The following is a 115,716-nucleotide window of genomic DNA, read 5'->3' as shown; positions in this document are numbered from 1 at the left end:
CATTTCCAAACATACGATAAAACCAAACACACAATACAACAATTAAAAAACCTATACAATAAAGTAGGGTATTAATTGACTTGATGGAAAAGCAGTTGTGTCGAACAAAAGAAAAAAACTAGACGTAGTTAAAATATAAACACCAGTATTACAAAACAGTCATACAGTGCTTAAATTTTTCAATATTTCATTTAAAAACTCACATTGTAGTAATTTTTAAGTATCAGATCCTTAATTTAATCCCTGAATGAACATGAATACATCGATTTCTTAAACCTTAAAAGTAATTATTGAACAATTTTATTCTCCATGTAGGATGGTGTCTCTTCCACCACTTTCAGATAGTGGGATTGAAAATTAGTAGTGTATGTAGTTTTCATTACAAACGCTGTCATAATTAGACTGCACTGTTAATAGAGTTTTGAAAATTATTAGGCTTGGTACAGTCAAAACATTATATGTATTCACTAAAAATAGGCTTACAAGAAGCCTTCCAAGATAGAAATGAATTATTCTTAAACGTTTTTCTGAATTTCAAAAACTGTGCTTTATTTGTTGAAAATCCCCAGAACTGATAGCCTTACTAAATAATTGAATAAAAATAAGCAAAGCATAAGATAAAAAAATGTCTTAAAATCTATACTATGACTCAAAATAAGCATTGTAAAATATGATGAGTTTAATTTTCGTAAAATAGTTTTAATGCACTTAGGACAATTTAAATGCAAATCTAGTTCTAGGCCTAAAAATTTAGTACTTTTACTAATGGAAAATCTCTGATCTCTAAGTTCTAAATCACTAAAAAAATGATTCCTTGATTGAAGAGTACAAAATTTTACCAGTTTAGTTTTTCTAGGTTTATTTTCAATCCATTTCTTTCAAACCATTTCTTTAGTTCAATTCATTGTCATTCTTAGATGGAACAACTCCAGTTGATTCACCTGCATAAAGTATTAGACTGTTTGATATGTTTGCAGGGAGGTAATTTATATACTAAAGTGGTCCCATAATTAAACCTTGTGGAACACCAACTTTTTGTTGATCCCATTCTGATTTAAATTTCACATTTCATTTCTTCTATACATGACTGTTCTTTGATAGATAAGATTTGATCCAAGATATTGAGTTCTTAGAAAATTTGTAAGCTATCAACTTATTAATGAGTATGTCATGGATTAACACAGTCAAACACCTTGGACAGATTACAAAACCTACCCATTGTGTTCTGGGAACCATCTAAGGCCCACGACACCTCATCAATAAATGTAGATGCAATCATTGTAATCATCCCTCTTCTGAAGCCATATTTTTCAGAAACTACAATATTTTATGTTGATATTAGATTTAAAGCTCATTTTTCAAGAATTTTGGATAATGATGGCGGAACGGGTCTATTATTATCAGGAATTACTATCTCTCCCTTTTTATGAAGAGCTTTGACTTCTGCAAACTTTACATGATGAGGAAAAAGGATATTTTGAAAAGATTGGTTTATATTAATACGTAAAGTCTTAGCTATAAATATTAAATATGAAACTTTTTTTCATCAAATTAACTGGAACTCCATCTAAGTATGTTATACACTGGAACTTTGTTACCAGTATATAAATCATCGCTTGATAATTATTAATAAGTACGATTATAAAGCTTCAAAGGATTAATGTAATTGGTTCACTGCAATAAGCCTTAGTAATGACCACAGCAATTTTATGTGTACACATGGGGTAGAAGGAATAAAATACACTAATAGACTTGCAAAACTATAACAGAAACACAACCCCTTGTAAATGTTATTCCTCCTGTATTTGCACTAAGAGAAACATGAGTGTGTGCCCTGCATAGTCCTCTTATATACAAATAATGTAGGCCTACATACAAAGAAAAAGTTTTAACTTTATTAAATAAATTATGAGCCACACATTTGGCAGAATGTTTATTATGCTTAAAAATGTTTTTTATTTTTTTGTGTGTAAATTACGCAATTAGTGATATTGAAACTAATCAATCACAAATAAGTGGATGGACTTACAATCAGCATGTTCTAAAATAAACTAATATCTTCTCAAACTTCCTTGAGGTTAGTGATGCTAGGAAGAAAACTCTGCAATTTACTCCATGTCTTCTTGCTACAAAGACATCCAAATGGACTTACTTCTCGTGGAAGGCCAAAGGTAGCTTTTGTTTTGAAAGCTAGCGATTCTTACTTTTAAATTGTTGCATATTTATGTAAACTAAATATATCTGAGGTTGACTTACCATGTTTCTAATGCTACCAGATTCATAGTGTTTTAGGATTTGAGCCATAAAAACAGCAACACTATGATGTATGAGTCAGTATCTTTCTCAGAGTTTGGGTGAAGTTGATAGGATGAGATACATCTAGATAGAAAAAGAAGCTGTTGCATTAACAATGAGCTTGTGAAAATATAAGCTTACCCATGCACTGTTTGTATTGGTAGTTTTCCAAAATATAATCAAATATCTGAGATAAGTCTCAATGAAACTAAAGTATTAAAACTTTGACACTTCTTTACTTTAAATTTGTGCAGTTTCTTAATTTGAATTATTTATTTTATTAATGGATTCAGGTTAGATAAAAAAAAACTAGAATATCTTGTTATATATTTTGTTATTTTTCCTGCAGTTTTGATCGTCGTCACTTATGAACACGTTTAGGTGAAATGTGTTTTCAATGTTGACTCTTGGGTTACCTATTTAAATTTTCATCAAGTTTGTTTTTTTAGAATTAATTTAAGTTTCAGAGAAAATTTATCAAATATTGCATGTTTTAATTTTGCAATGTATAGAAGAAATGAATAAAGCAAGTCAAATTGTTCATTATTTGTGACTGATTTGAAATGTGTTTGATTTTTTAGTTCTTGGATCATTCTGGAAATTTCCAAGATATAAATTTAATAGATATGACAGAGGTGCAGCCAATTTTCTAAACATAAGTTTAGGACCTTAATGAACATTAGCCATTAAGACTTTAGAGTTTGATAAGAAATTGAAGATTATTCGTCACTAACACCATTTTGCTGAACCCTGAGATAATTGTGGAATAATTTTGGGATCTATGATATGAAATTGAATACCTATGATATGTAACTGATTATTTACTATGTAGAGTTAGATTTCTTGCTAGTCATCCTCCTCCCCAGAGGATACAGTTAATAAAAGTGAAAATTAAGATCCTATAGCCATTACTTTAAAGATATAAACAGAAGACTTAAAAGATGGTAAAGTATAATTAGTTTCCACATAGAATTCTACTCATTTAACTAATGAAACATAATTACTGTTTTATAAAAAGTAGAGAAGTAGCTTTGTATTATAACATTTAATATGCTCCTAAATATATGGAGTGCTGTAAGCCCATTTCAGAGCTTCATTGACGATGAGGCCGGCAGGATCATTTATAGATTGATGGATGAACCTGAGAGGACAAAGGTGAATGAGGTACAGAAACTAACCCAGAGTTGAATATTCAGTACAAGAGGTATTTGTTTAATTCAACCAAGCAGAGTCATATCAGGAGTATTTCATGAGGCTCATGACTCAGTTGAAGCTGTGTAACTTCAAGCAAATGGTGTGCAACAACGAATCATTGTCGAAAAACCAGGGTACACCAAGTGGACAAGCAACATCACAATAGTGGGCAAGAATGACAAGATCAGAATATATATAGACTCATTAAACCTTAACAATGCCCTAAAGGACACAAAACAACAGTTGTCAACATTAGATGAAATCTTACTAGAATTGTACATGGCAAAAATGTTTTCCACTATGGATGCCAAGAAGGGTTTTTGGATGTTGCAGTTGTCTGAAGAGAGAAGCAAGCTGACTACTTTTTGTAGTACATTTGGTAAGTTTAGGTATTTAATGCTTCCTTTTGGCATAACAACAACTATGCAGATTTTTCAGAAAAAGATGCTTGAAATCACCAATGATCTCCAAGGAGTTCATGATCGAGCAGATGACATCCTCCTTGTGGCTTATCACCAATCTGTTGAAGAAGCGCAAGTAGACCATGATAGAAACCTGGAAAATGTAAAGAAAAGGCTTGATCACGGAAATGTGAGACTCAACAAAGAAAAACCAACCTGTGCAAATCTGAAATCAAGTTCTACGGACACACACTAACTGTGGAGGGAGTGAAACCCGATCATTCAAAGGTATCTGCAATTCAAAACATGCCTCGACTAGAAACCAAAGAGGATTTACTGCGTTTCTTTGGATATGGTTACCTGTCTTTACAGATACAGAAATTGTGCCCGGATCGAGAAAGAGGTGCTAGCAATCGTGTTTGCGTTCAATGGTTTTATTCAATACTTTGTGGTAGATCCGGCATAATTGTGGAAACCAACCACAGTCCATTGCTCAGTATTTTTAATAAACCCCTGATAAAATGTCCAAAAAGACTTCAGAACATGATCTTGACTCCAGCGATACAGCATGGTAAAGTACAAGCAAGAAAAGAACATGTATCTTGCTAAAACTTTATCTTGAGCACCAGAGAGTTTATAAAATCAAGAAAAACAGTTCGACGTCTACAAAATTAACTGTCACTCAGTTTGATCAGGCCAAGACAATAGTCAAATATTTATTGTACAATATGTTCTCTGTTATCACAATGTAATAAAAACTGGTACATAGTCAATGATTAAAAACGACATAACTAAACTTATTCTAAAACATTACGTTCATACTTATAAAAAAATCACTTTTGATACATTGATCTATAAAACATTACCAGTACAATTCAAGAACTTGTAAAAGGAGTTTTATATGATCATGTCAAAACAGTAAAACTGAGTGACGCATCCATCAAGAAGATAATGGAAGAAACAGCCAAAGATGAACGGATCCAGAATTTGATGGAACAGATCTCAGATGGCTGGTCCTGAGATAAGAAGAGGTTTCCAAGAAGTTTAGCATGTTTCTGAAATTACGGAATGGACTTAGTGCTTGAAGAAGAGGGAATGGTTCTGAAAGGTAGCCAAATCTTAATTCCCAAAATGATAAGAAAAAGAGCTGTTGAGGAAAATTCACAGTAATCATTTAGGCACAGTCAATCAAAATGCTTGGCAAAGAAGCAGTGTTTTGGCATACGTGTTATCTGAAATTGACAGTGTAGTGAGAAGTTGTGACGTCTGTTATGTATCGCCACTATTAAGTATGGTGAGGGATACACATTGGAGAATAGACATGAGTAGACATTCGATTGTCAACACGTGGTGGTGTCTGATATGGGAGTCGCAGGCTGACTCATGTGGTTTGGGCGGAAATCTTCAAGTGCATGATGGAAAGCCACCAACCGTAGAGATTTCATACATAGTGTAATATACATTACAACACTGATTATACTAATATAAGATATTAATACAAGTACATTACAATGTCTGTATACTAAGTTTGCTGCCAATCAACGATCAATGGAAATTAGATCTCATGAACTGCCTACTCACCCTTTTGAAAGAATCAGCATGGATTTGTTTGAGATCAAGATCTATGAAAGACTTTGCGCTTTCTGATAACAGTTTAACACTACTCGGATTTATTTAAAATTGACGAATTGAATAACTCACACCAAAAACAACCATTCTGGCATGCAAAGGAACTTCAGCCGCTATGTGATCGCTGTGACAGTGCTCACAAACAGCGCAGCCAACTTCTTGAACAATTTGCTTAAGATTGGGAGTTTAAACACATCACAAGCAGTCCACACTATCCGCAGAGGAACGAAAAGGCTGAGGTGTCTGTGAGACTAGCAAAGGACAAGACTTCTACAATATGTTACTGCTGCAAAGAAATACACCCAACAAGACCAACTTCAGCCCAGCCCAAAGAATGGTATGCCACTGGTTAAGATACCAAATTGCCAAACATCAGAGCAAATCAAGAAATTGTGGAAACAGCAGATGTTCAAGAAAGTTGGGCTAAAACAGACCCGATCAGCAGAAACATACAATAAGAATGTGGATCAAAGAAGAGATCTAGCTGTTGTTAAGAGATTTGGTACAAGAAGAAGAAGCTTGAAAATAACTCAGGGAACAGGAGTAAAGTAGTCAATAGTCGAGGGAATCGTTCATATGAATGGAGCTTGTATGTCAGGAATGAGAGATTTATGAAATCCTGTGTTCCAGAACTAGCTATGATAATTGAAGCCAGATTAGATGGCTGTGCGTTAGTACCACAGACTGCTGTATCAAGTGGACAGTCCTCTTCTAACCAAGTTTCTTCACTAGTACATGAAAATGGAGTCATTGAATCAGAAAGATCCCGAAGGGCCGTTGCTCTTACCACACGAATTGATTATGTAATGTACATGGTGAACCAAGCGTCTCAACATAAGAATAAAACGGGATGATGTAAACCCAGTGCATTGACGACCTGGTCAGCTGATCTGAGTTTGGCCAGCATAATATGTATTCATTTTTGTTGTTACTGTTTACATTTGACTTTTTTTATAAACCACTCTGTTGGAAACTTTTGAATAAAAATGTTGAGTTATTTTCCTTTATGTTTTCCTTAACTTTGTTGTACTTTTTGAAATTAAATTAGCAGTGGACTGGCTGTCTCCAAATAAGTTTTGTCCTAACAGAGAGAAAATTCAACGGATGCTGTCTGAAGTTAATGCTTAGATCTTTGGCTTTACTATAGATCGGATAGACTATAAATGGGAAGGCCACATAAAAAATGTTTGTATCAGTCATGCCAGGGTTGCCGTTCTTTTCAGAAGATTAATGTTATATGAGAAGCATAAGGTAAACCATGCATTTCATTATCATATTAGCTATGAGGTGTTACTCTGGTGTCATGCAGCAAGTTGGGCAGTACTTCTTTCTTTAGCAGGAGAAGGTACTAGTACTATTATTATATCTGCTGGTTATCGGGATCACTTTGCTCCAATCCTTCAAAGACTAGAAATTTTGTTTTCGGCCAGCACTTTCTACAGACCTTGGTATATATAAGGTACTAGGCTCTTTTTAGTTTAGAGCTGACATCCATCCCTACAATTTTCGCGGGAAGAATAATATGAATTTGTCTTATTGCTAACTCAGCAGGAGGAGATAATGCTTTCCTTTGCTGGCCCTCAGTCAGTATGTTCAAACGGTTATTCAAATCTGTTAAATGTTTAGAAGAGAGTGCTTTCGAAGCAAAGATGAAATATTGTGACTACTCTCTAAATACTTTTAGTCTATTGAAGAATTTTGTTGTTGCATACGGGACTCGGCTCTTGTACCGTAATCTTCCTATAGGATTGTTCAAATTAACGATGACTTAGTTTATCCAGTTTGTCTAATCTAAGTTAACCGATATAAGCTTAGGATTTTAAAGGTTTGTTTTCAAAGCTATCATAAACCACCATTGGATAAAATGCAAGATATGCATATTATTATTTATATATGTACATATTTTGTTATGTATGTACAATATGACAATGACAGTTTTATTTTATTTCGTTGGTCAACGCGATTTAAATAAAACTTAACCGTAAATCGAAAAAGACTAACAAGAGTGCTCATATCAAACAGCTGTTTATTGACAGCCGCAGGACCAACACGCAACTGCAACAACCAACCAAAATAGTGTTGCGCAAATCAGGCTATTGCATAGGTCGTGGACTAGAACAAAGGAATCAAAAGTATTATATTTGTTAAGATAGGTTAAAGTGAGTGTGTCGATGTGACGTGAGATAGTGTTCTCGATTAAATAACCACCTTAAAATTTTAGTTATTTTGGAACTGCTCGAGTGTTAGTGTTATAATGGCTGTGAACAATCTTTTCAATCGACTTAAATTTTGGAAGAGGACCATAAACCAAGATCCTTTGGATTCACAGTTAACTCCTGAACACCGGTTGACAATCACACTGAAACGTTACGAAATATATCTATCACATTTGCAGAGTATTGTAATGTGGGATAACCCTGCTGTCAGTGTCCTGTGTATTTTATTTGTTAACATTCTTTTCTGGTAAGTAAGAAAACGACCTTATTATATTTATTGTTATTAAAAAAAATAAGAAGATCTAGGCTACTATAGATATGTTAAACCTTATGAGTGAACGTTATTATGTATGCAGATTAACAGCACAACAGATGAGATTATCTATAGCATACTGGTAAAAAATTTGGTACATAATTTACTTAACCCTTTTACTGCCCTTATGCACTGATTTAATCGGGTTTATAGTTGACTGCAGTTTTATATCAGGCCGCTAAAACAATTAAATATAATATCAAAGTAAAATTAGGCTACATTGAATATCTACCAAAAAAAACAAATAGGCCTAACAAAATCAAGTTCCGGGTAGGGTCCAATAAGCGGACCCGGTTTTTTATATCGAAATTGGCAAACGATATTACTTAATCATAACCATCGATATAATCAATCGATACTGATGAATTATTTTTAACAACTTAAATAATCTATATGAACAGCTGTAAACACTTTCAAATAATACAATTAAGGTAATATTTTAAATTTCACGTAACATTGTGTATTAAAATGGCCGTCAATCTTAGGAAGCTTCACGAAATTGCTTTAAAAGACGACAAAATATGTTTTTTATGGCTTCAGGATGTTGGGTTAGTACCTAAGAATCCATTATGTGATATTTGTGGAAAGGTAACAAATGTAACTGTCAGAGGAGCTAACATGGTCGTCTTCAGATGCAAAAAAAGAAGGTAATGGTGGACACAACTTTAGTAAAAACGTTTTCGTTCTATTTCATTTAGTTAAAGTTATTAGTTTCCCTGATTTTGGTTATGTTCATTTATTATTTGTTATCATTAAATTCACATTTTAATTTAAACATATGATTGTTATTACTTTTATATCGATTGATAGTCTATGATTCGATATGCGAATATTAGGTATCGATGATTATATTCTTCGATATAAAAAACCGGGTCCGCTTATTGGACCGTACCCCAAGTTCCTACTAAAATAATGTGAATTTTATTTATTATTTTGTAGAGTAAAGTATGATAAGGAGGGCTGCAGTATAATAAGCGGCCACACAATCGGATTATGATTATCTATTTTAAATATTGAATATACAACAGCAGTGTGAAACTGGCCATAGATTCCATCCATAAAAAGAACTAATCCACTGACTTGAATCCTAACCTGGTTCATGAACTGCTCCTGACCTAGTTCCTGAACTACCACTAACCTAGTTCCTGAACCAGTTCAATCGCTTCAGGATTAAATTATATTATTAAAATTAAATTTTATAATTTAAAAAAAGAACAAATACAAAAATATCTATAGATTATACTTAATACATTACTTTGAATACATGGTCTACTGTATTATATTACTACCCTCATTTTAGACCTCTCCTATTTTTGGACAAATACCAATCTATAGATGGCCATATCTCAAAAACGTACGAGCCAATTTTGATAAAACTTTCTGTACACATTCACTACATGGTCTACTACACTAAAGTACAAGCCTCATTCTTAGGCCACGCCTATTTCCGGAGCCACATCGATTTTACAGGCCAAGTGCTGACAAAAACAAATCTATGGACAGCCATATCTCAAAAACGTATGAGCCAACTTTGATAAAACTTTCTGTACACATTCACTACATGGTCTACTACACTAAAATACAAGCTTCATTCTTAGGCCACGCCTATTTCCGGAGCCACATCGATTTTACAGGCCAAGTGCTGACAAAAACAAATCTATGGACAGCCATATCTCAAAAACGTACGAGCCAACTTTGATAAAACTTTCTATACACATTCACTACATGGTCTAGTATACTAAAATACAAGCCTAATTCTTAGGCCACGCCTATTTCCGGAGCCACATCGATTTTACAGGCCTAGTGCTGACAAAAACCAATCTATGGAGAGCCATATCTCAAAAACTTACGAGCCAATTTTGATAAAACTTTCTGTACACATTCACTACATGGTCTAGTATACTAAAATACAAGCCTCATTCTTAGGCCACGCCTATTTCCGGAGCCACAATAACTTTATAGGTCAACTGCTGACAAAAACCAATCTATGGACAGCCATATCTCAAAAACGTACGAGCCAATTTTAATAAAACTTTCTGTACACATTCACTACATGGTCTAGTATACTAAAATACAAGCCTCATTCTTAGGCCACGCCTATTTCCGGAGCCACAATAACTTTATAGGCCAAGTGCTGACAAAAACCAATCTATTTACAGCCATATCTCAAAAACGTACGAGCCAATTTTGATAAAACTTTCTGTACACATTCACTACATGGTCTAGTATACTAAAATACAAGCCTCATTCTTAGGCCACGCCTATTTCCGGAGCCACATCGATTTTACAGGTCAAGTGCTGACAAAAACCAATCTATGGACAGCCATATCTCAAAAACGTACGAGCCAACTTTGATAAAACTTTCTGTACACATTCACTACATGGTCTACTACACTAAAATACAAGCTTCATTCTTAAGCCACGCCTATTTCCGGAGCCACATCGATTTTACAGGCCAAGTGCTGACAAAAACAAATCTATGGACAGCCATATCTCAAAAACGTACGAGCCAACTTTGATAAAACTTTCTATACACATTCACTACATGGTCTAGTATACTAAAATACAAGCCTCATTCTTAGGCCACGCCTATTTCCGGAGCCACATCGATTTTACAGGCCTAGTGCTGACAAAAACCAATCTATGGAGAGCCATATCTCAAAAACGTACGAGCCAATTTTGATAAAACTTTCTGTACACATTCACTACATGGTCTAGTATACTAAAATACAAGCCTCATTCTTAGGCCACGCCTATTTCCGGAGCCACAATAACTTTATAGGTCAACTGCTGACAAAAACCAATCTATGGACAGCCATATCTCAAAAACGTACGAGCCAATTTTGATAAAACTTTCTGTACACATTCACTCCATGGTCTAGTATACTAAAATACAAGCCTCATTCTTAGGCCACGCCTATTTCCGGAGCCACAATAACTTTATAGGCCAAGTGCTCACAAAAACCAATCTATTTACAGCCATATCTCAAAAACGTACGAGCCAATTTTGATAAAACTTTCTGTACACATTCACTACATGGTCTAGTATACTAAAATACAAGCCTCATTCTTAGGCCACGCCTATTTCCGGAGCCACATCGATTTTACAGGTCAAGTGCTGACAAAAACCAATCAATGGACAGCCATATCTCAAAAACGTACGAGCCAACTTTGATAAAACTTTCTGTACACATTCACTACATTGTCTAGTATACTAAAATACAAGCCTCATTCTTAGGCCACGCCTATTTCCGGAGCCACATCGATTTTACAGGCCTAGTGCTGACAAAAACCAATCCATGGACAGCCATATCTCAAAAAACGTACGAGCCAATTTTGATAAAACTTTCTGTACACATTCACTACATGGTCTAGTATACTAAAATACAAGCCTCATTCTTAGGCCACGCCTATTTCCGGAGCCACAATAACTTTATAGGCCAAGTGCTGACAAAAACCAATCTATGGACAGCCATATCTCAAAAACGTACGAGCCAATTTTGATAAAACTTTCTGTACACATTCACTACATGGTCTAGTATACTAAAATACAAGCCTCATTCTTAGGCCACGCCTATTTCCGGAGCCACAATAACTTTATAGGCCAAGTGCTGACAAAAACCAATCTATGGACAGCCATATCTCAAAAACGTACGAGCCAATTTTGATAAAACTTTCTGTACACATTCACTACATGGTCTAGTATACTAAAAATACAAGCCTCATTCTTAGGCCACGCCTATTTCCGGAGCCACATCGATTTTACAGGTCAAGTGCTGACAAAAACCAATCTATGGACAGCTATATCTCAAAAACGTACGAGCCAACTTTGATAAAACTTTCTGTACACATTCACTACATGGTCTAGTATACTAAAATACAAGCCTCATTCTTAGGCCACGCCTATTTCCGGAGCCACATCGATTTTACAGGCCTAGTGCTGACAAAAACCAATCTATGGACAGCCATATCTCAAAAACGTACGAGCCAATTTTGATAAAACTTTCTGTACACATTCACTACATGGTCTAGTATACTAAAATACAAGCCTCATTCTTAGGCCACGCCTATTTCCGGAGCCACATCGATTTTACAGGTCAAGTGCTGACAAAAACAAATCTATGGACAGCCATATCTCAAAAACGTACGAGCCAATTTTGATAAAACTTTCCGTACACATTCACTACATGGTCTAGTATACTAAAATACAAGCCTCATTCTTAGGCCACGCCTATTTCCGGAGCCACAATAACTTTATAGGCCAAGTGCTGACAAAAACCAATCTATGGACAGCCATATCTCAAAAACGTACGAGCCAATTTTGATAAAACTTTCTGTACACATTCACTACTACATGGTCTAGTATACTAAAATACAAGCCTCATTCTTAGGCCACGCCTATTTCCGGAGCCACAATAACTTTATAGGCCAAGTGCTGACAAAAACCAATCTATGGACAGCCATATCTCAAAAACGTACGAGCCAATTTTGATAAAACGTTCTGTACACATTCACTACATGGTCTAGTATACTAAAATACAAGCCTCATTCTTAGGCCACGCCTATTTCCGGAGCCACAATAACTTTATAGGCCAAGTGCGGACAAAAAACCAATCTATGGACAGCCATATCTCAAAAACGTACGAGCCAATTTTGATAAAACATTCCGTACACATTCACTACATGGTCTAGTATACTAAAATACAAGCCTCATTCTTAGGCCACGCCTATTTCCGGAGCCACAATAACTTTATAGGCCAAGTGCTGACAAAAACCAATCTATGGACAGCCATATCTCAAAAACGTACGAGCCAATTTTGATAAAACTTTCTGTACACATTCACTACATGGTCTAGTATACTAAAATACAAGCCTCATTCTTAGGCCACGCCTATTTCCGGAGCCACAATAACTTTATAGGCCAAGTGCTGACAAAAACCAATCTATGGACAGCCATATCTCAAAAACGTACGAGCCAATTTTGATAAAACGTTTCTGTACACATTCACTACATGGTCTAGTATACTAAAATACAAGCCTCATTCTTAGGCCACGCCTATTTCCGGAGCCACAATAACTTTATAGGCCAAGTGCTGACAAAAACCAATCTATGGACAGCCATATCTCAAAAACGTACGAGCCAATTTTGATAAAACATTCCGTACACATTCACTACATGGTCTAGTATACTAAAATACAAGCCTCATTCTTAGGCCACGCCTATTTCCGGAGCCACAATAACTTTATAGGCCAAGTGCTGACAAAAACCAATCTATGGACAGCCATATCTCAAAAACGTACGAGCCAATTTTGATAAAAACTTTCTGTACACATTCACTACATGGTCTAGTATACTAAAATACAAGCCTCATTCTTAGGCCACGCCTATTTCCGGAGCCACAATAACTTTATAGGCCAAGTGCTGACAAAAAACCAATCTATGGACAGCCATATCTCAAAAACGTACGAGCCAATTTTGATAAAACTTTCTGTACACATTCACTACATGGTCTACTACACTAAAATACAAGCCTCATTCTTAGGCCACGCCTATTTCCGGAGCCACATCGATTTTACAGGTCAAATGCTGACAAAAACCAATCTATGGACAGCCATATCTCAAAAACGTACGAGCCAATTTTGATAAAACTTTCTGTACACATTCACTACATGGTCTAGTATACTAAAATACAAGCCTCATTCTTAGGCCGTGCCTATTTCCGGAGACACATCGATTTTACAGGCCAAGTGCTGACAAAAACCAATCTATCTAGGTTATGTGCTAAAAAAATCTAATCTATTAAATAAACACACCTGGAAAATCGTATAGAGCATATTTAGGTTAGTCCTGAAGTATAGAATAGAATAGAATAGAATTTATTTTTGAAAATATTACAATAACACATATTATGCATTGGTATACACAATGTACAAACCTAATGAGCAAACTTAAATAAAAATGTAACATTCTTGAAAATAAAATTAAAACAAAAACACTCGTAAATTAAAAGAAATATTTTCAAAAATAACTAGGGCCTCTAGAGGCAAGTGCCTGTGGAGAGGTTCCTTTTATTACAAAAATATTTTTTAGCTCAAAGAAAATTTTCAATAAAACTTTGATTTTTTATAAGCTCCTAAAAAAAAATTGATTAAAAGTGTGCTGCTGCAGTTACAAAGCAAATGAAAATCCACTTAAATAAATTCAAACTAAAATTTACTGTTACTTTCTTTAATTAACTAGGAATCTATGCAGAGAAGAAAATCTAATTTATCAAAACCCAATAACCACTTCTTTAATGTTTTTGAAAATAACTTTATATTCTCACAACTAATAATTGAAGAAATTATACTAAACATTTTAGGTCCCAAAAAACAATAACTATTTGAAAAAAATGCTAAGTTAGGCTTTGGAACTGGTATTGGTTCTTGCTTTCTTAATTTGTTTTTGTAACTATTTTTTAATTCTGGTAAATTGCCACTTATGACATAAAATATTTTTAAAACTTTATAAACAAACATAATTATATTTAAGGGGAAGAATATTTAAATCAACAAAAAGAGGAAAAGATTTCTCCATTCTTCGTTTTCGTTTAATCAACCTTATGAATTTCTTTTGTTGAGTTAGAAGTGGCTTTAGATTTGTTTCATAGGCTCCACCCCAACAAAATATTCCATAGTCAAGCCTACTATTGACCAAAGAGAAGTACAGCATTCTTAACACATCTTCAGTGCAAATGTATTGTAAAAAATAAAAAAATCTTAAAATATTGTTTAGTTTGCGTTTTAAATTTCAATATGTGTCTTCCAGTTGATTTCTCTATCTAGCATGACTCCTAAATATTTTAAATTTTCGCACTGGGATACTACAGCACAGTTCTGTTGGCACTGAATGTTACTACACAAACAATTGACACATCGATACAAAATTGAATTACTAAAAATTTGCTGATCTGTTTTTTAAACTAAAATTGATGTACTTAGTTTTCTCTGGGCTTAATAACATGTTATTTTTTGAAAACCACCACTGCAGTGCTTTAAGGTCTTAATTCATCTCTTGCTCTATATCATCCCAATTATTTTTCACATACGATAAAGCTGTATCGTCTGCAAAAGATGTAATATTTCCATTTAAATTTGAATCACAAAGATCATTTATGTAGATTATAAAAAGTACTGGGCCTAAAACTGACCCTTGAGGTACGCCACATTGTATAAACCCGAAGTCACTAAAAGAATTATTAATTTTGACACATTGTTTTCTCTTTGTTAAATAGCTAACAAACCAATAATAAATATTCCCCCGAATACCACATCCGTATAACTTTTGTAAAAGAATTGTGTGATCTACAGTATCAAACGCTTTTTTAATATCTAAAAATAAACCACTAACTTTCTGCCCTGAATTTATTCCTGTATACACATTATCTATGAAGCTTTTTAATGCTGCTTCAGTATTTAAACCTTTCCTAAAACCAAATTGATTGTTGCTGAAAAAATTAGTTTTTTCTAGAAATGTAATTAGCTTTTTCTTCATTAACTGTTCAAACACTTTAGCAACTAGGTAGAAAGTAAAGAGATTGGTCTGTAGTTATTACAGTCGGTAATTAGGCCACTCTTATGTAAAGGAATCACTACAGCTGTTTACAGAAGTACTCATAAACTGTGTTTAATTAAATAAACAGTGTTTATTAGGGAATATACTCAGTATTATCAGCGTTAAAAATACTGATTTAAAGTCTTCTAGTATTTAAAACGTTACAAATATGAAATACTGATTTAGAGTTCTAGTATTTAAAACGTGAACAGTAAGGAAATAATGCTGGTTTCAAGTATCCAGTGTTTTACTCAGTATCGCCGAGTAACTTGATTTGTTATGTAATACATCAAATGATAAATTCAAGAATATTATCATAGCCGTAGATTTTAACATCAATGTTTTGAACAAAGACAGTACATATAAAAATTATTTTAGTATTTTAAATTCTTATAACTTAGTTTATAAAGTAAATTTTCCTACTAGAGTTACCTCCGAGTCAGAAACCAGCATAGATAACTTCCTCACTAATATTACAACTGAGAAATTAAAAAACATCTGGCCTTATAACATGTATATCAGACCATGATGGGCAATTATTTGAAATTTTTGGTGTACAAAATACTCTTTATTATGTGAATTTAAAGTATTGTAGAAAGTTTTCAAAAACTAACACAGATTTATTTTTAAGGCTATTGGCTAGTGAAAATTGGTTAGAAGTTTACCAGGCTAGCGTAGAAACTAAGTATGATTTTTTTACTCAATATTTGTTCATGTTTTTTCAATTAGCGTTCCTAAATTATCTGTTGAAAAAGAGAAAAACCTAAATAGTTTGATTTCAGATTATGTAAAAATTAAAAAGGAAAAAATTGCGCAATTGGAGAAAACATGTAGGGTTTGGAAAACTAATGATTTAAAACAATTAATTAAGCAACTGAAAATTGAAAATAAAATTCAAATAAACAACGACAAAAAAAAAAGTTTTTTGACAGTAAAATTAAGAAATCTACAAATAAGTCAAAATTAACTTGGAAAGTTATAAAATCTGAAATCAACAATGGCACCAAGATCACTCATAACATACTCCGGAATGGCACATCCATATCAGACCAAATTCTTGTTGGAAATATATTTAATGATTTTTTATGATATTTTTAAGTGTTGTTGATAGAGTTGTGCTTCCAAATATTCAGAAAGATTTTGTTAATCAATCGGGTCATAAAAAACCGCCTCAAGCCTCATTTTTTTTCAAATTTAAAGAGGTTGATGAAAGAATTTTAAAACGATTGTAATGGCTTTTGAAAACAAATTCTCAACAGGAATTGATGATATACCAATTACCCTCATTAAACAGTCTTTTCCGCTAATCTCCAAACCATTATTACCGCTTACCAACAGCATTTTTCTAAATTAAGAATCCTTACCGTATATGGTCTATATATTTTTCAAACTATCATGCTTGTGAAATCAAATGAAGATAGTATACATAACTTAGAACTTTTTAATAAAAAAACCCACAGCTATAGGATCCAAATTCTTGTTATTTCTTAATTTTCACAAATTTGCATATTTAACGAAGTTAAAATCATTTTTAATTGAAAAATCAGTATACCCATTTAAAGAATATTGTGAGGTAACTTAGCTCATCCAACAATATATTAATTAATATGACATATTATAAATAGTAGCAAAATTGTAAAATCAGTGTTGTCATTTACATAACATTTTGAGGCAAACTTCTTTATTTAATGATGTATGTAGTCACTAAATGGATATTGTAATGTAATAGTTAACGCTATTCTGTATTTATACTATATATAAAATTCCTAAATGTACTGTCTTTGTTCAAAACATTGATGTTAAAATCTCCGGCTATGATATATTCTTGAATTTATCATTTAATGTATTACATAACAAATCAAGTTACTCGGCGATACTGAGTAAAACACTGGATACTTGAAACCAGCATTATTTCCTTACTGTTCACGTTTTAAATACTAGAACTCTAAATCAGTATTTCATATTTGTAACGTTTTAAATACTAGAAGACTTTAAATCAGTATTTTTAACGCTGAAAATACTGAGTATATTCCCTAATAAACACTGTTTATTTAATTAAACACAGTTTATGAGTACTTCAGGACTAGTAAAGTAATCCGTACGAGAAAATATTTGTACCTTGTAACAGAGTACTAGATACAAAGTATCTGTTGTCTGTATTTTTAGTTCTCAGTAACCGTTACAGATACTGTAGAAAAGTAACCGTTACAAAGTACTGATTACTGAAATACCGTCTCTCCCCTAATGGACAGTGGTTCGGTAGCTCCGGCATTTAGCAGTGAACCGTCTCTGGCGTAGGTTAAATGCAATTTATTCTGCACATTCAATATATTATTATGAAAACTGGCAGAAGAAACCGTATGGAATAGTTGTTATTAGTTGTTTAGTGTAGTGTTTAAAAAGTGTGTAAAAGTAGTGTGTTAAAGTAAAAGTAAAAGTTAGTGTGTTAAAGTAGTGTTAAAAAGTGTTTACCTACAAGTAAGTTTATCTTACAGTTACTTCAAATGAATGTAAAGTATGAATGTAAGAATGTATAAAGTGGCTACAATATGTATGCGAGGATTAACCTAAATATGCTCTACGATTTCCAGGTGTGTGATTTAATAGATTAGATTTTTTTAGCACATAACCTAGATAGATTGGTTTTTGTCAGCACTTGGCCTGTAAAATCGATGTGTCTCCGGAAATAGGCGCGGCCTAAGAATGAGGCTTGTATTTTAGTATACTAGACCATGTAGTGAATGTGTACAGAAAGTTTTATCAAAATTGGCTCGTACGTTTTTGAGATATGGCTGTCCATAGATTGGTTTTTGTCAGCACTTGACCTGTAAAATCGATGTGGATCCGGAAATAGACGTGGCCTAAGAATGAGGCTTGTATTTTAGTGTAGTAGACCATGTAGTGAATGTGTACAGAAAGTTTTATCAAAATTGGCTCGTACGTTTTTTGAGATATGGCTGTCCATAGATTGGTTTTTGTCAGCACTTGGCCTATAAAGTTATTGTGGCTCCGGAAATAGGCGTGGCCTAAGAATGAGGCTTGTATTTTAGTATACTAGACCATTTAGTGAATGTGTACAGAAAGTTTTATCAAAATTGGCTCGTACGTTTTTGAGATATGGCTGTCCATAGATTGGTTTTTGTCAGCACTTGGCCTATAAAGTTATTGTGGCTCCGGAAATAGGCGTGGCCTAAGAATGAGGCTTGTATTTTAGTATACTAGACCATGTAGTGAATGTGTAAAGAAAGTTTTATCAAAATTGGCTCGTACGTTTTTGAGATATGGCTGTCCATAGATTGGTTTTTGTCAGCACTTGGCCTATAAAGTTATTGTGGCTCCGGAAATAGGCGTGGCCTAAGAATGAGGCTTGTATTTTAGTATACTAGACCATGTAGGGAATGTGTAAAGAAAGTTTTTATCAAAATTGGCTCGTACGTTTTTGAGATATGGCTGTCCATAGATTGGTTTTTGTCAGCACTTGGCCTATAAAGTTATTGTGGCTTCGGAAATAGGCGTGGCCTAAGAATGAGGCTTGTATTTTAGTATACTAGACCATGTAGTGAATGTGTACAGAAAGTTTTATCAAAATTGGCTCGTACGTTTTTGAGATATGGCTGTCCATAGATTGGTTTTTGTCTGCACTTGACCTGTAAAATCGATGTGGCTCCGGAAATAGGCGTGGCCTAAGAATGAGGCTTGTATTTTAGTATACTAGACCATGTAGTGAATGTGTACAGAAAGTTTTTATCAAAATTGGCTCGTACGTTTTTGAGATATGGCTGTCCATAGATTGGTTTTTGTCAGCACTTGACCTGTAAAATCGATGTGGCTCCGGAAATAGGCGTGGCCTAAGAATGAGGCTTGTATTTTAGTATAGTAGACCATGTAGTGAATGTGTACAAAAAGTTTTATCAAAATTGGCTCGTACGTTTTTTGAGATATGGCTGTCCATAGATTGGTTTTTGTCAGCAGTTGACCTATTAAGTTATTGTGGCTCCGGAAATAGGCGTGGCCTAAGAATGAGGCTTGTATTTTAGTACACTAGACCATGTAGTGAATGTGTAAAGAAAGTTTTATCAAAATTGGCTCGTACGTTTTTGAGATATGGCTGTCCATAGATTTGTTTTTGTCAGCACTTGGCCTGTAAAATCGATGTGGCTCCGGAAATAGGCGTGGCCTAAGAATGAGGCTTGTATTTTAGTATACTAGACCATGTATTGAATGTGTACAGAAAGTTTTATCAAAATTGGCTCGTACGTTTTTGAGATATGGCTGTCCATAGATTGGTTTTTGTCAGCAGTTGACCTATAAAGTTATTGTGGCTCCGGAAATAGGCGTGGCCTAAGAATGAGGCTTGTATTTTAGTACACTAGACCATGTAGTGAATGTGTAAAGAAAGTTTTTATCAAAATTGGCTCGTACGTTTTTGAGATATGGCTGTCCATAAGATTGGTTTTTGTCAGCACTTGACCTGTAAAATCGATGTGGCTCCGGAAATAGGCGTGGCCTAAGAATGAGGCTTGTATTTTTAGTATACTAGACCATGTAGTGAATGTGTACAGAAAGTTTTATCAAAATTGGCTCGTACGTTTTTGAGATATGGCTGTCCATAGATTGGTTTTTGTCAGCACTTGACCTGTAAAATCGATGTGGCTCCGGAAATAGGCGTGGCCTAAGAATGAGGCTTGTATTTTAGTATACTAGACCATGTAGTGAATGTGTACAAAAAGTTTTATCAAAATTGGCTCGTACGTTTTTGAGATATGGCTTGTCCATAGATTGGTTTTTGTCAGCAGTTGACCTATTAAGTTATTGTGGCTCCGGAAATAGGCGTGGCCTAAGAATGAGGCTTGTATTTTAGTACACTAGACCATGTAGTGAATGTGTAAAAAAAGTTTTATCAAAATTGGCTCGTACGTTTTTGAGATATGGCTGTCCATAGATTTGTTTTTGTCAGCACTTGGCCTGTAAAATCGATGTGGCTCCGGAAATAGGCGTGGCCTAAGAATGAGGCTTGTATTTTAGTATACTAGACCATGTATTGAATGTGTACAGAAAGTTTTATCAAAATTGGCTCGTACGTTTTTGAGATATGGCTGTCCATAGATTGGTTTTTGTCAGCAGTTGACCTATAAAGTTATTGTGGCTCCGGAAAATAGGCGTGGCCTAAGAATGAGGCTTGTATTTTAGTATACTAGACCATGTAGTGAATGTGTACAGAAAGTTTTATCAAAATTGGCTCGTACGTTTTTGAGATATGGCTGTCCATAGATTGGTTTTTGTCAGCACTAGGCCTGTAAAATCGATGTGGCTCCGGAAATAGGCGTGGCCTAAGAATGAGGCTTGAATTTTAGTATACTAGACCATGTAGTGAATGTGTACAGAAAGTTTTATCAAAATTGGCTCGTACGTTTTTGAGATATGGCTTGTCCCATAGATTGGTTTTTGTCAGCACTTGACCTGTAAAATCGATGTGGCTCCGGAAATAGGCGTGGCCTAAGAATGAGGCTTGTATTTTAGTATACTAGACCATGTAGTGAATGTGTACAGAAAGTTTTATCAAAATTGGCTCGTACGTTTTTGAGATATAGCTGTCCATAGATTGGTTTTTGTCAGCACTAGGCCTGTAAAATCGATGTGGCACCGGAAATAGGCGTGGCCTAAGAATGAGGCTTGTATTTTAGTATACTAGACCATGTAGTGAATGTGTACAGAAAGTTTTATCAAAATTGGCTTGTACGTTTTTGAGATATGGCTGTCCATTGATTGGTTTTTGTCAGCACTTGACCTGTAAAATCGATGTGGCTCCGGAAATAGGCGTGGCCTAAGAATGAGGCTTGTATTTTAGTATACTAGACCATGTAGTGAATGTGTACAGAAAGTTTTATCAAAATTGGCTCGTACGTTTTTGAGATATAGCTGTCCATAGATTGGTTTTTGTCAGCACTAGGCCTGTAAAATCGATGTGGCTCCGGAAATAGGCGTGGCCTAAGAATGAGGCTTGTATTTTAGTATACTAGACCATGTAGTGAATGTGTACAGAAAGTTTTATCAAAATTGGCTCGTACGTTTTTGAGATATGGCTGTCCATAGATTTGTTTTTGTCAGCACTTGGCCTGTAAAATCGATGTGGCTCCGGAAATAGGCGTGGCCTAAGAATGAGGCTTGTATTTTAGTATACTAGACCATGTAGTGAATGTGTACAGAAAGTTTTATCAAAATTGGCTCGTACGTTTTTGAGATATGGCTGTCCATAGATTGGTTTTTGTCAGCAGTTGACCTATAAAGTTATTGTGGCTCCGGAAATAGGCGTGGCCTACGAATGAGGCTTGTATTTTAGTATACTAGACCATGTAGTGAATGTGTAAAGAAAGTTTTATCAAAATTGGCTCGTACGTTTTTTGAGATATGGCTGTCCATAGATTGGTTTTTGTCAGCACTAGGCCTGTAAAATCGATGTGGCTCCGGAAATAGGCGTGGCCTAAGAATGAGGCTTGTATTTTAGTATAGTAGACCATGTAGTGAATGTGTACAGAAGGTTTTATCAAAATTGGTTTGTACGTTTTTAAGGTATGGGCCCTTTTATAGGGTTTCTCAAAACTTGCCTTTTAATTGAGTATAGTCTTGAAAATTGCTGCTATAAAAGGGGATTATTATCATAAAAGTACTGTTTGTTCATTTAAAATCTTTATTTGTAGTATTTATCTTCACGTTATTAATTAAATATATATTTTGTATGGTTTGAGTTGATGAACTAGGTTAGGATTCATTTAGGAACTAGTTCCCGGTACTCGTTCTTTTTATGGATGGAATCTATGGCCAGTTTCACGTCGGTATATACAACATTTGAACTATAGATATTCATGACTAATCATTGCCAGTTTTCTTTATTTTATACTAGTGACATCATTACCATCTGTTGTTATTTCATTTATGTAGAGGGCTAGTAGTGACAACGACAAGAACAATCAGGATAAATATGCAAATATTGGCTCAAAATGTTTTTATAAACAAATAAATCATTAAAAACTGGACTCAGGAATGAGTGCATGGCCGATCATCTTGCAGAATTGACGGCTGTAGTGTAATAAGCGGCTACCAACACAATCGGATGATGATTATCGAATGATATGGAATCATTGATACTCATGACCATCCAAAGGATTGAAAGCAAAGGTAAATCTTAAGCTCAGCGACTACCGCTCCAATCGCCGTGATTTTTTGCATACTAACACAGGTAACGTAATTTCACCGAAAAAAATAATCCCGATTATCGCCGTAGCCGTTTACTCCCCCCCCCCAAAAAAAAATGACGGAAAAAATAAAATTAAAAAATACCTGACTGACATTGCATTTATTCGTTTTTTTGGTCTTATTAGTTCGTAGGGCAGTAGTCCAGGTACTACTTCTAGTATAAACTCGTCTTATCTTATCAGTGATAAACACGCGCCGGTTACCTTTTGCTTGTAATGAAACCTACGTTAGTTCTGTCTGAGTTTTGTGTGTGTAAGCAGTCATGGCGTGATCTGGGCTTGGACTTTGCAAGCTCGAGTTAATTTTTTTCTAAAAGAGCAAGCAGCGCAAAGCGCTGCGCAGCGGGCAAGCATCGCGTGATCTGAGTTTTGAATACCCAAGCTAGGGTCTTTTTAGCGTGTGACAAGAACCATCGCACGCCATGTCAATAACTTCACTAATTATTCCTTGTCCATGTGGGTTTGTTTGTTTACGTCTGGCGGTCAATCGAAGCCGTCCTATAGGTCACGTGACCCGCCCGGCCAATCGGAAACTTTCCTGTTTGTCACGTGACTACTGTCAACTCATCAAAACGACCATGGTCGGCCATTGTTTTTAGTTTGATAGTCGAAAATCTCGTTATTTATGTGTTTTGTATTGCCAACATTTTACTGCCGAAAAACTGGTTTTTATACGTTAGCGATAATCGGGACTATTGTTTTCGGTGAAATTACGTTAACCTGCGTTAGTATGCAAAAAATTACGACGATTGGAGCGGTAGTCGCTGAGCTTAATATTTACCAAAGCAAAATGTCAGACCAAATAATGTTATAGATATTTCAAAGAACAATATATGGTATGACTAGATGTCAATCGTAAAAATTAATGTATAAATATTAATATAATTTACAAATTAAATATAATATATAATTAATTTAATTTCAACAAAATAATAGCACTTATTTATTTTTGAAAGAATAAACGTGACTGCTTGTGAAACAAAGAAGACACATATGTCACTGTTCTTGCCGCAATTAGTAAATAACAAAACACATAATTTTAATTTTGAATTTATTTCTAAACATGTTTTTACTTGAAATAAATTTTAAATGATGATGTCAAATTGAATTAAGTTTTATGCTTTAAAAATGTTAATATAGAAAAGCTATATTTTTATATGTAGAACAAGAAAAGAATTTGTTTTTTAAATAGTATAAAATAACTAAGTTGTATTTAAATTACTCTTTATCTTTATATCAACAGTACTATTACTTCATAGGGTAGACATGTTTGATAGCATTAAAAGTGGATCAATTCTGGAATGGATCACCACCAATAATCATAATTTCTCGTCGTCCACTGTGGGAAGAATGGTATCACCATGGCTGCAGTATAGTAAGCAGCCACCACCAAAATCGAATCAGGGTACCTAACATGTTATTTTTTGTCTCAATAGGTTAAATCCCAGCCTTCAAGAAAGGGCTGCAGTTTAACAAGCGGCCACCAACACAATCGAATCATCGATATTCATGACCATCTAAAAGTACTGAAAACAAAATGTTAGACCAAATTAAATATTAGGTAATTCAAACAACAATATAGTTCTTCTGGTTTTAAATCTTAAAAATAAATATAATAACGATAAATTAAAAAAAAAGGCTGCAGTAAAAAGAAGAGGCCACCACCACAATACAATCATAGTATATTCTTAAAAACAATAAAAAGTAACTAAGTGTTAAACTGTTTTGTTTGTTACATTTTACAGATACACAGCATAGATAGTTTTTATATAATGTAATTCGTGTCAACATTTTTGTTTCTATAGTTCAGATCAGAGGTTCTCAAAATGTGGGGTGCAATGAAGGTTTCAGGGGGACGCAATGCAGGTTCAGGGTTGGCCAATGCGTGCTTGACAAATTTATTTACAAAAATAATAAAGCAAACTTTTAAAAAGATTTTCAACAAATGTACGTATAATTTATCGTCATCGTCGTAATAGTGCTGAATATTTTATTTTTTCTTATTTTATCGGCAGTAAGATACTGTGAGTGTACACAGACATATTTTCAGTACAGCGCTGGAGATGATTCGCGGTAGCACCTGGTTGTTGTGGTTTCCTAATGACTCGTGAAGTCTTACCGCTCAGTAGTGTTACGGTACTTTTTGTATCCCAAGTGTCCGGAAAAGTCCTCTTCCCTTTACAATCCATCCTTCGTCAAAAGCAATCTTCAAAAAAGATGTGTATATATTTACATCGAAATGAAAAGATTTCTTGTAGCTGTAACAAGTGGTGGAAGTGTAGACACATCCGTGAAGGCAGGTAAGAGTAACACTAACAGTAAAAGTAACAGTCAAGTTCACTATGAGAACACGGCCGATACGGCAAGTGTAATCACTCGTTTTTACAAGTCCAAGTTGACCAAATGTAGCCAAAGTATTACGACAGTTATTTATAACTAGGTTTTACAAAAACAATCATAATTGGCCAAGAACGATCCCAGAGTGTAATCTATATAGCCATCCTGACCTCTGGCAGCATGAAACCTAACATAATAAAAAGACATCTTTACACTAAACATGGAAATATTGCAAACAATCATAGAGTTTTTTTAACCCATTCAAGACATTGGACGGGCAGTTTCCGTCCTTCACTTCGCGCGGTTCAACGACTATAGACGGGCCGTGCCCGTTCCGCTAGACATGACATCGACGTAGTTGAATATATTGCCGATAGATCACAGAGGCATTCACATTTACTGTATATTTTGTTCTCAATATTCTAGTCTATGTTTTTCTTCTTCTTCGTTGCTGAAAATCATCTGATATTGCCTCAAATCATCTTGGCAAAACAGCTTTCTTTCGTTTGTAAACAGTCAAGATGGCGTCTCGCGACCGGGAATGATGTTTTCGTAAATTCGGATGATTTTGCGGCTTACGTTGTTAATGTTTTAGATGAAGTGGTGATGAGGAATGTGACAGTGAACAAGATGACATGATACGTGAAAATAATTAAATGTCTGATGGAACAAACGTTGACAGCAGTGATAATGAAAGTGATGATAACCCACCGGCTAGGCCTTGTGATTTTGCGTGAAGTGTTGGACCAAATACTGTTAGTACAATGCGTTTTACTGGCAATTATGGAATAAATCCTATCATTTCGAGGTAGTTAAGAGAAAACTGCACTGAATCAGATGTGTTCAATCACTTCTGTGACGAAACCTGTTGGGCTCAGGTAACCCGTTGGTAGGCTTCCCGCTTGTGGAGAATCACCACTGCGGCTTCAAGGAAAGTTTTGGGGGCATTTTATTGAAAAGATACCTCCAACCACCAAAGCCAGGCCCTCAAGAAAATGTAAAGTTTGTGCCTCACAGGGGAAAAGAAGTAAAACAGTGTACCAATGTAAAAAGTGTCATGTTCCACTTCATCTGGGAACATGTTTTGAGGTGTTTCACATCCGAACCAACTTCTAAAGATGTATATTAAAAATTTGTAAATGGTGTAAATATATTTATATAAAAAAAAACTAATATTTTGTGTTCATACAATAACAAGGAATAAACTAGAGTAAATGTATACTATTCATAGCATGTTATACATGAAGTGTTATGCAATGTGCACCTGTTTTTACACGAAAGCATGGAAAATATCCAGTTCTGTAGTCCAAAAATTATAGTAATTTATTCAGTCACGAATGGGTTAATGAAAACTTAACAGTGTTAAATTTACAAAAAATGCTTTTTCCAACATAACAAGTGTACTTTCAAAGACTTTGTTGAAAGACATCAGAGTTTTCATAGAATCACTCAGAAGAACAAACGTACACAATTGGAGAAGACATGATATTACCAGGAGCAATTGATATGGTTTCAACTATGTTTAGAGAATCCATAGGTCAACAGTTGAAGGCCATACCAATGTCAAATGATACGTTATAAATACGTGTAGCTGGCATTTCGGAAGATATTCACACGCTATTGATGGAAAAGGTGAAAAATTCTCATTTTGCCATACAAGTTGATGAAGCTACCGATCTTCATAGAGGTGCTTATTTAATATGTTATGTAAGATTCGTCCGTGGCGATGCGATGCAGAAAGGGTTGCTATTTTGTGAGACATTTTCAGCCAATACCACTGATAAAACCATTTTCTGAATGATTGTTACATTTTGACAGGATATTGACATACCTGGGATGAAATGTACCGGAATTTGCACATATGGCTATGTCAGGAAAAGTACACTGGACTTCGAGGGTTGATCAAAAAGGTAACTCCAGAAGCGCGATAAACACACTGCATAATTCACAGAGAGGCTTTAGCAGCAAAAGGTATGACCTCGGAACTTGATGAAATTTTACACGTGGTCGTTAAAACAATCCATGTCATTAAAGGGCAGCCTTTATAGTTTTGATTTTTTAAGATTCTCTGTGAAGATATGGTCTCAGAACACACAGCTTTACTGTTTCATACTGAAGCTTGCTGATTATCGAGAGGGAAATCTTTGACCAGAATATTGGAGGTTAGACATGAAGTTCCTGCATCTTTGCTTGACAAAAACCACCAAAACCAAAGTTTTTCACCGACTCAGATTTTTACTGTAATTAGTATACACAGTAGATAAATTCGAGAAAATATATGTACTAAACTAGTCTTTACAGAAAAAGATGCAAACATTTTACAATGGACTGAAAAGGTGAACAGCTTTATAAAGAAGCTAAGTATGAACAAGGGCGATCGTAAAAGTGATATTGAGCTATTTCCATGTCTTAAATTTATGATTGAAGAAATGGGTCTCAAAACTATTCTAACGAACCCAAGCTAATGCTTTCTTAAACACTGAGAAATCCTCAAATCTCGTTTAAAAAAAGTTTTTGATGATGCTTGGATAGCTTGTCTTAGATTCAAAACCAGTTTCAAACCATCCGTCGATGAGTGCTCCATCAACATGATAGAAAAAGAAAATCTCATTGAACTCCAGAGTGACACTGAGCTTGAAAGTAAGTTTAAAAAATCTCTCACATCCTTCTGGATTAACGTACAAAATAAAGCAACCAATTTTGTATGAAAAGGCATTAACAATACTTATTCCAATCACCACCACTAATTCTTGTGAAACTGTGTTTTCTCCTTTAGCTGCCATGAATACAAAATATCGCTGAAGATTGGATTTGACCAAGGAACTCAAAGTAGCGTTATCAGAACTGACACAGCGTTTCGACAAACTATGCACAAAGAGAAAACAAGTACATCCTTCATATTGAAGCTCTTTATTATTATTACTTTGAGTTATTAATAACAATTATATATTTTAGTAGCTGAAATAAATTGTAATTTTTTGTATATAATTTGTTGTTCGATTACAATTAAACCTCTTGCCACATTAAGCTCTAATGTAGTATGCATAAATTGTGAAACTAAAAGTTGACTGGAAAATTTCAAACGCAACTCACTTATATAGTACGTTAACATGTAGGGGGGCCCATCTACCAGCTGGATTATGCAGGGGGGCTCGAAGTAAAAAGTTTGAGAACCACTGGTTTAGATAATCATAAATATGATTCTACTGTGTTGGTAGTGTCTTATACTGTAGCCAAAAGAACTTTCTATATTTAGAAAATGTTACAAAACAATAACGTTTTACTCAATACGGGATCTGCTACAACAGTATTTGAACGGGAAACTCTTTTACCGGAGGAAGAGAGCACCTCTGGTTCTAATGAATTTGATTTCGGACACCAGTATTTAGTTTGCCTTCTTCCAATGATCAAGAAAATGTGTTGAAAAGTTTATATTTCCGATCTTAGTATTTTGGTTCCATAGCTGATTTTGCCTCTTACCCGATCAAGAATATGTATTATATATAATATTCGAGTGTGTGTGTATATATATATACACACACACACACACAGCTCTGAGAAGCCTACTTTTGTGAAAAGACAACTAATTTAGGTTTCATAATAGTTTTTAAATGTAAAGTTAGACTACATTGTCTCTTATATCTGCAATGCTAGCAGTTACCTGTCACTTTGCACACAATTTAGAAGGCGTTGCATGTTTATGACCACTGCTGGTTCGAGTGAATTACGTATTCAACGCCAATGTTGAGTTTGCCATGTTGCCACAATCCAGAAAATGCATCAAAAAGTTTATAGTTATGGCCATTGTAATTTACTTGTTGTCAGTATGATTTGTTCCATATTTGGTTTTGCCTTGTTTCCCGATTGAAATAATATAAATCACAGATCAGAGAAGCCTACTTCTGTCAAATGTGAACTAAGATAAGTTTTCAGTCTTTAAATATATAGTAACAGTTAGATAGTAACATTGTCTTTTACTGTATATCCTAATAGTATTTGATAAATATGTGCAGTTAAAACTACATTAACAATGACACTATGTGTTTGTTTCTTTATAAAGTGAAAAATATATTTGTACATTAGTTCAAAAGCACAATCCAGCCAATTTTCATCTAGCATAGTTCTTGCCGACTGTTTAAAAGGGAGTCTTTAGAATCAAATTCTGACTATCTTATGTTTTAGGACATCTTCTAAGGCAGATGAGTATAACATTACGTAAATGTTATACCTAATCGCTGAAATCTAAAATGTCTTTAAAAATAATGGTTTACCATTATTAGAAATTATGCATATTATACTCTACTCACTATAAATATAAATAAATTGGTAATAATCCAACAATATTTACATAGAGCAGTTGATTACATTAGACATGCTTATTTAATTAATATTACACAATTTTAGATACAAAGATGAGATTTTTCACTATTTTAAAGGTCAGTGGGGCACAGCCCAGAGGGATTTTTGAAATAAGAACAGGTAGGGATGTTGCGATATTATCAATATATTCAAAATATATATCGATATTATCGTTTCGATATTTCCTATATTGATATCAGTCGATATTAAGGGTATCGATATTTGGATTCGATAATATCGGTATATTGATATCCAAGCTTGATATTGATATCGATAACAAATATCGGAACTAGCCTCATATTGCAACAACCCTAAGAACAGGCCTATATTCATACCAGGTACCCTAGGAATGTGCATGTAAAATTTCAGTACAATCGTATGAATAGTTGTTTATGCGTGAAAGCAAAAAAAAGAAAACCAACAAACAAACAAGGGCACTACACATTTATAATATTATTAAGATTTGAAACCTCTATATCAAGTATCAATTCTCTAGGGCCGTTCTATTAAGTGATATCTCACAGATTGATGAATAGACTGCCCCTTCATCTTTTCGATACAAAATGAGTTGTGTTACTCCTTAGACTGAGAGGCACCTGTGTGTTTCAAGTTTCCGGTATCATTTTATCAAGGCTTATCACACATACAGAGAGATAGACACATTACTCTTTTACCTTTTACCCTAAAATCAATAGCATTCTTTTTTGGACCAAGAAAAACCTTTGTACCAAGTTTCAAGTCAAGGATCTTTATATCAAGAGTTAACACAAGACAAGACAATGACACAAATTGTAAAAAGGCCATACTAATCAAGAAAATAGTCTTACTGCTCTATATTAATGTAAGGATATATGTGTAGGGTAACGTAAAGTTCATTTCAATAATACAGATCCTCTTCTTTTTAACCTTATAAGGTTTGCCATGTTTTATTTCCCCAACGTTCACTGAACTCAACCATGTGGAATTTCATATACTCCAGAAACAAACAATGGAATAGTGTCCTCTGGTTGAATATAGTTTTGAAATTAAAGATTTGTTTTTAATACCCTATTACTGTATATTAGTGATTAGTTGGATGGAAAAAGATAAGCAAGCTTTTTTTGTTCTGCAAATTCATTTGGATTTAAATGTGGTATATTATAACACTTAACTTAATATATTTTCAGAGGAATTTCAAACAAATTTAAATTATTGACAGTTGTATGTGTAAAATATTTTATGTTTTACTTACATGAGCAATGTTTCAATGTGGCGTGAATATGAAAACAAAGATAATAATCATTACACTGACTGTGTAACTCTAAGAACTAAGATTATCCATGATGTTTCTATCAACGATAACCTTTATAAATTGTGACACGAAAAACTGTATAAATCTAGTCATAATCTCATAATCTTTAGTCCTGTATTTAAGAGAGAGCCAGTTTAACCTAAATGTTTTTGATCTAGTCAAAAAAGGTAATGCAATAATTAATGTAATTTCCATACAATTAATTTAAATTGTCAAAATTTAAAGTTTATATTAGCTATGCATGAACTCCTTCAGACTATAGTATGGTAAGTTCAGCAACAATTGGTAGGTGGTCTTTCTCAGTTGCTGGTGGAAGCAATGAGCTTTGGTTTCATCAGGAAGGATGTTCCAGTATTTGGCACAAATGTATGATGGTTGTTTCTCTCGTAGTTAAGTGGTGGATAGGAAAGGCATAATTGTTGTATCTCCTTTTCTGAGAATTGTGGATGTCTGTTCATCTTGTCAAATTTTACATTTTTGCAAAAGTGACTACCTCCAGAGTGAAAAGTTCAATAACATTTAAGATGTTGAAGTGTCTAAATGAGGCCATCCAAGAGTCCAGTGGGCTCAGGTCTGAGAGATTGTGAGTTCCCTTTTTGTGGAGTATCAAGACTGAAGGTTTTCTTCACAGGCGCTTCCTCTAGAAGTGAGACCTTATGGGTCTAATGAGACAAACGGTTTTGACTAACTTTGTTCTCATAAGAAACGTTGTTTATCAACACCACAACACACTATCCTATTTGTCGAACTGCAGAATTTTTGCAATTTTGTCTAAAGGGTATTTCAAAGGTTTAACAATATCAGAGGAGTGGTGAGTACGGGTTCCAGGAATACTCAGTCAACAATTTTTCGTGTAAAGTTTCGCTGAGTAACTCACATAAAGGCTACCAGGGGTGCTGTAAAACTTGTACTCAATGCTCCCCTGATTTTTGTACTATAACTTGCTGAAGTGCATGTACTGCGTTTTGTTCATGATTTTATTAGATATCTATTGAACATTCTATAAATGTTGCCTTTATTAAAAAAATGACAGTTTTTAAATATGTGTATTTACAAACTTCTATAGTGTTAGTAATATCATAAATTTTATATTGGGAGTGTAGTAATTTGTCTACTATTTTAGTATGTTGTTATGGATTGCTTGAAGTGAAAATATAATATATAACTACCATGATGTGAAAATAAAACATAAATATTAATTTTTATTATATTGTGTTACAATACTTAAATATCTGGCATTCGACAAGACATGCATGCTCTATACAGCATGCTCTATACACAAGTATGTTTTATCAAAATGTATTAATAATAAAGAGACAACAATGTTAAAATCAGCTAGAAATTAAATAGTGAGAAAATATGCTGTTATTTAAGTAATTTTCATTTAGTTCACATTAACGTTTTACTGAGCCTAGACTACATCATATGTAGTATGTTAGTGTTTACTTAAATAAATAAAGTCTGCAAACATGTTTAGTAACTGCTTTGACTGCTTTGTTGTAAACAAGTGGGATTTATTGTTAGATTATTGTTCCATCCTGCGGAGTAAACAGAAAAGATTTTCTACAGTTCAGAAATAGAGAGAAAAGAGAAATTGCCAATTGTACAGTAAACAACAACTAACTACGCATGTTTGTCAGAGTCAGATGACTGTTGATATAGAAGTGGGCCATGAGAGGTGCGCACAATGTGGGTAAACTGCGCCGGAAATAGCCCGGGGCAGGGACGGACACAGCTGGCGGCCTTCCAGACTCATGAGTCTCGTGTGATGAAGCTGAGGTTCCGCATTGCGTGACCTGTCGTGACCCGACCAGTCGTAACTCGAGTCCTCGTTACAGTTTTTAAACACCAGACCTACATTCTCTGGGTGCAGCGATATTGGTCTAATCAGGACGCAGTGTCTTAATGCAAGTTTTTGTTATTAAACATTTAAGAATTTCAAGTAGGACATTCATTTTTACCTGTTCTACCATGCATATAATAACATGGGTAATTCTAAGCAATATATGGGTCAACCTCGATTTTTCTTATATTACAATATAATGTTCCAATAGTCAATTAGAAAAGGAAATGACTAGAATTTCTTGCCGGAAAGCAGTTATAGGGAGCAGGCAACTCATATTACAATATAATGTTCCAATAGTCAATTAGAAAAGGAAATGACTAGAATTTCTTGCTGGAAAGCAGTTATAGGGAGCAGGCAACCGCGAGAATTACCTATTAGTGATCAGGGGCACTGACGTGATCTAGGCTTCAAATTTGGAACTACTCGAGTTAATTTTTTTTCTAAAAGAGCAAGCAGCGCGAAGCGCTGCGCAGCGGGCAAGCATCGTGCGTGATCTTCGTCTATACTGAATTGATTCAGGCCAAAGGAATGACACAGATTCCTTTACCAGATTTTTACGGAGATTTTGTATTGGGCGGATTATATTGGTTTACTTTGCTTTCCAGCATGTAATTATGTGTTTAAAATTGTTTTACATACATTACCTACATTATATTGTAATATGTAATAACAATTTATTAGAAATTTTTAATAAAAAAAAGGATCACGCACGATGCCTGCCCGCTGCGCAGCGCTTCGCGCTGCTTGCTCTTTTAGAAAAAAAATTAACTCGAGTAGTTCCAAATTTGAAGCCCAGATCACGTCAGTGCCCCTGATCACTAATAGGTAACTCTAAGCAATATATGACCGTCTGGCGGTTGCCTGCTCCCTATAACTGCTTTCCGGCAAGAAATTCTAGTCATTTCCTTTTCTAATTGACTATTGGAACATTATATTGTAATATGAGAAAAATCGAGGTTGACCCATATATTGCTTAGAATTACCATAACATGTATTATACATACTGAGCGCAAGAAAGGTATTCTTTTATTGAATACATTTCTCCTTTAGTCAATTTCCATCCCAAAGACTCTTGGAGAATGAAGTTCCAATTTTGAAAGGATAGCAGGATTATAGACATAGCATCGTCAATACAAGCTTTAATCAAAAATTTGAGTTTAAATATAATGACTTAACTGGTCAAATAATTAAATACAAGAAAAAGATTTAAACCTTAGCAAAATTATTAGAAAATTAATATCGAATTAATAAAATTAGTGTTATTCTTTGCTTGATTTTGATAGTGTAGTTAATAGAAATAAATAATGTTCAATCAGTTTTTGAACTGCCAGTACAAACTATTAATAATGTCAGTTATAACTAGTCAAACTAATTTTATTGTATATTATAACCACTATATTAGTTTATTTACTGTATATATGTGTCCGTGTAATATAAAATATTGTTAATATGAATCTACTCATTGCAAGTATGTTTCATTGTTGCATAAAGACATTTCTGGTTTTATCAACTAATTCTGGTGTACTGATTAAAGTTTATAATTGGCCATGGATGATTTGAAGGGGTAGCTGAACTACGGAAATGTTCCATTGTTAGTGTTACAACAAAAACACAACCTTTCAAGTTGTGGTATCTGCCCTCTTCTTCAGGTGTCAAATTCTAAAACTTCGGTGAATCATGGAACAAGTTAACGAATTCAAGGTCATGGTGGTGAACACACCAAGTCAAAGTTTTATGTCAAAAACCTAAGCTAACCCAAACACTGTATAAAGTCAGGAAAATGCAAACAAAATTATGACAGCATTGATAAGCAGCTGAAAAAGATGATGCACATTTTTCAAATGTTCATTATTATTTGTTAGGATCGATTACTTTTTTATGTTTTTAGGATATGAACAGAGATCAGAAAACTGATAAATAAAAGTTATATTTTATCAAGAATTTATAGAATATAATAAATGAAGATAAAAAGTATTCAGTTTCAAATTAAATAAAATAAATATTACATTGGTGTTATAATTTACATGCACAATAAAATTTATAATATTATATATTGCCAATGCTAATTTTATTTTATGATTTATGAATAGCAATTAACTCAATAAAATATGCTTTTAAGAGGCTCGATTGTGATCTTTTATTAACACTTTATTTTTAATAAGATTTCATAATCAATTAAAATTTTAAATATTTTGAAAATTCAAGACTTAATAATTATAGTTTTCCTTGTGTGAAGTATGAGGCAAATGATATACAAAGAACTTCAAGCTCAGTTAAATAATTTTTGAATAAGATGTCTTTCAACTATTGGTTTTTTTTTGCTGCAAAAACATTATATAGGCATCTTTAAAAACTTATTCAAGATCTTTTTATAGTGGTTGATTGTATTTTAGCTGTTATTGAATCCACGTTTTGTGTTTTGTAGTTGAAATGAGTATGCCAGGAAAACACTGGACTCTCCATAACCACAGTTTGTAAGGTGTTATTTTAGTAATTTCCCAGGTCACTCAACATCTGCTGTGATCAGTTAAACATCAGCAGACACAACTCTGCTAGCAATTCAAGGTCACAGATAACTTAATCTCAGTGCTCTGTGAGTCACTGCCCATAAACAAAAACAATACGCTACTACTACTTCATAATCTCCGTCAGAGACAACTATTATTGTCTTGAATATTCTTAGAACATTCAGTTAGGAAATTGTATTGCACTTGTCAGTTGGAACTTTGTCATCAGATTTGTCAAAGATTGAAAACAATATTCTAACTACACTTCATAATCTCATAATCTCTGCCAGAGACAACTATTATTGTCTTGAATATTCTTAGAACATTCAGTTAGGAAATGTATTTTCACTTTGTCAGTTGGAACTTTGTCATCAGAATTGTCAAATGATTTGAAATCAATACGCTACAAATACTTCATAATCTCTGCCAGAGGCAACTATTATTGTCTTGAATATTCTTAGAACATTCAGTTAGGAAATGTATTTCACTTGTCAGTTGGAACTTTGTCATCAGATTTGTCAAAGATTGAAATCAATATTCTATTACTACTACTTCATAATCTCTGCCAGAGGCAACTATTATTGTCTTGAATATTCTTAGAACATTCAGTTAGGAAATGTATTTCACTTGTCAGTTGGAACTTTGGCATCAGATTTGTCAAAGATTGAAAACAATACGCTACAAATACTTCATAATCTCTGCCAGAGGCAACTATTATTGTCTTGAATATTCTTAGAACATTCAGTTAGGAAATGTATTTCACTTGTCAGTTGGAACTTTGGCATCAGATTTGTCAAAGATTGAAAACAATACGCTACAAATACTTCATAATCTCTGCCAGAGGCAACTATTATTGTCTTGAATATTCTTAGAACATTTCAGTTAGGAAATGTATTTCACTTGTCAGTTGGAACTTTGTCATCAGGTTTATGATCCAAGTGTACCAACACCCATATAATATATTATTGTATAATTTTGATAACATATGCTGAAAAGAATTTTAAAATGTTTAAATTAATAACTTTGATTAAATTTCCTTCACATTAAATTAATTTAAGTTTATTAATATCAGATTTGTTCTCAGTTATTCATTCATCTGCTATAGGGAACTATGCGAACAGTTTAGAATTTTACCTTTAGTATTTTTAGCTGAAAATACTGACAATACATGACAGCCAAAAGCTACATTGAGCAACTCCGAGGACCCCCAAAAGTAAATACTAGTTATTGCCTATTCCCAGATGTCATTTGTTTTGTTCTCTGTGATGGATTACAGTATTCAAAACAAGTGACCAACTGTGATATTTTTCATCCTCTTTTTCAATGCAATCACCCTACTAAGCAATTTACGATGAAAATTGAATGGTGTGAAATTTTTTTGTGCAATTAGAAACAAGAATTTTCAGTGTGACTATTGAGTTAGCTCCATTTCACCTTCCGTTTAGTGCAGCATCTGGAATTTGACGCTATCACAGACTTTATTTCTGGAATCTGGAGTCCACGTCCTTCTGAAGGAATCCTGTTTTTACTTGACTGTAGCTTCTTTAAAAGATAAAGATTCCAAATATTTGAAAAAAACACATTCCTTATTACCTAACTTTTTACCAAAGATAAAATATATTCTATTTTGTATTACACAAATATAAAAGATCTGAGAAAAATGAGAAACATTGTTCATATACCATTAATAATTTGTATGGATTTTATGGAATCCTCTAAAACATGAGCAGGCTTTTTACGTATTTCAATAATAACCTGTCTCAAATATCTTCCAATATCCCCCACCTTGTACAGTTATTCAGTCATTGAAATGAATAAGTAAAATGATTGGAGTTATTTTGTAAGAAACAATGATGTAATGTCATCCTTCAGTGCGCAGTTAATAGATATAGTTATCAGTGCAGATGTATGTATATCTTATCTCGTGGAAGTGTGTCAATTTTTTGCTTTGATTACAATTTTCAAAGTTGCAATTTATTAAGGATTACAGTGCCTTGTAAATACGTACTGTCAATCCACTTAAAACTGATTGTAACCACTTGAACTACAATTTTATTGATTTATTTTATACAAGACATGAGTTGGTTATTATTTGATATTAGCTCGTTACCTCTATACCACAATTTTTATGACTCATTCAATTTAGTAAACTCAATGTCAATCTAAACCCTATGTTTTTAGTAAACATATTATTAATTGTAAAATTTGTATGGCACCATTTCTAAGCTCTATGCTTACAGAATAAAGACGATCTCTATCCCTAAGATCCTTTATATTAATCGAAATTAAAATAAACGGATATAACAGAGTATTGAAGGGCTCGACAGTATGTAACGAAAGAGAAAACGCAAAGACAGATGGATTGTTCTTTTACTTTTTGACCTTGAATTGATTCAAGAGGAACCCTTGCACCATATCTCTCGGACCTTTCTATCAAGTGTTATTGCTCAGACGGATTGACAGAGAGACAGCCCTGTAATCTTTTGAAACCAAAATCAGTAGTTATCTTCTTTGAACCAAGAGTTATCCATGCACCAAGTATCTAGGACCTTTCTTTACTGCACAGACAGACCAACAGAGAGACAGCACTTTGATCGTTTGATACCAAAATCAGTAGTTATCTTCTTTGAACCAAGAGGTATCCATGCACCAAGTATCTAGAACCTCTCTTTACTGCACAGACAGAGAGACAGCCCTTTGATCTTTTGAAACCAAATTCAGTAGTTATCTTCTTTGAACCAAGAGGTATCCATGCACCAAGTATCTAGGACCTCTCTTTACTGCACAGACAGAGAGACAGCCCTTTGATCTTTTGAAACCAAATTCAGTAGTTATCTTCTTTGAACCAAGAGGTATCCATGCACCAAGTATCTAGGACCTCTCTTTACTGCACAGACAGAGAGACAGCCCTTTGATCTTTTGAAACCAAATTCAGTAGTTATCTTCTTTGAACCAAGAGGTATCCATGCACCAAGTATCTAGGACCTCTCTTTACTGCACAGACAGAGAGACAGCCCTTTGATCTTTTGAAACCAAATTCAGTAGTTATCTTCTTTGAACCAAGAGGTATCCATGCACCAAGTATCTAGGACCTCTCTTTACTGCACAGACAGAGAGACAGCCCTTTGATCTTTTGAAACCAAATTCAGTAGTTATCTTCTTTGAACCAAGAGGTATCCATGCACCAAGTATCTAGGAACCTCTCTTTACTGCACAGACAGAGAGACAGCCCTTTGATCTTTTGAAACCAAATTCAGTAGTTATCTTCTTTGAACCAAGAGGTATCCATGCACCAAGTATCTAGGACCTCTCTTTACTGCACAGACAGAGAGACAGCCCTTTGATCTTTTGAAACCAAATTCAGTAGTTATCTTCTTTGAACCAAGAGGTATCCATGCACCAAGTATCTAGGACCTCTCTTTACTGCACAGACAGAGAGACAGCCCTTTGATCTTTTGAAACCAAATTCAGTAGTTATCTTCTTTGAACCAAGAGGTATCCATGCACCAAGTATCTAGGACCTCTCTTTACTGCACAGACAGAGAGACAGCCCTTTGATCTTTTGAAACCAAATTCAGTAGTTATCTTCTTTGAACCAAGAGGTATCCATGCACCAAGTATCTAGGACCTCTCTTTACTGCACAGACAGAGAGACAGCCCTTTGATCTTTTGAAACCAAATTCAGTAGTTATCTTCTTTGAACCAAGAGGTATCCATGCACCAAGTATCTAGGACCTCTCTTTACTGCACAGACAGAGAGACAGCCCTTTGATCTTTTGAAACCAAATTCAGTAGTTATCTTCTTTGAACCAAGAGGTATCCATGCACCAAGTATCTAGGACCTCTCTTTACTGCACAGACAGAGAGACAGCCCTTTGATCTTTTGAAACCAAATTCAGTAGTTATCTTCTTTGAACCAAGAGGTATCCATGCACCAAGTATCTAGGACCTCTCTTTACTGCACAGACAGAGAGACAGCCCTTTGATCTTTTGAAACCAAATTCAGTAGTTATCTTCTTTGAACCAAGAGGTATCCATGCACCAAGTATCTAGGACCTCTCTTTACTGCACAGACAGAGAGACAGCCCTTTGATCTTTTGAAACCAAATTCAGTAGTTATCTTCTTTGAACCAAGAGGTATCCATGCACCAAGTATCTAGGACCTCTCTTTACTGCACAGACAGAGAGACAGCCCTTTGATCTTTTGAAACCAAATTCAGTAGTTATCTTCTTTGAACCAAGAGGTATCCATGCACCAAGTATCTAGGACCTCTCTTTACTGCACAGACAGAGAGACAGCCCTTTGATCTTTTGAAACCAAATTCAGTAGTTATCTTCTTTGAACCAAGAGGTATCCATGCACCAAGTATCTAGGACCTCTCTTTACTGCACAGACAGAGAGACAGCCCTTTGATCTTTTGAAACCAAATTCAGTAGTTATCTTCTTTGAACCAAGAGGTATCCATGCACCAAGTATCTAGGACCTCTCTTTACTGCACAGACAGAGAGACAGCCCTTTGATCTTTTGAAACCAAATTCAGTAGTTATCTTCTTTGAACCAAGAGGTATCCATGCACCAAGTATCTAGGACCTCTCTTTACTGCACAGACAGAGAGACAGCCCTTTGATCTTTTGAAACCAAATTCAGTAGTTATCTTCTTTGAACCAAGAGGTATCCATGCACCAAGTATCTAGGACCTCTCTTTACTGCACAGACAGAGAGACAGCCCTTTGATCTTTTGAAACCAAATTCAGTAGTTATCTTCTTTGAACCAAGAGGTATCCATGCACCAAATATCTAGGACCTCTCTTTACTGCACAGACAGAGAGACAGCCCTTTGATCTTTTGAAACCAAATTCAGTAGTTATCTTCTTTGAACTAAGAGGTATCCATGCACCAAGTATCTAGGACCTCTCTTTACTGCACAGACAGAGAGACAGCCCTTTGATCTTTTGAAACCAAATTCAGTAGTTATCTTCTTTGAACCAAGAGGTATCCATGCACCAAATATCTAGGACCTCTCTTTACTGCACAGACAGACCGACAGAGAGACAGCACTTTGATTTTTTGATACCAAATTCAGTAGTTATCTTCTTTGAACCAAGAGGTATCCATGCACCAAGTTTCAGGTCTCTAGTAGGTGCCCATCCAAAGTTTGCACACACACGATTTCAAGATTTCAATAAGGCCCTCTTGCGTCCTCATGGATGTGATGTACAGAGAGCTGATGCTTCTGTCTCAATAAATTATCTGTAGTGTGAAGAGCTTTTGCTCCCCACCCCAGTGTGTTTGAAGACCAGACTGACTTGAGGGGTGAGACTCTTGAGGTCTTTTCCCAAGGTGAAAGTATTATTCTTCTCAGAAGTTGAGGCTGGGGTTCATCCCTTCACATTCCAAGGTGATCCTGTCATAAACATTGGGGTGACATCCTACATTCATGGCACTTGTCGACTATCTTTTCTTGTCTGTGGTTGAAACCTCATTCTCAAGGTGTGAGATTAAGCACTTTACACCTCTATGTTACCCTATTATAAATATAGTGTGGACGCCATTTAAATTTTTATGATCCCACCCACTCTTCTTTCCAACAATCAAATTATATCTAGATATGAGGGCTGTGTTTAGATGTATTAAAATAATAATATATTTGAATGCAACTTAATTTAGCTGTAATTAATAAATGAATGCAATTGAGGGTAACAAGGCAGGGCCTTTACAATATTCTAATAACATTATAAATGTGAAAGTGCCTTTATTTAGCTTTATCATGTAAACTATTCAACTGATTGTACTGAAATTTTTACATGGACATTCTTATGGTCCGTGGCATGAATATGGCTGGTCTATTCTTACTTCGATGATCCCTCCGAGTATGCCCCACTGGTCTCTAAAGTAGTGAAAAAATCTCATCTTGGTCTCTAAAAGTTGTGAAATACTTACTGAAAGAGTCTGTTCTGTGTAAATGTACTGAACTTTTGCGTGTCAACATTGTTTTATTACAGCACAACCATATGTTTAATTAATTTAACCACTATTTTCAATTTGTTTACATTGATAGTGTGAAAGCATAGAGTAGCAACACTTTTTATTTCATCCTTTTCTGCAACTGCTGTTGAGCACAGAGTAAGAAAATATTCAGAGAAGAAAAATAAAAGTTTAGATAAAAATATGTGTTTTACTATATATTCACTATTAATCTAAAAATTGTTATATCTATTGACAGAAGTAGGCATCTCAGATCTGTGCTATATTTTCTAGATTAAGGAAACAAGGCGAAATCATCTATGGCTATGAATACCATGGTCATGGTAGGTGTACTTTTTTTTTACATATTTTCATGATTGTGACAACAAGGCAAAATCAACATTGGCATCAAAAATATAATTCACACTCGAACTAGAGTGCTCATACGCATGAAAAATCCTATAAGGTTGTGTGCGAAGCCATCCATGAATATAAAAATTCGTAATAGCTGAAAAATTAATAAATGGGTGTATTGAAATAAAATGTTTAACACAGTAAAAAATGTGTTTTTGTGAAAAAATAATCAGAATCTTAATTATAACTCAACTGACTAAATAGAGTTGAACTGCAGCTCAAGTAGTATTGTTGTTACATTGGCCAAGTTATATTATTGAGGTAATGTGAAGGAAGTGATCTTGTATTGTTAGTGGTTTAAAAATAATGCTGTATAAATAGTATTGTATTTGTCATAGATAAGATGGTGTAAACAACGATAAATAAATATGTATTGTTCGTTTAACTGCTCTCACCATTATCTGTAATGTAACTATAATCACTGGCTACTGGGATCATATTTTGACTAAGGTCCATCAATGATCATCAGTCATTTAGGCCTACTAAATTTTTTTTATATAAACTGAAAGTACAAGAAACTAGGTTAAACATACTTCATTTTTAAAGAAGACTGTAGAAGGAACCTGAATTAATAAAAATACTTATTAATTTTTTTAACTGATGTTTTACGTCCGTGGAAATTTGTACTAGCCATTAAAATGCCCGGTGTCATAGCCATTTGACATGTCAATTAGATTAAGTAGATTTGTTCCTTGGATTGAGAAAATTTTTTTAAATACACATTTTAAAATATGAAGATGATCTATGACAACTATATTTTTTCATCAGTATGGTTGTTTATATTTTTCCTAAACAAATTCATGTCCTAAATTAGTTTATGTTAGGGTATAACATGAGTATAACGTAACTTACTTCCAAAAATTATATATTACTGATGTGCGGTTATATTTAAGAGAATTGATAGTGATGTAAGTTTATTTGAACCGTATTAATACATTACTCGGTTATTTTTCATCATCGGATTCTAACAAATGACGTCTTAAATGTTTTGCCGTTTAGTGAGCTAGTTTTTAATTCTTAGGTTGTATGTGTAGAAACGATGTTACGTGTCTCTGCTGAACATCTGCTTTGGTTGGCCATCAGAGAGTTAATGTCTTTGGGCAGTTTTAACTGTTATCCGTTGTTTTTAAATTTTGTATGAAAATTAAAAATATTTGCTAGATTTGTAAACTAGTAATTTTTCACTTTTCAAAATCTTTTAGTAAAGGTTGCAACCTACATTCTTTGATAAGGTTCTACCAAACCATCAAGTAAGTAGTGATAGGAGAATCGAGTAGTATTTGAATACAGCCCGAATATTCACATATTCGAATACCTCAAAATGAATTGGAATTCCATTCAAAAGGAAAAAAAACCTCTCTGAAAGAATCGAATTCAAACCTACAGTATTCATTCCTTTGGACTAATAGTATTCAAATACAATATTCAAGAGCTGTATTCGTATTCATATACAAGTATTCATTGCAGAGTTTTAGATGAATATATACATATATATATATATATATATATATATATATATATATATATATATATATATACATATACAGGGTGTTATAATTATGTCTGGAAACACCCAAAATTTTTCCTTTAATAATTTAAATATAAATTTGAAACTCTTACAATCGTGTTAGAGGGGATTGGGCATCTACTTTTTGGGAACCAATGTTTTGTTATGTCCACCAACGGGGGACGTCCTGGCGAGGGTATCTTGAAATATTCTTAATGGAAGCCTATACCTTGTGATACATAATTTTAAAGGTAATAGCTTACTGATCCTATTGAATTTGCCACAAAACCGCAATCTCATCAAGGAATTAATTCTATCAGAAATAGAGCCATTTTTAGTATTGAAAAATTTACTGATGTTCAACAATGTAATTTTAAATGGTTCTTGCCACAAAATTGTGTTACACTAATTTTTTAGCATTTTTTAAATGGTTTCAATTAAAATAAAATAAACAATTTTATTTTTAAGCTGGTTTCATTTAGTACAAATTTTACCAGTTTTTATTTACAATGAATAAAACTTATGAGTACTTTCTCTGATTACTTTATGAATTCGTGTCTTGGTGTTTTCCAGTCAGCAGGAAGGTTTAAATAGGGGACCAAGGTCACTAGAATATGAGAAAAATTATTGTGGTATTAATCATCTGGGTTCTACAGGTTTCAGGTTTGTTGAGCATGGAGCTTTCACTAGACAGGTCTCTAAGCTTGGGAATTACAAATGGACCAAAGGTCATATCATTCCTGTCGAGTTAATCAGTGTCCTCTGAAGCATTGCTGTCCGGGGGCCGGGGGGTCAAAAGTTATCTAATTACAGTGTTCAGTTTTTATTTGGCCTTTAATGGAATTGTCTGGATAGAGAACGAATTACTTCTGTTGATGGTGTGCGTAGTAGCACTGATATCCGAGAGGGGGGGGGTAGTGGAACCTGGTATGGCGATCGTCCAAGGATGTTTATCGTGGTGGAGTTGACCTATGTTGTTAATTTGGTGTTCTAGAATGACACTTTCCCAGAAAGGAAATCCCCATAAGTGTGCTGTCGCGAAGCAATATCAAGAAAGATATTGAGCGTTTTGAGTATAAATGACAGGGAGTGTGTAGCCCGTAGAATCGGCCAATGTGTCGGGGCGCTAGGCAGTAGCAAGTCGGCTCTCGCAGATCGGCATTGAGGATAAACATGCACTAGATGTTTGTGTGCAATGACATTTAGATTGCAAGCCCACATTACTGCATCGCTCCAGGAGGAAAAAAAAAAAAGAAAAAGAAAAAAAAGAAAAAAGAAAAAAAAAAAAAAAAAAAAATATAAAAAAAAAAAAAAAAAAAAAAATAAAAAAAATAATAAAAAAAAAAAAAAAAAGAGAGAAAAAATAAATAAAAAAAAAAAAAAAAATAAAAAAAAAAAAAAAAAAAAAAAAAAAAAAAAAAAAAAAAAAAAAAAAAAAAAAAAATAAAAACAAAAAAAAAAAAAAAAAAAAAAAAAAAAAAATGAAAAAAAAAAAAAAAAACAAAAAAATATAAAAAAAAAAAAAAAAAAAAAATAATAGAAAGAAGAAAAGAAAAAAAAAGAAAAAGAAAGAAAAAAAAGGAAGGCTGCCACACAGCAAACCTTGATATGCCACCCTTGTCTGTGAAGGAAGTAAGATTTTGAAAATTAATAAAATACAACCATTTAAAGTCAATTTAGTCCAACAGTTAAATGAGGATGATTACGACAGAAAAGGAGTTGAAGTTTTGTGAAAACTTGTGAAGTGATGCGCAAATGTGATGACAATAGAGATTTTTCTGACCAACTAATATTTTCTGATGACGGCCAAAACTTTTTTTCCCTAAAATGGCAATGTTAACAGGACACAATTGCGTTACGGGGGCGCGCTCAGTGAAAGAACCCACATTGGGATTACTAGTCCCATTGCCAGCAGCAACCCACAAAAACAGAACGATGGTGGTCGGAATTTTGGTAACAACGATTGTTGGACCCTTTTTAAGATCACATGGGAGAAGCTCGCTTGTAATGCCGAACTTTATTACAATATGCTTCCAAAATGAAATAAATCCCAAGCTATTTCGAAATTGCATCAGGAGATTACTTGTTGATAATGTTATTGGTTTCAGCAGGATGTTACCCCATTATGGGAGACAGGGTAAGGAGTATTTGGAGTATTAAGGTGTTTCCTATTAAATGAGTGGGGACCGAAGAGGAGAAATCGCCGATTGGCCCTCCAAGATCTGCCGGATTTGTCACCAATCGATTATTCCCTATGGGGTCAATGTTAAAGATCCAATGTTTTGATAGAAGGAAGCTCATAATTTGGAATGACGTAAGAAAAGGATTATAGGAGGAGATTGCTTTTGGATAACTGCAAGGCGGAAATGTTAGGCAACTCTGTCGAATCATTGTGTACTGCACTCAAAGTATTTGGCTCGATTGTCAAACCGTAGAAGGAACACAGTTCGGACAATTGCTTTGACACCAAATGCGAGGTAAAACGTTTGTTGTAAGACTTTTCTAATCACGCATTACATTATTTTTTATTTGTAAGTAAGAGAAATCAATAACATAAGGTGATTTCGCATATATTGTGTACTGTAATAAAAGACGGCAAAATTTGCTGTCTAATAGAGAACCGAGCTTTAAAATGAAAGATTTTTGTACGGTTTATTTACTTGTGAACATGTTTAGAAAAAATGCTAATGAATTGGAGGTGGTGTAACACCTTTTGTGGCAAGATCCATGTGTTAATTGAAAATTCCAGTGGGTGTTGAGAACATCAGGGGGGTAAAGTTCGAATTATCTCTTGAAATATTGAATGGCCGGCAGTGCTCGTGATTATCTCGATGTAGAAAGATAGGGGGGATAGATTGCCCGCCTTATATAGACGGGTGACTTGCTCGGTTTGGGTTGTGTACATATGTCAATTTCTGGTTTGAAGGCTGCGGCGGAGCAGGAGTGGTGGTTATTTGGCTTTTAGGGGCCCCCCCCCAATTACCTTTAATATTATGTATCTCAAGGTTTTGAGGCTTTTTTTCCATAAGAATTATTCTCGGCAGCCAGGACGGTCCCCCGTTGGTGTGACTATAACATTAATACATTGGGCCAAATAAAGCTAAGATTGCCCAAATCTCTATCACATGGTAAGGGGTTTCAAATTTATTTTTTAAAATTATTAGGATATTAAATTTGGCGTGATTTCCAGAATAATATACCACCCTGTATATATATGAAAAAGAATAATTAAGGGAAGATTCACAATTTAGAGTAAGTAATTACAAATGTTCAAACTTGACAAAATGTATAATTGTACAAATATTTAATTAATAAATACATTTGTAAAACAATGAAGACAAAACAGAATGTTTATTTCATGTTGTTGTTTAAACACAAAATAAGATTGAGGTTTTTTGTTTCAATCTATATCTGTGTTCATTGGTGACAAAAACATGCCGTAGAAAAGAAACTTTCAGACGGGACTGAAGTAGCAGGTAAACAAATGTATTTTTTCTGAAGTTCATAAATTTATGGGGTATGACATGTTTGTAGGAGGCACAAAAAGGCAAAGGATTTTCCCACCTTTTTGGCAGGGCAATTTCAAATAACCATGAAACAATGGATTACGGGAAGGAAGTAAGACAAGTCAAGAAATACTCAATGCAGATACAATATTCGAATATAAGGGTGCTTTTGAAAACAACGTATTCAATTCAACCATCACTACAAATAAATTTTCATTGAAGTACAAATTTTACTCAACATCGTTTAGTTAAGGCTTTATGGACACCTAGTATATTTATAATATAGCTGGGATCAAAATAGAGAAGTTTAAATGTAAAAAAAACAGACACAATGTTTAACACATCAACAACTTCTCAATGAAGCTTGGCAAGACTCAGGCATGGGCGGAAACATTTCACTATCTCTGGTGTGCTTGAACTGAGGAGGAGTGTACCATTCCTTTGGCCAAACAAAAGTGAGAACGGTAGGTTTCACATACCTTCTTCTTTACGATTCACGTGCTTTGATTCAGGTGTCAAAAACCTCAAGGCTTTTTGTTAAACATGCACAAAAAATTTGAGAAAATTTTAAATATGTGGCAATAAACTCACCAAAGTCATGGATATAACAGAAAACAATTGTATGTCGAAAATATTTACAAAAATGTATGACACAACATAAATATACCACTAAAACACTGTGATATAAACACAACAGCGACCGGAACAATAATGTGTTCTTTTACTTACAACTTTTTTTATTTTTCAATTGTCTATCGCCATGTATTGAATTGTTTACTTTTGTGTTTTTAAATATCAAACATGACTGATTTCCAGTCTCTAATTATTGTGTTTCTCATATTGTAAACTTAAAGATGGCAAGTATCTATTCTCTGTGATAACAAATTCATTCACATTGAAAGAATTATAGGAATGGGACGACTATGTTTCCTCTTTGAGTTTGTATCCATATTTTACAGGTAACAAAATCCAAGAACAAGGTTAAACAAAGGAATTCCAATGTCAAGTTATACAATATACAAATTGTATGTCAAACCATTTTGTATGCACAAAGTTAAATTAAATATAAAACACAAACAAGATCATTACTGTACAGCATGTGAAAGTAATCCATACGAGAAGCAGTGACACAACAGTTGAATGTTAATGATTTCTAGACTAAAAGTGCTTGATGCACACTGTGTTTTGTTTTTCACCTATTTATGTAACATTTGGTAATAAAAGTGGTTTTGATGCTTATGCTGATTGGTGATGTCAAGAAATTTCGTAAAGCATGATTGATAAACTCAAATACAACTTTAAACACAGCATAACTGAATGAAAGAGCAGGGGTTAAAACAGTTGTAACCTCACCTCTAAACAGCTATTTGTTTGGGCTTTAGCACTAACTTCGCCTGGTTAAGTTTTGACATCTTTGCTTTACTTAAAGAACAAAGATATTTTCATTAATTTGTCACTTTTTTTAGTGAGAGGTTTATAGTTTGTGTTTAAATAAGTCTGATTTCAATTTATCATTTGATCTAAATATGGCAATGACTCTTCTGTCCAAATTAAAACCAAATGATGTTTGGCCAAAATAAGTATCAACTGTAGATTGTGTTGACTGTTGTGTCCGGCTACACTCCTAGATGGCTTGCATGCTGTCAGGTTGAAGCCAAGGAAAGCATCAGTTATGTTTCGGTGTGCTGTGCGCAGGAAACGGTTGGCATGTGACCAGATGTTGTTATTTATTCAGCTGATGTTTGTTGATACAGCCACAATCAGCTGTTTGTTGGCTAACTTCAGATTCGGCAGCTTTCCATTCACTAGTACCTAATTTAAAATTTAAATCTATTTCTGGCACAATACAACTTCATTATTGTCTTTATGTAACATTTCTCATCTTTCTATATAGAAAACAAAAAGACTTTTTTAGTTTGGTGTGTCTACAAAAATAAATAAATACACCATATTTGTTAAGAAAATTCTTGCCTTACATTTGTTAAATATAATTTGTTATCAAACTGTTAAATATAGGTTTGATGTTATGTGTAAAACAAAAACAAGGTTTAAATATGTAAATGGCTATTTATAAACAATCTGTTAATTATTCCCTTTATCTTGTATGTACAAGATAAGCTTATTACACTAAAATTTGATGGAAACATTATTTGTGGTTTTCGTAAATTTCTAAAATGCTGTTCTTCAATCTGTTACTTACTAAGATGATTCTCTATTAAATAAGATACATTTTTTTAAATTAAAATTTATTTATTTTAAAAGATTTATAGTAAAATCCAAGGAAATTGTAATATTAATCGTATTTTTACATTCTATAAATTGTTTGAAACTATTTACACATTTGATTATGTTCAGGCTAAAATTATATTGGAGCTTATAGCTATTGTAACATTAGGTTTTTTAAAGTACATTATTGAATATTCATTATGAATTTTCGATTTCCAGTCATATACATATTAATATTGATCAATTCAATTATGTACGTATCCCCCTACTGTATATTTAAAAAAAATCACGGTTCACAACAAATGCAACTTATGTACAATATTTTGTTTGTTTAAATAATTGTTAATTATGGTTGATACCACATTTAATAAAAATAATTTAACTAGAGTACCCTGTGTTTGTGAGTAATTTTGACTAGGTGTACCGTGAAGATTATAAAAGAATAATCATCTTAAATTCTATATTTTATAAATTTTAAATTTTGTTAAATAATTTTACTACATAATTTTAAAGTTGGATTGATGGAATGGTACATATGGACCTCAAAACTGTAAAATGTAATCTTTTATTAAGAAGATATATCCAGTTTTTTTACTTCAAAATGTACTTTCTTTGATGTGGTTTCAAGGAATTCATCATATTAATTGTTTATGTGAGTAGGAGTTTAACAAAACAATTGGAAAGAAGCCAAACCGCAAAAGAAGCCCCGCAGATCGTAAGGTTGTTACCCCTTGGAGTGTCAAGTGTGGGGATAGAGTAACATTGATAAAGAAACGTGTCTCAAGTCTCTCTTTCATGTCTTGGTACTATAAAACGGTAAATAAACCTCAGAACACAATTTCAAACACAAAGATAGATCTGGTAGATTTACTATATTTGTGTATATAAAGATTTGTAATTTCCAAAACATATATATGTGGAAATTATAAAATTAAATTTATTGTTTTGATATTAAAACACATAACGATTTGCAAATGTTTTCCCAACTATTCATCTGTCCATCTGTTCCGTAATTTTACTACTCTCCTATCTCGCCTTTATTTCCTTTTCCCTGCTCCATCACTTAAAATTTACACTTTTTGAAAAACTTGTTAGATTATGTTTCTTTTAATTTAGTATCAATCACGTTTTCTCCATCCAGGAAAATGGGGGGGGGGTGGGGGGGGGGGGGGGTGGGGGGGGGGGGGGGTGGGGGGGGGGGGGGGTGGGGGGGGGGGGGGGTGGGGGGGGGGGGGGGTGGGGGGGGAAAAAACCAAAACCTTTTCCCTCCCTCGTTCAAAAATTACCAGTTAAAATAATTTTTCCTACATGCGTAACCTGAAATTGTTTTTTAAATATATCAAATTGCATATTATATTATATTATTTATTTATTATGTTATTTATTTCTATTTATTATGTTATTGTTCTATATTGGAAATTTTATCTGTTGTTATTTAGTTCTTAAGTTCCCACGGTGCACCGTGGTGCTGAAGTAATTGTATTTTACATGGAAATGTTTGCCACCTCTTTAATTATAAATCATGTTCTCGAAGTCTTGTCGTTTTGTCTCTTCCCACTAGTGGCATGTGATTGTTTTTTTTATGATTTGCTCCGATTTGGGGGGCACGCTTCCGAGGCCTCCTGTATTTTTCACTAACTCGGAACAAAATGGTAGCAAGCGTGGTTACGTGTTTTTTACCCCCCTGCGGGCCCGGGGTTTTTGTTTTGCCACTGGTGGTGAGAGGAAACGAGTTGAAGTTGTTAGTTGACTTCCTGCGCCTGTGCCGTCTCGCTGAGCTTTTTTTTTCGCCGATCGACAGGAAATGTGTGTGAACTTGTTTATTATTTTCGGATTCTTGTTACTTGTGTGTTTTTTGTTATCTTGTCTTCGTTGTTTTTTTTCTGGTTTTTGTTCTGGTACGGCGTAGTGTTTTGCTGTGGTATTTTGGATTCGCTGACGTGTTTCGTGGACGGAAGGAATTCTGGGACCCTGCTGAGAGTGTTGTTTCACTGCGTTTTTTCTCTTGTCGCCTTAGTTATTGCTTTGTTAGTCTTGACTTCGAGTCAGTGTGTGTTACTTGTTAGTCTGTGTCTTTTATTTTTTATCATGCCTGTCTCCCCTGGTGCCTGAAACTTGTTGAAGAGATCTCCATTTTGATTTGTTGGCTCGTGGGCTCAAAATCCGGGTTCCGGGCTGCGAGTCCTGCGGAAGCAACTGCGGGATAACATGGACCTGTACACTACTGGCCTAGGATTTGGCGTTCCAGAAGCAGAGGCTATTTTAGAGGCTAAGTTGGAGACGTTTGAAAATAGTCAGGAGGACTGGTTGGAGTCGCCGCCAACTGGCCGAGAGAAAGGGGTAGGTATTTGTCCCGGCTTACCCATCTTTATATGAGGTTGTCGCTACTTAGATCCAAGCTTTCTAGTTCAGGTGATAAGGAGTGGTTGGAGGAACGCAAACACCTTGGTGGACGGCCTGCTGACTGTACTCGAGAGGGACGAGGGGGCAAAGGCTCCTGAAAAAACTGTGTCTGCGGTTGACTCTGCTGCGGCTGTTAAGGGTGAAGGCCAGATCCCTGGATCTGTCGTTGCGGAGGTGTCTGGTGTGGACGGGGCCCGGGGGCCTGTGACCCAAATGCCTGCTGGATCTGGAGGACTGGGGACTGTGATGACGGGATCCTTTGTTCAGTATCACAAGCTTCCAAACCCACTTACCCCGTTGCTGCAGCGACTACCAACGGTGGATGGTCTAGATACTGAAGCCTTGCTGCGGTTTCTTTCTGAGATCCTGCGACTGCATGACTTGCCTGGTCTTCAGGGAGCGAGCTTCCTGCATGTCCTCTCTCCGTTTTGTAGGCCACCTTTGGGTGACTGTCTGGTTCGAGTTCTCCAGAGGGGTGGTACCCTGGTTTGATTTTCATAGGGAGGCATTGGATTTCTTTGTTCCTGGTCAGTTGAGGGAACGTCTCCGTGTGGAGAAATTCTTTAGGCCTCAGGGCAACGGAGAGAGTTTGGCAAGGTTTGTGGCCGAGGTGAGGGACACTGATAGGGTTTTAAGGCTCGATATCCCCGAAAGTACTGTGGTCACCACCATCCTTGAGGGTCTCAATCCTGAAGAGAGGTCCCGTCTAGTTTTTGCTGGTCGCCCTTCCACCTTTTCTGAACTGGACCGTCTGTGCTTTGCTTCGCGCAGCGTGCAGTTTGCTGACCGGCAGAGGGCGGAGAGGAACAATCATCGTTCCATCCAGCCTCCAGGGCTGTCACGGCCGTACAGAATCCCGTGGATGGGCCACATCACTCTGGTGGGCTTCATCCACCCATCTGCTATGCCTGTGGTGAACGAGGTCATACTCGTGGGGAGTGTCCTAGGAGATATCGCACTGGTCCAAAAAACTAGATCAAAGGGGGGTTTTCTCTGAAGTTCCCCCGAGGTCTAATAAAAAATTTCAAAAAAATAGTACCTTTGCGAAAAATTTGATTAATAGTTTGGACACTACGAGCCTAGCAGAAAAGGGAAAACTACGGCTTAGGACAGCATCTTCGGTGTGCCCTTATATCAATATCTTAGTGGGAGACTCAGTGCATAAGGCCCTAGTTGATTCCGGGTCAGCCTGTACCCCTCATCTCTTCCCGTCTTTTTGAAGCCATTTCAAGGTTAGGTTTGGTGAAGCACACCGAGGAGTCTTCTTTAACTTGCTGGACTGCTTCTAATTCCCCTCTTCCAATTTCGAAGAAGGCTTCAATCAAGTTTAAGGTTGAATATTTTTTCATGGGTGTGGAGCTTCCTTGTGGCCCAGGACCTGAGTATGGATTGTATTTTGGGGGCGGATTTTATTCAAAAGACTGGTTTGGTGCTGGATCTTCAGGCGGGCCAGTCTTATTTCAAATTCAATCGGCGAGTGTCAGTCCCCTTTTCTGATAAATGCAAGTCGACGCCGCAGGTTGTGGAGGTGGGAGTGTGAGGAAGGTTCTTTGCCCCTGGGGGACCCGTTCGGTCACTTGGATGAGGAGCAAGCTGGGGTTCTCCGTTGAGCTTTGCTCAAGATTTCGTGAGGTCCTAACACCAAGCTCGGTTCTACCCATATCATTTGAATATGAAATTAGTTCTGACTGACACTCAGCTGTACGCACTCCCACATAAGTTGGGCTCCTCCAAAGATGGAGGTTTTCGCGTGGTATCATCAAGGATCTCTTGGATCAAGGAGTTATTGAGCCCTCAAAAAATCATTCGTATGCCAGTCCTGCTGTTCTTGGTTCCAAAGCCGAATGGAAAAAATCGTTATGGTGGTCTTCGACCTATAGAAAACTTAATGCCCAAAATTGAAATAGACTCAGTGCCTCACCCCGATCTCCATTCTGCTTTTTGATTGGTTCGGTAAGGCCAAATTTTTCACTATATTTGTTTTGAACCAAGCATATCAATCAGATTCCGGTTGCAGAAGGAATCACGTCCTCTCCACGGGCCTTCTGTGGTTCCGTGGAATTTGTATTCGTACCGATCTGTGCCGATGAGGGTAGCTGTGGGGGCCAAAACGTTAACTAGGTTGGCTTGACTCCATCTTCCACTATGTGAAGTTCAGGTTATGTTCTGTAATTATCTTGATGACCTTCTGGTATACAGTGAAGTTTTTCACGGAACACGTTAAACATTCTTGTGGAGGTCTTGGTTTGGTTGGGTAGGGCTGGGCTTACGGTCCATCCGGAGAAGGTGTCTCACGCCAAGTCTGAAATATCGTTTCTCGGTCACCTCGTGTTCGTCTAGGGGTTTGTATCTATTGATCCTGCCAGGACCCAAGGCATTCGGGATTTTCCTCCTCCGAAGGATGCCAAAGGGTGTTGCCAGATTCATCGGCATGGTTAATTTTCTACCGTATGGTTTATTCCTGACTTTGCCGAGGAGGCAGCCCTGCTGAACGCTTTAAGAAGGAAAGACGCAAAGTTCGTTTGGGGGTGAAGGAATCAAGAACGTGCTTTTTTCAACTGCTTAGGCGAGGCCATTATCCAACCTCCTGTGCTGCCGAAAATACCGGACTTTAGTAGGCCCTTCATCTTGCAGGACGGATGGATCCTCATCCTGTGCTGTAGGAGCATGTGCCTTTCTCAAGAAATTCGACGGCCGCTCGGCAACCTATCGCTTTTGCAACTATGGACTTCTGACCCTTCAGGGCAAGAAATCTTAGTTTTTTATGAGCTGGAGTGTTTGGCGGTCGTTTTCGGCATGGATAAGTTTCGGAGGTTCCTAGAGCATTCCGAATTTCTGCTGGAAACTGGACAATCAGGCTCTTTCCTGGCTATTGGCCCATCCTCGGACAACTCGGGAAGATTGGTCGCTGGGTTGTCAAAATTGCGGCCTTGTAAAATTTCAGGGTGCAGCAGGTGCAGCACATTCGAGGCACCCAAAACGTCGTCGCCGATGCTCTTTCTAGTAATGTATCATCTACCCAGCGAATCCTGTTTGATTCTCAAGCACCGTTGGATGTGGGACTGTGATCTCGTTGCGATTTCCCTGCTGACCTTTTGAGAGTTTCTGGCTCTCACCAACTTCAAGACCCCGAGTTGTCAAACATCATTGGTGGAGCTCCAGGAGGGAGAAAGGAGAGCCCACTCTCCTTACTTCTTGTTCCAAGGGTTGTCCTCTGCTGTCGTGCCCGACGCGGAGGATGGTCCCAAGATTGTTCTGGCGAGTGCTCCCTCATACCGGATGGTCTTTTCCTACTTTAAAAGTTTCTCCCGTGGGGCGGTCATTTAGGTATATATCACAAGGACCATCGCTAAACTCAGAGAGATGTTCATCTGGTAAGAGTATGGACAGAGACATTGCTGGTAGAGTACGAGCTGGTCATCTTTGCTCGGTCAGTAAACCAGCACAAAATACCAAATTAGGGCTTCTTTCCTCCGAGGTGGCGGAGCGGCCTCTTGAGAAAGTTTGTTTCATTGACTATGTGGGACCATTTCCCGTTAGGCAAGTCAGGGAAAACACCTCCCTGCGTGTTGCTGTGTGGATGCTTTCTCTAAGTTTTGCTGGATGATTCCTCTTAGGAGTGCCACGGCTCGTTCGCTCACCGTCAAGGCACTCACGTCCCGCCTTCTACAGATAATTATGGAGTGCCCGCCACCCTTGTCTCAGGGACAAACCGGGCACACAATTCGTGTCGAGGGAGTTTCATCGCGGTGTTTTGGGGCATGGAATCAAACATGTTTACGACATCTCCTTACTACCCCCAGCCTTCTCATGCTGAGCGGTTCAACCGCATATCTCAGAGCCGCCCTCATCGCTTATCACGCTGAGAAACAAATAACCTGGGATGAAAAAAACCTGAGCTGGGCTTCAGTTAGCCTTCTAATTCTGCTCTTCACGAAAGTCATGATTCCACGGTTTCCAGGTTTGTTTATGTCGTCCTCCTTCTGATCCCTTGTCTAATCTCTGGAGTCTCGGATAGTCTTCTACCAGTGCCTGGTACTCCCAATGTGTGTGACACTTGGGAAGCAGTCAGGGTTATTAAGCTCCTAAAGTCTAGGGAAAGGGTGAGGAGGAAATTCAATAAGGGACGTCTTGCTAACCCATTCCAGGTGGGGGATCTTGTCTTTTGTTAAGGCCCATCGGTTCAGTTCGGCCGTGGATTAAAGGGGGCAGCCAAACTTTGCTATCGGTGGACAGGTCCCCACCGGATTCTTCGTTTTCTCTCCCCAGTTACTGCTGAGTTGGTTGATCCCGTATTCGGGGAGGTTGTTTGGCGGAAGGCCCATGTATCTCATCTGAAGGCCGTCGCTGGTGATAACCTCTGGACATGCTCTGGATACTGGTGGGGAACTGCGGGGGTGTACGGGGACTGATCACCCCTGGGTTTTCCCTGTGGTGTCGATCTACTTCTCTTTCTATTTTCTTCTTTCTCCAAGAGAGGCGCCTCTCAAAATTTTCAGGGAGGGACCGTGTATTTGTCTGCCTCCTTGCTCAGGGGGAACTTCAGTTTCCCTGTTTAGGGGGTTCTCGACTTTCCCGTTTCCTTGTGCCAGAGCTTGTTGGGATTCTCTTCTTTCGTGGTGGGGGAGAGGTTTTGTTTTTGTGGTTGCACCCTTTTTTAGTGGGGGAGGTTGAGCGGGGGGCCTCAGTTTGGGCAATTTATTTTTTGTCTATTATTTTCCCCACCCTCGGCCACTCTTGGTCAGTAGTCGGGTGGGGGAAGTTCCAACTCCGTCAAGTCCATTGATTTTCTGCCTGGATTGGGACTGATTTGCGTTGAGGTTGTCAGCTGGTTGGACCATTGACTAGTTTTATCCGACCAGCCTGTTTCACCGGCACCGGCCACCGGCTACCTGTTCGGAGCCGGGTCAGGACTAGTTCGGAGACCAACGTTCGGAGAAGCTAACTGCGTTTTGCTGTTCTGTTCGCTGCTCCTTCCCGTTCCACATTGGGGCCTGGCTTAATTCTCCCGTAACTTTCGGCAAGGGTCCCCGTGTGAGTGCCGTCAGCGACGACTGATCTTGCGGCCGACGCGGAGTCTGCCCCACAGCCACCTGAAAGGGTCAACTTGAGATGCCCGCGCACCTGCCCAGCGTCTATTGGTGACCGCGGTGCAGATCCTCCAACCGGACGTGTAGTTCTCCCGTATTCATTTTCTTCTGGAACAAGGTTGGATCATAAAAATGTTTTTACTTCTTATACTGTGATACTTGCGAGGGAACTGGGTGGTCTGCCAGGTGAGCGCTGCCAGATGTTTAGATCTGGAGGAGGGCCCAGTTACTTAGCACATAGTGCCTTTATTTAGTTGTAGTTTACATGAACTGAAGGGGAGGATTTCATCTTTAATTCGGATTCGTGCGAAGGCAACCTTAAAGCCCCCGGCCCTTCCTTCGAATAATTGGCTTTTTTTATAAAATATTTTTTTTGTTAATTTTCGGCTTACAAGACTTGAAATGTGAAACCAAATTTACTTTTCTAAAATTAGTGGGGCCTAGAAAGAAGAAATTCTACAACCTGTTCCCTCCCTCTCAGTTCATATAAAAAAATTACCAGTTAAAAGATAATTATTTCCTTACATTGCCGTACCTGGAAATTGTTATTTTATATATCAAATTGTATATTATTATATTATAATTATTTATTTTATTATGTTATTTATTTCTCATTTCATTATGTTTTATTGTCTATATTGGAATTTTAATTCTTGTTTGTTATTTAGTTTCTTAAGTTTACATCGGTTGGCACCGTGGTGCTGAAAAGTAATTGTTATTTTTACATGGAAATAGTTTGCACAACCATCTTTAATCTATAAATCATGTTCTCCGAAGTCTTGTCCGTTTTTTGGTCTCTCTTCCACACTAGTGGCATGTGATTGTTTTTTTTTTTATTGATTTGCTTCCGAGTTTTGGGAGGGGCACGCTTCCGAAGGGCCTCCTGTATTTTTCACTAACTCGAACAAACATCGCAGATTTATACTGTTTATATGTTGGCTTTCATTCAGAAACTAACAGTAAAGTCCCACAGTTTGGTTATATCTTTTAACAAGTATACTCAAAGGTGTAAGGGTACCACAAGGGACAGTGAAGGGGACCATGCCTTAGTTATCGTTTATACATCCAAAATAATACTCTAATAGGTCATATATAGCTGTGTTAAACAAAAAATGTTCAAGGAAAATGGATTATATTTTGCTACAGTAATAATTCAATTTACACAGCCACTACAAAGTTATTTGCAGGTGTTTCGCAAAAATATCTTTTGAAATTTATTAATTAACATTTTTCAAGCATTATGATTTGAAGTCAATAATCACTTAAATACCGTAATTTCCTTATTCTCTGAGTACGATCAAGTTATTTTTCTTTGTAATTACAAAGGGAACGTTCATAATTTTTAACACATTAATGCGCGTTACTATTTTTCATCTTTTTGACTTGGAAAAGGGTGATATAATTTTGGGAAAATTTGCTATCGTTTGTATTTTAACAAAACTAGGAAATTACTATGAGTTTGTTAGTAACTTATAAACGATGGGCAAAAAATCTAAAATTCCTTTATCGTTTTCAAAATCATCTACCGTTCAGTAAACAAAATGTTACAGGGCTTTCTTTCATAACGTTTGGAAGTATATAAAATGCTAAGGTTTGATATGGATCTCACAGAATTTAATAAATACCTTATCGCAGGGGAAAATCTTTTTATAGGTCATATATACATAAGGTTTAAATTTCTATAGGGATGCACCCAATTAATTTTAAATATACGGAGGAAGAACACGAGGCGTACAGATCGAGATTACTTAACGAAAGGGGGATAACCGATTTTTTAAAGTTTGCAGAGTGGAGCCTTAGGAAAACAAAACACATTGAAAAACGTACAACAAAGTTTCTCTAACTAAACTTACGTGTACGAGGGAAGCATTTACAAAAGTTATTCGTTCGTTAACACTCAAATTATTAATTCTCGGCTTTCAAACACCTCCTCAGATTTTTCCTCATGACTGTTAAGCTTCGGAGGAGCACCAGTAGTTTTATTATTTTGTCTCTATCAGGCGCAACATATACTGTATAGTGTGTTGATTGCATTCAACCGTTACAATTTGTTTTTCTAGTTAATAAGAAAATATAAGTTATTAAAACATGTATTCCAATTTCTACATTTTTTAATTTTTTTCCCTCTTACTATTTAAAAAGGGCATTTGTTGACAAAATAAAGAGTACGTTCTAAGGACTGGAGGTCCCGTTGGGAAGTTACATCTCTCAAATATTGGGACAGTCCGCGGACCGAGATGATTTATAATATATTGACGAACTTTCATTGACAATGACAATTCAAAATTGCACAATAAACAATATGATAATTGAAAAATCATCCGGCGTATTTTTATTTAAAATGACGCTTTACAAAATTGTTTCTCCTGTCGAGTCACCTAACATGGTCTATCAACAATCCAAAAGTACTCGTATACCAACCCCACTAAATACATAGATGTCATTACTATTTAAGTACTTTTTATGCCCCTCTATGCTGGTTAAATGCTTAACAAAATGCTGCTTGCCGGTATTTTTTTTTTTTTTTTTTATATCACAAGTTTGTAAATTTTTTTAATTACATATTTTTTAAAATATTTTATATTAAAATATTATTTTACATTTGTTAACCCCCCCACCCCGTTTTTTTTTCCCTACTCTCTCTTTATAAAAAATTTTTTTTTTTTTTTTATTTATTTACTCCTCACATTTTTTAGTTTTTTTTTAATTAATTTCTCACCACTCCTCTACTTTTAAATTTAATAATAGTATAAATAAAATTTTTAATAAATTAATACAATTATTAGCTAATTTTATTTACTTTATCGTATTGTGTATTTGTTTTTTAATATCATATTTTTTAACTAATTTTTTATCAAAATCTTATTGTTATAATTGTATTACTGTTCTCCTCACCTCTCATCTCTCTCTACTCACCTCCGCCCCCCGCCTCTCCTCTTCACCTCCTCCCCCCCCCCCGCTCACCTTATTATTTATTTTAATAATTTTTTTTTTTTGTTTTTTTTTATTTTTTTTTATTTTTTATTTTTAAATAATTTTATTTTTATTTGTTTTTAATTAGTTTAATAATTTTTAATTTTTTTTTATTAAAAAAAAAAATATTAAATTTTAATTATATTTTTTTTTAATAAAAATTATTTATAATTTTATTGTAATTGTAAAAAAATAAAGATTATCTATTTTCTCAAATATATGTGGGAAATACTTTATAATACACAATTACTTTATCGCGCTCACGCGCGCTCTGCTCAAATCCGAGTACCTAACAATCCACGAGTACTTTTGAGTCCGTTCCAGTTGCTCCTGCACATATACAGAGAAACATGTAGTTTAAAGTAGAAAAAAATTGGGGGAAAGAACAACTCCCGCTTCTATTTCCCAGCCCTTGCGACACGTATCCACTCTGGCTCCGTTCGCACAAGTTAATCCATCGTCCGCCAGCGCGCGCGTACTCTAAAATTCAGTTTTACAGTTTGAAATACAATCTTCTACCCGGAAGACAAACACAAAAAGTAATCGCGCACGCTCTCGTCTCTCGAACTCTATCGCCCAAGTCGTTTTTGATTTTTTTCGAGCGTCGCGTCGTCTTTTTCTTCATAATCACAATTAATACTTGGTTTTCAGTTTTTTCATAAAATATAACGTTCCCGAAGGGACCTGTATTAGAGCTATCTAGGACTCATTATCAACATAGCCTATGTTATTAATAATTATATATATTGTTAAATTGGGTCCAGAAAATATTGTCATTTAACGTCGGTTACCTTCTTGTATCTCAAAATTTGCTGCCGCATATTTGGGAAAAATACTTTTTTGAGAATCTTTCGCATTCCGCCCTCTCTTTGATAAAAAAATCTAACTAAACTCAGTTCTAGGGCGTCTTATATCAGAGAAAGGTACAGGGAAAAGTACGGAAAATAATGTGGCTTCGGGTAGATGTGTTTTCTCAGAGAGAGTGATAGTTTATTAGATTATGTTTATCCTGCATGGTCTTATACGAGATGATTCCGTTACATGCAAATGTAGAAAACCAAAGATAGTGGAAATTTTTTTACTTTGCGCTGATTATTGTTTTCTATAAAACAAATACAACAAAAGTGTTTTTTAAAAGGTTAGTTAGGATATCGCGTGATATGATGCCAATTTGTATGTGTTACACAAAGTAAAACCACTTACTTTATTTTTTATCCAAAAATTAAAAATTAAAATAATCCAAATCCATATCTACATTTTGGACATAATATTATTAATTTTTTTTTTTTAATATAAAAATATAGTATATTATAGCCAGACACCAAAAGTTTACGGTGATAGCCATGCGACTCATTTGAAGCGGCTGAAGCTGAATTGGGATGTATTGGGCTCTCTGTAACTGACTGGGATATAGAGTACCAGAAGAATTGTTGTTCCTGATTACTATTTAGTTGTTTGTGGTACATTTCTCAATTCTAGGGCGGAACTGTTGTCAGTGCTCTCTTTACTTGATCAGAGTATATAGAACCAGTGCAATGCATGTTTATTATTGTTCTGTGTTTGGTTCTGATTATGAGGTTTATGTTTCATTTAAAGAACAATTTTTATGTTGTAAAGTACGATAAAGTAAACAAAATGGAAAAAAATCCAAATCTATAATTTTGACCAAATGACCGGATAAAAAGTTATTCCGTTGAACGTCTAATTTAATTGGCGTTCAATCCAGGGATTTTAACTTACTTGTTACTCCATAACTGTTGTGTGGGAATTGGCTTTCGCCTTTAGCATTGCACCGTAGGGCTCCGTTGCTTTTGATCCAATTGGACCAAAAACATCTTACATTTTACTTAACTACATGCCAGTTTATGTAAAAATCCATAAAATCAGGCGCTATCATTGCAATAATTTAACACAAATAAAAAGATGTGTTGGGTACACAGAAACAAGTCAGACGCAAATGGTAAAAAGTCCTTTAATAATTTGGATCATAGAAATGCGTGTGATAATGAAATGTATTACACGGGTGGTGCATATATCACACAGTTCAAAGTGCCCGAGGCAACATGTACGTAAGACCCATTAAAAATGAATGAGATCGTTCTGCTAACCTCAGTTGGGTGATATTTCATTAGTGATATTTCATGTATCATTTATTTCATTAGTGGACGTTTTACGTTGGTCTTCAGCATATTCCCGTTCTTTTGAAGACAGGAAAATAAAAGGTCATTAAATATTATAACTTTTATTATTAAAAAGAGCACACAGCTATAAATACACTATTTTAAATGCCACAAAATTTACATTGACTATAATAATTTCCTACAGTAATAAAACTTCTAATCCTCAAACAGTAAAAGAGCAAGTCATACGTTTTTGAACAGGAAAATACATTGCTATATATTCTAGTTGCCAGATTAATTTATACGGAAATACAATTTTGTAGATATAACTGATGATCCACCGCAAGGACTGACAGCAAGTTCTTATCCATTGTTCATGTATCGGAGAGTGTGTTGGACGACAACATCCATACATCATGTATGCTACAACATACATCACACACATTAGAGCCCCGGGGAGTAGGCTACTGTTATACTGAACACGGTACGTCTCCACATATAACTCTTCTAATGGACATTTCTTTCTTTATTTATTCGTGTATGGCAGATTCTTCAACACTATTGCACGAGTTTATTTCGCAAACCTCAGTATCCAATATCAATACAATAGTCATGGTTTGTTTATCTCAAAATGGTCTCTTAGAGATTTGTTAATATATAATGTATTTGTTGTATTCAAACAGATTTTGGGGTTCAAATGAGGTGTTCCATTCCAAGGAAAGGTCTATAACAAAATATTACTTTGCTTCAAAGAAAAATACAACAGAAAAGTATTTAGAACTCAAAATATCTCTTAAAAAGATAACGATTATAGAATATAGTCTCTCCTGATACAAAGTTTTATGTTTGTTCAGGGATCTTAATCTATCCCCGCACGCGATATATAATGCTGTCTAGTTTGTTTAATAACATTGTTTATTGCCACACATGGGTGAAGATTTTATAGGCAATCTGAATAGTTATAAATACCCTGGGTTATCTAGTGTTACTGATTTATTGTTTCACTTAACGATGGAAAGTGTCCGGAAAATCCTATTTCCTTCACATTTGTACTTAATTTGCAATATATATATATATACTTATATATATATATATATATATAAATTAAAACTAAATTATTATATTCTCTTTTTGGTGCTCTGTGATTTAACGTTATTAAGGACAATTGGACAATTGAAATATTATTAACGGCTGTCTTAATATCAAACCAACTATATTCACAACTGGCTGGTTCTGGATTATCCGCTTCTTGGGATGCACCATTACTACTTATCCTTCGGCTTGCTGGCTGTAGATTGTCCGACACTTAAGATACGCTGTTTCTGAAAAGCCCAACCCTCGCTGGTGGTTGTAGAATGACCGACTTGAGATATACCATTACTAGAGCTTTATCCTCGGCTGCTGGATTGTAGATTGACCGACCCTTGAGATACACAATTACTAGGAGATTTTATCCTCTGCTGATGGCTTGGATTGTCCGATTTTTGATATATCGGTGATTTCTAAAAAGCTTTAATTCCCGCAGCTATTCGTGGGTTCGCCCCACTCTTCAGAATGCATTCATACTCTGTACTAAATATCATTAGTAGGAAACACATTTGTATCCCTCGTGTACAGATCAGAAGATTTAAGTATGGTCGCAAGAGTAAGAGTTAGATTCTATAAAGGGGGTTAAGGTTTTTTAAGCCGACGAGGACGCCTCTATAGGAATTTGAAATAAGCGTCCACGAAGTTCTTTTTTCCCTACAGTAATGTTTAATAAAAATTAGAATTTTGGCAGTATTTTACAGTCCATTCGGCTGGTAACCATCTTAGCTGACTTCCATTCTTGCATACTGATATGGCTAACCTCTGTTTGTCCACTGGCATATACCGAGTTAACAGATTATATGTGTTTGCGAGAAGGCTTCATTTGTATAAAAGGGAAGACCGGGAGTTTCCGATGATGTCCTGCATGTCTTTTAATGGAATTTTGGCGGATCGCTTTGGAGAAGTAATAGGTATATTATTTGATAAACGAAAAGTAGCTTTTCACCCTGAGATTGAAAGGAATAGCTTCATTTTTCTACTTAGACAAGATTAGGTTTGGTGACGTTACGTTGTCCTGAAACCTAACACACATCAGTCCGTCTTTTATTGGAGTTTTTCTTATCCTGGCAAATGTGTCCTTAAGGATACGTCCCCTTTGCCTTCCAATGGAGGAGGATCCAGCAGTTTCTGGCTCGATTACACGTAACTTTCACGTACATTTTAGGCGAAAATTAAAATCAATCTAAACGTAACGAATATTGAGATATGCTACCCGTGATGATTATTAGTAGAAAAACAACCACAGCCACGACATCATAGTCCCTGGTGTACTCTCATGTTGTTTTAAGCAGGGAATAATTTCTTATTTCTTCTAAGCTCTTTGTACATTATGAAATATGTAACCTCAATTATGAGAACTGTGGAAGGTTAGTAGTTCAAATTAAATCAAATTATTACATTGTGTTAATATATCATTTACTCTTATACATCTAATTATTATGTATTCTTAATAATGTATGGGAGACTCTTAACTACTAAAGTGGCCATATGTGCAGATAAGCCTTTTAGTAAAGGAACGTTTGTTAAGTTGCTGATTCATACATAAACAGACGTTTTTTCAAAATAGGAAAGCTAATTAAGTAATATCTTAGTGGTTTAGTCATTTTGCTTGTTCCCGTACAATTATAACAACTGTAATTAGTAGCAGAGTATATTCAATATTTTGACTGTTACTATTTTTTACTCGTTTAAATACAACATACAACATCCAAATTTGAGAGTACTTAGGAAAACTGTTTGGACGTAGGGGTTCACCTCTACCCTGTTATGGGAAAAATGAGCGTACACCCTGTATTAACAGTGAGGTAAATTAATACAGATAAAATGAAATGAAACAGCTGTAACTCTCATTTAAATTTAATTGAATAAAAAATTACTAGAGGATTCAATACACAACTAATTTATATTATCTATTGAATTTTGAACTGGAGTCACAATGTGAGGTAAATTAAACAGAGAAATAAGCTGAAAAATGCATATAATGACGTTTACATAGGACTTTATATTGTCGTGAGTTAATTTCACCAATAAACGAAGGATAATTTGACCAAAAGGTTATCACAGACCATGAAATTGAGTTCCATAAATAAGACATCATAAAATGTTTTCATGAAACAAAGTAATTATTGGTGTTTAAGTTACAGAACAACGTCATAATATTAAAATTTAGTGAACGGTTATTAACCCGTTTCTCAAATGAAATTCCAGTCTGGCGCACTCACCGAAGTATTACAGTAATACAATAAATGATCTCATTGAAGATAAAACATGTGTAATTGCAGCTCATTCCACAATACCGGATGTGGAAGTGGGTATGAATTGATATGTCAATCCGGTCTGCTGGATACACCAGACGTAAGCGGGAGCGGCGAACTGGAGGGGGGGTAAAACAATAAGAATGCGCTATCAAGGATGCAATATATTATTGCAGAGTTCACGATATTCCCGGTTTGGAACTGAGACAGTTTCATACACGGAAACATTCACACAGGTAAGAAACTCAGACTGGTTAACACGTGTTTCAGCCTTATTCAAAGTTAGCACGTACCCATCGAGGCTGCGTAGAATTAACGAAGGAGGATTATACAAGGGAGGGGATGAAAGAGCCGCCTATTATGCCGTTCTAACCCTTGTATAGCTGATTGGATCGTAGGCACGATCCATTGATGCTGAAAGCTGTTGTAGCAATGTTATGAATGAGCAATACGGTACAAGTCGCTCTAATGACTAGTGGTACCGTGTCCAACTTGCAAATGGAGATTTAGAAATATAAACATAGTACTTTGTTTTCCTTGATGTCTATGCTTTATAATTCTTCACAGATTTAAGACATACCAATTTTAAAATAAAGATGTCCATACATAAACCGGATAGATAAACCAGAATGTATCCTTTACCAATATTTGTAATAGGCACGTCATACAAGAAGAGTACACATTTATATTTTCTAATGTTTACATTATTTTAGATTTTATATTGAGACTTTTTTATTATTTGCAATAGGGTAAATTATTTTAAATATAAGGAAATGCTATTAATAATCAGCCATTGGGTAATTTATTAAATATACGTTTGGACAATCTGAGAGGTCAGCACAGGAAACGTTCAATGGATTACTTGAGGCAACGCTAAGGTGTGTTATTGGTTATAACAGGAAAACCACCCTTGCTCTCCCAAAACCAGGAAACTGGAAATCTGATACCTGGAGGGAATCTAAACCCTGTCTAGTGTGTCTAAGTAATTACAGGTCGTACCATTAAACTAAAAAGGTGGAGGAACGTTTTCTGCATTGCAAGGTTATGAGCACAAAACTGTAAATGATAACTATATAATACTTAGTTGCGATACGTAGTTAATGCAGAAGGTGGAACAGTAACAGCTGTTGCGTGGTTCTTAACTGAATAGCTTTATTTTTTAAACGATCAGGATAATACTTTCCAAGGCTTATAACATTTATCACGGGTATGCACCACATTATAAAGAGCCTAATATATAGATACTGTAAAGTATAAACTAAAGATTCATTAATAAATTAAGAATAATTATCAATTATTGGTTTGTTGGTTATTTTGTGTTTCTTTATGTGTGACACTTTAGGGTTCAGTATTCTCTGATACTATACAAGGCTTACAACTATCTTTGTATTGTACCATACAGACACGGTTTATTGTTTGTCCACATTGTGAAACAGAAATAAACAGAGTTGTTGCGATTGGAATTTACAACGAGGAATTTGTATATTAAAAACCTGTTAGTTGCGAGTGTTAAACTTTTGTTTAAAACGCACATCTGCAATCAAACACATCACTAAAAACACATTCTCATTATTTAAATTTCATTGACTATATGCAAACTCTGCCGCAATAAGCTTACTCAAGACCATGAATTTCCAGTGTTATATAACATGTACAATTGGAATGTTACTTCTCCACTCTGGAAGAAAGAACAATCCATTATTTGACTGTTTGCTTCAGTACATCGCATAAACCCATCCCGTGTATTGTCTGGAAGGCTCGCAGCGTAACCAAGCTTTAGCATCGATTTGGTACAGTACAGAAGGAAGAGGAATTGAGTAATTTCACAATATTGATAAAAAAAAATAGTGGACAAATGACAAATGAAGGCAATGGGATACTGTAATGGAGGACTAGAAATTAGAGGTTTACTGTGACTGTATCCAAGTGGCGCGGGGGAAGGTGGTATGGACCACCTCGAGTGTCAAACTTCACGTTATCTTTGTTTATCTTGTCACCAGACAACCAAATACCCACATAATATTCTTAAATCTCTAACTACTGCGAAAATAATATTATAGACTTTGTACTGTAAATCTATAAAAAATCTAACCATTTTAAACACTTTTCTTTGTATATATTTGTGTGGTTTTAGAAGCTCTCTATTACATTCATGTATGTGCACCAGAGCCATCACAATTATGCGGATCTTCCGTCACCTATGAATATTCCTCCGTCATATTCTAGAAATTTAATATTCTTAATATTTCTCTATACAGAATATACAACAGAATACTGTTATGACTAAACAACCACCACATTTTGCTTAAATGGCAAACAACCGGATAAACTTAAGAATCAGTGAGAATTAATGTGACAGAGACAAGGAATACAGAATCTGTTGCTAAGTCACAACTGTTAAACGTCTTACTTCAGCACCGAATCTGATCACTATGCCACGAAATCTTGTTTCTTTGTTATAAAGATAAGCATTATGCCACCATAGTTTTGCTATGTCTAAAACTGAACATCTCCCTGGTCTATAATTGTGTTTTAAAGTATCCTAGGATTTTGTTTTAGTTATTTAAACATTATTCGGGGGAAAAAAGCGATGATAACGCAAAATTTTTATATACAATTTCATAACAAGTGATAAGTAAAACACAGCATACGTCCTCGCTTTAATCGTCGACATATATTTGCTTTTAGAATTGAGAATAATAAAAACTAATAGTACAGGAAGGCAAATATATTTAACATGTACCCTGTTATCACCTGGCCAGTAATTGATAGTGAAGGATATCCAACTGAGAGCAGGATTGATTAGATCATCAGCTCGTCCGTTAGGTTTAGTGCAGAAATTTAAATGGTGAGATATCAAGAGGATTTACACAATTCAATGAAACAATAATTTTTATTACATTACATTTTGTCATCACCTTGACACACAACAAAGCCACAGCCATTGTAGCCACATTGAGTATTGGAGTATTGTGTCACTCCAAAGGCGGGTATCATATGCTCAATAGCGTTGTGTAGTGTAGGAATACATTAGGTATAATACTGAAAACATCACAGTTGTGAAACAATACTGAAACATCTGCCCATGATGAAGCTGTTATAAACTATAACAATATAACAATAACATATTTTTTATTTAAACCAATTCCTATTTTAATAGTCCTTCTTGATGCTTAGGAAAGGAGGGTTAATGGGATTATTTCGTAACAGTTTGAAAATTTTAAAAGGAGTGGTTTACTTAACAAGAAAAGAAACTGAGGAGTAATATGATCCGTATTTTTTATATCGCAGTTTATTCTAATTACTTGACTACAATTTCATTCCAAATTAACACACGTGGTTAAGGGCGCAATGGGAGTTTGTCTAAAATTTTTTTGAGGAACAGTTATAAATTGATAAGTAAATTACTAAACAGTTTTTGACAGGGGAAGATGATGAACAACTGTTCAGTCGTGGACAAGATAATTTCCGAAATTTAACGAAAAAACGTAATGAAATCTGCATAGTGACTATACACAGTTCCGGCTCTGATTAACAGAGATATTCATCTCATTCTGAGAATCTCTTTTCATGTTAATCAAATTCCGCGAGATGTAAATACCTCTTATTACACTTTGAGAATTTAGTGTTTATCGGCAGTTATAAAAACACGCTGTAGATACAGTTTACTTACTTACCATTAATATAAACATTGATAACATTAGTCGTTTCTATTTTAAGACTATTGGACTGCAAAGTTTTTGGAAAACTTTCGGAATTTATTTTACATATATACATTGTAAAGATTAAAATTGACATTGCTGTTTGAAAAACAACCAAATCACGAGTGGAAATGTCATTGTTATCATGAGGAAACGTTGAGGGTTTACCTTTACAGTAGCTACTCGGCCCGAAAGGGTAATTTAATAACGACCAAATATTCGATCAGTGACCGATATTTATTGTATATGACGATACAATATATTAAATACTAAGATTAACGTGCTTTATAAAACTTAAAAAGATAGTACAAAGAACATTCTCACAGCCTGAGGTAGAATTTTAGTGACCAGGCACAAACAATAAAGTTGCTAGTGCATGTTCCGGTCACAGGAAATGTAACGCAGTTACAATGTCAGGGATCTATGGCTGGCTATCCAGCCGTAATGGTTCTTATCAGCCAAAAGTTATAGGGTAAATTGTAGATAACATTTCCGTATGGGATGGACTGCTGTTTCCGTCACATGGAAATAACGCTGTTCTGTTACAGTTACAATGTTGGACAACCATATTCCAGCATCCAGATAGGACGCGGTTCAATGTTATTATTTATGTCCGGTGGAAATGTCAATATGATTCAAACACTTAGAGAGTAACTTTACGGGCATATTTCATTTTATTATTTGTTTAAGCAGAGATTAATTTGGTCAACTTTTTGTTCTCTAGTGTTACTTTATTGTGTTTTATTATTATTTTTAGTTCAATATACAAAAACATTCGGAACGTTCTTACTTACAAATTCAATTAAATTTAGGTTGAATTTGCAAATAATACATAAATTCATAAATTACAAGTAATTTACTCAATACAACTATTTTTATAACGCAACTAAAATTTCAATTTCCTCCCGGCCTGGAACTTAATCTAAATCACCCATCTGAACCCGACCTTGATCTCCATCCATTCCCTTTTTTTTTTTTTTTTTTCTCGGATCTCTAGCATCGTTCCAGATTCGTAACTTCGTCCCATCATCCTCCTAATTTCTGATCTTAATTGTCTATCATACTCCAGGTTTGACGCTTGATTCAATATCATCCCTCCAGGCTCCACATTATTCTTCCACACCATCCATGTTCGAATCAAACAATTTCCTAGGCTCAACTCTTGATATTCATCATAACTCCAGGCTTCAACCTCTAGGAACTTCCCACATCCTCCAGGCCTGAACTTTGATCTCCATCATGCACTTACCATAGCTAGACTAAACTATGTACATAAATGTAAATATTTATAGACATGTTTTAACACATTGATTAGACATAAATCTACAACTTTTAACATGTTAATAAATATTCAGGTACCCTATCATGGATTAACTTATTTTACAGTTGTGTTGTTGCGTTTAAAGCCATGGTTTACTAATCCAAAATTGTACCAGACAACTTAAAAAGATTGAAATGGTATTTTATCTATGTTTTAAAAGAAGTTAAAGATTTCTAAGGAGATTAAAATTCATCATTATCTAGCGTTGCAACAACTTACTATACCTTACTTAAATGAAAAAAGGCTCTTAATATAGAAAATAATGTATAAAAAGCAAAACAAACCACACCGTAGAGACAGCTTTAAAATTAAAAGATGTACGGACACAGTTTACCAAGAAAGACAATACACCACAGAGTCTACTAGTGGACAGAAAGTCCTTGCCACACTTCACAAAATTTTAATGTATATAACAATACTGCAGAAGAAGTCTGAGATCTCTGTCAGTGACCACAGGTCGTACAATAATCTATGACAATCAGAACCTCACCCCCCAGTGATCCGACTACAAGATAAGACAGAGTACAACTAGCGCGAACTGAAAAGTCTTGCCATACACTTGCACAAAAGTTAATGTTAAATAGTCAATACTAGCAGAAGTAGTTCCCTGAGATCTCTGATCAGTGACCCATGTCCGTACAAAAATCTGACATCAGACCGTCATACCACAGTAGTCAGTCTACAAGAAAGACAAGTCTACTAGCGACGAGAAGTCTTGCCACACTTCACAAAAGTTAATGTGAATGTCAATAATGCAGAAGTAGTCTGAGATCTCTTACAGTGACCTTGTTGTTTGATACTCTGACATCAAACTTCAAACCATATACTGTGTGAATTGAACAAAGTCGTATAGAACAAAGTAAAAATAAATCAATTCACAATAATGCAATAACTATGAAATACTAAGTTAAAAAATTTAGTGTTATTCTGTTATATATTACATTTATTAGTATGTCATGTTCCAGTTTCTGTATTTTAAAATCCATGTTGTGATAGACGAGTATAATATATGGCACGGTAAGAGGAATACTTTTTTTATTAGTTAAGAAGCAAATTTAGCGACTTATAAACACACCAATCGAGTTTAAATTACTGGTTTCTAAATATATGACGTATCCTTTGAGAGCGAACATGTTATAAGTTATCACTAATATAATTATAGTTCACAATGTGAACACATTGACTACCGAGCTACGCGGTATATTATACCGAGTTACTCACAACACTGTAACTGTAACATTGCCACTGTAACTTCTAGTAGTGTATAAATTAGAAATGTTATCTTTAATTTTCAAATTTTTAGTTATTATTGTAGGTTCTGTTTCATTATATTTACAGTCAATACACAGCTTAGTACTAGTTTTGTATAGCTACAGATAAAAAGTTTAAATATCAACGTTTTATGTAACAATAAATAACTTTTAACATAATTGTCCTTACTGCCCAATCTGAACGTTTTTATATCAACGATATAACTTATACAAATTGTATAATATATACTTTGAATAATATACTTGTATAATATAATTGTATAATATATATAATATATTGTTGTATATATATATTACATAACATATATTGATAATTTTTTGATTTTTTTACCCCTTTCAAGCACTTTTTTCTTATTCCTTTTTAAGGAAAGTTCGGACCCTTTTAAACTTTTATATTTTACACATAAGTACGGTATAATAACCTATAGATTTATAAGTATACATAACTATATTTTGAGTTATGTTTCTCATGCATCACCACGCCGTTCTAATGCCCGGACGCATTACTGTCAGCTTGTTAACTATTAAAAGCTCCTTTTGAAGGTTGATACTTCTTTTTTTGGCTTTCTGCGTGTTAATTATTTTGTATGTATTCTTTATACACCTGCTGACTATATTCCTTTTAGAATAAACAAATATAGTGAGATGGGTTTAAAAATGCGGTGGTAATGAACATAAAACAGAAAAAAAGTAGTAGTTGAAAGCCAATGTAAAAATTCGTTATCCAGATATGCTTTACGTGGTGGTAATCACCCTGGAATTTTTAAATGCTGAAAATTCACAATGCCTGTATATTTATGTTTAATTATTCTATTAACAGCAATGTATGTCGAGATGAGCAGCAATGTGTAGTAATGTGCTTGAAACGTTGACAGGTGAATCATCTGTTTATATATTCAGAAACTCTCCTTTCAGTTGCGATATCCAGTTCAATCATCAATCTGAGAAAATTTCTGGCTATAATCCGTGAGATGAGCTGCAGTGTGTAGTAATGTCCTTTAAACGCTGACAGGGGAGTCATCTGTTTGTGGTTTTAGAAACTCTACCTTTCAGTAGCGATATCCACCTCAATAATCAATCCGAGAAATATTTCTGGCTAACATCTGCGATATGAGCGGCAGTGTGTGGTAATGTCCTTTAAACGCTGACAGGGGAGTCATCTGTTTGTGGTTTTAGAAACTCTACCTTTCAGTAGCGATATCCACCTCAATAATCAATCCGAGAAATATTTGTGGCTAACATCTGCGATACGAGCGGCAGTGTGTAGAGAGATGAGACATCTGTTTATAGTTTCAGAAACTCTACCTTTAAGTTGCGATATCCAGTTCAATCATTAATCCGAGAAATATTTCAGGCTAACATCTGTGAGATGAGCGGCAGTGTGTAGTAATGTCCTTTAAACGCTGACAGGGGAGTCATCTGTTTGTGGTTTTAGAAACTCTACCTTTCAGTTGCGATATCCAATTCATTCATCAATCCGAGAAATATTTCTGGCTAATTTTTACGAGCCTCAAATAAACTGAAAAGGATACAACCATTAAAACATCCAAACAGTTATACAAGTATCCAAACCACATACAGTAAGTATAGCTTTATGTAAGTTTGAAGTAAGTTTTAGAGACATAGTTTGCCTAAAAATCAGTTAATTCACAAAAGTTTATTTAATCCGCATCTGTTGTTACTAAATTAGTTAAATCATCAAAGAGTAAATGTTGTTCCTAAAGTTTCATTATTCTCTGTAATAAGATTGTTTCAATATACTAATTAACATAAAGATGAGAAATGTTGCAGATGGTGTGAAGGGAGGGGGTTCACTGGGATTGTACAAATGGATTAACCAGTACAAAGCTCTCAGTATTATTGTATGACACGACTTGGAGCTTGGGGGGGGGGGGGGGTGGGGGGGGGGGGGGGTGGGGGGGGGGGGGGGTGGGGGGGGGGGGGGGTGGGGGGGGGGGGGGGTGGGGGGGGGGGGGGGTGGGGTTCCAAAAAAAAGATCTGCTTTGATTTTTTTGTTTTCAACTAGGTAATTTACAATATTGATAGGCATTATTTAGACTCTGAGAGGAGCATTCTTTTAAGTTATCGGTTGTACATCGATTCTTGTTATCAGGGTGTTATCATCTGCATACATAAAAAATGTACTCAGGTCATCAAGTGTTGCAGCAGTCATTAGTGAATAAAATAAAAAAGAACGGTCATAAAATTGAGCCCTGAGGCACTCCCTGGTTACTTTCTTCGGACTTGATTTCACAATCTGAACTATATTGTTTGATGCGCATTTTATTTCAACTACTTGGCTACGTCCAATTAAGTACGATTGAAACCTTGAGTTTGTTGTTCCTTTTATACCCAGTGCATCAAGTTTTGCGAGAACTTGGTCATGTCCAACGGAGTCAAAGGCCTTGCTGAAATTCAATAGCAGTCCAGTAACTAATTTTCCATCTTCAAGCTGATTAATTATATTCTCTACAAGCTTAATTGTTGCTGTAGACCTGGTAGACCTTCCTTTAACAAATCCATGCCACTTGTGAGTTAACAGGGTATTGTATTGTGTCTTGCAAGGGATCTGTAGTAGCACCTTTTTTTAATTTAGGGTAACTTTTGAGCATTTTAAAGTTCTTGCAAATGGTCCTTTAAATAATTTGTTGACTTTGCTTGTTAATGGAGAAAACAACTCATTTGAAGGAGACTTTAATTATTAGTTTTTGAGGGAATTTTCGTCAAGTTTATGCTGACCATTTTGGTTTAAATGAGCCAACAATTTTTTGTAGTTCAGGGTTGGTAGGAGCAAATTCTGAGAGGTATGTATTGCATTCAGTTACATTATTGTATGATAAAGAAGCTGTTGTCATATTTTTTCTAATTCCTCATTAGCAACTCTTATAAAGTAGCTATTACGTTTTTTTCTATTATTTTCAAGAGTCTTTCTTAGTACTCTTCCATCCACTCTTAGCTGAATCTGGATCTTCTTCTTCTTGCTTTTCCGCTCTTTATTATTAATTGCGCGGATTGCTTTTGATTTAATTTGTGCTTTTTCTATATATTCCTTCGACACCTGCGTCCTCAGTGATTTTAATTCAGGTCATAACTTTTCTCAGCGGCTGCACCAGGAAAAAGTAGTTTGTAGAGAAATTTCATGATGGAACAGGATGTCTTTTAGAATAGGCATGAGAAAACATAGTAATATTATGTTCCCTTATAACTACTGTTGCAAACACGGTAAACAAAGTTCAGCGATGTAAGAATAGAGAGGACAACCCCCTCTAATGTTTTAAAATGTGTGTAAAATTTTAATGTGTGGTAGTGAATTGTTCACCTTTTCAAACAACTACCAGTAATTTACCATAGTAAAGCAAATATTATATTATATAACTTATAATATTTAGATTTGCGATCTAAAAAGTGAGAAGTGTACAGTTCTGTGTCGGTCATTTAACAGCTTAATCCTCTTCAGAGCAAATGGAATTGAACAAAGTTTTGCATAGAGTTCAAATATGAAATCAGTCTAAAGAACGAGACTCAAATGTTAAGTTCTTATACTTTCATGGCCAATATCAAAAATATAGTCTTCCAGTTCACAATGTGTAGAAAAAGTTCTAACACAATCAAGATTTTAATAGTGTCACATGAATGTGCTAAAATTTATTTATTCCCATTTGCTCTGAAGAGGGTGTTGAAGAGGCTATTGAATGACCAAAACACAGGAACCGCATGCCTCTCTTTTCAAGACTCCTGAGAGCGAACTTTATATAATGCTCCTAGTCATACTCAAAATATCATATCAAGGAAATTATATCATAATTATCGGTTCTGAGACTAGGTTTTTGGATTACTTGGCATTTACAGTATAACCCATTGCATAACAGCCTCCTGAAACATAGCAGTTGCCAAACAGTTGTGTATGGATAGCATATGGATGGATTGGATAATTTTGTATTACAAACATTTAATCTTTTACTGTGTAGCAATTTTAGAAGCTTTTTCAGAACCCTCTACGATATTACCTATTGGATTGTGACTAATATTAACAACATTCACCATTCTTAATTTTTCTTATAATATACACAGATAATTATTTGTTTTATAACCTGATTTTAAAATTCAAGGGTAGATTTTAAAATCCACCAAATAGCAAAACTTATGCTTATAGTTTTTCTGATAAAAATAACAGAGGTTGACTTCTAATATTAAACAGTTTGATTACTGTCCAAATCTTCGAGTTTCTCAAGATGTATGATTTTGAACTAACGAATAGATATTTACTATGGGATTTTAAAACTTTTTATTGATTGTCCACAGACGAATGAAGAGGAGATAGCGAAACTAGTGTCCGAAGTGGCGAAAACCTCAACAATCCAGGAGTCATTCAAGAAGAAGTTGAACAAGATGGAGGGCAAGCGGAACATCCTGGAGGAGCAAAAAGCGAAGGTTTTGATGGAGCTTCAGATGGTCCAGCGGAGTCTCAAGGAGGAGAAGCTGAGGGGGAACCAAGACCGGAGGATGCTGGAGAATGTTGCTAGGGAGAGGGACATCATCAACAAGAGTCTCATCAAAGCCAACTGTTAGTCTTGATCGGAATTTTGATTTTGATAATTTCTTCAATTAAAAAAAGATGCCAAGAGACTGGTGTTTTGAAAAAAAAATGTGCACATTAAAATTAGATTATCCCATTTAGTTAAAATAATACAAATTGTTACTATCTTTTACAAGTAATAAAGTCTACAGTGTGTTCCAGTACTACCAATTTGAAATCAGATATAAATACTCATTAGAGGAATCTGAGACTGGTCATGTATAAAAGATCATATTGTTTTCCAGTGTTTTTGTTCTTTGGTTATCTTTTCCAAGAATAAAGCCAAAAATGATTAGCCTTTTATCTTTTCAAATACTCCCTACTCACTTTAAATTTACAATATTTTTTCATATTATTTCTACACTTCCTTCTTCTTGATAGTAAATAAAAATCTATAATCCTGTTATGACAATCCTGGTGGAGTATCTTTATATGAAGGACAACTCTCTATCAAATATAGTTATTTAAGTAACATACTAAATCAAATACATAATGTTCAAACTATAGATTGCATTTCCTCTGAATTGTAATTTCATTGAGTACTACTCAGAAACTCAACCTTTGTCAGAAACAACCTGCAGCGTTTGATGGCAGTAGTGAAAATAATTATCAGATCTCTTGGTGCCACACACATCTGCAGTTCTGCCAACTGCAGGAAGAGAAATTTCACTTTCTGTTAATATCTGACAGAGTATAGGTAGCAAACTCAGAAATTTTCCCTACCAAAGGTCCTTTATCAATACACTATTGATAGATCAATTAGAGTTTATCATTAGTTTGTTCATTATTAGCTTATTTATGCACATAGATAACTTTATTTTTTGAGTTTGATAAGAGCAATAAAAAATATCTAGTAATAAATTGTATGTTTGCAGCACTTGTGAGCGAGAAAGAGAGAGTGGCAAAGTTGACTGATCAAGCCAAGCTCTACCTAGAACATGAGATCGACAATAACAATGCAGAAATCAACCGCCAAGTCCAACACATCACATCACTGGAGAAAGAAAAAGATCGGTAAGTATCTTTTAAAATTATATAATTCATTCAATCAAGATAATATTACTAAACTACTTTTACATTGAATGAAGAATCTTGGAGCATTGGACAAATTTGGACAAACAGAGCACTGGTAAATGAATACAAATTTTCCAATATTAATATTATTATTGCAAGGCCTTTTGGAATCAATGATTCCATCATCAGGCAATGACAAAATAAGAAATATTTACATTTTTCTAAATAATATATATTAAAATAACATATGGTAAATGATTTGGAAATATGATTAGCCAGTATAAAATAATTAAACAGAATTACATTTTAATTTTCTTATAAATTGAGATGAGAGTAGAATTGAATTTTGAATAGGTTCGTTTTCATTATAGATAAGTTTTTCTTGATTTGTGTTAATGTAAAATTTTTTCTAAGCATTTAAGTGTGTTTGTGTTAGTAATTTCTTTCAATAATCGTAAATTTTTATTAGAGATGATGTGTCCAGAGTCAATACAGCGATTCGCAAAAGCAGATTTTTCACTTCTTCCATATTTTATATGTACAAATTGGTCTTTGAATCGTGTCTTGATGTTCCTTTTTGTTTGGTCAATGTACAATTTATTACAGTCATTGCATTTAATTTCATAAATTCCTGATTTGTTTTTGAATGAGTTTTTGTTCCTGACATTTCCTAATGTTTGTGATAATTTATTGTTTGTTTTGTAAGTTATAAGTTTGTTTGTATGCTTTTTTAAAGTTTTCTGTAATTGGTTTTCATGTTTCATTGCAAATATATTTATGAGTTATTTTGAAACTACGGCCCTGCAATACTAAAATTAATATTGGAAAATTTGTATTCATTTACCAGTGATTCATTTATTTTTACATTGGTTTTCCTTAATAACTGCTCATGATATTTCAACAACTCCGTAAACACTTTAAAAGGGATATAATCCCTTAAAAAATTCATACATTCTGGGAATTGTGGAAAGCTGAAAATTGAAAATATAATGCTGATATAATATGAAGTAAATCAAGTTGAGTTGGGAAATTGCGGAAACTTGAGGTGATCCTTTGTTTAGTAAGATCGGACCATTATTAATAAACGACCTTGGGATGTCTGCAGCCATGTAGCTGATGCAGTGATTCTGACCAAGAAACTAGAAGCAGCGATCGAGGACAATAAGCTGCAACAGATGGCTCTCAACGACTACAGAAAGAAACTGACGGAGACGGAGGCTAAGCTGTCGATGAAGGTTGCGGAATGTGAGAACGTCCGATATGAGCTCAACACTTGCTGCAAGAATCTCAATGAAGCTCAGGTCAGTCAGTGTGTTTGTGAGCTTTCCTACACACTTTGTTATTACTTAGTTTGGTGCAAAGATTTCAAACGTTTATATTTAATTTTTCACACTACAATATAAAGAAAGAATAACATTTGAGCACTCCCAACAGTGTTTATTCACTAAGTAGAGTGTTTCAATCTTTTATTTTATCCTCTTAAAAGTCAGAAGAAACAACTTTAGTATTAAAAAAGAACATTTCAACAAGGCTGTGGATTCTGTATTCTAACGTCAACTTTGTAAAATAAAATATTTACTAAGCTTGTTCTTAGATGGTTTTTTCAACTATTTAAGTGAAATTATCAGTTTATGTACTTAATGCTCGAATATACTTGAGAGGTATATTAAATATTTTGCAATTCAGAGCAAATATTTTCCTATTAATTGTCACCCTTAACCTAATCATCTTAACTAAATATGTTATTTGGTTTGGTATGTCTTTTAGAAAAATAAAAATAAAAATTTGAGCATTAATGGTGTGAGTTGAGATATTATGGAGTTTCTTCACCTGTGTTTCTGGTACAATAGAGATTGCCTTTACTCGAAGGTCATCATATAATTACAAATGTTAAAAATATAAACACTGACACATGCAAAAGAAAACGAAGTAAGACATGTTAGAACAATATTTTTTGATTATTTAAACCATACCTGGATGTTTTAATTAACTTTTTTTTCAAAAATGCAGAAGTGCATTAAAAGTCATACCCAGTATGATCTGTATGAAATCAGAATGATAGCAATATACAGGGTCATCGAAAAATAATGCCTAGATTTAATAAAATTAATATCATCAAAACCTTTCATGTTAAATGAGTAATTCTTTCACTGGACGATAACTGGTGAACGCAAGTTTTGTTTTTAGTTCGTCTGATTGTGTTTATAGTGCACTTTGTGTTTATAGTGCACTTGTATTGCATTCAAAGTGCTTAGTTTTCAATAATGAAAAATATTGCAACAACGGAATATTTAACAGCACTAGTAATATTCTGTATCTAATACATAAGAGCTTACAATTTCACTAGTTTATTTCACAGCTGGTGGTGTTGTCTGTGGATAAGGATGGCTCTTTACTTGTGCTGTATATTGAAGGACAATATTGTAAAATCAGTTTTTATTTAAGTTTTTAGTCGTTTTAGAGTGTTTATTCTCTCAACTGCTGCAGACTTTACTGTAGGCAAGTCACGACATGACTCCTGAACTAGTACAAGGTGCAGCTGTGTATTGCAGTGATATCACCTATTTTGCAGGCACACAAGTCAGTAGTAATTACGTCTGCAACATTATTGAATACGATTACAGTTAGAGCCTCAAGAGAGGTGATTAGCGCCTTCAATTTGCCAGTAAGAAAGAGACTAGGGATCATCTCGTGACTTGCTTACAATAAATACTCTTAATTATTGTACGAGTAAATGTAAATAAACATACTTGGTATTAGAGTATTTCAAAATATTCGTCTCAGTAGATAAAAATCTAACATGCAGCGCTAGGCCCCGTAGCAGACGGTCGTGTGTTGTTCCGTTCCGCGACCTAACCTCAAAGTGTCACTTATTGCGCAACATCATGTTAATTTCTCTACTGTTACTATACTTGTATCGTCAATGAATGTTATTCATCTTTATTTTTTTAACAGATTGGTTACACAATATGATTTTTTTTACAATTAGGCCTAACTTCCTTTGGTTGTTAAACGAATATGAGTGTGTGCGGTAAATGTTTTAAGTCAGTAGGTCGTTCTGATAAACACAAAGTTGCTTGTAAAACTGTGCAAAACATTTTTTCATGGAACTTGTGCTAAGCTGACAGAGGCTGAAATTGACTTTCTTTCGACTAATAACCAGTGGAATTGTGCTTCTTGTACGGCGAAGAAAAAGGCTACGTAGAAGTTTATCAGACTCTTGCCCTGTACAATCACCATCTCCATCACAAGTGACTAAATCTTCAACCAGTATGGGGCTCACAATTGAAGATCTTAAGCCTCTACTAGAGGACATGAAGAGGGAGATTTTGAAGGGACAGAACAATATTGAGAAAGAAATCAACAAATCCATTGAAATGTGTTTTAACATGATCAAGGAAAATAGTGAGATTGTGGCAAAACAACAAGAAGTAATAACAAGTCAACAAACCAAGATTGAGGGACTTGAGGAGGAGAACAAGTATTTGCGAGTGCAGGTGAAGGATATCTCCAGGCGTCAGAGTGATCTTGATCAGTATTCAAGGAGGAATACTTTGGAGATTTTCGGAGTTCCGGAGACCTCGAATGAGAGTGAAGGTTCACTAAAACAGACTGTGATAGACATTGGCAACGCTCTGGGAGTTCCTATTCAAGAGGATGGGATAGATGCTTGTCATCGCATATCTGGGGGGAAGAATCGTCCTGCGTCTGGGATCATTGTGAAGTTCCTACGTCGAGAGGATCCAGATCGGCTACTTGCTAGAAGGAAGGTGAAGAGAGACTTCTCTACTCGTCATCTAGTTGGACGCAAGGATGATCTGCCCATCTACATCAACCTGTCGCTGTCCAGGGAGAGAAGAGTGCTGTTCGCAAAGGCTCGTGAGTTAAGGTCTAAGTTTAACTACAAGTACGTGTGGGTTGACAGAGCCGGTAGAGTCAAAGTTCGCAAAAGTGATGATAAAAGTTCTAGAGTGTGTGTTCTGAATGACGAACATGACTTGTCGGCTTTGATCAAGAGAGAGTCAGGTATGGCTAGCACTGTAGTTTGATAGTTAAGTTCCAGCTCTACTACACCGCTGGTAACTCAGTACAGTAAGCTTATTTGAGAAATGTACAACTAGGTTAGTAGAGTAGTTGTTGGTATATATTTTTCTAGACTTAATTGTAGTAACATTCCTTTTTATATTTAGTTATAAAATTTACAAGCAAGGCAGTGTGATAAATGCTCTTTTTTGTAGGTTTTCTTTAAGTTTGTTAGCCTTGGAGAAACTTAGTTTTTTTCCCTTTGATTTAACTCTTTTTTATACTAAACAGTGTTAAATAATGAGTTTGTTGGGTAATAAAGATTTAAAATTCTATTACCAGAACGTTAGGGGCCTTCGAACTAAATCACACATGATTTTTGAATCAGTTTTAAGTGAGAATTACGATGTAATAGCTTTAACTGAAACCTGGTTGCATTCAGGGATATCTGATAGGGAAACTATTTGATGCGCGCTATGTAGTGTATAGGAGTGACAGAGATGCGGAGACGAGTGGCAAGTGCCGCGGCGGCGGAGTGTTGTTAGCTGTGAACAAGCGGCTACATGCACGCCGGCTGTCTGGTCAGCGACGTCAGCTGATCGCAGACACGCTCTGCGTCAAGGTGGCAGCACCGCCGCCGCACTCACATCACGCTCTTTACATAAACGTCGTTTATTTTCCTCCAAACAGTACGCAGCAATTATATTATGATTATTGTTCCGAGCTTTATAGTATTACTGATATGTTTGACGGAAAAAATTATTATATTGGGGGATTTTAACATTGCTGAAATTAATGGAATTCATTATAACTTTTTGACTGGTTCAATTATTTCTAAAACTATTCACAACTTAATGACATTTTATAACTTAAACTCGTATAATAATATTTGCAATTCAAATAACGTAACGCTAGATCTGGTTTTAAGTAACAATAAACTTAAGGTCGAACACACAAATAATCCACTAGTGACAGTTGATGTTCATCACCCCCCATTAGTTTTTGATAGTCCCTTTACTCAGCATACAGTACCCAAATTAAATCCCTCAAGTACAACAGATTCAATTGAATACTACTCTTTTAACAATGCAAAATTTTTCCAACTTTACTGTGCGTTTAGAGATAGTGACTGGAGTTCATTGTTTAAGACTAAAGACATCGATGAAGCAGTAGATTTATTTTACAACACAGTGTTCTCATGTATCGATCAGTTTGTGCCTAAAAAACGCAATTGTAGAAATACAAAGTATCCTATTTGGTTTTCAAATGAAATAATTAAGAACATTAAACTGAAGAACAGATTGTCCAAAAAGAAAAAATATTCCAAATACCATGATATAATGATTAAACATCTCAGAACTAAACTTAAAACAATGATTTAGATTTCTCATAAAAATTATTTATCTTTTGTTGAAGAAAGAATAAAAGACTGACCCAAAGTATTTTTGGAACTACATTAGCTCCAAGCGCAATTCATGTTGTAATTTAGGTCAAGCTGACATGAAATATAAAAGTAATGCAGTGAGTAAGCAGGATGTCCCAAATGCTTTTGCTTCATATTTCTCTTCGGTGTTTGACCAGAATTCTTCTGCTTATGACTTGCAAAACTCAATACACCCAACTGTCTTATGTAAAGAAATAAAGAAAGTTTTTCGGTATCAGATGTCATAGAAGCTATCAATGAAATGAAATCAAAGAGGTCCTCAGGTCCTGACAATATTCCTTCATATGTTGTAAAAGGTTGTGGAGAAGTTTTAGCAGAACCACTGTGCTATCTCTTTAATTTGTCCTTGTCAAGTTTTAATTTTCCCCAACGTTGGAAAGAAGCAAGGGTTGTGTCTTTAAGTCAGGCCAAGCTGAAAACGTAGAAAATTATCGTCCAATATCTTTATTAAATTCATTTGCCAAGGCTTTTGAGCTGTTAATTTACAAACATATATATACAAATATTAAAGGTAGACTGTCAGCTCAGCAGCATGGGTTTTCTCCCACGTCGCTCAGTTGTTTCAAATTTAATGGAGTTTTCCTTGGATATTTCTGCTGAATTAGACAATGGTGGAAGGGTAGATGTAATATATACGGACTTTGGCCAAAGCTTTTGATAAGGTCAATCATGATTCTCTGTTAAGGAAGCTGTTAAAGTTCGAATTTAACAATGGGTTTGTACTTTTTATTGAGTCTTACCTCAAAAATAGATTTCAATATGTATCAATATCAAATTTAAAATCAAAACAGTATTTAAGTGCTTCAGGTGTGCCTCAAGGGTCTAACCTGGGACCGCTTTTATTCATAGCTTTTATCAATGACCTTCCAGAAAAGTTACAGAATTCAAAACCGCTTCTTTATGCTGATGATCTAAAACTATACAGACCAATTTACAATGAGTATGATTCTAAACTCTTGCAAGAATCTCTGGATAACCTTTTTGAATGGTGTAACTGTAATAGGTTACATTTAAATGTAAAAAAATGTTTCTGCATGACTTACTCCAGATCAAAAAAGGGTAGAACTTTTAATTATTTTATAAATGGGTACAAACTGGAAAATCTGAAAGAAATTAAAGATCTAGGAGTTATGTTTGATTCTTCTTTTAAGTTCGACAAACATTTAGACGTTACCATCAGTAAGGCTTACAAAATGCTAGGTTTTGTTATGAGGAATGCAAAATATTTTTCATCCATTGACACAATCAAATCCTTATATTTTTCTTTTGTTAGAAGTGGATTAGAATACTGTTCAATTATTTGGGAACCCTATACATTAACAAATATTCAGTCCGTTGAAAATATTCAAAATAAATTTTTAAGATATTTGTATCTAAAAAAAAAACACAACACATATTGTGATAGAAATTTCCCCACTGATTCTTTAAGAAATTTATTTAATTTTCAAAAACTTTCAGCAAGAAGACTAATTTTTAATCTATCTTTTTTATTTAAATTACTAAATAACCTGATGGATAGTTCACATTTACTTAAAAATATAAACTTTTATGTCCCTAAGTTTCATTCAAGGTCCAAAATATTGTTTTTTTATTCCTAGATGTAACACAATCAGCCATTATTATATTTTTCTTTGTTTAGGAGTTTTAGATTTATTAATAATAACAATTTTTATATTGATTTACATTTAGGAAGTGCAAAAGATTTTATTGGAAAATTAAAACCTTTAGTTTGAGACTTTTACTCGAAAAGCTGTAATAATCTGTTTAATACTTAGTATTCTTACCAATAAGTTAAGTTTTTGGATTATTTGTAGGATTTTTTGTATGTTATTTATGTAACCAATCTGGATATTATTTGTTTGGAAGTGTTTCATTTTGCTCTGTCAATTTAATTCTTATATAATTTTAAGATGTTGTGCATGTTATTTATTTCAAGGTGAAAGTTTTTTTTCCTCTATTGTTAAGAATAACATCGTTCATTTTGTTTTTTGAGCTAGTATAATTATTAAATTTATTTGTAATTTGCACTGCACTTAGGTTAGAGGATAGTATAATTTTTGTTTAATTTTTGTTTTATTTTAATATAGCTAATTTAGGTAACTGATGACCTGTAGCTATTTATAAGTCAAAATAAATAAATATAAAATGTAAGATAAGGTTAATAATTGTTATACACAAAGCTTTTAAAAAAAGAAGACATTGTTTTGCACCATCTCATCTCCAAGAAATATGATATTGTGGATGTGCTCTCTAAACTTAAATTCTCGATACGCTACTGGGCTCTAGAACATGCTTTTAAATATATTTTATACATCTCTTCCAGTCCTTGACTTTTGGTAACGATGATGTCTGTCGCTGTACAGGAGGACATAACCGAGTACAAGCACAAGGCCAAGGTGATGACTCTCCAGATAGAGCAGCTCAAAGAGGACATTGCTGGCAAAGAGGTACAACTGATGAGAGAGCAACTGGGTAAGTAGCCGACACGCAATCCTGTGTCACAGAGACTGGCCATCAGTCTCCCCCTCCTCAATAATATAGCCAGGAAATAATTTGGGTGGGGTCCAGACAACTGATATTTTCCGTAGTGGACAGAGAGTAAGGCCCCATTTTGTTCTTGGCCCATTTCTTTGTTGAGAATGTTCTTTCAGTAGTACATGTCAGTAATACTGAATTATTTAAATAATAATAATAATAATCGTTTACTGAAAAAGTAATTGATAATTTTAAAAATTTGGGGAGGGTCTGGACCCCCTTTGCTGGGTACATCCTTGCCCCTCTCTGCTATAGTATGGTCCTTGCTTCTCTCTTGCTTGCTATCTCTGTTGTTGTGAATTTTCATTTGTGTTTCTCCTGACTTCACTTGTGTTTCACTGTGTTTCTCCTGAGTGCTGCATTATATGTTTTTCTTTTTTAATTGTTACAAACATTGAATTCAATGTGTTCATCACCATGTTGTGATTTTTAATCGTAATACTTAAAATTGACAGATGTTCATAATTGTGTAATACCTTGGGAGACCCTTTGGCCAAGCAGTCTAAGTCGTTGGACTATGGATCTAAGTTAGAGATAGAGCAGATTTAAATCCTGTCTGTGACCGTTGCGCTTATTATCAGTACCATCGATCTTGTACTGTATCAACTCTCGCCCTTATTCTGTTTCATAAGATCCTCGCACAGGCCAGTGGTCCATGAGGATGGACAGAATAAGGCTTAAAAGGGGGTCGACCTCTCCTTTTTTTTGAAAAAAACCTTTAAATCATCTGTTGTCAATAATACCCCAGGAGGGTTTCTCTTCTGGCTGGATTGGATCTGCCAGTTGAACCTAAACTGGGCACAGCTATACGTATGTGTCAATTGAATCTGGGCAAAACAATGGATGTCCAAGCTCATCAGCAAGCCTGTAGTTAGACAATTTTACAGAGGCCCAGCCACAGGTCTACTTGTCGAGGATAATGTTGAAGTGAGTGGGGCTCCCTAAATGTTGAAGGCTTTAAAATCTATAAGGGATTACAGCTCCGCCTGCCCACTTTCACTTGAAGGAGAAGTTAGTATGTAGACCCACAAACTAAGTAGTGATTTGTATCACAAAAATTTAAATTTACAACCTATATTAAGTCTTAAAGTTATTACTTATTACATTATTTAATCTGTAATAGTAAATGGTTTAAATAAAGAATCAAATTAAATTTTAGTAGAATACAGGCATTAATAAGTCATAATATATTTCTGTATTAAAATTAACTGTAATAAAAGAAGGGTTATAAATCTATATTACAGAAAAATATAATCAAGTGAATTGATGTGAATATATTCCATACTTTTTATATTATACAATGTTAACAGATTTTCTCATATTTTAATTGGGTAATTTTTATAAAATATTTTTATATATACCAAAGAACACAGTCAGGAAAAATTTGGAGGGGGTCCAGACAACTGATATTCTCCTGTAGTGGACAAAGAGTAAGGCCCCATTTTGTTCCTTAAAAAGTTCTTGACCCATTTCTTTGTTGACAACGATCTCTCAGCAGTGCATGTCAGTAATACTGAATCATTTAAATAATTATTTACTAAAAAAGTAATTGAACAAAATTTAAAATTTGGGGGATCCAGACCCTTTGAACCTCCCTTGCTGGCTACGTCTTTGAAAGAACATTTATTCTTTGTTGATTGAAGAACATTCTTCGCAATAACATAGTCAGGAAAATGTTTTTGGGGGAGGGTAAAAGATGATTGATATTTTCCTGTAGTGGACAGAAAATAAGGAAATTGCAGTCAACCGCTCATTCCTTATTTTGTTCCTTAAAAGGTTCTTGACTCGTTTGAATCTTGAGAACAATCTCTCAGCAGCACATATCAGTAATACTGAATTACTTAAATAATAATAATAATTGTTTTCTAAAAAAGTAATTGAAAATTTGGGGGGGTCCGGACCTCTTGGACCCCTTGCTTGCTACGTCCTTGATTCTAGGTTAAAGATAGGACACACTCATTATCAATGCTTGCAGCAACCTTTGATAAATAAGAAAATACTTCTCTACTTAAAGTGGATAAAAAAGCTACATAACTATATGAACAAATCTGGATTAATGAATTACGTAAGGAAAGATTTTAATCTGTAAACAAAATTATGATATTTTCTTGCGAGTGTCTGTGGAACCATCCTGGGAACTCAGTATTTGTGTGTTTGCAGCCCTGCGCAAGGCTCATGCAGAGAAAGAGGCGATGCGGGTGGAGACGATGAAGGTGGAACACGACCTAAAGGAGGCGAAACAGCAGTTGACCAAACTGGAGGCAGATCTCATTAGCCAGCTGCACATTATACGCGAGGCAGACGCTCAGCGTGAACGTGACCAGAAGGAAATAGAGCAGGTAGAGTTTGTGATTCTTTTTTTACATATAACTACAGTATATTCCACAATTATGTAATATTGCAGGTAAAGTTTGTTTATTAGAATTTTTTACTTAAATTAGAACATTTATTAAATACTCTTTCTTTATTTATTGAGAAAACAAAAAGAAAGTGCTCTGAGCTTGGTTGTATAAAAAATGATGCGGATAAGAGAATCCATATTTTTTTAATAGGTGTGTACTGGTGATTGCATAAACAAATGCACTGTTTTCCTAAAGAATTTTGGGACATAAATTTTATAGCACTTTTACAATGGGGTTACTTTTGTAAAAAAAATGTTCTTAACAAAGATTTACTGAAATATTTACCCATTGAAAAAATGGCATTTCTTTGCAACGTAAAAACCTTAACACAAGCATATCTTTGGTACATTCATTGTCACATACCCTTTATGATCTGTCTATTTAGTTCCAATAAAGACAGGTGTGTGTGTTGAACTCCTTAGCTGAAGAGACGAACTGAAGTCAAAACAGAAAGTCATCACAAAAATGTCAGAGCGTTAGCTCAAAGATTAAGTTTGCATTGGAACACGATCGAATTGTGTCATGGTCATCACAGAGGAATGAATCCTTAAACACACACCTTAGGGAAAAATGTGGACAGTAAACAATAACATTACCCTCTTTGTTTAAAGTTTGTTATTGATGATGGAAGGTTTGAAAGGATAACTAGATTTCGGACATTTGCCATCGTTAAAGTTTACAAAAGGTATAACACAACGTTTTGAGGATTGAAATCTATCCTCTTCGTCAGGTGGGGGAGGTACTGATATATACAAAAATAAAGAACAGAAAGAAGAAAAGTAGGGAAAGAAAAAAGTTTAAACATACCCAAAAGCTGCTTGGAATCCAGTCTCGGCATTGTCACTACACAGAAACATTACCTTGCCAAAATACTACAATAAGCAATTCTTCGACTTTGTCTTTGAGAAAAACAAACAGTACCAGCAGTAATGTAAATTTTCCACTTCCATAGCTATTTCACCATGCTGAGTTCTGATAGAACGAAAACAGGATCAGTCGCAAACTGGGTATCAATATTTTCCTATATTTGCAAGACATTTTGATTTGCAAAAAGGCATTGTCACAAAGAGGTTGGTTATCCACATGGGACCCAAAATTCGATAAGAGCATGGTCAACCGTTTTGGTAACTGTTACTCTCTGATGACCAAAACGCAAATTGACTGTGTGTAAATGCAAACTTATTCTTTGAACTAACATTTGACATTTTTGCAATGACTTACTGTTTTGATTATGATTCGTCTCTTTAGCTAAGGAGTTCATCTGTAGAAGCAGCAAATGTTCGCTTCAACACAGCAACTTTAGGACAGGATGTGGATGTTAAACAATAACATTAACATTACTTTGCCAGAATACTGCATTTTACAAATCTCCGACTTTGTCTTTGAGGAATACCTCGGACTTTCTCTTTGAGACTTAATAAATCAAAATAAAATTTCTCTCTTTCAAAATATATAAAATAAATTAAAACCAATAATTTCTCTCTGGCCCTGAAAACCGCTGAGCGAGATCACCAAGATGCTGAAGAGCTGTTTGGAAGCTCTCCCTTGTTGTAGACAAGTCCTCTGACCCACCACTGGGGATAAATTTGCTACATCGATGGCTATGTTGCAGTTAACCAATGCTCGGGACATAATTAACGCCCAGCTGGTGAGACGCAATGATGAGCTGGCCATGCTGAGAGAGAAGACCAAGACGCTACAGAGCAGTTTGGACGCAGGGGAGAACCACTACTCCCAGAGACTTGAGGATATCCGGATACTCAAGCTGGAGATACAGAAGCTCAGGTAAACTGAACTGACAATGAACTGCTAATGAAAATTAAAAGAAATGAAAATCTAGTCTACCCCTAAGGTGTACTAATTAGATTGATTGTGAGTGTGCATCAGGTTAAACGTGTTATTCTAATAATCAGAAGTTATTTTTAATTGCTTGCCTGATACCCCAATTTGTAGTTTCATAATAGCAATACATCAATCACCTTCAATTTAGATTATGGACCATTAATAAATCGTGACGATGGCAAATCTGCTTTTGACATAAGGTGGTAACATGAGCCAATTATCAAAATTATACCACAGGCCATATTATAAGATATACCAACGATGGAAAAGATAGATAGCTGTTGGGGATGTAATATAATAATCCAAAGATGTTTTCAATGGATTTGAAAATTCCCACTCTCTTGTCCAAAATGAATGATGGGGGAACTAGATCATTTTTAATGGGGTGTCTCATTGAGCATTACCATTAACAAAACCAACGATACCAATAAGTGAATGCTTTTTCTTTACTGGGGCGTTTGGCCTCTTTGAATAAAAATACTGTAAACAGAGGATTTCGTAAAACACAAGAAAATGGTGTTAGCTTCATTCTTTTAAACTTTTAGTAAATAATTCTGAAAAAGAGAAAGTTTAAATGTATCCACACACTACAGAAATTCTTTCTTTAAAGTTTGTTATTGACAATGGAAGGTTTGAAAGGGTAATAGGATTCAAATGTTTATCATCGTTATATATTATAAAATGTATAAACTACATAGTGTAAACGTATGGCAAATATCCAAAATCCTATTATCTTTACAGTAATGTTCTAAAAGACACTGATGTCCTTGGAAATAAACAGCAGTAAATACATTTTATAACACTTTCTAGGGTTTCTATGGCAAAATGTGAAAATATTTTATTGAGCAGTAAATACAATTTTTGCTTTGTATAACAGAGATGTGTGTCTCTGATAATCTTACAATGTAATAGTCCTACCATTGACTGACTTTTTTGCAGATTCAAAAATTAAAATTAAAAAACTTCTGAATATAATACTTTTAAATTTATTTTTTAAAGCAAACAAGTCAATGGGTTATATGTTCATTTTTAGTTTATTTATGAACTTCCTCATAGTTTACCCAAATATTAGAAAGTAAAATAAATTAATAAAAACTATCTGAGATGTGAAATGATCTATGTGATCTAATATTTATCTAGTGTTGTCTCTCGGGTTGCCTTGATTTTACAATCAACTTATACACTATTTCTGTAATTCTTAATTAATTCTGTAAAATAAATTTGGTATATGTATAAATCATATAATACCCAGAGTACATGTTAAGATGCTACACTGTTCGTGTTGTCTGGTGTATACAGCTAACAAACTGTTATTTATAAAAATGTTTTATTTCGTTACTTTCATGTACTTGTTTACTTTTTAAAAATGAATAAAATCTACTAGATGGAATAATATCAGACCTTACCTTAGGGTCTGATGATGAATTAGTACCATAAAGGACTGTGGTAGTCCAACAAAAAGGATGAACGAGAATATAAGACAAGATATATTGTACATAAGCATATTTATTAATATAATAACACTCTGTCCTGGATGCTTACCACAAATGAATAAATATTTAGTTAGCTAAAGTTGTTACATTCTCAATTTTGGTTAACTAACGGTAATAGTTTTAATATTCATGATAAAGGAGATTACATTTGATATTGACGGTTTCAAATATACAAGATACGTTTTGAAATTTAACTTATCCTTTGATTTTGAAAGTATCTGAGAAAACAGTGTGGCTCTTGAATTGTAATCTGCAAAATTGGTCTCACCAGTATTGCCAACAACATTGTACTGTGTATGTGTTGGCAGCACTGAGAAAGACGTGTTGACACGTAACCTCACCAACATGGCAGACCTGCGGACAGAGATCCATCACCTGGAGAAGGATATGAGCAAGGAGCGGCTGAAGGCTCGAGCGCTGGAGGAGGAGCTCCAGAACCCCCTGAACATCCACCGCTGGAGGAAATTGGAGGTATGAGGTGCACAGTGTCTCCAGCCCAAGTATTGATTGTCAAATGTTGTATCAAGACAAACATTCTTTGTTTAAAGTTTCTTATTGACGATGGAAGGTTTGACAGGATTACAGGATTTCAGACATTTGCCATAGTTTTGGTTACAAAAGAAGTAAAACACCATGAAACTATGGTCTGGTACCAAAACATAGGGCCGGAAGCAGCTTGCCTTTAAACGTCCCTCCTCCTGACCATCGCCTTCCTGTCCCATTGTTTCAGATGACACAACGCGGTGCTAAAGAAAGAGTCAATGTCGATTTTCGTGTTAATATCCCACTTTCATCTGTGCCATGTGATTGTGTTTCTTGTACTCATAACTTGTGCTCGGGACTTGCATTCTCTGGCTTTTGGCAATTGGCTTTTGGGTATGTTTGAGCCCTTTTCTTTTCCTTCTTTTTTTCTTTCTGATCTTTATTTTTGTATGTGCTAATACCTCCCCCACCTGATGAAGAGGATAAATTCCAACCCTTGAAACGTTGTGTTTTACTTTTTTTAAATCATACGATGGCAAATGTCCGAAATCCTGTTATTCTCTCAAAACAAAAATACCAACTTATATATTATATATTGTTTTGTGATCTTTCTCCATTTTTTAATTTCTTGTTTATATTTAAGCCATAAAGTAGACAAAATTCATTCACTGGCAGGCAGTATGTCTAATAAGTGAACATCAAGTAAAAAAATCTGTTGTATCCATCAAAATATATATGCTATGCAAATAATATCATAATGCAATATTATTTAGAGTGTGATTTTTAAATAGTAAAAGCTTATTATAACTGTTTGCATGGTTTATAAAGGAAGGTACTGAAATAAAAACTTAAACATTATCCCATTCTAAGGTATAAACAGCACAACAGAAAAGACTGCTTATAACATACTTTAAGTTGTTTTGACACAAAAGAATTATCAACCTCCAAAATTTGAAAATGGCTAAGAACAATATGATAGGCAGAGAGTGTATGTCTAACATTGCACTAGTTATTTTGTGACGGCCCATTAAGAAAGCCCCTGACCATTTGACACTGTGAGGTCAATATTATTATTGACCAGTGAAGTACTACAGTATTTATATTGTAGTATTACCAACCAACGATTCTTCATTGTTCCTAACAGTAAAATGTAAGTACTATTACTTACAAAATATCTACCGTCACCTAAATTATTAAAAGGAAATAAGGAACAGTGATTATTATATATTTATTTAGTAAGATATAAGTCCAAGTAATAGTTGCTCGGAATATTCTAGTTGATCTCAACTGATAGTCCGGTAAAATAAGGATGCAACCTCGGAATGAAAGATAATAAGCTAAAAATTTGCATACGTCTTTATTTTGATGGTATAAAACTTACCTCAAAAGTCTCATATAATCACGTGTACGCGTCTTTAGATATTTAAGGTCAAAGTTCACGAAAATCAGTTTTTTGCAAATATCTCGTTTCCCTTACGCTAAATGACTTTGAAGGTGGTTAGAGAAATTGTAGAACGAAAAATTCTCTACAACTTTTGTCTGAAGGGATTTTATGTACGTTCAACCCTTTTTGAGATACAGCGCAAAGAGTAGGGGACCGCTTACCTGTATATACAATAATGCGAGGCCAGCCAGTAGAATACAATAAATAAATGAGTTATATTGTTAATTATTCACTTATTATTATTACTTAATACTATTATTATTGTTAGCATTATTATCATTATTATTAAATTTTTATTATTATTTATTATTTAATATATCATATTTATAGATATTAATTATAAATTACATATTCTCTATGTAATACTTATTTTATTTTTACCAAACATACAATATTAAAAGAAATACTTTTCGTCCATATTACTATATTACTATGAATATTATGTCTCGTAATACAAATCTCTTGTACGACGTTTTGCTGTTTCTGGGAAGATGTATCAGATGTTCCATTGTTGACCGGTTTGTTTGTTTGTTGACTTTCTACACACCGTAACGAATGAGTTTGGAATGTCTATGTATAAGTACAGTAGTGGTGGTGAGATATTTACTTGATGATGGGAATGGTAGTGTATTTCTCTGTGTTAGTATTTCAATACCGATAAAAATGTATTTTATCACTTAGTTGAAAACGACATCTTAGCATTAACAGACGTACGATTTTGAGTGTATCTTTTAATTGCAATGGCTGATTGTTGTTTTATTTGTAATAAATTAATATCAGAAAGTGCTTCTGTGAGTGTTGTGCGTGGCTTACAAACATTAAAAACTGCAAGTATTGACAGAAATGACGGTCATATAAATTATTTAAATACTTTGACTTCTGTGATGGTGCATGTTGACTGTCGAAAAGTATATATAAGTAAAAATTCAATTGCTGCATCGAAGCGACGTGTAGATGACGATGAAACTACAACTTCAGAAAGTCCATCTCGTAAAAAACGAGAAGAGTTATTTGATTTTAAAACATCTTGCTTGTTTTGTGGTCAAGTAGCTGATGAAGTCGCAGAAAAAAAAAGAAAAGAAAAGTATAAACGCACGATCAGTAAAGTAAGTACTCTTGATTTTAAAAATAACGTTTTGACGAAGGCTGAAGAAAGAGACGACTTGTTAGGAAAATTAGTCAAAAATCGTATACTTTTTGAACATGACTTGGTAGCTGCTGAGGCTAAATATCATGCTATTTGCTACTCTCACTTTTTAAATAGAATACCAACTGATAAAAAGCATCACAAAGATGATAACATTACACAGGCCATGAAAGAGATTTTTTTGTATATAGAAAATAATAATGATTCACAATTTACATTAAAAGAGTTGAAAGATATTCCTACCGAGTACGTACCGGATGATAAGACTATCATTTCTAAATTGAGGGAGAAGTATTTGACTGATATAATAATTACAACTAAGGTTGGGTCATTCACTATTATATCTTTTCGTGACACACAGTCAAATATTTTATCCAAAGCTTGGTACGAAAATAAAAAAAGCTCACCCGAAGAAGAACGATTACGAATAGTAGAAGCTGCTGCGGCGATTATTAGAGAAGATATTCGATCATCTGTAGTTGAAACGAAGTCATATCCACCTCCAAATCAAATGCTAGACGATGTTAATGGAGAAATACCAAACAGTTTATTATTTTTTTTGCAAGAAGTTATTATGAAAAATAAAAAAGGAAAAACTGATCATTTGAAAACAAAATGCACATCAATAAGTCATGCTATAATGGCTTCACTACGAGAACGATCATTTTCATCACAGCTACTATTAGGTCTGTCTGTATTTCTTCATAGGAGATACGGATCTAAAAGACTATTAGATGTTTTGTCTAGCTTGGGATTTTGTGCTTCATATAATAATACCGTACAGTATGAAATTTCAGCAGTTTATCATCCGCAGCCTCGTATTTTATCATCAGAGTCAGGCTCTCTTGTACAGTATGTTGGGGATAATGCAGATATAAATGTCAATAGTCTTGATGGTAATAATACATTTCATGTAATGGGAATGATAAAAATAGTTACTCCAAAACATGCTATAATTTACGATGAACGTATAAAAAAGTGTACAACTAAACCAACTGGTAAAGATTTGGCAGAATTATCAGATGTACCTCTTTTAAACATATGAAAAGCCAGTTGTATCTGGATTTAGCAAGATTCAGGTTGAAAATCTACATGATGAACTCGTACAAACTCAACAACACTTAAATGCAATAGATTTTTTTGTGGTTGTATGGAAAAAGGGAAAATACCTCACCGTTACCAGGATGGAATGGATATCTTGAACAACTCACAAAAAATAATAAGAATTTTTCAACTTCTCGGATTTTGTTTCTTCCATTTATTGATCATCCTCCAAGTAAATTAAATACAATTTTTACCACATTGCAGTCCGCTTTAAATATTGCCAAGACGGATAGACAAAAAACGTGCGTAATAACGTTCGATCAACCCCTGTACTCCAAAGCACGTGAAATGGTTGCTGCTGCAGATACAAACTCAAACCTATCCAAAATAGTTGTGAAATTAGGAGGCTTTCATATGCTCATGTCTTTTCTTGGATGCATAGGATACATAATGGACGGAAGTGGACTCAAAGAAGTTTTTAAGTAAAATATATGCTCCAAATTCTGTTGAAAAAATGTTAAGTGGTGAAGCTTATTCAAGAAGTATTAGAGGCCATACGCTGTTACGACTTGCATTATCAAAAATCATTTTTCAAGACTTGAAGATTAAAAGCTGTGTTTTAGATGAGTTAGTTGAACAGATAACTAGACACGATGTTTCCTATGAAAATGTTGAAGGGTGTGCAAATAATTCAAATTCAATAATTTCTCAATTTCATAATAAATTGATTGAGTTAAAAACTCAAGGTCCTACAGCTCAATTATGGATACAGTATTTCGAGATGGTTTCAATAGCTCTGGACTTTGTTCGTGCTGAAAGGCTGGGACTTTTTAAAGAACATCTTGATGCAGTGCGAAAAATGCTTCCATATTTTCACGCAAGTGGTCGTTTTTTATATGCAAAATCAGCCCATTTATATCTTCAAGATATGATAAAATTAGAAGAAACAATGGATGAAACAGACTTTTGAGAATTTTAAGAACGGATTCTTTACGGTTAAACGAACAGAAAAATTTAATTCTGGTACATGGACAGACATGGTAATAGAGCAAAGTCTTATGAAATCTATGAAGACAGAAGGAGGAATATCTCGGGGACGGAGTACAGAAGAAAGTGTTTTATGTAAATGGGTATACGCTATGTACGCTACGAATACAATCTGCGAGGAAATTGAAAAATTTTGTAACATTTCTTTGGATTCTTCAGAACAACACGTTGATACTAGAGATTCACGAGTTAAAAGAGATAATAGCGATGTAAGTAAACTTCTCGATTGGTTTACTCTTCATAATCCTTTTCAAAGCACAGAACAGGTGATATCTATAGCTTCTGGAATAGTGGGCAATGATCAAATTAATTGTCATAGAGCGTATGATATCGGCATCCAATCAATGGTGAAAATGACTGGTTTGAACTTTAATGAGATAAAACTGAAACGTGTTGACAAAGTACAACCTCTTTCAATAGTTAACAAATCTGTCAAAATAAACGATTGTAAAGTTCCCATCGACCCATTACTACTACTCTTCCAGAGAATAACTGTAAACAAAAAATTCCAAAATAATCTAAAAGAATATCTACAATACGAGTTAAGCCCGTATCCAACATCCTTATTTGATAATAATGGCATGAGAAAAACAACAAAATCAGCACTATATAAAAACATGACTTCTGTTGATATTGAACTAGACGAAACCACTACAACATATATCATCGATGGTGGATTTCTCTTGCATCGCGTTGTATGGAATAAAGATGATACTATCTCTGATATTTTGAATAAATACGTCAAATATTTACAAACACATTATGGGTCAAGTATCGTTGTTGTATTTGATGGTTACTCAGACTACACTAAGAACATTAAAGCAATGGAACAATTAAGAAGAACTGCTGGTGTTTCAAAATCTTACGAACTCCGCTTTGATGAAACAATGAAGGTGCCAATCAGCCAAGAAAAATTTTTATCGAATTCATCTAATAAAAAAATATTTATAGACATGCTTATCAAGAAATTAAAAACTGTTAATATCACTACAAAACAGGCCAGAGATGATGCTGATGTTCTCATTGTAGAAACTGCTATTGCAGAGTCAGAACTTAAAAAAAAAACGTCTGTCATTGTAGGCGAAGATATTGATTTGCTAGTTATCTTGATAGGACGTGCTCAATCACATCAACAAGAAATTCTTTTCAAAAAATGGGTAAGGGTAATGTGGAGACAAAACTGTATTCATCGAAAAGTTTTGATAAATACCCTCATTCCAAGAAACACATATTATTTTTACACGCATTTAGTGGATGTGATACGACTTCTGCACTTTATAAAAAAGGTAAAATATCGTTTATTAAAATGTTCGAAAAACATCACGATTTAAATCAATCAGCTGAACTATTTAAACAAAAAAACTGCTCTGTACAAGAATTATTTGAAAATGGAGTACGTATTTTCTTAGCAACGTATAATGCTCCGAAATCAGAAGACGATATAGACTCTTTTCGATACACCCAGTTCATCAAATCAACAAGACTCAACAAACCAGTGCAGTTATCTAGTCTTCCTCCTTCAAGTACAGCAGCTCGTCAGCATATCCTTCGTGTCTATTATCAGACCCAAATTTGGTTGGGAAATGATTTAGAACCCCAGGAATTCGGCTGGGTACTGCAAAATGAACTCCTGGAACCAGTAACAACATTATTACCACCAGCACCAGAAGAATTGCTGAATACAATATTTTGCAATTGCAAGAAAGGTTGTGGTTCTAATTGCGGATGCAGGAAATCAGGATTGCGATGCACTTTAATTTGTGGGCAGTGTAATGGACAATCATGCCTCAACGCTTCATCAACTTCAGATGGTTTCAATGAAGAAAGTGAATATGCACCTGATATTCTTGAATCTTTCTATTCTGATAATTTAGTAAACGAGAATGATGATAATGAATCCGATATTGAACAGCCAGAGGAAGAAGAAGAAGAAGAAGAAGACGACGATGAACAAGAAGAAAATTAAAACAAAAATATTAATCATTAATAATGAAAAAAATATTTTATATTTGTAATTTTAATAAATTGATTATTGGATCAATAAATAAATATATAATTAAACTTTATTTGAAATATTTCTTTTAATATTGTATGTTTGGTAAAAATAAAATAAGTATTACATAGAGAATATGTCATTTATAATTAATATCTATAAATATGATATATTAAATAATAAATAATAATAAAAATTTAATAATAATGATAATAATGCTAACAATAATAATAGTATTAAGTAATAATAATAATAATAATAAGTGAATAATTAACAATATAACTCATTTGTTTTATTGTATTCTACTGGCTGGCCTCGCATTATTGTATATACAGGTAAGCGGTCCCCTACTCTTTGCGCTGTATCTCAAAAAGGGTTGAAACGTATATAAAATCCCTTCAGACAAAAGTTGTAGAGAATTTTCCGTTCTACAATTTCTCTAAACCACCTTCAAAGTCATATTAGCGTAAGGGAAACGAGATATTTGCAAAAAACTGATTTTCGTGAACTTTGACCTTAAATATCTAAAGACGCGTACACGTGATTATATGAGACTTTTGAGGTAAGTTTTATACCATCAAAATAAAGACGTATGCAAATTTTTAGCTTATTATCTTTCATTCCGAGGTTGCATCCTTATTTTGCCTTATTTTACTGAGGTATGAGTTGTTAAGCAGAAGTAGCCCGATACCCGTGGCAGCTTTAGCTGCAGCTGGCTGAGGAATTTGCTGATCCTGCTGACTCCAGCCTGTGTCTGGCCAAGTTGTGTCGTTTCTAGACTCTGTTACGCCCAAGTAAATCGTTTGGGAGCAGCACCGTACGGAGTCTAGTCCGCCATTTTAATAAAAATTTGTAGCGAAAAAGTACGTGCGTGGGGTGAGTTGATCGCCGGTACTCGCACGTAACGCGTCGCTCCGTGTTTGCCCTTCCCTCTAAAATCTAAATTTTTTTAACCTACTGTTTCGCTGATGAATTATTAATATATTTTAAAAGTACAGTTTAGGGAATGTGAATAGTATTGTAATAATTATTAATGTGAAAGGTTAAATTAAAATCAGATTTTTGCGGCCAACTAGTGTTCTGATTATCTAATTCCCAAGTCCCGTCTCGTCCGTTACAAGTGGTGTCAGGTGTGAAGGTGCGGTTCAAAAGTCCGTGATTGAATTGTTTCCACGTTTCTGCGAGTCCTACGGAGCTGAGAAACCCTGTGGAGATGGGACTGCGGATCATCAGCGATTCCAGTAAGTAAAAATAATCTATTACGCTTAACCTAAGCTAGCAATAATAATCAGCTAGCAGATTAATTAATAGTTCTTCTATTCAAAATTTATTTTGTATATTTTTAGAGGAAGGGCACAGATATTAATCAATTAGTTGAAATTTGAAAATAATCTGGTAATATATTATCGATTTAAATTAAAGCATATTTGGAAGACGTATTTAAATTTAATAGTGATGCATTGATCTAGGCATCAGTTCAGGCTATCATAAAGGCAGTGAAGCCTAACAGTCCACGTTAACTGCTACTTATTCTTAGTTAACAGTATTCTAATTATAACTTAACCTGTTTAACATACAATAGAAGCTTTTAAACTAACCTAGTATTAGTATAAACTAATATTAGAATAACCATACCTAGTGTGTTAAAGTGCGTTGGAAGCCGTCTGGGCGTCATTGAAAATGGCTGATAATTAATTATAATTGATTGATTGAATTTAATGTCAAATTAAAATAAATAGAATAATAATAACTTGAGACATCGACTCTGAAAAATATAGAGTCGCATTGTGGCTAATTTTCCATGTCAGGTCAAAAGACGCCAGCGCATTTGACATACTATAAAAATTAACTAATTATTGATTATTTTATTATTATTATTGATTGATAGTATGAACTTACAACATAAGTAGTAGAATCAAAGCAAAATTAGAATTGAACGGTTACCGATTCAATAAGTGATAACTAGCTATTCTATGATAATTTCGGGATTTAATTCGATATTTTGAGCTAAGGACTTAGTCGAAATTTTTGGACTTTACTGATTACGGTAGGGTGCCTATGGCGGTGTGAGGAATAGCTTAGTGACTAATTCAATATTAAAACTTGTTATTGACTAAAAAGTTTATTCATAAATCAGGAACTAAATTTATCGACTTTTAAATTAAAAATATTAAACGCTACGTGGACTTAGGCGTATAACTGTGATGATTAGTTAGACATTTGAAGAGATATTGCGTGAGGGTATGATTTAATGACGAGTAATTAAAAAAAAAATTAATTGATTAATTGAACGTGACAATTTTTGAAATTATTTGAAGAGTTGAGTTAGTGTATGGAATTTTCATTTCCCCTTTGGAATTTAGTATTGGCATACACTATGAACGCGTATCTCTTGAAAAAGGAAGAGAATCAATATGAATTGAAAATCCGAGGACAGCCTACTTCCGGTACGGCTGAGGATTTAAGAAAACGGCTGACGAAGTGTGTTAAGGCAGGTACGCCTATTGATCAGGCTGTCTTAGCTTCCTTAAATGTAGATGAGGAACTGAAGGCCTGTGAAGATAAATATAAGTCATTGGCTGCCTCCGCGAATGAATATGAGGGGGACTATACAGACACTGAAGGTCAGCGTCTTCAAGCCAGGATGTGGCATAACTATTTAAGGGCGGGACGTATACCAATAGGCGCATTGGGTGACAAAAGTATCGCAAAACGTCATGAGGTGTTAATGGATAAGACCAAAGAACTGTGTGACGCGGCCGAAGCCAAGAAAGACGCGGCAAACGCCGAAGCTGAAAATTCAGCAGCCGAGCAGACCCCGCGGCCCAAAAATGCGGATGTGCACTCGCCTCCAGAGGCAACAAGCCACATCACTGTCGGTGCACTTGCTCGACAAATAGATTCAACCATCGCGATCACACCGCAACAAAATTTTAACTTAACGTCATCCGCACATAGTAGAGGAGTGCCTGTGTATAAATGGGGCTTACAATTTGACGGCCAATCACAGAGCGTAGGGGCGTTTCTGCAGAGAGCAGAAGAACTGCGCAGAGCTCGAGGGGTCACCACAACCGAACTGTTTGATTCGGCAGTGGATTTGTTCACGGGACCTGCCCTAACGTGGTATCGATCTACGATAGGCCGTCTCAGAAACTGGGAACAGCTGTGTAGGGATATGGAACTGGTCTTCCAACATCCTGACCATGACATATACCTACAGCAAGAGATATTCAATCGAGTCCAAGCCGAAACGGAACCCATTGACTTATTTATCGCTGCGATGGAGGGGTTGTACAGTCGCTTGTCAACACCCGTAGTGGAAGAAGTAAAGCTTAGGCAAATATTGCATAACTTACATCCCCAGCTGCAAGACCGGCTTGCTCTTTTCGATGTTACCTCTCTTGAACAACTGAGAGTGATGGGTAGAAAGGCAGAAGCGGGACGCTTGAGGTCCATCACCACGCGTGCGGTAGCGTCTAACGTGGGTGTACTCGAACCAGACTTAGCATATCCTCCTCCTCCTCGCGGGCCGACTCGGGGCAATGCCCGTCCCACGCCTGAACGCAAGGTGTTCCAGGCAGCCAATACCTCAGATATTACATGTTTTAATTGCCATATGAAAGGCCACATCTCTCGGGACTGCAGGAATAAAAGAGAGGAGCGCTCTAGTCGAATAACGTGCTGGCGTTGCAACAAGGCAGGCCACATACAGAAAGATTGTAGAGTTTCGACTAGACTCTAAAAGACCTCATTCGGGAAACGGGAGCGGGGTAAGTGGATCCACCGACACGAAGCCCCGGAATTAAAGGAAGCTGTTTCGCAGCTACCTACTAAGGTGAACCTAAATATGTGTACGACTCGTAAGAAACTGCACTACTGAGAAGCAGGTCAGGACTGTCCCCGAGATTCGAGATGTGGTAGATGAACTTGTAGCCATCGGTAAGATAGAAGATGCAGAGGGAAAGGTCCTAATTGACACTGGAGCGCAGGTTTCCCTCGTAAAAAGAGGAGCCTCATCCGCTGAGCTCACCAAACCAGACGTAATTTTGAAAGGTATTTCTGGTAGGACATTGAAAACTTACGGGCGACAAGAGTTGACTTTAAAAATGAAACCGGGCGTTGAAGTGGTAGGAAATTTTGTGGTTGGGAACCTCCCTAAGGGATACCTAGCCGTACTTGGTTGCGATATTTTGGGCAAAGGAAACGGAGAAATAAATGTTGAACATGGTCTACTTCGGTTGTATGGTGGAGACATTTGGTTAAATCGGATAAAGAAAGGGGAGGCCGTGCCGGATCCTAACCGTCCCTCAGCTAGCTGTGCACCTCCAAAACAGCAACGCTATGTGTACTGCTGTAGCGATGTGAAAATTCCGCCCCGGTGTGAAAAGATTATCCAAGTGAAGACTAACCGATGTGCCACCGGTTCCGACGACTTAGAGGGAAAGGACGTGGTGATTGAACCCCCTGACTTTATCATGCACGGTGTTTATCTTGCTCGAACCCTGACAAAGGTAAAAGAAAACCGCTGTTGGGTCAAGACCGTAAACGCAAGTGCTGAGGAGTTAACTCTACCCAAGAACTTGAAGTTAGGAACGCTCGACAGAGATTTCGACCCAGTGGAGGGAGGAAATCCTGTGCGACAAAAACTACTAGTTTTAGCAGACAGTCATGGTCGTGGACTCCAGGAAATACTATCCGAAAGACTACCTAGAAATTTTGATGTAGAAGTCTTTTTCATGCCCAATGGAAAACTAAAACAAGTAACCTCGAAATTTGGTAGTACTATTGATACATTGACCGAGAACGACACGGTGATCTTGATAGGGGGAACAAACGATGTTGACAAGTGTGCGCCTTACCCGTTAACCCTGAAACAAGCATTTGAAAATTTTCCGGTGAAGTGGAAAGCGAGAGTAACTGTTCTGTCGATATTTGACCGCTATGATCAAGACCTCAAATCCGAACTTGGAGATGCCAACGGAATTCTTAAATCCATCATTCAAAATTTAGCTAAAAATAGAGATAAAATTCAACAGGGTAGGATTGAATTTCTAGACCTCAAAGGAAAATTAAGCCATAACATGTACACAAAGCACGGGTTGCATCTGAACCAACAGGGTAAAGTGAAATTGGCCACTGTTGTGCGCGACATAGCACTTCATAGCTACAAAAGGCCACAGGCAAGAGTAGGCATGGTGAGTCGTTCTGACGAGTCCGACTTAGAGGCGTGCTTGGACGAGAAGCTTAGGCATCTGCCAAGTCACGAGCGAGACCTTGTGAAGTCCACTCTCATGGGATTCAAAAATGTTCTTGCTCACAGTGAAGACCAACCTCTGGGTTGTACTTCGGCAGTGACACATGTCATACGAACCGGGAATGCAGCCCCTATTTACAAAAAAGCGTATCGCGTACCATACCATCAGAAGGCCACACTTGACGAATTAGTTAAAGATCAACTAAACAAAGGTATCATTGTTCCTAGTCAGAGCGAGTGGGCATCGCCTGTAGTACTTGTGCCTAAGAAATCTCCCGACGGTACCCCTAAATTAAGGTTTTGTGTCGACTACAGAGGACTTAATGCGGTGACCACCCCTGACGTGTACCCCCTCCCGAACATCACAGAAACACTTGACTCACTTGGCGGGTGCCAGATGTTCACGACGTTAGATCTCCGGTCTGGGTATCACCAGATTCGAGTTGACGAAGATAGCCGACCAAAAACAGCATTCAATGTCCCCGGCGGACATTATGAGTATCAGCGTATGCCATTTGGACTAAACACGGCTCCGGCCACTTTCCAAAGACTAATGGACTCAGTGTTAATGGGCTTGAAAGGTGAGAAATGCCTTGTCTACTTGGATGACATAATTTTGTTTTCCAGGGACTTGCCTTCACACCTGGAAGCCCTTCGTGAAGTGCTATCGAAATTACAAAATGTGAACCTGACAGTACAACTTAGTAAATGTAATTTTGTGGTCAATGAAGTCAGCTATCTTGGTCATGTAATCACTAAGAAAGGTGTTTGAACCAGATCCTGGAAAGGTATCGGCTGTAAGGGACTTCCCTGTGCCCACTACGGTGAAGGACGTGCGCTCTTTCCTAGGTTTGGCTGGCTATTATCGGCGTTTTCATTGACGGTTTTGCCACCATTGGACGTCCACTATTCGAGTTGACCAAACAGGATAGCGAATTTGTGTGGACACCAGAATGTCAGGAGGCTTTTGATCTCTTAAAAGACAAAACTAATATCTGCCCCTGTGTTGATATACCCTGACTTTACCAAGCCGTTCATATTAGCGACAGACGCGAGTACTGTTGCCTTAGGAGCAGTCCTCTCACAGGAGATGGATGGCCGGGAACACCCCGTAGCGTACTGTTCTAGAACATTATTCCCAGCCGAGAAGAACTACTCGACAACCGAGCGCGAATTACTTAGTCTAGTCTGGAGTACAAAATATTTCAGATGCTACTTGTTGGGGCGTCCTTTCAAAGTAATCACCGATCACTCCGCTCTAAAGTGGATGATGTCGCTGAAGGACCCTAGCAGTAGGCTGATGAGATGGTCGTTGCGACTAGCTGAGTTTGATTTCACGGTAGTAGAACATAAAGCCGGAAAAAAACACACTAACGCGGATGGGCTAAGTCGCGCAGTGCGAGCGGTTAAACAGGAAGTGCTCCCTGTCGTTGACCTTGAGTTAATTAGAACACGTCAACGCGAAGATCCCGTAGTTCAGGGTCTGAGACAAGCCAAGAACTTCCGGATGAGCCCGGAGAAGGTCCTGTACCGTTTGAGCTCGGGTGAAAAGAAAATTGTAGTACCAACTTCCTTAGTCCAGGAGATAATTAGGATCAATCATGATTTGCCCACAGCTGGACACGCCGCAGTGGCAAAAACACTAGACCGGGTGAAACAGAAGTTCTGGTGGAGAGGTATGGAAAGAGACGTTATGAATTACGTCAGGACATGTCGTAGCTGTAACCAACGAACGAATTACGGTAAAGCGAAAGCGCCCCTGGGTGACGTCTTCAACGAACCCCAGGAGCCCTTCGAAGTGATAGCGGCAGATATAGTTGGTCCTCTGCCCATTAGCGAATCCCGCAACGTTTATATTCTCAGTGTTATGGATCACTTTTCCAGATACTGTGAGTTTGTTCCACTGCCAGATCAGACCACCGAAAGTGTTGCTCGAGCACTAGTGCAGAGGGTGATAACCAAGTTTGGCGTGCCAAAGGCCTTAGTTACCGATCAAGGAGCTAACTTTACATCCGGCTTAATTAAAGACTTATGCAAATTTCTGCACGTTCGAAAAATCCAAACTACTGGTTTTCATCCTCAGAGTAATGGCAGACTGGAGCGGGTCCATTCCACTGTGATGAGAATGTTGAGTCATTTTGTTAACCGGAACCAGACCAATTGGGATGAATACTTGCCTTATGTCACCATGGCCTATAACTCCCAATCTCATGAGAGTACTGGGTATTCTCCGTATGAGTTAATCTTTGGTCGGAAAATGGAGGTTCCTATGGAAGCGGATCTGAAGATTACGGATGAGACAGATATATATGACAATCATATCGAAGCACTCCGGGAGAAACTACAGGAAGCTTACAAGGAAACTGCAGTGCTTAAAGCCAGAGCCCGAGGCCGTAATGAAAGTCAGTATGATAAGAAAGCTAAATCAACCGAATTCCGCGAAGGGCAGTTTGTATTATTGCATGTACCCAGTATAGGACGGCATCGTGTAAAGAAATTATCAAAACTATGGAAAGGACCATATCCCATAGTTAGAGTGGTATCACCTCTAAATGTTGTTCTTCGAATACGAAAGCGAGAGGTCGTCGTGCACGTGAACCGTATCAAACCTTATAAGGAACGTCCGCGTCCTTCGACCGCGCAGAAAGAAAAAGCAAAACGAGAATAGTTCCAGTGATGAAGAGGTAGATGATAGTGGTCTGCAGAACTTAAACGGAGATGTAAAGGGTGACGATTGAAACCCAAGCCCCGGTAGCAGTAGCCGGGCCTGCAAGTATCGGACGCCCAAAACGGAGTAAGAAAGAACCCGCGAGATGGGGTGACTTTGTTAGACTTTTGAAGAGCTTTGGAATAGTTGGGGAGTAGTGCTCGCTACATAGCCTGGGAAAAGGTGGATATCGAATTTGATCGTGTCACATGAAATCATAGATGTTCTGTTGTAGGCCTTTTAGGCGTTTTGTTGATCCTGGAAGGTGTCCTCTGCTTCCACCAGGGTGTCATATTCGAGAAAGAAGGGGACGTTTTACTTACAGACAGCTACTGGACTGTGGTGCTCCAGTACAACCTGACAGGAGTGGAAGAGGAAAACAGAAATCTAAGTATAATCTTGGTAAAGGTAAGAGGTCAGTATGATGAGTTTTTCCAAAATCTTCTCTCGCAAAACAACAGCTTACATACCATAGTGCATGACCTTGAAACCAGTTTCAGATACGAATATTATGGACTACAAAAGATGGTGACCGACTACGTTGGCAAAACGAGTGACTTGGTCACTCTGCTGCCGCGTACCCAAAAGAAGCGCGGTCTGTTTGATGCCGGTGGTCATGTACTAAAATTCTTGTTTGGAACTGTAATCGATAGCGATTTGGAAGTTATGAATAGTAAGATAGATGAGGCCAATATAAGGAATGACGAAATGTATCACGACACGACAGATCAATTAACTGTCTTAGATAACATGCACTCAGAAATTTTAAACCATTCGAGGGTAATAAATAAAATGATTTACATCTTGAAAGCGTATCACCAAGTGATGCATGACAACATGGCTCAAAACTCCAGAACAGAATCCGTTTTCTCAAGTTTGTTTAATACTCTTTTCCAATACTTAAAATTAAGTTGTGCCTTGTCAGAAATTAAAGATGCCATTAACCTTGCTGTACAAAGAATGAATCAACTTCACCAAGCTGTAGAGGACTTGGCTGCAAATAGGATGACTAGCAACCTATTACCCCCTCATCAGTTCCTAGAGGTCCTGAAATCTGTAAAACAGGTTATACCACCACCTGCAAAATTATTCTTAGACGTTAAGTTAGAAAACCTCCATAGCTTCTATAAATTTGCAATAATCAAATCGTATGCTACGGAAACACAGCTTAGAGTACTCATTAAGCTCCCATTGAAAAATGATAACCAAGTGTATGAAGTTTTCAATGTAATAACTTATCCTGTTTTTGACCCTTCTCTGAAAAGATGGGTGAAGTGGGAAGTAGACGACCAAAAATTAATAGTTAGCAAGGACAGACAAACCTATACCGTTTATTCATCTGACCATTACCGAAGTGAGTGTAGTTTCGGCCCTTTAACAGTGTGTCCTCTGTCGGAAGTATTATGTAATGTACACCAACGACCAAATTGTCCAATTGAACTTTTGCTGAAAGAGAAAATTACGTTGTGCACTAGAAAGTTGATATCCGGCCTGAAATCCCCAGTCCTAATTAGAACTCCAACCCGATGGATCTATACTACCTCGGGTGAAGCCAAAGTAGTATTGAATTGCTTTAGACGGGATGCTGGTCTAAACGTTAGTACAACCATTCTGAAAGGGGTGGGTGAAATTCCGAATCGGGATCGATGTGACCTGATTGCAGACGGGTACAGGATGCCTGCCCGATACTTCGGCAGCTCCTGGCACTCGAGCGATTTTGGAAAGATAACTTTTCCTGAAATAGATGGGATATATAGTAAAGAAGAAACCGAACTGTTGAATCAGGACGTGAATGATACTTTGAAGGTCCTCCAAGCATTGGATGACCAACTTGGCACTCTAAGCGTAAAGGAGTATTCTTTAGAGAGTACTTTCCAGCACCTCAGAGTCAATCGTTTTAAGCATCGTATAGTTAAGCAGGTCATATTGAGTGGATCTACGATTACTGTGTTATTAATTGTTGTTTTTATCTGTTTGAGATATCGAGTACGAGTTGCCAATCTGCTCCGTGCCAGCCTGAGAGGTAACCGACGACACCCCGAAGCTACCCGGACCGATGCGGAACTCAGAGACCTTGGGAAGTCGATTGTCCCAGATGAGCAGACCGTTAGAGAGAGTAACCAACCAGAACGAGAGTGTGTGCCAGGAGGATCTGGTATTATCGCATAACCGAAATCCAAGCTTGGTGTGTACTAGCCGTTACGTATGTGTCAGACGTATGAGGATCCTACGAACGTAAGTGAATTCTAATATTGTGTTTGAGCTCAACCTGAATGAGGAACTTTCGACAGTGTTTTCGAGATTGATGTGTCTCCGTGTGAACTTACAAGGGTCGACCCATGGTGCACTTATCATAGGCCTTGAACAGGAAAATCGAATTTTTCTAATATTGGGACCATTTACAGGGGTTTAGTTAGTAAGTAACAAGATTTTGCCATGTTTCGTCATAGTATAAATTTGTAACATTGTAAAAATTTAACGTTGTATTATTAATGTGTAACGAGTAGTCGTAGGGTTTCGTTGGAGGCTGGTAAGGGAGAATTTTTCATAAATTAATATTATGATCAATATCCAATGAGTGATATCTGGTGTCCACAGAAAGGTAAAGCCGGCACCCCCTTCCCCTTATACCCATTCCCATCGCTTCCCAATACTGGACTGTGGATGCCTAAAGAAAATAAATTATTAATACATGATGAGCACACAGCAATTAAGACTGTGGTGAATGCCTTGCTGTGGGATCTCCCGGGCCCCATCAGCAAGACAACTGCTGTACCGTTGCCAGCCCTACCAAAATGTTACGCAAGCACTTTTAATATTATTTTAAACTAGCTCACGAATAATACTCAAACGCCAATAGTATATAGATGATTGTTTAAGGAAACTATAGGTTGTAATTCGTGAATTTTTGCTGTTCAAGTGAACTAAATAGTAGGCCTACTTGCTGTTTTAATGTGTTGCTATGTTAATCGTATGCATGCCTCTAAATTTAGTTTTCAAAATGCTAGATTAAGAAAATATCAAGTGAACACTGTTTGGCACTACTAGGTGTATGGCAATGCCAACGACTTTAGGTTCTGTTGTAAGGATTTTAGTTGCCTCGTTTTGGCTATTACTGGCAGTGTATATGTCAATTTGTATATTGGTATTTTTTAACTTAAAATGTATTCTCGTTTTAGTAGTAAGACCTTGTGACTTAACAACTGTTTCAATTTTAAAGGGGTGACTGACCTACGGCGGCCCCGAGTGAAAGCCCATGCGGCTTCACCTATACTGGGCAAGTAGCGGTTAAAATTTCCTAATCGACACACTTAAATACCTTTTTTGTAATAATTGGACCTTAACAATCCACTGTGGTGGAAAAAAAAAGAAAAAAAAAGGGGTAGGAAACTAAAATTAACAATCTCCTCCTTCTCCATAATCCCGCAAATAGTTGTTGTGTCACTAAGGGTTGTTGTTTAAAAACATGTTTGGTTGCCTAGTGTTAGAGTGTCTTTCTTGTTGTGAGCGTATTAATTATAGATGTCACTATTCAACAACCATGTTACTTTAATTATTTATGTTAAATTTTATTTCGTTTCCTGAAACGAAATTTGTTATTGCTGAGTATGTTAGTCAACCTTGAATTTTGAAGTTTATTTTTGAATTAATGAAGCTTTTGTTTTATTGACTTTCTGTGAAGGGAGAGGCACACCCGAGCGAAGTATGTTTGCAAGTTTCCATCGATTTTTAGCAAGATATGTTAGTACAAATTTAACTTCGAAAGAGAGTCCAGATAAGGACATCCAACATTTTTTTTTCTTTTTTTCTATTTCAATATCTAAATACCAGTTGAGATTAGCTGAAACAAATTCCTGAATCAATTAAAAAAAACAAAAAACAAAAAAACAAGGGACACCTGTAGAACATTGGACTTACCGTTTTATGTTACCTCATGCTGAGGACAGCATGGTCTAAGGGTGAGGGGTGTGTGACGGCCCATTAAGAAAGCCCCTGACCATTTGACACTGTGAGGTCAATATTATTATTGACCAGTGAAGTACTACAGTATTTATATTGTAGTATTACCAACCAACGATTCAACAGTAAAATGTAAGTACTATTACTTACAAAATATCTACCGTCACCTAAATTATTAAAAGGAAATAAGGAACAGTGATTATTATATATTTATTTAGTAAGATATAAGTCCAAGTAATAGTTGCTCGGAATATTCTAGTTGATCTCAACTGAGTTGTTAAGCAGAAGTAGCCCGATACCCGTGGCAGCTTTAGCTGCAGCTGGCTGAGGAATTTGCTGATCCTGCTGACTCCAGCCTGTGTCTGGCCAAGTTTCTAGACTCTGTTACGCCCAAGTAAATCGTTTGGGAGCAGCACCGTACGGAGTCTAGTCCGCCATTTTTAATAAAAATTTGTAGCGAAAAAGTACGTGCGTGGGGTGAGTTGATCGCCGGTACTCGCACGTAACGCGTCGCTCCGTGTTTGCCCTTCCCTCTAAAATCTAAATTTTTTTAACCTACTGTTTCGCTGATGAATTATTAATATATTTTAAAAGTACAGTTTAGGGAATGTGAATAGTATTGTAATAATTATTAATGTGAAAGGTTAAATTAAAATCAGATTTTTGCGGCCAACTAGTGTTCTGATTATCTAATTCCCAAGTCCCGTCTCGTCCGTTACAATTTGGCTGAATTTTCGTACAATTTTTACTTTACGTTGTTTGTAACAAGTGGTATTTCTTTGGTTTTTCTGCTTTAATTTTTAATGTCAACTCTGCCAAAAAAATTTAAAAAACATGCTATTTGTGATTCAATCATGGCATTTTCATTATAACCTTGTTTTGTTACTCTTTTAAACCGAATAGCTAAGCATTTAGGCTGGATGAAATGATGCATTTTCAATGCTAAAAAGCTTCTGGAAATGCAAAGTTGACGTTCAGCAATAAGTCTCTATTAATCAAAGCTAACCAGCAAATTCTGTAACTGCTGTGTTTGCTACGAGAACCTATTTGTGACGTAAAATACTGGTTTTCCTGAAGAGGAAAGCAAATCAATATGACTTATGACTCTTGCAGGGATCGGACCCGTCCAAGTACGAGCTACTGCACAAAGTGAAGGTGCAGCAGAGGCGGATCCTGGATCAGGCGACCGCACTGGTGGAGGCGGAGCAAAAATGTGTGGACCTCGAGCGTAGGCACGCTCACCTCGACCAGATGTTGGCCCGATACCAGCACCAGCAGCCCGAGAGGGAGAGAGCAGAGAGCTGCAAGCAGCGGCTCACTCAGTCGGAGAAGAAAGTCAAGGTCAGTACCATAGGAGAATTGTTAATGCTTATGATCCCATCAGAGGGAATTAGGTTTCTCTCATTATTGATCATTTAACAGTTAAATCAAGAAATTTTTACCATAGATATTTGCCTTTGTTGTGTAATCTTTCAATAAATTTTCTTTATATAACTAAATTTGTATAGTTGTTCCTTATAAGTGTTTTAGGTAATTATTTTTCTTTTCTGACTAGTACTGTTTATCTCTCAACCAGTCTATTTACATGTTACATAACATCTAATGTATACTCGTTGACTTAAAATTGTTGTAATAAATTGTTATTATATTACTTAACTTAAGCTTGCTGGTGATTGGCGGTAGAGTGGTTTTACTGTAAACTATACACTCTGACCTGATCTTTGTCCTCCTTTTATTAGTTCAGAAGTACTATAAAATTACGATTCTAGAACCTAATATTTCAAAATTTTCTTGGGGGAAGGCCCTCTATTGACATCAGGGTTTCCATGCTCAAGATTTCTCTCAATGGTCCGGACACCCCCAGAGGAGATTTCTGGGTGCACCACTAACCAGTAACCACCAGACCAACATTTATACCCAAATTCAAGAACAGGACTATTACAAGAATTTTTGTAATAATCTCAACAAATACAGTTTATAAATGAAGTATATTTAACTAAAACAAAATGTGATCATAACATTAACAAAATATTGTACAAAATAGTTTAAATCATAAATCAAGACCAAGGCTGAATCTTGATGTCTACTCTCGGATCAAAAAGTGTAGATATCCGAGTTTGTAAATCGACCACATACTACCTAATACGCTACAATTACGTAAGTTATATTAAAATTTAGTTCATGTATTTCTGGGTTTCTACATATACAATTGTTTATACCAAATGTTTATACAAGATAGATACAAGTGTACTGTAATTAAATATGTTGTTGCAAGATGGTAAAATTTTTAGTGTTTTGAACAAAATTGAATTATTATATGTGTAATGCCGTATATTTTACAAAGTAAAATAGATATTAATGTTATATTTTATTATGACTGATTTCAAAGTTCTGACATAATTTTTTAGCTGAAAAAAAATACTGTTAGGCAATAGATTATTTTGAAACAAAATGCTCTTGGGTGGGGGGGGGGGGCAGACCATCCTGTTCATCATCATTGGTGCACCCCTGCTGTTATTGTTATCTTGAATTTATTTGGCTTTTTCCATTTTGGTTACTGGAATTTTTTTTTTGTGGGGTATGCTAACCAAAATTAGAAGTCTTTATTCTTGAACACAGAGTACATTGTTTGTGTCAATAAATAATACAATTAATATGCAACAACCAAAATAATAATAAAAGCTGAGTAAGAACAATATGTTACTAATTTAAACTAATTCTCATCTGAAGCAGGATTCAAATCTGAGATCCTGTTTTGATAAGACGAGACTTTAACAATGATGCTAGAGTGAATGTGATCACTCGAGCTAGATCAAATCAATTTTTGATGTTTTCCAAAATAGTTTAAGTGTAGCTTCCCCGAAACAATTTCGCTTTCTGACCTCGCTTATAATAGCCATTATGTTTTTCCAGTATCTACTCGGGGACCTGCAAATGAGGATGGAGCAAGTTAATGAGTTGAAAATGGAACTGGAGAAAACTAACAATGAGATCTTATCTTGGAAGGAAAAGTTCTATGAACAGGTGAAAATACTATTTAAATTGTTTACATGAATTGTTACAATAGAGGAGGTTCAATTGTTATTGTTTGAATTGAAAAATAATGCCTGGCTCAATTCTGATTGTTTGCTATCATTTTAAATACAAAAACAACTTCAAAGTATTTAATTCTAAGAAGTATTTAATTCATTACATAATTCTAATAAGTAAAAAAGGTCTTGAACTCAAACCTTTCTTTGCCAAACATTTAGGCTTTGCCAAATTTTCTTTGGCAAAGTCTAAATGTGTAAAGAATGATTTGTAATAATATTCTTTAGCCAATATGCCACTAAAGTTGCGTCTAGTTCAATAGTTAGTTGGTGTATTGTGTGCCATTGATTTTTTAAATTTGACATATTATAAAACTTTGTTTTAAAATTGAATATGAAATGGCTTTACATACCTAAAAAAGGTTTCTATAGAAAATTCATCAAGTTGTAAAGAAAATAAGTGTTTTAAAAATATAAATACCATTTCATTAATACACTAAATGGAGTTATAATACGTGACATATAATTGCAAGTCTGATGTTATGGAAAGTTACCACACCCCACTCCCCCCTCACCCTGCAGTGTTGCCACATTGTCATATCAGCTGATTCACTGTATAAGGCAACACGATGGTGTCTCGCTTCGTTCCGGTTGTTTACATCCGTTTTGTTTTTTTGGTGTTCGATTATTCCGAATGTTTTTATTTTATTATTTTTTCTCAAGTTCTGTGTAAAAGCGTTAATTAAAATCGTGAAGGTAGAGGATTCAGGAAGGTAGATGAGCAGTAATGGTCGCTCGATTGTTGAATTCAATCGATTATCCATTCACTAATCATACTTCCATTACAGTTGGCAACACTGCGCCACAACCCAAGCTTGCATTGATATGTCTCGTACTTTATTAATTTTCTTTCAGGTCAACAAAACAAATGATACTTATAGCATTATTTGTATACATGTTTTTAACTGTAAGTAATGTAAAAATGGGTTTTCAGAAAAAGCTAATCGAGAAGTTAAAGGGAAAGCCAGTGGATAAGACGATTTCTTGCATAAAGCCATCAAAAAGTGCCAACGCTCTGGAGGAAAAGGGGAAGGAAGAATTACCTCCATTGCCTTTAAAAACTAGATTCATGGGTGGAGGATTTAATATATCTAACAGCTCAATTTAAAAACTTAAAAATTGTTAATAAATTATTTTTTACTTTTTGATTAGTTGTGGTTTTATTTTCTACATCCTGTAAACCAGTGAATCCAAATTAGCTGACAGTGAATGGGAAAACTCAACTTAAAACATGGGGTAAGTAATGGGTAAGTAAAGGTTTATTTGACATAAGTATGGAAAAGAAATGTTTACTTTTTATTCTATTTTACAAGGCTATTAAGTTTAGAAATCTCTATAAATAGGCCGGCACATTTTAAAATAATATGAGTTGTTACAGATAATTATTGTTTTGGTTATGTTACCTTTGTTTGTAGATCGTTGAGATTAAAAAGGCATGGAATCAGATGTCTTTTGTTCTGCTACTGTGTTATGTTTTCTAAAGTAATTGTAGCTTTGACCAGCTGTCTGGCAACAGACAAATTTCTGGATGTGAAATACCTTGCAACAAAAAAATTCTCAGGCTTTCTGTTTTATAATTTAGGCTTTTATATTTTTCTTAGAAACTGTTCTTGCTCTAAAGAGCACATTGATCCAGTGATTGGATATTGGTGGAGCTCCAACCAATCACAGTACTGCTCCTCCCTCTTTACTCATCTGAGGATGTGCATTACTGATCTTGTCAGTTTGGTTTTAACACCTGTTGACTGAAAATGGTTATTCTCAGCTGAAATGTTTCAAGACTTTTATTATAAATTATGCTATAAACTTTAAAAAATAGAACAGTTTTAGATTTTGTTTTAATTTTACAGCCAGCAGTAAAGAAGTCATATTGATCACTGAATGGTTGAACTCCAGTTAATCATTGTATTCTACGTTTTCATTTGCCAAGAACGTAGTCAGGAAACAATTTTGGGGGAAGGGATAAAGACAGCTGATATTTTTCCGTAGTGGACAGAGAGTAAGGCTCCATTTTGTTCTTTAAAAAAGTTCCTGAGCCGTTTCTTTGTTGAGAACGATCTTTCAGCAATACATGTCAGTAATACTGAATTATTTAAATAATAATAATCATTAAATAAAAGTAATTGAAAAAAATTGAAAATGTTGTGGGGAGTCTGGACACCTTAGACCCCCTCGCTGGCAACGCCCTTTTCACTTGTCTGTAGACATGAATCAACAATACCTATCCTGGCTACTACTTGACTCTAGATGGTTATACTAGCTCTAGATGGTTATACTCAGCTCTAGATGGTTATACTCAGCTCTAGATGATTATACTCAGCGTTTACATATAAAATATATAACAACCAGCACTATAAAATGTCGTATTGATCACAGATTGGTTAAGCTTCTATTGATAGCTCCTTAACATATTACATATTCTTTCCCCTTTGTTGTTTAGGGAAAGAGAAATGAGTGGGGAAGGGTTTAAAAATTACAGAGTTATATGGTAAAAATTATATTATATTATATAGTTAAAACATTATTTTTGATCTTCTGGATTGTTTGTGTTGTTGACTTTCCAGTCTCCCAGGTCCCTGCCTTGGAGGTTCTGGATGGTGTGGCGACCCCAGCCCATCCATAACAGTCCAATCACTGTACAGATGCCGACCAGCACGTAGTAGCCATCTACATACGAGTGGCAGAGACCGTAGCCGTCTTCACAGACCTGCAGACAGTCAAGTGAGCACTGAACCACTGTTCTCTCTCTGGCATAACGGTTGTGTGTTAGGGATTAAAAAGAGAACAGAAATTTGAGGAAGGAAAAATCTGTACACGAGTCCAAACATATAATATGTGTAGTGAACGACTCCGGAGTTTGTATTCTAATCATTCATGTAATCCTGGTGGATGCAAAGGATAAAATAATTATATTTATTTCACAATTTTAGAATAAAAAAATCAAAATCTGTATTGCACAAAACATCTGAACGTGAAATTATTATACAACTAGCTATTTCCCACGGCTTTACACGCTTTATGTAAGCTTTGATCGTGTATGGGCACTTCTGGTTCAAGTGAATTATATTTCCAACGCCGATGTACAGTAGAGTTTGCCTTGTTGCCACGATCAAGAAAATCTCTGTATGTTTATAGCCATTGTA

At 35.5% G+C, this 115,716-nt stretch overlaps 1 protein-coding gene across 1 annotated transcript; it reads left to right on the top strand.

Annotated features, from left to right (window-relative positions):
- Window positions 1-3,933: 3,933 nt before the first annotated feature.
- LOC124366866 (cilia- and flagella-associated protein 58-like) lies at window positions 3,934-113,721 on the top strand. Its single transcript, XM_046823467.1, has 11 exons — window positions 3,934-4,080; window positions 75,379-75,640; window positions 76,528-76,666; window positions 77,772-77,967; window positions 84,497-84,605; window positions 86,829-87,007; window positions 88,683-88,855; window positions 90,714-90,876; window positions 110,598-110,825; window positions 112,398-112,508; window positions 113,508-113,721. The coding sequence occupies exons 1-11, from the start codon at window positions 3,934-3,936 to the stop codon at window positions 113,679-113,681; spliced, it is 1,881 nt and encodes a 626-aa protein (XP_046679423.1). The 3' UTR covers window positions 113,682-113,721.
- The last annotated feature ends 1,995 nt before the right edge of the window (window positions 113,722-115,716 follow it).

This window comes from Homalodisca vitripennis, chromosome 7 (assembly GCF_021130785.1).
Source record: "Homalodisca vitripennis isolate AUS2020 chromosome 7, UT_GWSS_2.1, whole genome shotgun sequence".
NCBI lineage: Eukaryota > Metazoa > Arthropoda > Insecta > Hemiptera > Cicadellidae > Homalodisca > Homalodisca vitripennis.
Note: the sequence above shows the minus strand (reverse complement) of the source record. Positions and strands in the feature narration are given on the sequence as shown.

Coding starts and splice junctions, on each gene's coding strand:
- LOC124366866 (XM_046823467.1), top strand. CDS start 3,934: ATGCTTGAAATCACCAATGATCTCCAAGGAGTTCATGATCGAGCAGAT. Junction 76,667..77,771: donor CTGGAGAAAGAAAAAGATCG/GTAAGTATCTTT, acceptor GGATGTCTGCAG/CCATGTAGCTGATGCAGTGA. Junction 90,877..110,597: donor ACCGCTGGAGGAAATTGGAG/GTATGAGGTGCA, acceptor TGACTCTTGCAG/GGATCGGACCCGTCCAAGTA.